Source organism: Panicum virgatum, chromosome 2N (assembly GCF_016808335.1).
Source record: "Panicum virgatum strain AP13 chromosome 2N, P.virgatum_v5, whole genome shotgun sequence".
Lineage (NCBI taxonomy): Eukaryota > Viridiplantae > Streptophyta > Magnoliopsida > Poales > Poaceae > Panicum > Panicum virgatum.
Genome location: NC_053146.1, coordinates 4,265,157 through 4,377,429, shown reverse-complemented (window position 1 = coordinate 4,377,429; position 112,273 = coordinate 4,265,157). Strand labels below are relative to the sequence as shown.

At 47.8% G+C, this 112,273-nt stretch overlaps 8 protein-coding genes, 2 long non-coding RNA genes and 2 pseudogenes across 12 annotated transcripts; 3 read left to right on the top strand and 9 right to left on the bottom strand.

The window, feature by feature from the left end:
- Positions 1-8,944: 8,944 nt before the first annotated feature.
- Positions 8,945-10,347, bottom strand: LOC120659369 (annotated as a pseudogene).
- A 988-nt stretch (positions 10,348-11,335) lies between these two features.
- On the bottom strand, positions 11,336-14,375 carry LOC120659368 (phosphatidylglycerol/phosphatidylinositol transfer protein-like). Its single transcript, XM_039937485.1, has 4 exons — positions 14,121-14,375; positions 13,900-14,001; positions 11,808-11,965; positions 11,336-11,672 (listed from the first exon to the last, which is right to left on the bottom strand). Exons 1-4 carry the CDS (start codon positions 14,215-14,217, stop codon positions 11,574-11,576), a joined length of 456 nt encoding a protein of 151 aa, XP_039793419.1. The 5' UTR covers positions 14,218-14,375; the 3' UTR covers positions 11,336-11,573.
- Positions 14,376-20,359: 5,984 nt separating this feature from the next.
- LOC120659365 (probable receptor-like protein kinase At1g49730) lies at positions 20,360-22,288 on the top strand. Of its 2 annotated transcripts, none has more exons than XM_039937483.1 (7): positions 20,360-20,429; positions 20,513-20,819; positions 20,894-20,946; positions 21,039-21,106; positions 21,251-21,340; positions 21,424-21,484; positions 21,625-22,288. In XM_039937483.1, the coding sequence occupies exons 1-7, from the start codon at positions 20,387-20,389 to the stop codon at positions 21,954-21,956; spliced, it is 954 nt and encodes a 317-aa protein (XP_039793417.1). In that variant the 5' UTR covers positions 20,360-20,386; the 3' UTR covers positions 21,957-22,288. The 2 variants fall into 2 exon arrangements, with proteins under 2 accessions (XP_039793417.1, XP_039793416.1); XM_039937482.1 differs by having other exon boundaries at positions 21,227-21,340.
- Positions 22,289-22,383: 95 nt separating this feature from the next.
- Positions 22,384-23,379, bottom strand: LOC120659366 (RING-H2 finger protein ATL70-like). The gene has a single exon (XM_039937484.1). The coding sequence runs from the start codon at positions 23,140-23,142 to the stop codon at positions 22,615-22,617; it is 528 nt and encodes a 175-aa protein (XP_039793418.1). The 5' UTR covers positions 23,143-23,379; the 3' UTR covers positions 22,384-22,614.
- A 3,030-nt stretch (positions 23,380-26,409) lies between these two features.
- Positions 26,410-28,976, bottom strand: LOC120659364 (glycosyltransferase BC10-like). Its single transcript, XM_039937481.1, has 2 exons — positions 27,560-28,976; positions 26,410-26,907 (listed from the first exon to the last, which is right to left on the bottom strand). The coding sequence occupies exon 1, from the start codon at positions 28,702-28,704 to the stop codon at positions 27,586-27,588; it is 1,119 nt and encodes a 372-aa protein (XP_039793415.1). The 5' UTR covers positions 28,705-28,976; the 3' UTR covers positions 26,410-26,907; positions 27,560-27,585.
- A 3,834-nt stretch (positions 28,977-32,810) lies between these two features.
- On the top strand, positions 32,811-37,257 carry LOC120659362 (nuclear transcription factor Y subunit A-10-like). 2 transcript variants are annotated; one of them, XM_039937479.1, is made up of 6 exons: positions 32,811-32,909; positions 33,149-33,299; positions 35,947-36,065; positions 36,152-36,226; positions 36,464-36,596; positions 36,700-37,257. In XM_039937479.1, exons 2-6 carry the CDS (start codon positions 33,216-33,218, stop codon positions 36,973-36,975), a joined length of 687 nt encoding a protein of 228 aa, XP_039793413.1. In that variant the 5' UTR covers positions 32,811-32,909; positions 33,149-33,215; the 3' UTR covers positions 36,976-37,257. The 2 variants fall into 2 exon arrangements, with proteins under 2 accessions (XP_039793413.1, XP_039793412.1); XM_039937478.1 differs by having other exon boundaries at positions 36,456-36,596.
- Positions 37,258-38,489: 1,232 nt separating this feature from the next.
- On the bottom strand, positions 38,490-39,404 carry LOC120659363 (translation initiation factor IF-2-like). The gene has a single exon (XM_039937480.1). The coding sequence runs from the start codon at positions 39,287-39,289 to the stop codon at positions 38,786-38,788; it is 504 nt and encodes a 167-aa protein (XP_039793414.1). The 5' UTR covers positions 39,290-39,404; the 3' UTR covers positions 38,490-38,785.
- Positions 39,405-57,979: 18,575 nt separating this feature from the next.
- Positions 57,980-58,336, bottom strand: LOC120662277. Its single transcript, XM_039941460.1, has one exon. The coding sequence runs from the start codon at positions 58,334-58,336 to the stop codon at positions 57,980-57,982; it is 357 nt and encodes a 118-aa protein (XP_039797394.1).
- A 770-nt stretch (positions 58,337-59,106) lies between these two features.
- Positions 59,107-61,081, top strand: LOC120659360 (annotated as a pseudogene).
- Positions 61,082-61,656: 575 nt separating this feature from the next.
- LOC120659361 (putative deoxyribonuclease TATDN1) lies at positions 61,657-64,856 on the bottom strand. The gene is made up of 12 exons (XM_039937477.1): positions 64,761-64,856; positions 64,579-64,599; positions 64,333-64,433; positions 64,181-64,238; positions 64,030-64,073; positions 63,865-63,945; positions 63,222-63,292; positions 63,041-63,151; positions 62,740-62,822; positions 62,278-62,494; positions 62,027-62,110; positions 61,657-61,838 (listed from the first exon to the last, which is right to left on the bottom strand). The coding sequence occupies exons 1-12, from the start codon at positions 64,786-64,788 to the stop codon at positions 61,763-61,765; spliced, it is 975 nt and encodes a 324-aa protein (XP_039793411.1). The 5' UTR covers positions 64,789-64,856; the 3' UTR covers positions 61,657-61,762.
- An 8,608-nt stretch (positions 64,857-73,464) lies between these two features.
- Positions 73,465-74,245, bottom strand: LOC120658684. Its single transcript, XR_005668809.1, has 2 exons — positions 73,929-74,245; positions 73,465-73,806 (listed from the first exon to the last, which is right to left on the bottom strand). It is a non-coding gene; the product is annotated as an uncharacterized LOC120658684 (long non-coding RNA).
- Positions 74,246-75,958: 1,713 nt separating this feature from the next.
- Positions 75,959-77,605, bottom strand: LOC120658683. Its single transcript, XR_005668808.1, has 3 exons — positions 77,307-77,605; positions 77,068-77,197; positions 75,959-76,290 (listed from the first exon to the last, which is right to left on the bottom strand). It is a non-coding gene; the product is annotated as an uncharacterized LOC120658683 (long non-coding RNA).
- Positions 77,606-112,273: the final 34,668 nt, after the last annotated feature.

Below are 112,273 nucleotides of genomic sequence, written 5' to 3'. Positions count from 1 at the left end.
TGTGATGGATACGAGGACATGTGGATACTAGTGCTGAATGAGAAATGGTAGAGGTTGACGAAATGGATTGTGTGACCAGCAACTAAACGTGTGATATGTTTTTTTTTTCATTTTGATCCAAGTGTAAGTGGCCGCCCATATAATTCATGTAAATATTTGTGGCAATGGAAAGTATGATGCCGCATAAAATGTTGTGCCGGCGTCTCTATAATTATGGATGTATCGCAAGCATTGATGCTAGTTTTAGTTTCTTCCAAATCCGACTTTTAGACTTCTATACGTACATATTCTTATAAAATTCTTAATGACACCAGACAACAAGGGGATAATTAAGTGATCATCTTACTATTACTAATTCGAAGGTTTTTTGAAGTCTTCATGTGAAGTCACATACATAGAATCCTAGATGTATATTTTAGAAAAAACAGAGAAGTTCTAAAAATTCTCACAAAAATCAGAAATATTCAGTCATCAATCTGACAGCTCTAATCATAATAGTCATTGGATCTGTTATCTTCCCTAATAAATTACTAATTTTGCCATTATAAAAATAGAAAAGTAACACCTAAACATTTATCTAAATTACCCACCTCTGCCATTATAAAAAAATTTAAAGTAACTCTCTAATCTTCATATGAATTACCAACCTATACCATTGTAAAAATAGTGTAAATAATCTCAAAGATTTGTGTATAAATTATCTAATTATATCATTATAAAAAGTTAAAGTAATCCCTAAATCAGAATCTAACTTACATAATTTCAAAAATAATAAAGTGAGCCAACATAAAATTCTAAATTACTATTTCTTAATATATTATTTATAAAAAAATACTACCACGATATGTGTCACCATGTATTCATATATGATGATAGAGATAAGAGTAACAATTCACAAACAAATGGTTCAATTAAATATATATTAAACATATATGGAGGTGTGAAGCAAATAAAATTTATTGCAACTAGATAATGATAAATATGTATTTTGCAGTATGTGTTCGGATATTTAATAGATGAAAAGAGGGTGTGAGATATTTTCCGTAAGTATAATTATTAGCTATAAATTCATTTTAATAAGCCTGGGAGCACAAATTAATAGGCTAGTAATACTAAGTTTCAGCATACTATTTGACAATAGAAGTTTGGCGAATCAATTTAAATCCATAGAAGATGGAAGTTTTTATTGTGTAGTTTCGCTTGGTTGAAGTTGCAATAATGAACTGTTTTTCTGCATTATTAGGGTTCTTTTGGGAGACCTTTTATCGGCTCCAGCTTCACCTATTTTGCGCAAATCGAGACACTATAACGTGAAACTTTTGTAAATCAGAGTAAAAATAAATTAAAAGCCGTGTGAAACTATTTTTTCTCTTCACCGTTTTGGGCCTGTTTCCGAAGAGCCCTCCCATACGGCCCTTTGTCGTTGCAGTACCTATTGCATTCTTATTACTTTACGGGGAAAAAACATTAGTAAATCACATGTATTCCCCCCTGATCAGTTTACACTATATTTTCATGGTTAACTGGGTGCTCAATAAAGCAATATGGGATCAAAATTAATTTAGAGTAGAACTTACAAAATGTGTCCTCTGAGAAGTTGGAATGTTTTTTTGAGCAAGAGAGGTTGTTGGAGTTTCGCAAATGCAGTTTTTTATAATAATTTTTAAACGTTGTCCGAATTTGTGCTCACGTCCATGTCCACACGAGATGGCGGCGGCAGCGGCAGCGATGGCCGATGGGCCCTTCCCAAAGCTCGCCACCTTGCTTCAACGGGAAGAGGGGGACAGCGGGTTCATCAAGGGAGCAGGAAGAAGACAAGGGCACATCACGTTACTCAGAGACGAGCTCGCGCTGACGCACGACTCCTCGGAGGTCGCGGCGGGAGTGGCAAGGGGGGATCCATATGTCGATGGCAAAGAGAATTCAAGGAATCAAGGAAGCTCTGGGACCTGTCCAACGACATCGAGGACAGGGTCGACTGGTTCGTCCGCCTCACGGAAACGCAAGCCGGCGGCCGCATGGCTTCGTGAGATTCGCCGACAAGATGGTGGATTTGACGATGAGGGCCGTGCTCCGTCACAGGCTCGCCAGGAAGATCGACGGGCTCAGGTCGCGGCGCGAGGAAGTGGCGGCCTCAGCCCCGGCAGCGGCTTGTGTGCATCTCGGGCGGTCTGCCGAAGCCGGCCGGCTGGCCACCTCGCTCGGGCCCATGGACGCTTTGCCCAGAGCTAATCAGGAGAGCTTCTTTAGTTTCTCTTGAATAGTGAAGCGGCGAGGCCTGCGGCGTCGTCGATCGGCGGACATTCACCGCCGAGGCTGAGCACCGCCGCCGTGCCGTCCGGCGTCCGGTGTGGCGCCACCCCAGCTCGCGCGCGCTGCCAGGCCACTGGCGAGGATGACTGAGTCCCTGGCTGTTGAAATCTTGCGTGATCCTAACCGTACGTACTCGATCCGACGGCTGGAAGGGACCCCGTGGGGGACGGTATTCCAAATACCGTCCACCCCCGGGCGGCATTTGGTTTACCGTCCGTCGCTGGCCGTCGCCACGACGCCGCGTCCGCTGCGTGCCGTGCCTCGCCGGAGCTTCGCCCGCGCGCTGGGGGACCGGCAAGTCGCGCGTCGTCGTCACCATCGTTCACGTGGAGGAGGAGGCCGCCGGCGCCAGGTACGCCGTCGCGCCGAACAGGGTCGCGTTCATCGGCGGCGGCGGCAAGCTGATGGGAGGTGAAGACGCCATGGTGCCGTGCTGCCCGATGGCGTACCCGTACATGGTCCACAACTTCCACCGGCCTTCCGGCAGGCCGGGCGGCGTGGAGGCGCTCCGCGTCGACCTGCTGACGACGGAAGCTCAGGGAGTGAGACCAACGGCGGCCGGCGTGGGCGCAACCGCGATCGTGATGTGCCACGCCGACACTCAGACTGTCACGCTCTCGATCCATCGCCTACGTACCTGGAAGCCGGCTTGGAACAGGAGGCAGAGGCGGCGACGTGGTTCGAGCCGGCGACCGCGCACATCTCCGATCTGCCGAAGCCGGCAATCGGCTTGGCCGTCTCCTTCCCCACTGCCTAAGGCCACGAACGCTTTGCCCAGAGCTAATGGGACGCGCTTCTCCTGAACTCTGAAGCGGCGAGCCTCCGGCTTAGGACCGCCGCCATGCCATCGCCCGTCGGGCCTCCGGTGTAGCGCCACCGCAGCTGCCGCGCGCTACCAGGCGATCAGGATGACGACCGAGTCCCTGCCTGTGCAAACCTCGCATGATCTGGACCGCACGTGCTCGATCCCCAACGGCTGCCAGTGACCCAGGGGCGGACGGTATTCGAAATACCGTCCACCCCTTTCGGTATTTGGTTTACCGTCCGCCCCTGGTCGTTGTCGTTGCCGCGACGCCGCCTCCGCTGCGTGCCGTGGCTCACCGGAGCGCCGCCGCGCCGGCCTGCCGATCTGGGACGACCTCCCGTGTCCTGTCTCGCTTCGCCGCAACCGCGATCGACGCGAAGAGAGCCTCCGGGGGCGTGGTCACTTGGTCGCCAGCTCCCGGCTCGCCGGGCGCGACATGACGTCGTCGACGACGCCGACCTGGTTCTTCTGGGAGGGTCTCCGCTCTCCACCGGCCCCGACGTGGAGGATGAGCTCGTGCGCGAGGGCCGCGGGGCATGCGCCGCCATCAGCCACGTGCTGCCTGCACACGACGATGCGGCATGCATTCGCTACCTCCACGACGCGCCATCACAGAGTCCATCCGGCTGTTCCCGGCGTTGGCCGTCGACATACGCAGCTCACCTCCGTGCGTTCCCGACACACCTTCGCCTAATTTTCAAGGTACACACGCCCGACACCGATGCCATCGTCTCCGCTCGTTCCCCGGGCATGGCATGTTGCCGGCGGCTGTGCACCAGGTGCTCGTTGCTTTGCCTGCGAGGGACCAATGCTCAGGAGTCCGCATGGGCACATTTGTATCTCATCACTTCTTGATAGCGACAAAGTCTTGCTCCTAGACAACAGTTAATTAGTAAGTCCCTCACTTATTGTTGGTCCAGTGATAAAGCCCCCCTCTCCCCCACTCTAACACCTGGGTTTTACATAAAAAAATGCCTATATTTGTTTCTCTTCCCACTTAACTGTTCATGATGTTACATAAAAAAAACATTGTTCATGATGTAAAACAGGTGAATCGCAGAGCATGACGCGCCATCAAAACTGCTCGAGGACAGTTCATCCCTATATTTTCCAGGCTCGAATATTAGCAAATGCAAGAAATATAAACAGCTAAATTAATACTTTTTATAGACGCCCTTGAACCATACTCTATTGCGTATGGGGTTTAAGAAATGTGCTCCTGAGAACAGATTGTTGGCATAAATAGTGTACAAGATTTCGCATAAAAAAAACTATATAAGACAAGACAATCTGCCTTGCAAGTGTGAGTATCGAGTTGTTACTACAAGTTTAGTGGCCTGTTACAAAGCAAGCTTTCAGAAAGTGCAAGTGACAAGTATGGTCCAGGGAGCTGATGAGGAGCCCAAACCAAAAACTGCTAGTCACAACATTTTAGCTGAGAAATATGGTGCGCAATGCACACGTCGAGGGTAATTGTGTCCACATAGAAACTGAGAAAAATATTGCCGGCACCCCTCTGGCTTTTTTTTCTTGCAAGAAGTTGGTATTTGAATAATTATTTATGGGATCACTTTTCCCTATAGTTTCCCCCTTTTATCTTTTTGCACATTTTTTATTAAAAAGTTACTACTGTTCTTAATTTATGGATAAAATTATACTTTTGTTCGGTCATCCGTCAGTATTTATGTTGTATTTGTGAGGGGAAATGTTCGCTTTGTGTTGACAGTTTTGGGGTATAGGGGCAGGAGAAGAAGAGGTGGGCATTGGAACAGGGTGAAGCTAGAAAACTAGGATGAGGATTGAGGTTAATAAAAATGATGAAGTACTGTGCCTTTTCAAACTATCATGTGAATCCCAGAATCTGTTTCTTTTGCCAAAGCATCACGTGCTATTATTTTGATATCGCTTTGGGATGAAAAATGCTTGATATCTTCTTGAATGGCACCCCAACTAACAGTGCCTTGCCTCTGCATTTGCAGTTGTTTGCACCCCAAATAACAGTGCCTTAGTTAGAATCCTCACCGAACTGTGGAGAGTGAAAGGAAAACGAAAACTTGGTGTGAGCACATGGTATTTCACCACCTTTTCTTGAGATGTTACCACCGATTTTCACTTGATATGACTGTGTTGCCAGTCCATATGATCTATTAATCTCAACTCTGAAGGTTCTTTCTGAGTGTCTGACGCTGCAATGCATAATCAATCTGAAGTCTGAACTACGAGCATGCGAAACACTCGGACTTCCATGCTCCCGATCCATCGCTTTCCTGGACACCCTGCGTTGCAGGCTTGGAGCTGGAGGCAGCCGGGTGCCGGCGAAGGTGGCGACATGGTTCAAGCAGGCGACTGCGCGCATCTCCGTTCTGCCGAAATCGGCCGGCCGGCCATCTCCTTGCCTGGACCCACGGACGGTTTGCCCAGACCTCCAGAGCTGATCAGGCAAGCTTCTCTTGAACAATGAACCGGCGAGGCCTCCGGCGCCGTCGATCGGCGGACATCCGCCACCGAGGCTGAGCGCCGCCGGCGCGCTGTTCGAGTCCGGCCTCCGGTGCGGCGCCATCTCAGCTCCCGCGCGCTGCCAGTGACCGGCGAGGACGGCCAAGTCTCTGCCTGTGCAAACCTCGCACGATCGCGACCGCTCGTGCTCGATCCAACGGCTGGCAGGGGCCCGGGGGCGGACGGTATTTGAAATACCGTCCACCCCGGTCGGCATTTGATTTACCGTCCGCCCCTGGTCGTCGCCACTGCGCCACCTCCGCTGCATGCCGTGGCTCGCCGGAGCGCCGCCGCGCCATCCTGCCAGTCTGGACGACCTCCCGTGTCCTGTATCGCTTCGCGGCGGCCGCAAGCGACGACAGCCTCCGGCGGCGTGGTCACTGGTCACCAGCCTCCTGCTCGCCGGGCGCGACACGACGTCGTCGATGACGCCGGCCTGGTTCTTCTGGGAGGGGCTCCGCTCTCCGCCGGCCCCGACGTGGAGGATTAGCTCGTGCGCGTGCTGCGTGCACTGGACACGCCGATGCGCGGCATGCGTGCGCCACCTCCACGACGCCATCGCAGAGTCCATCCGGCTGTTCTCGGCGTTGGCCGTCGACACGCGCAGCTCACTTGCGTGCGCCGTGACGCCAGCCCCAGGTGCGCTCACCCCCGGAACACGTGCGTACCCCCTTCGTCTTCTCCACGCTCTCGCCTCCATGGCGGCAGCCAGCGCGTCCGCAAGGTACGACCCCGATGCCACCGTCTCCGCTCGTTTGCTACCTCGACAGGCATGGCATGTCGCCGGCGGCGGTGGCTGCAGCTGCGCACCAGGTGTTCGCCCGCAGGCTCGATTGCTACTTTGATCACTGCACTCGAATTCAGGAAACCACCATAGCACTGAGAGAGATGAAGATTTAGCCTTCTCTTTACAGATTGAACAAGCTACATACTGTCCCAGAATGACAGTGATAGTAGTGAACTTTTTAGATTACTTGCCTGAGCCACAGCGGCGGAACCAGAAAATTTTTGAAGGGGGGGGCCAAGAGGCTAAGCCAACATATGGCCATGGCGGCGGCCGGTGGCGTTACTGCGACGTATGTACGTCTTCAGTTCGGCTGAGGCGTCCGTTAGTTTGTTATACCATTGCAAAAACGATTCAGAGTCTATGTGCCATGTCTGCGGCTAGGGGCGAAGCTACCTCTAAAATTATCATGGTGCAACCGTTAAATACCATAAAAAAAATTAACAATACATGGTAAATGCAAGTCTAGCTAGTGCTAAATTTTTCATTACCCTGGTGCATCGGTACCAGGCAAACTGTACGTAGCGTTAACCCTGGCTGCGCCGCTGCGGCTCCTCCTAAAATAGCTCTGGTACAGTTTTTTGATGAAGTAGAAACTGAAGTTGTGTTAAAAAATTGTTTCCTAAAACGGCTTCAGTCGCCTAGGATCATGGTAGCCGCGAGAAGCCACAATTTTTTGCTCGCAGGCAAAGCCGTTTTATGGCTTTATTCACGGCTCTCATGATAAAATCATTTTGAAAATGATATTTTGATAGAGCTTTCATCAAAAGTCGGTGAGGAAGCTATGCAAAACAGACTACTTTTTGCTTGTAGTTATTGCCTTTTAGACTATGTACTTGATTTTAATTGAAAATACAACGTGAGCTACTAGATATTGAATTTGTTGTAGAATCACTTATCTAATTATTTGTTATATACTGCAAAAAAGAGGGAGGTTCAAATTTTTTTTTTTCAGCCTTAGGGGGGGGGGCCGTGGCCCCTGCTAGCCCCCCCCTGGTTCCGCCGTTGCTGAGCCACCCTCTCAGAATGATGATATTTCAGTTCCTCATGTCATATGGATATATGATCCGAAATCACTTGCATTTAGAACTGAACTCAAGCTAGCTCTTTGTTGTGTATTTTGAGGATGTGAGTCGAAATAACTAAACAAATTTAACTAGCTTAACCCAATCACATACTCTTGCTGCTAAGAGAATTCCTAGCAACTATTGGGGCCATTCCTTAATTATCCTCCAGACTAAGAAGAAGTTGCGTAGCTGTAAGCATTGGGGGGGGGGGGGGGGGGGGAGTTGCATTGCTGCGGAGGGGGAAAGAGGTTGAAGAGCTGCAGACTATCTGTGATCTGTCTGTCAGACTCCAGTATCATTGTGATTTGTGAAAAAAGGTTGCATATATAGCTGCCGACTGAATTTATGGTTTCTACTTAAATATAGCTCAGTGATCGTTGTGCTTATTGTCCTCCAAATTCAGTTCTACTGGGATTTATAAATGATCACCGAGCTATATAAATTCAGTTCTATTGTGAGGAAGGTAAATAGGACCTCTTTTTTCCCTTGTGGTGGTTCTTCCACGCTAGCAAGGCCCATTGGACTCTCATGTCCAAATGGGCTCACTCAAGATTCAAAGACTGGACTGGCTGCTGGTCCTCTGCTTCGCCCACATGTGTTGCCGTATCACCATCAGTGGCATGAAGCGAAGTGATTGCCCTGCCCCCGTCTGCTTCCCTTCAGCCTGCCTCAGTTGAGGTGGAACACCAAGACCTGTGCTTGTCCGGTTCTTCCATTGTCCCCAGCAAAAAAAAAAGAAAAAAGAAAAAAAAAAGCGACGGCGACAGTTTCGATGCAGGAGCAACACCCCCACATGGACGATGGCACGAGCTTGCTGTTCACTCAGCAATCAGCACGCGTGTTGTTACCGTGATGTCTGAATCGAAAAAGGATTGATGCGGTTCTGTGTACTTCTCGGTTCAGAGATTGATGTGGTCTTCTCTGCTCCTACTCGTACGCATGCAAGCCTGCCTCTGAACTTGTCCAATTGATTTGGAACGCGGGGAAAAAACAAAGGAATTTCTCCCAAATTTTGCAGGAATTCGAACTGTTCCATGTGAAATCCCTGATTCCCTGTTGATCTTTTTGTGTTCTCAATGGCCCCAAATGGGGCTTGATATCATGTTCCATCAAACCCAATCCATCCATCGCCACTTGTTGCCTGATTGTTGTGCACCAAGCGCGGGGAGGGACCAAAGCGATTAGGAACCGGTTCAGTGCATCAGTTCATCAGAAAAATCCTCTGACCTGACTCACAAAGTGTAAAGTTGCTCGTTTGCTCGCTCCTCCAGGTCAGGACCACAGTCACCAGGAGAATCCAAAGTTTGTGGTTTTTTCAGAAACACAAGTGGGGAGCACAGGCATTCCCAGATGCCCAATAATGATTGACAAGGGGCAATAGAAGAGAACCCCACAACTTTTATTCAAAAAAAAAAAGAGAACCCCACAACAATTTGGAATTCAAATTCAAATCCTCCATGCTTGCGCCTTGTTTGAATCTGGACCCCCACCAATCCATAGTTCCATACCATTTCATTTCAAAAAAAAAACTTTGCATTGATGTCAATGGCGTTCAACAGCACCAGCCCACCAAACTTCATGAGGAAACCGATTGATGGATGGATGCATGTATGTATTTTGCGATGGTTTTGATGTGGACATCTAAACTAGCATATATACATCACATATTTGATCAAGGTTCACAAGGTATGTACATGACACGCCAACCACTCGAACACATCAACTAGTTTCAGAAGAAGATGAAGAAAATGGATTGAAAATTACTAAGCAGCAAGGCCAGGAGGAGATGAAGGTGATTAACTGAGCGCTAATGGACATGGATTGCTTTGCTGCCTACAAGCAGAGCGGGCACATGACGAGGCCGTTCTCGTTGCACGCGCGGCACCGCGCGCCGCCGCCGCGCGCGCCGTCGAACACCTTGCGGCTGCCGTCGCACTGGCCGCACACCACGAAGCTCAGGCCCCCGCACGCCTCGCACTTGCCGCCGCCGCCCCCCCTCGTCGGGCGCCGGCACCGACGGCAGCAGCAGCGGGACGAGGCGGCCCTCCTCGTGGAGCGCGAGCACCTGGGCGGCGCCGCCGACGTCGCGGCCCCGCACGAAGAGGCGCGGGGGCACGGCCTTCTCCCCCGTGACCGCCCACAGCTGGTCCCGGAGGCCCCGGTCCATGGACACGTCGCGCTCCTAGAACGCCACGGCCAGGTTCTCCAGCAGCGCGCGCACGCCGTTGCAGTCCTCGAACGTCCGCCGCACGCCGCGGAGCGTCGTGGTGTAGAGCACCACGCCGCGCTCCCCGCCCGGCGGGCACCGGGCGGGGAAGTCCAGCAGCGGGTCGGGACCAGCAGGGTCGCCTGCCGCCGGCGCGGGGACGGCGCGGCCGTCCTGGTCCACGAGCTCCCACGCGTCGAGCGGCTCCGGGGAGGAGGACGGGCGGTGGCGGCCCTTGGTGGGCGTCTCCGGCTCGCGCGCGTCGAAGAAGGACGCGTCGTCGGAGAAGGAGTCGGCGTGGACGGACAAGCCGGCCGGCTTGGTCGGCGGGGAGTCCGCGCCCTCGGCCGGGAGGGACGACTTGAGCGCGCGCAGGATGCGCGCCTTCAGCGTCTTGATGATCATGGCGGCCGGCGGCGGCGGCGCGGGGGGCCGAGCGCCCGGCGGAATGGGAGGCTGCTGAGACGAGATCGATTTGGTGCCGGGGGTTGAGACTTGGACTCGATTCGATTCGGGGCGGTTTCTTGCTCCGCCTCGGCTCTGGTTCTTGGATGCGTGTGGTTTTGGTGATGGTGGAAGGGAAAGTGGGGGGAGGTGGGGAGGTGGCGTGGAAGAAGAGGTGGGAGGGAGAGGGAGGCAGCGCGGCCTTTTGAAAGGTCGTTTGTTCAGGCTGGGGGTGCTGCTAGCCATGGCAGAAAACGGAACGGAATTGGCACCAAAGTTTGTTACAGAACGGTTTATGAACAACAACGGCGTGGAAAATAACCATTTTTCAACGAAAATGAACGAATGCCCCCCCAAGACGGAAAGTGAACGAATAAAACTGTTTCAAAGAGAACAATGACATGAGTCATGAACTCATGACAGGTTCTAATTTGCATCATCATCCTCCGGTTGAGGAAAGAGTACTCTTGAAGAAATCTAACAGATAATCCTCGTAAAAGAAATCTAACAGATAAGAATATCCTTTATGATATTTTCTTATCAAAGTTCAGTGTGCGCCACTGCCTGCGGAAAAGGCTATTTTGAAAATAAAAACACAACGGTTCCAATGAAAATTTAATTCCCTTTTTTCTCTTAGGTCTCAGTTTAGTTTTTTAAATAGCTGTCGTATCGAATGTTCGAATATCAAGTCAAATGTTCGAATGTTAATTTAATATAAAACTAATTACATAAATTACAATTAGGGCTATGAATGAATCTATTAAGTATAATTAATACATGATTAGCGGATGATTACTGTAGCAATTAGTGGTCATATTATAAATTAATTAGTTTTAAACTTTTAATAGATTTGTCTCGTGATTAAGTTACGACATATGAAATTAGTTTGGTAATAATTTTATATTTAATACTCCTAATTGGTGTTTAAACATGCAATGTGATGACGAGACTTGTGACTGAAAAAACCAAAGAAACTAAACCTGGCCTTATCCATGTAAGAACATTTGAGTTGAACCATCATTACTAGGAAGACAAATTTCAATCGAATTAAAACAACCATCCTTACACCCTACCATACATATTGACAGGTACAGCGGCAATTCTGAGTTGTCCACATCAAGACTTAGATTTTCCATATGGCCTGTGGCTGTAGTAGAGACTGTCAATAGCATCCCCCAAAAGCATGGGTACATCAAGACCGGATTCAGTATGCAAACATATTTAACCAAGTAACAACGCATCTCGTTTCATGATAACCAGATTTTTGCTTTATTGTGGTGTTCGACACTGGATAAAAAAAACGTCTTAGTTGAGCAGTAAGTTTCGCGACACCCGCAACCCGTGCACCTCAGACACCCACAACGCGTGCACCTCAACACTACCGGGAGTCGTAGGATACAGTGTGGTTCATAATTACATCCATGGCAAACTTCCGGTGCTCATAGAAGATGCATCCGTTCAGCTGGAGGCAAGGAACCCGATGCTGAACCCGAACGAGATGCAGCTCAGTTCCTCATTGTCGTCCCCAACTATCTTCATGGTGATGGTGTAAGAACCCTGCAACGTAAGAAAATGCCAATGAATTAACAAATAATTCTCGGAAGTATGCTACCTGTCAGGCCCTAAGGAAATGCAACGGATTTTCAGAAAACGACACTAAATGTGCAATCCTGGCGTTGTAGAAAATCTCACCGGTGGAGTGAAGCTTGGTAGTGTCTGCTCATGAGAGAGCATGAAGCTACCAGTTGCTGGACAGGTAGTCTCTCCGCAGATGTCGCGAGTTTCCGAGTGCACGTAGAAGAAGAAATACTTAACATCAATTACCAGCTTCCCCTTCTGGATGGTTTTATCTAAAAATTCATGGAAAGTGTTATGGTTGTTTTTGCAAGGATGAAGAAGGCAAAAAATGTAAGTTAATCTAGTCTTGAATTGCAAGTTGAATACAAGAAAAAAGCTCAAAGGTTTCCACACGCCACACCAGAGCTCTACACCACATGCAAATACAGGTGGCTGACTTGCCACAGAGCTCACACATGCTCAACCTCTCATAACACTAACCTCTGAGAAAAGTAAATAAATCAGGTACAGTTGGCATGAGTCAGACTGAATATTATTTCCAAATTCCAAATTTTGGATTGTTCACTGGGTACATGACTAATATTCTGCATATGCTAATATGCTGAAACTTAATATGTCACGGACGGAATATTACTATAGTGCCACTAGAGGACAAATTACTCTATTATGTCTACTACTATGCACCGCGAGTTCAGTCAGTTTGCCCCATAACTTGCCATGTGAAGGGCAGGACAAGTAACATGAAGATGACTCAATTAGGTAAATCTCTCATGTTTTAGTTTACCTTTTCAAGAATCAGTAAAAGATGCTATTTCTTGGGTGCAATCAGTGGTTAAGTCACTTCATCAGTTGCCCCTTCATAGAAGGCACACAATTCTAGTACAAGAGTAACAAGATGAAACAAGTGTGTATAGAAGCTAAAACATCATAAGAATTCAACAGGAACTGACGGGACACTAAATACTAGATCTATGTTAACTTTTAAACAAAGAACATTAAAATACCAGACACCGTGATAATATAATGTTACATGTGGCTGCATTATCCCCAACAAATATTTTGTGTTCCATTAGCAATCTATATTGCTTCTCGAAGACATGTAGCAGTACAGAGCATCCTGCCCTGTTGTATGTTCAATATGATGCCTGGACACATGCAAGCAACCTAGTACCTTCACAAAGGGTTATATCATCCTGACTTGTAGTCACTCAGAATAAATCTGAAAGATATCATAACAAGCAACCTTACATCTCCAGAAAGATTTTTGTCATTGTGCCATATTGTCATGGCAGAGGAGTATTTTTCCAAGATAGTTGTGCCAGCATTAAAACCAAACCCGCTACATGCACAAAGTTCGGACATTCAGATGTAGACTTAAGACAAATTGCATGCAGCTCACGCTTTAGGCCACCAACACCCCTATTAAAGCTTGAGAGCATCGCGCATGGTTGGCATGACATTGAACCCTTCAATATATTGTCACCAGGGGAGAAATGTATAAAGTTGCAAAAGAGAACTGAAATTACCCAAAGCAATCAGGAACACAATGATTGTACGCAGGTTAACACCTCAAAAGGTTGTCCTCCGCACCCAATGACCCAGCCATTCGCTAACAGTACACAAGAACCTTCCTAAATACAAGGCAGTACTACTGTTACAAAGTTAAATACTAGTGAATTTCCATTCACAGTTTAGTACTGCTACAAATTCAATTGGCAATTGCTAATTTCTTCCAAAGTACTGAATAATGCACTAAGTTTGCCGAACAAAGTACCCAACTACTCCTACATACAGCCTCTAAATCCTCGAAGAAATTTCCAAAGGGCCTGATATCATAATTCAACAGCAGTACACTCGGGAGTCGGGACAAATGTGACAGCAAGTCCCAACCCTGAATAGCACCGGACACGCACAAGACATTACGTCCAGCAACAGCGCCCAAAGGTACAAGTACTACTACAAACAAAATTACTCCTGGAAAATTCCAACTAAATCTCAGTCCTGCAACAAACTTAATAGGCTAGCAACCAGCAATTTCCTTCCTAGTCCTAAGTCCCAACTCCTAAGTACGTACGCGTGCCGATTCACTGCGGGACAAAGTAGTCAACTACGGATGCATCACTAACATCAGCAACCGTGAAACATAAAGAGATTAGCAGAAGGGAGGGCAAAATCAGCAGAATCTGCTGCGGCTAGTCGGCCATACCAGTGGAAGCGGAGATCTTGAAGGTGGCCGGCTTGCCGGGCTGGACCGGATCGGGCACGATCTCCACCCCGCTCACCTTCACCGGGTACTTCTTGCCCCTACCTGCGCGCCACAGCAAGGGGGAGGTCACAAGACGAGCTTTCCATACCCCCCGCGAGAACCTGCGGCTCTCGAGAGCCCAAACGGAGCGGGGGGTTCCGTTCCGGGGGCGGGATACTCACTGCAGTAGTCGACGTCGGTGGCGACCGAGGCGGCGGGGAGGAGGAGGAGGCAGGCGGCGACGGCGGCGAGGACGAGGAGGCTCTGCTTGCTCGCCATGGCGGACTCGTGGACTCTCTCTGCCGTGGTTGCGTGCGGTGGGAGGACTTGTTTGTGAGGGAGAGGGATTTGCGGGGTGGGATTTATAAAAAAGAGGAAGAGTTGGGGAGGTGGGGGAAAAGATAGTTCATGCGACTTCGATTTCTTCGATAAGTTTCTCTTGCAAGTCCTCTTTTGACGGAGTTTAGAAAAAAAAAAGATTCCTCTTTTGACTTTGGGGATTTGTATGAGGATTGGTCGGTGGCCGGGACACTGACTTGTGGGCCCCGGTACATGTTAATTCTCGGTTAGTAATACCAAAAAAAGTTTTGGTGGTTAATTCCGTCCAAGTTTTTTGTTTTCTTTAAAAAAAAGAGCAAAGGAGTCGAACTCAAAGTGGTTGGCTTTTCAATTTCGCTTGGAATCATATATGGTCAACTATGTAGTAGTTGGCATTATTTTGCTATTTTGATTTAACATTGGTTATAAGGGAGCGAGGTAGGCATGCCATTTTTTTTTGTATACAAACAGGATGAAATCGGTGATACACATAAAATTCTTACCAATGGAAGAAGATGCAGCTTGTTGCTTGCCAACCATATGGAACGCCTAGCTTTCGAAGTCCAACCAATTGAACTTGAACAACATACGTCGTGGTATTTTGTAACAAATTCAGACAAACAGGCCTATGTTTAGGTGGTGTGGTGTGAATGGGATAGAAAAAAAAACATTCTTTGAGGGCAAATCCTAAATCACTCCACCTTGCATTGGTGGACCAATGCGCAGCGCCCACGTGTGACTGTTTTGGTAAGCAACGGCAGCATATATAGCAAATAAATACGCTGCACGGGCACGCACGGTACAAACCCAAGAAAAAAATAACGCGCTATAGCGCGCCAAAGCAAACGCCGCGATGCAATTTCACTTTTTTACGCTATTGTTGCTATTGCGCGCTATAGCGCCGCTAAACGCATTTAACGCCATAGTGCGCTATCCATGTGCTATTGGTAAAATTGCCGATTTATCATTTCTTATGATAATTTGCATTTCTTACGATAATTTTTTATGATAATTTGCCGATTAGCTCATTTTTTATAATAATTTACAGTCTACTTAACAAATAGCGCAGTATAGCACGGCCATAGCGCCGCTATAGTGCGCTATTTGGAACACAGCAAGCTAGCGCTACTGTGTGTAGCTGCCGCTATAGCGCGGCCATAGCGTCGCTACAGCAGCCGCTATAGCGGCAATAGCAGCCAAAACATGGAAACGCTAAATTTGATAGTTCGCTATTTAAATCATGGGTACAAACTTTGGTGCACCTCCGGGCGGGACCGTACGCGATGCGAGATACGGTGAGGGATCCTTTGCTTGGCGTCGCTGGCACCGTATGCTACTAGTAGACGCACGCCGCACGTAGTACGTCGCGCGCCGTGCGCGTGTACGCACGTATCCATTGAGACGGCCGCTCGCACGTACGGTCCCGGGGCGCGTTGGCGTCGGGCGACCGACACCCCGCCGCCTACCCACACGTGTGAGCAGGACGAGACGAACAAGGAGAAAGCCTCTTGTCCTAGCTTATTTTGGCTTGAGCTTCATTTGCTTCATGCAAATCGAGATAATGCAGTGTGAGACTCTGTTTTATAAATCCGTGCTAACATCTTTTAAAAAGTCTGTGCTAACATGAACTAGAAGCCTGATGAAGCTAGTTTCTTTTAGCTTCACTAGCTTGGCTTCACCAATGAAGCCGTTTTGGCGTAAGTCATGCCAAATAGTCCCTAAAATTTGAAAGGTTTGAAAGACAGTATTAACAAAAGCATATCAAGTACATCTACCGGCTCTTTTACCTTGATACCAACTATGCTACTGCCTAATAATTTTCTAAGTATGCATGGACAACACAACAATCATAGATGCGTATGTAAAATTCCAAACGTAGGTTGTTCAAGGAGAAATGGAAAGTACAAATCAGGGTATAAATGTAGAGGGCGCAATTGCACTTGTTCCAATCTGCGAATCATGAAAAGATCAAAATACCTCTTACTATGTTCATAATGGCTCAATGACCTAAGAGTAAAAATAATATTTTTTATCTCTATATATATTCCATCTAAAATTTAGTCTACGGATCTAAATAGGTATGACATAACGTGAAGTCACGTAAAATCTAATTCGGACTAAAGTTTAGTTCTAGGTGATCAAACAGGACCACTGTCTTTCTCTTGCACGAAAAAAAGAAAGGTAAAAGGAGAGCATCCGAGGGATGGAGCCACATCCTTCCTCAGTTCCTCATCATGACACTCTGCTCATACTTGATCACCCTTTGCCGCCTGCAAATCCCTCGGGGAGGAAAATGATTAAATGAAAATCTCCGAGCTCGTCTTCCTCCCGGGGGCTGGGGGCTCGGGCTGTCCGCATCGGTGCCTGTAAAAGGCAGGCACGGTAAAAGCTATAGCGGACGTATTTACCATTTTTCTTGCTGCAGCGGGGACCTCTATCCCAAACACTACCCTTGCGGACGAAGTTCGGCACGCCCAATGTAAGGGAGATAGCGGCGGCCGGCGGTCCGCTACGGCGCGACGTGGCGTGGGCCCGGCTCCGGCCGTTGCTCCCCCGCGTCGATCGGATTCGACGCCGCCGCCTCCTGCTCGGGGCCGCCACCGCTGCGGCTGGAGGCCGGCAGGGGAGGGAGCCCGATGCGCTGCTAGAGGCCGGGCCACCACCGCCGCTACAAGCCGCGCCGGGCCACGCTCTGCCATGCCCGCCGCCACGAGCTCCGCCATGGTGACCGCGCGTGGATCCGGCCGGCGGAGCTCGACGCGGCCCACCATGGCACGCGGCCCGGGTTCAAGAGGAGGGGGTGCGCTGGGATATGGAGGAGGGGGAGGGACGACGGGGTGTGCAGGGGAGGAGGCCGGCCACCGCGCGCAGCCCCTCCGTCTTGCCATGGACGCCGCCGTAGGGGGCATGACGCCGGGAAGAGGGAGGCCTCACCGGCCGCCGCGTGCCGCGCCGTCGTAGCCCGCGTGAGGCCCCGCGCCGCCGCCCTCCCTTGCTCCGCTACGCGAGGCCCGCCGCCGCCTGTGCAGGCCGCTCCACTCGCACGCGGCCGCTCACGCGCCACGCCGCACCGTCCGCCCGCGCACGGCTGCTTGGCCGGCCCCCCGCGCCGCGCACAGGTCTGGAGCTCGCCCGCCCGCTGGCCGCAGCGGCGCGGAGCTGGGCTCCTCGCTGCGGAATCGAGCCGGCGGCCCGGCTCTCGCGCGCGCCGAATCGAGCCGACGGCCCTGCCTGCCACGGCCGCACCGGCGAGGCGAGAGAGGAGGGAGGAGGGGGCGGCGCGCACCGGCCGAGCCCGCCTGGCGCGGCGGCTGCGAGCCGCAGCGGCCGCCCCCACTCCCGCCCAGCCACGCCGCGGCCTCTGTGCCGCCCGCCTCGGCCGCGAGCCCACCCCGGCCGCTCGCCACTCTCGCTCAGCCTCGCCACGGCCTCTGCTCCGCGCTGCCTCCACCACCGGGGCAGTCCCTAGACCGCTGAGCTCGCTGGAGCCGCCATGGCGCGGTGGCCCTCATGCCCCTAGCCCGCATGCCGCCCTCCGCGGCCGAGCTGCTTCGCCCGCCCCGCAACGGCCCCTCCGCTCCGCCCAGCCTCGCCGCTACGCGGGCCTCTACCTCCTTCCCCGCGTGTCCCCGGCTCGCCCGCGCGCTCGCCCGATGCCGCCGCCACCACGCACGCGCGCCCGACGCCGCCGCCACGCACGCGAGGGAGGAGGAGGTGGCCATGGCGCGAGCACCGCATTCCCGGCGATGGGATGCTGGGGAGGAGGCGGTGCGGCCCGCAGCTCGCCAGCGGGGGATGCAGGGGACGGGGCAACGCGGGCCGCGACTCATCGGCGAGGATGCAGGGGAGGTGGCGAAGGGGATGCCGCCGCACCCGCGCGGGCCTATGCTACCGGAGCTCGAGGGCAGGGGATGCCACGCGGAGGGAGGAGGGCCGCATGGGAAGAGAGCTCCGGGGGGGGGGGGGGGGGGGAGGGCGTCCCGCGCGCCCACGAGCTCGCGGCCGCGGACGAGCTTGTCGCGGCTCTGGTGCGGCTGGCGCCGCCATGACCTCGCGGTGAAGCTCGGGCAGCAGAGGGTGCACGGGAGGGCGAACGCCGCCCGCCATAGCCTCGGCGGAGCTTGGCCGCCGGCGAGCGCAGAGAGAGAGAGGAGGAGGAGGAGAGAAGAGGATGGAGGAGGCGGCGGCTATGTACGGGGGAGGGGTCCTTCTTCGTCGCGCCGCACGCAAGGCTCGCCGCCGGGGGCGGGGACCTGCTCCGCCGAGCCACGCGCGAGCAGCCCCGCCGCGGCCACTCCGCCGTGTCGCGCGCAGCCGCAGGGCGAGCCGTGCGGAGGAAGGAGGAGGGGCGCGCGGCGCGGTGGAGGAGGGAGGCGGAGCACCGGCGAGAGAGGAACAGAGAGGGGGAGGGAATTGGAGGGAGGAGAGAGAGAACAGAGAGGGAGGGAAAGGGCGGGGTAAAAAAATATAATATATGAGTCCCATTTCATAGTAGTTGATATAAAGTAGGATATAGAATATAAACGACGAGTGCAGCGAAATTGGAGATAGAGGAGAAAATATTGATAAGTAGAACGAAATAGAGTACGACTAGTGGAAACAGCCTCTAGCTGCGGAACTCGTGATCGAGGGGAGGCAGCTTAACCGGACGGCAGCTAGCGCCAAGAACTGCACGCTGCAGCGAGATTCTCGGGCGCCTCACGCACCTACAGAGTACAGACAGATAAGAAATCCAGGAGCAGAAGGAATCGAGGCTTCCCGCTGCACCGTGGGCCAACCGTCACCATTCAGAACCAAACCGTCACCATTCAAAACCAAACCAAAGCCTGTTTCCTTTTTTTTCCTTTTCCTTCTTCATCTTTGGAAAAAGCGGAATCAAGGCGGTTTCAATCACTGCAAACGCTATTCTGCGAACCTGATACTGCATTGCGTCTGAACAACAGCTTCTGAATTCTGATGGGTATTGCATCTATAATCTACTCCTACTTAGGCTGTCCACAATGGCAAGAGCAAGAGCAAATTTGCTCTTGTCTCGTTTTCCACGCCCTCTCTGTCTACAGTGCCAAACAGTGCATCTACAGTGCCAAACAGTAGATTTACTCCTCCATTCCCTCCTATCGCTGTGGACGGTCTTACCCCTTGTTTAGATGGCTTCAAAATTTCAAAACTTTACAAGATTTCCATCACATCGAATCTTTGAACACATACATGAAGTATTAAATATAGCTAAACAGAATAACTAATTACATAATTTATCTATAATTTATAAGACGAATTTTTGAGCCTAATTAACTTATGGCGGGACAATAATTACCAAATATAAACGAAAGTGCTATAATATTTTATATTCAAAACTTTATGCATGTAAACAAGGGGTTAGTATAATCGTTGCCTCTGGAAAGTTGGAGGGGCATGGGGTGCGGCTTTGGAAGGGGCCCAAGCGAAAGGTGGGCAGGCGAGGCGACCTTTTCCGGATGCGGCGTGTGGGAGCCAAGAACACTCCACCCTGCATCCGCATCATGGGGACCGACAAAATAAAGGGCTTTCAATTCATTAGCAAGCTCGCTGTTAGCCTGTTAGTGCCTCTCTTTCCGTGATTCGTGCGCTCTAATCCCCAACTCATCAACAAGGCCTTTAGACACACACAAGAGGATCATCCAGCTCATCTTCTTCCCGGCTCCGTACCTGCAGTCCGGAGCTCCGCCATAAACAAGAAACAAGAACAACCCGACAGTCCCGATCCATCCATTCATCATCAGCAGCAGCCGGCCAATCCACGGCCCCGGTCAGTTCGCGATTTTGGGGTGAAAAATTACTGTAGCATATTTCGTTGTTATTTGACAAATAATGTCCAATCATAAATTAATTAGATTTAAAATATTCATCTTTTACTAATCAGTTAGACTGTGTAATTAATTATTTTTTCATATACATTTAATGCTTTATGCATTTGTCCGAAAATTAGATGTGACGATTACTGTAACAAACTTTTTGCCTATCGAATGGGCCCACGTCCATCTGCTGCGGGCCTGCAGCTGCCTGCTCTGCTCTGCTCTGCTCTGTCGGCATCCGATCCCGGTGCGCGCGCTGCTGTCGGCATCCACATCCTTCGGGGAGCGTAGCTGGAACCATGGGGGACTGCCTCCGCCGCCGCCTCTGCCTCGGCGGCACGCGTCCGTCACTCTCGTCGACCCCTCTCTCCCCTACCAGCCCTCAACCGCCTCCAACTCGCAGCTCGAAAGATTTTTTTTTTCAGGCACCCTGCCGTTCGTGAGGAGGTTCACGCCCAAGGAGATCGAGGCGGCCACGAAGGGCTTCACCGCGGTGCTCGAGGCCGCCGGGCATTGCGGCGGCGGCGGCGGCGGCGGCGCGGCGTACCGGGCGCGCTTCGCCGGGGGCCTCGTCGCCACCGTCAGGCGCGCCGGCCCCCGGGACGGCCGCCGGCAGCAGGGTAGCGACGGGGACGGGAAGGCCGCCTTCTACCTGGAGCTGCAGCTGCTGGCGCGCCTCAACCACCGCCACGTCGTCCGGCTCCGCGGCTTCGCCGAGGGCCACCGCGCCAGGTTCCGCTCCTGCCTGGCCTCCTCTTCCTCCCCGCGCGCCAGGCTCTGACGACGCTGGCTGGATGCCTCCTCAGGTTCCTGGTCTTCGACCACATGGAGAACAGGAGCCTCAAGGAGTGCCTTCATGGTAGCGCGGCGGTCGCATTTCAGGCAGATCATTCTTCCTCGGAGATTCGTCGTCTCAATGGCGAGTTAACACTGATGTTCCTTTCCTGGCAGATCCTCTCAGGACGCCGTTGGACTGGCGGACCAGGCTGCAGGTCGCCATTGACGTCGCAGCAGCACTGGTAAAACACCACCAAATCACACTTGAAATTCGGATTTAAGATAAGATGGCTTGAAAATTCAGATTAACCACACCAAATCCTGCTGAACGGTGATACTGAGTCACTGGCTGACTGGTTCAGTTTCTGAACCTGGGATGGTTTCAGGAATACCTCTACTACTTCTGCGACCCCCCGGTGTTCCATGTCACCGTCGACTCCGGCAACGTGCTCATGGACGCCAACTTCGTCGCCAAGGTGAGAGTGAGACCTGCTCACCTGCACAATGCCGTTCTGACATCTCGGCCACAGTGCACAACCTGAATCCTTTCCATTCTCAGCTATCAAACGTCGGCGTGGTCAGCGACGACTTGAAGCTCGCGACAACCGAATCCTTCCAAGGTTTTCCCTACGCAAACTTCAGCTGCAATCCACGGAAAACGCACCAATTTGAATGATTTTCCCCAAAACTTCAAATATGCATTGCTCTCACCTTCTTGAATTTTGTACACCATGAATGGTGTGTGTGTGCTGGTGTTCAGACCAGGTTGAGCAGAGGCGTGCGGGGCTGGTGTTCCAGTACGGCGTGCTGGTGCTGGAGCTGGTGACGGGGCAGTCGCCCGGCGGCGACGGCGAGCTCGTGCGGTGGGTGCAGGAGCCCGGGTTCGCCGGCTCCATGCACAGGATGGTGGACGCCGACCTCGGCGGCGTCTACGACGCCAGGGAGCTCCGGGACCTCGTCAACGTCGCGAGGCTGTGCACCAGGCACGAGCCCGGCGGCGGCGGCGATGGCGCCGCCGTCTCCATACCGCAGATCGTCAGGTACTTGCAGGGAAAGGTCGAGCGGCTTGGGGGCAAGGCAAGGTGTGGATGATTCTTCGTGCAGGGGGGTTGATGTCTGATTGCTGCTACACCTCTCTGCGCATCATCTCTGTTTCTTCTTTCTTGGCGTTTCCTCGTAGAAAAGTGCGAGGTTTTTGTCCGATGGTATTCTGGTATTTGTTCGTGTCAATAGAAGCAACCAAGGTGACAGGTTTCGTGAATGCTGAAATTGTCCCTCCTACACCTTCTCGTAAAAATGAATGTTGAAATGGAAAGAACATGTGGTTTTTGTTCTGAACTTTTCAAGAATGTTGTGAATGTTGTGACAGAACAGAGATTTATGGCAGGTTTGTACTGGGAGAACAAAAGTTCCAGTTTTTTTTAGTGGGGAGCACTAATCGGATTTTATTTTGCACACATAATCTTTTAAGCAATTTTCTTTCTGCACACTCATGGTTCCCTTTCTGTTCAGAGTGAAGTGTAGATGGATGAAACTTCAAATTCTTCAGAGACCAAAAACCTCTTAACTGTCCTACACTACAATGTATGTGTACACTGAACGCTATTCTACTAAAGTTTACAACCCCAGGAAATCATTTTTGCGGTACCTCCTAATTACACCGTGCTATGTATGTGTACGAATGAAATGGTTGGCGACCAAATAGGAAACGAAGCAGAGTGCTGGTAAAAAAGAAAGGCACGAAGAAGCCTCACGACGGCCTTGCGGACGCGAGCGGCGTGACCTCGGCGAGCGGCGTCGGCATGGGGCTCGGCAGCGGCGAGGTCCGGCAGACGGGGCACGTGGGGCGCTGCCGGAGCCAGGGGTCGACGCACGCGCGGTGGAACAGGTGGCCGCAGTCGGGGAGCACCCGGACCACGTCGCCGTCGCCGTAGTTGTCGAGGCAGACGGGGCAGCACGCCTGCTGCTGCTGCTGCTGCCGCTCCCGCCGCCGCGCCTTCCTCGCCTCCGCGTACGCCACCGCCGGGAACGCCTCGAGCGTGGCCTCGTCGATGCCCCGCTCGACGTCGGGGCGCGGCGGCGCGCCTCCGCCGCCGGCGGCGGCAGCGGCCACGGGCATGGACGTGCGCGTGCAGAAGTAGACGGCGAGCGCGATGGTGGAGACGACGAGGAGGATGCCGACGGAGACGCCCACGCCGTAGCCGAACCCGCTGATGCCGGTCGACCCGAAGACGCCGTGCGCGCTGCCGCCGCCGTCGTCGCCCGGCGGCGCGTTCATCACCGCTGCACTTGACTGGCTTGATCGAGCACGCAACTTCTGCGTTCCGCCGCTACTGCCGATCAATGGCGTTCCGGCCGCAGCTCGGCGGGGAAGAACGGGATTACATGGCGTGTTTAGGGAGGGAGAGGGCCAAGAAGAGAAGAGAAATCATGGCGTGCTTAGGTGGTCAATGCGTTGGTCAGTTGTTTTATGCGTGCTTGATTGGCGTGGATTTGTTTGGATCTAGGAAGGCATCTAGGTGTGCTTTGTGAACTACTAACCCCTTTGTTTAGTTACCTTCAAAATTCCAAAATTTTATAAGATTCCTTGTCACATTGTGAACGCATGCATGAAGTATTAAATATAGCTAAACAAAATAACTAATTACACAGTTTGTCTGTAATTTGCGAGATAAATTTTTTGAGCCTAATTAATCTATAATCGAATAATAATTACCAAATACAAACAAAAATACTACAGTACTTTATAATCTACTTTTACGCATCTTATGCTAACTACTCCCTGCGGTCATAGTCACGCAACAGCAGGCCAGCAGCATCGTTTCGGACATGGACACATCACCATTATTGATGTATAGGATAAGGTACAACAATAACCAGAAGTATAACAAAGTTTTGTTTGTTCACACACGACGGTTACTTAGGCCGTGTTTAGTTCGGTAGGGTGTAAACGCAAAAAAAATTTGCGTTTCGAATCTTCCCAATTTGAAGCACTAAATGAAGTCTATTCATAAATTTTTTTGCACAGATGGGTTGTAAATCGCGAGACGAATCTAAAGATGTTAATTAATTCATGATTAATCAATAATTAGCGGATGGTTACTGTAGTATCACTGTTGCGAATCATGGATTAAGTAGGCTCATTAGATTCGTCTCGCGATTTACAGCTCATCCATGCAAAAAGTTTTATAAATAAACTTCATTTAGTACTTCAAATTAGTAAGATTCCTTTTCACTTTAATACGTTTACGGTTTTTTTGCGTTTACGGAGTGGAACTAAACATACCCTTTAAGTGTAATGTCAACATCTGGCTTGTGCGTGCCTCTGACATGACGGTTACTTAAGTGTAATGTCGCTATGAGGCCGACCTCACACGTCGGTGATAGGAAAATACCGCAGAAAAATCCCCCATTCCTGAGGAAGGTGCCCGGCACGCAGGCGGATTTTGTTTGTTCACACATCTGTTGGATGTTGCTCGGCGACGGCGAGTTGGCGACGGCGGAGGAAGGACGTTTGGCTTGGAGACCCGTCGTCGCTGACGTTGGAGCTCTCTTGTACCACCGTTTGATGCTTGGTGTGGAGAGAGCGACGCTAATAAGCCACGCCTGATCGCAAGATGTGGATTATCTGGAAACCAGAATATAAGACACTACCTTCGTTTTAAATTATGGATCGTTTTAGCTTTTTTAAATTTATAGAATTTGTTATAAATTTAGAGATAATATATGTATATTATAATGAAATTTATAAATCTAGAAATAATAAAATGAATAATAATTTAGGGTGAAGATATAAGTTAGCGCTGGTTTTTAATTCTAAACTCGATAGAGTACTTATATTATCCGCGACGACTAGTCAGGAGCCGAGTCCGAATGTGATGGGGCCGGAACGTGACAGGTCAGAACGGTGAGGTTCCTGGACGGGTGGGCCAAGGTGGGCTGGCTGCCTTCCTTCCTCCGGGCTCCGGGGGCCCTCACCAAGGTGAGAACCAAAGGCCCGCGAGGGCAGAAAGGGCCGACCTTGCAACGCCAGGCAGGCAGGCCACCCAGGAAGAAGAAGACGGAAATGGTGGGCCCCGGCCCGTAGTGGTAATGTCGACTGCGCAAGCGACGGTGGTATCGGCAAAGGGAAGAGGCTTTGCCTCTGTTCACCAATGGCCACTCAAGAAAAAAAAAAATAGCAATGGCGTGCAACAAAGAGGCGAGCCTGTCGAAAGAAAATTACACGGAATGGAGTCCTAGTTTTTACCACGTCGGGACGGGGCTCGACCGACACCCACCCCACCCGTTGACCGTACCGGTTTACGTGTCACTTTTTCTTACGTGGCACGTGATCCTTGGGTGCGTTCATGTGAGTATACGCTACGTGCCGTCCTCGGTCCCGGCCCCTCGTCACCGTTCTTGGCGAGACGCCGCGGTGCCTGCCTCCCTGCCCGCCAGTGCCAGCAGGGGTGCCGTGGCAAGGTGGCGGCAGGGGGGCGGGCGGCCATCACTCATCAGCACGTGCGCCGAGCACGGCACGGGTGCAGGTTGCGAGGGCTCATGTGCCGCGCGGCACGGCGTGGGAGCGGGCTCATGTGCCGCGCGGCACGGCGTGGGAGCGGGCGTGGGCGACGACGTCGGCGTGGGCGTGGCGTCGCCTCGGTCCTCGGATCTGCGGCCTGCAAGCCGGGGCCGTGACAGCCTCTGCCTCTGCCCCTCCGCGCACGCCCACCTCCACCAGGCGAGGTCATGCATGCCGCTCACGTGTACATGGGCGCCGGTCACAGCGCGCGTTCGCCACGCGGCCACCCCCGCGCGTCGGCGTGGCGCATCCGCATGCCCGGCAGCCTGGCTGGCCGATCAAGGTCTCCTCGATCCGCAAGTGCCGGGGGGTCAACCCGTCGGCACGGCGAGCTCGGCGCTTCGTTTCGCTGGAGAATCTCTTGCTCGGAACGCCCGAGTAGTGCCTGCCGCGGCTCTGCTGCCACATCTGCGTCGTCCACGAAGTTCGAACTCGGGGTCTCAAGTCTCATCTTGCGAGTGGTAACCAATAGGCACGCAGAAAGGGCATCTTGCCGATCTGCTTGAGGACTGAATGAGCAATGCCAAAAACTAAGGTCTTATTTAGATGCGAAAAATTTTGGGTGTAAAGTACTGTAGCACTTTTCGTTTGTATTTGATAATTATTTTTCCGTCATGGGTTAACCAATCTCAAAAGATTCGTCTCGCAAATTATAGTCAAATTATGTAATTAGTTATGTTATTTAGTTATATTTAATATTTCATGTATGCGTTTAAAGATTTGATGTGATGGAGAATTTTCTAAAATTTGAAAATTTTGAGTGCATCTAAACAAAGCCAAAGCTGTGTAGTATTGCGTCAGAAACTGCCTCTCTGCAAGCAAGCTGCTCCTCCAGGATCTGCACAATTCATCGCAAAAACATTGGTTATGCAATTCTATCTTTATCTTCTTTTGGACTGAACAATACAAAAACGGAGAAGGAAGGGGATTGGTTATGCAATTGTGCAGCAGGTGAATAATTCTGCATTTCTGCAGGCAAGCTTTTCTCCGGCCACTGCGAAGTGCAGTTGACCCCAATCTGATTGAAATTTGCAAGCAACCTTTGCTTATGCACATACACGAAAGCAGAGTCCACGAGTAACAAGCTGTACAAGAGGGGCTTATATTATCTATGTAGGCAAATCCATCACCTTTTTTATGCATTCAGGCAGCCTTCTTTGGCTGCTCCAGGTAAAATACACACATCAGATGGATGGATGGATCGTCATCGTCTGATGATCCTGCAAGTGCAACGCCTGCCGCTTCGCTTCAGGCCGTCGCTTTCTTCTCTACTAGTAGTCTACATACAGGAATTACAGAGGCACTACAGTAGCACAGGGAGGAGGAGGAGGAGGAGAGGAACTGAACAGTTTTCTTTCTTCTCAACAGACGTGGGGAATAATCTCATAGTCTTGACTCTGAAGAACTTTGAAGATGCAAACTGCAAAAGGCCAAAGAGGAAGGCCACAGCTTTCTTTGTCGACGGGCCCGGCATGATCCCTGCAAAGGATGATCCAAACGGAGTTGTTAGACCGGCAGATAGCAGCCTGATTTGATCAATCAAAAATGCAAGCATGAAACGAAGCAACCACGACAACGTAAACCGCGCGGAAAGATCAGACGGGCCGGGCTAGTCAAATGAGGCGACAAATGCATGGCAGCCGGCAGCGCCCGTCAGAGACTTCGATTCGGATATCGTTGTCTAATCTAGGACACGTCCGTGCAGGAGCTCACTAGTGGGTGGTTTTCTTGCGATTTGCAGGACAAGGCTTCCCATTTGCACCAATCAAGGCATCGCTTTCGTCACAATCTCGTGAAGCAAAGCAACACAGGAGTGGGTTCTTATGATTTTAATTGGGGCCGTACTAATTTGCAGTGTCAAATTAAGAGCAGCAAAACAAAATCGCTACGCTGACAGAACCAAGCCTTTCTTGTTTCAACCATAACGATTTACCACATCTTAATTCAGTTTGCAGTGTCGAACTACACTACAGATTCAATTCAATTTACTTTTAGAATTCTACTAGAAATGTAAATTCAGTACTCGATGTTGGCAGAAAGGTTCACGAGGAAGATCAACAAGTACTGAAATTTTTAAGCAGGTCTGAAGGTTGCAGTTCAGACAGGTGGGAAGCTCAGGCTCAGATTGTACCTCGACCGTGCAGAGCAGCTCCTCCATCAGTCCTTGAAGATGACGGTGTCCGCCATGGCGAGGAGCGGGCCGAGGCAGTCGGGCGCGAACTTGCGCGCGAACATGTGCGGGAGGGTGTTGTTGGATGCGCGGAGCTCGGCGATGAGCCGCGGCGTGACCTCCGGCGCGGTGTACGTGCGCGGGTGGCCCGCGACGCTGCCGGTCCAGTTGACGCGGGTGAGCGTGTACCGCGCGACGCCGGCGGGGTCGGCCATGTCGAGCAGCGTCGGGAAGTAGTTCTCCTCCGGGTAGCACGAGTCCTGGGCCATCTCCGGGAGGCAGGGCACCCGGAACTTGCGCCAGAGGCGGCGCTCCCGGACGACGAGCACGGCGTGGCGGCGTGCCAGCGTGAAGAACTGGGAGCCGATGCGGAACCGGTCGTAGGGGACCTCGGGGAGCATGGCGCCCTCGCCGCGCGCCGCGTAGCGCGCCGGCATCTGCGGCTCGCCCGTGAGCACTTCGATGTAGCTGGGGGGCCGCCGCTGCTGACGGATGAGAGGCGGGAAGAGCGCGGCGTAGAGGCGCTGGAAGGAGTGGAGCGGGACGCAGTGCTGCGACAGCAGCGCGAAGTAGGCGTTGGCGGGGTCGTCGAGTAGCGCGGCGGCGAGCAGGCGGCGCGCGGCGGCGATGAGGCTGGCATCGGCGCGGCGCGTGGGCTTGGCGGCGACGAAGCGGCCCCGGAAGGAGCGCGTGGCGGGGAGGCGCAGGCGCGCGGCCGGGTCGGCGTGGACGTAGACGCTGAGGCGCGCCTCGTTCCCGGCGAAGAAGCGCTCCCAGAGCGGCGCGAAGGTGAGGTCGGAGTTGGTGAGGAACAGGAACGCCACCTTGGGCGGGCCCGCCGCCTCCGCCTCCCCCGCCGCGGTGGCCTCCTCCAGCGCCGCGCGCCGGAACAGCCGCAGGTCGTCGGCCTCCTCCCCGGCGCCGACGCCCCAGACCCCCGCCGCCCCGTCCGCGCCGCCAGCCGCCCCCACCCCCGCGCCGGCCGGCGGCGCCTCCGCCGCCGCCGGCGGCTGCGGCGGCGGGGACAGGCGCGGGGCCACGACCAGCAGCGCCGTGAGCGACGCGAGGAGCAGCAGCGACAGCACCACCGGCGAGGACACAACCATGGCGCGCGCGCGGGGGGAGTGTCACACGCACACAACCCCGGCCCCCGCGTGGCGCGCGGGGATTCAGGGGCTCGGTCGGGAAATCGTTGGGACCCGGCGAGCCGCGCTAGAACCGCATCCCGGCGATCGATCGGAGGCCGCGGTTCCGATCGGGGAGGGAAGGGGGGAAGGGGGAGACGACGCCGAGGAGGCGGGGGGCGATGGCGACGAGGGTGAGGGGGAGTGAGTGCTCCGGGGAGGTGGCCTCTCTGGTTCGCTCGCGTCCGCGTCCGCCTCCTCTCCCCCTCGCTTTCTCGGCTCCCTCCCACTCACGGGCGGCTCGGCTCGGCCAGACGGCGCGCGTGGGCTTTTGCGCTCGCTGACACGCGGGGTCGGGATCCGCGGGGCCGGATCGCAGTGAGTGGGCCGAGTGGGCGAGCGGGTGAGGCAGGAGGCGGGGCGGGGTTCGGACGGCGGAGGACGCACGGCTGCGGCTATGGATGAAGGTGGGCCGTCGGATGGGCGGTTACGTGGCGACGGATGGGGACGGGTGCGGCCGCGTGGCGAGAGGCTTGTCGCGTAGCGGGCTGTTAGCAAATGTTGGCTGGCTGCCAGGCGGGGCCTACGGCGAACTGGCAGGACCCACAAGCCCGCGTCTCTGGGAACCCCGGAACCGGGCCGACCAACCGAGAGCCGATGAGTAGGGGTGGGCATTCGGTTTATTCGGGCTAATCGGTTCGGTTTATTTGGTTTTCAAGAATTTCGGTTTATAGAAATCGCAAACCGATCGGTCTGTGTCAAAATCGAAAACCGACGTCTTCGGTTTACGGTTCATCGGTTCGGTTTTTCGGTTCAACCGAACTACAGATGAACTTGCATCAAGAAATTAGAACAAAACAGATCCGGTCGATGCCAACAAATCAAGGGCCGTGAGAGCAAAAACTAATCACAAACTAGTAATCGAACTTACAGATCAAGAACGCAAGGCTAGAAGCTAACAAAATCAATTCGAAATGCCATCATTGCCATAGCACGTGGACGTACGGTGTCCTGCTCGCCGCCAGCTCTTGCCATCTTGCACTCTGGCTATTTGGTCTCGCGTAGACCCGTCGGCCATCGTGCGTAGCGCAACTTGGCCTCGCGAGCGTAGCGCAGCTCGTGCGTCCCTTCGGATGGGTGCCGCCGCCGTCCACGGATGCGAGAGAGAACGAGAAGCCTCGAGGGATAGGGTACGGGGGCAGAATAGAATGAACGCGGACACAGGAGTTCAGCAATCTGTGTGGGTGAGGACTGGGCTACGTTGTTGGGCCAAGAAGCTAGATGGGCTGCCGGGGCAGAGTGTTGAAGTTGGAAGGGGTGCAGGATCGCAGGCCGAAGGCGGATGGCGCTGCCGAACTTCGGTTAGTTCGGGAGTTCGGTGCGCCAGCGACGAGAACCGAAGCCGAGCCGATAACATCGGTTAGCAAAATCTGAAAACCGAAGCCGAAACCGAAAACCGAAAAACCAACACTTTCGGTTCGGTTCGGCTCGGTTCGGTTCGGTGATCGGTTCTCGGTTAAAAAGTGCCCAGCCCTACCGATGAGACGTTTGGGGCCGTCCGTCTTTCTACTTTTGTGTTGGTAAAAATGTAATAAAGTTTTTTTTTCTGATTCGTGCAAAATTCTACCGAAATTACCGAGCACCACGCGAAACCGACCGGACCCACCAGTCAAAAAATGCGCTAGAGAATAGAGAAGGCGACCGGCTGCCACGAGACCACGGCGCTGTGTTTCGCGCACTTTTTTTTTTGTTTCTGGTCATTAGCTTTTCCCCATTATTTAATAAGGGCATTACTTTGTTTTAATCCTTTATTTATCAACCATGGCTTTTGTCATATCAGCGAAATGGTAGGCACGGTAAGTTGGCAGTGGTGCCGGAATCGAATCACATTCGAGTTTGAATTTGTGGTAGTGGTTTCTTTTTCTCTCTCTTTGCAAACTTCTGGAGAAACGGCCCAACACGCCTCCTTTAATTGAACCTAACGATGACTAAGCTTGTTTTTTTTAAAAGTTTATCGTTCCATTGCCTGCAAAATAAATGGATTTATTGGGCTTATTACCCTGCAACACATCGACAGAGGGAGCAAAGCCAGGCCCACTTTGGAGCTTTGGGCCTGTTACTTTGTGCTGCCCAGCAATCTATTGGGCTTGGGCTTGGGCCAGGCCGGCCAACCAGCCAACGTGATCGCGTGTTCCCGGCCGGAACCACGACGAAGCACCTTCGGCTCCCCTCAGGACTCAGCTAATACCAGAGATGGACGAGCAGCCGCGGGCGCGGGCGGGGCACGCACGGAGGCCGGGGATGCCCGTCGCCGCGTCGTGGGCCGCCGCAGGTGCCCACTGCCCAACGCATCCCCTCCCGCCGGCGCGGCTGCCGGAACATGTGCGGCGACCACGACCGCGGCAGCCGCCCCTTTTCGTTGGTTCTTCTCAGCTGCTTCCGCGCGGCGGCGGCGGGCGCTGCTCGACGACGCGGGCAGGGCCACCGCCCGTCGCCTTCTTCGCGCGCGCTCCTGTCGCTCGCACCTGCCCCCCTACGCTCGGCTCGACGAACACGGTCGAACATTTTCTGAACCAGTGTACTCGATCGGGGAAAGGGCGTATTGCCGAGCCAATCTTCAGAGTTGAGACGAACCAACGGGGTCGCATCTGCTGCTGCACTGCAAACGCCGCCATGCCTTGGCTGTGCTCTGCCTCTAGTGGTGTCTACCTACCAGGGTACTAACCTGGCAAAGTGGCAAGCAGCAGTCGCATCGATCTCGCATCTCTCAGCTGTCGCTGCAAGCCTGCAACCTGCTGTGGCGTGCTGTTCGCTCGTGCATCCGTAGCTGGATGGCATCAAGGTTGCAGTTGCGGAGAGCGAGGGGCGGCGGGCAGTTGGCACGCACCTTTCTGGCTTTCTTTCCAGAGCTCTTTCTCAATGATCATTAGAGTAGACAAGGGCGGCCGGCCGGCCGGCGAGCATGCAGAGCAAGGCGGACGGCGGCGCGGCCTCGAGCTTGGCAACAGCGGCACGGCGGGTGAGTGGCCGAGAGGGCCGTGGAGGAGAAGGAGAGCCAAACAGATCCCGGTGAGCTCCACAGGAAGCGAAGGCGGTGCGGCACCGAGCGCCTGGGAATCGGCGCCGCACCGCCTAGGAATCGATGGCCCGTGTCGGTCTTCCCCTCCCGTGCACGTGTCGATTCGTGGAGGCCTGGAGCGCTGAGGAGCGTCCCTCTCCAGGCAGTGGCGGATCTAGCCAAGAGACGTAGGGGGGCTGATGTCTTCTTTCACCTCTTCCCCACCCTCTCCTCTCTCTATTTTTTTCTTCTCCCATGTTCTTTTTCCCTAGCTCCCCTTTGTTTCTAATGGACGCTGCAACCAGTAGGGGGCTGAGCCCCCTCAGCCCCTACTGGATCCGCCCGTCTCCCGGGTGCATCAGGGATTCAGGGTGCATAGTAACTAGTGTATCAGCTCGAAGTTACTAGTTCTTTGTGATGGTTTCACGCGGGAAGTAAAAAATGAAACACCGTTCAAATTTGATTCATTTACAGTGTTCTGGATGGGAGGGGCCTGCAGCTGAAACGACCGGCATTTACATTCCCCGGCGCCAAATTTATAGGCCTGCCGCTGTCGTGGCTCACTTAATGCCGTCGTGTAGCTCGATCCCCTTCCTGAACCGCATGGACGGACGGCGATTCAATGGCGACACAACAATCTGTTTAGATCTCAAAAGGTAAAATATAAAATTTTTATAAATTATTTGCATGGTGTACTAAATATAGTCGAAAAATAAATTGCATTACATAAATGAACTGTAAATCGCGAGACGAATCTATTGAGCCTAATTAGGACGTAATTATATATTAAATTGCTACAGTAATGCTATAGTAAACATGTTCTAATGATGAATTAATTAGACTCATTAGATTCGTCTTATAGTTTACAGACGAGATCTGTAATTAGTTTTGTGATTAATCTATATTTAATACTTCAAATATTGAAGTTTTTCTTTCAAAAATATAAAAATGCAAAATACAAAGTAATCTAAACAAAACCTAAATCAAAGCTCTCCCTCCCTCTTAGCTCGCATATAAACACACTCATCACCAGTTACCAGTCACCAGCAGGCAAGGCATACAGATTCTGTCTTGAGGTGACTGTCGTCGTCTTGGAAGCAGCAGCCGGTAGCCACCGACCATGAGGAGTGTAAGTGCTCATTCTGCCAGAACCTATTTAGCAGCAGTTCTTGTTCCAGTCTAGCTCCTCCCCCCCCCCCCCCCCTCGAACACACTAGCTCCTCTTTGCATTGCCCTCTGACAGTGATAACTGATAACCAGCTGGTAGAGGTAGACCTCTTGATCGAGCTGTTCTTGGGAGGAACATGAACAGCAGCAGCTATCTGCTATGACGCACAGTTCCTATGTATTTGCTTTGTTGGTGTGCAGGCGGCGGCAATGTGCTTCCAGGAGCACGGGCTAGCATTCCAGGTGGTCGCCGACGGCGGCAGGGGCCATGGCGGCGGCGCAACCGCGGCACCGTGGTGGGCGACTACTGCTCAGGGGTTTGCCGCTAAGTTTCCGATCAGCTTCAGCTCTGGTAAGTTTCCAGATTTTGGTCGACTTTGTTATCACGACCAGGGTTTACAAAATCGACTGGTCCGGTCAAACCGCCACCCTCCGGTAGCGGTTTACCGGACCGGTTTGACCGGAAACTGGTTAAATTCAAATCCAAATTCAAAAGCACATGTGTAACCGGTTTCGACCGGTTTACCGGTCCGGTCTGACCAGTTACCGGTGTTTTAACAAAAAATCCGACGGTTTAAAAATGGTTTCCTGGTTTGACCGGTCGCCATATGCGGTGGGGCTTAATGGGCCGGCTCATTTTTTCTTTTTTGATTTAACTTCATATGCCCGCAAACTATACTAAATAGACGAATTTTTGAGAAAATTTGACACCATTAGATTCGTCGCACCTTAAAATATTTTTAAAATATTTTTAAGAAATTTTTCTTTTTTTATTTTAATTTAAATTTTGAATTTAAGCCAATTTGGTACCGGTCCCAACCGAAATCGGACCGGACCGGTTTGACCGGTAACCGGTGAAACCGAATCGATTCCCACCGGTTTGGTTAACTGTGATCACGACTCCATCACCTGGGGATGGATCAATAATGGACTATGGAACCTTCGCCATGGTGATCCACCTCCACCACCTGTTGGTCGGTGTTGGGGGGGCAAATTTGCTCTTGGACACTCTTTAATGTCGTTCTTTGCTAAAGGACACTACTCAAATGCATCTTTGCCGATAGACACTATTGTTTTGAGTCTATTTGCTGGTGGACATTAGAGATAATAAAATATTAATTTCAGGCTTGAGAGGAGAGAGAAAGAATGTGAAAAGTCTTCTTTGCCCTTGGTTTAGGTGGTCCACAAATTCATTTTTCTTGTCCATTGAGACCGTGCGGCTCGGGACGGGATGAGGCCTCGCCTCCGCTAGCTGTGCTACGACGGACGGGCCTCAGGCGAGTGGTGGAAGAGTGGGAGGATGTCCTCGCTCCTTGGGAACCACACCAGATGGGACTCCAGCATCAGGGCGGCCTGTGTGGCGACGGGCCGGCCTGCGCGGCAGCGGCTGCCTGTGCGGCGGCGGCGTGCGGCTGCCTGTGCGGCGGCGGAGCCGGCCTGCGTGGAGGGGGACGCGGCCGGCCGGTGCGGCGCAACGAGCGGTGGCCGGCCGGCGCCGCGTCAAGGGGCGAGCGGCAGCGCCCAGCACCAGTGTGGAAGGGCGATAGTAGAGGCGCGCCGAGTTGCGGCTGCGCGCAAGGCGGGCCGTCGGCGACGCGTTCCGCCGGGCCGCTCGGCTGACCGGAGCGGCGGCCGGTGCGGGCGAGGGCTGCGTGCGGCGGCGGCCGGCGCGGGCGGGGGCTCCGGCGGCCACCCACGCTAGATCCAGGCGCCGCCGGCACTCCGCCCCATCCGTCCCTCTCCGCGGCGGTGGGCGAGCGCCTCCTCCCCGGGCGGTGGCCTTGGGCGAGCAGCTCTCCCCTGCTCCCTCGGCGCGGCACTCCCCTGCGGCGGCCGTGGGCGAGCGCGGCGCCTCCTCTCGAGCGCCGGCGCGGGTGGCGGGCGGAGCGGGTGGCCAGCGGCACGCAGGCCGAGGGGGTGCGGGCGGCGGCACCGGGGACTTGTTCCGGCTTGGCCTCCCCTGGAATTGTCACCGCGGCCTCGCAGCTCGATGTCTTTGCTGGCCGGCCATGCAGCGGCGCCGCCGCCGCTGTAGCAAACCGGCAGAGGCAAAGCACAGTCGCTGGGATACGACTTTAACAAGGACAAATTTGACTTTTCCACCCATTGTATCTCTACTGAAACAAAAAAATGAATATTTTATTTTCTTCAATGTCCACTAGCAAATAGACACAAAACACTAGTGTCCATTAGCAAATTTAGAATTAAGCGATGTCCATGAGCTAATACCACATTTCTTTGATGTCCTATGGCAAAATTGCCCGTGTTGGGGCGGACGTTGCCGACGCCGTCCTTGATGACGACGGCCGGTGTACCTGACGCCGCCGTTCTGAATGCCGGCCGCCGGCCGTACCTTACGGTTAAATGACTATGCTACCATTTGGTGGCAGTGTGGTCCTAATCCTAGGATAATTAAATACTGTGTGCTGGGTCCTTCTCCTTCATTGATGTCCTAGGTGAGGTGAGGTTGGTGACGCACTTTGGTGAGGTTTCGTGACCAGTTCGATAGGGCTCCTCCACCTTTCAGTACATGTGCGTACACTTGTATAGTTGTACACACACACACTTGTATAGTTGTATACACACACATATGGACCCACCTCATTACTTTCTATCCCTATAGACGCCTTCAAGAGATTATTAATATCCTTACATTATGAAGTTTCCATGTTTACTGTTCATGCGGAATTTTATCTCTAAAATCAGTTTCGTATTAAATCTTACTAACATATGAAAATAACAATGAAATATTCTTAATGTATTTTTTTCGTAAGGCATACACGATCAGCCAAACCACCTAGCAAAGTCGTTTGATGGTCAAGAATATTCGATTTTGGAGTTGAATGACGAAAATCAAATTTTTGTGATAGTTGGATGGCTAAAAATGGAATTTACCCATAAGATAATCTAAGTAAAATTCTGTGAAGCTATAAAAAATACTGTCCAAACAAGAGAGGTAAACGCAAAAGGTGAGAGCTGATAAACACTTGTGATTTCAGGCGATTCTGACCCTCCGCAAGACCACAAATATCATGAGCCTTCCGCAGCAGGCATGGCCGCCTACCCGGAGTTGCACAAGTACCATGGCCCTTTCGATCTGGCATTTGGGCAGTCCATGGTGAGAGTTAGCCATGGCTGTTCGAGTCCGTAAACCCATATGCTTCGACATCTTGGCCTTTTACTCCTTTGTCTTTTGAACTGAAGGTGTGGAGCAACAATGCCGGTGCTGGTCAGCGGCAGAGCTATGGTCTGTACTCTCCATATGGAGCTCAAGCTATGGTAAGCCATCTCGCTCCCTTCTCATCATGTTCTTGATCCATGATCATTTCAGTTGAAATTCACCAATGTCTGAATGTCTCAGCTCAGCATTTGAGCATCAAGACAAGGAAGCTGCTAATCTTTCAGATGTGCAGTACTAATAGGATATAGCATGAATCTGCATCGGACCTGTAGTGTCTAGATGTGCTGTGCTGACTCTCGTTCCTCACCTCACCATTTGCAAATGAAGCACGGCAGGGTGCTCCTGCCGCCGGCGGTCGCCGCCAAGGAGCCGGTCTACGTGAACGCCAAGCAGTTCAAAGGCATCCTCCGGCGGCGCCTGGCCCGCGCCAGGGCGGCTAGGGACCTCAGGGCCTCCAGGAACCGCAAGGTAAGCAGCAGAGCATCATCGATTCTCTGCTGAATTCACTGGGTCAGACGATTCATCTCAATTCTTCCATTTGCACCGGCTCGCCGTCGCACTCGCCGTGCAGCCGTACCTCCACGAGTCGCGGCACCTGCACGCGCTCCGCCGCGCGCGGGGCTCTGGCGGCCGCTTCCTCAACACCAGGAGCCTCGCCGCCGGCGACCCGGCGCCCCCGGGAGGACCTGAGCCTACTGAGGACAGCGCGTCGAAGGCGGCAACGCTGCACCCGGTGCAGGACCGCCAGGACGTCTTCCACTCGTCGTTGACGAACATGGCCGGCGACGGCGATGGGAGGTGGGCCTGCGCGGCGCCACGGGGCTGCCGCGACCTGCTCAAGGCGTGACGGCGGCGGCGGGCGGCCAGGCGCAGAGAGCCCTCGCCGCCGCCTGGTGGCTCTAGGACGGCAACTCATTCTTGGATCCGGGTTATCCGGGTATGTGGTTCAGCGGTTGTGTTGCAGGGGCAGTGAAAGAGGCAGCAGCTTCTCCTGCACCAAACCAAGATGAACCAGTGTTCCTGACTTCCTGTAAAACCTGCAAGTTCATTTGATGCATATGCAGACACTAAAGGTTCATGTTTGAAAGCTATTGTCCTGTTCAATTAGACGGAGATTCATGTGCGCTGATGACTGTTTGATCCTGTTTCTTGTCTGAGATGATGCTGGCAATGGATTAAACAAACACAACATGGCAACCAGCAGCATATTAACCAGAGAGTAGATGACAAATAGTAACGTGATCGAGCTGCATTATCTGAACTTTGTGAATCAGGGAAGCCTTCCCCAATAGATAACAGCCAAGCCATCTGCGGGCAACAGACACAGAGAAACCAATTCAAAAGAGCCCCCTTTATGGTTCCTTTCCAGAAATCTTCATTAGATAGGGCGGATTTCGATTTATGCATGATGACAAGAAAAACTGGAATTCACAAAAAGAAACAAAAGGTATGTTGGCATAAAGAAACACCAACACGCAATCTTTATAACTGACCTTGATCCACTGACTTTTTTTTCTCAAAAGAAATACTATGCAAGGAATCCATATCATTCCAAAACGGAAAACTTAATACCATCTGGTAGCTAGAAACAAACATAACATATATACTCATAATCCTAAACTGTAAAATCCTGTTTTACTGTCATAATACTTTCAATGAACAGAAAGAAAATGGTGGAATAGTTCGTTCTTCCAATGAGTAAATTGTAAGAACTCTATTTAAAAACTCTGTAGACCAACACTGAAGCAGGAAAATACTCAAAACAAACAGCATAACTGGCTGCAATTGCTGTGCTAGCAAAGAAACCATCTCAGCGTTGGAGATGATTATGATGTAAGATTAAGAGAACCCCAAAAATGAATGCTTTATCTGAGCATGCCAGAAATCATAATCTTGGATGAAATCGTAAACTGGATTATCCCATCAAACAGAACCAATACCACAACCAAATATGGCATTTTCCTTTTTCATTGCAGATTTTAGTCTTATGGCATTCTGAAACAGATTTGTTTCCACATAATGAGCCCGAAACTAATGGTATGACTGTAAATAAGAAATTGCCAAGTCTTTTGTCAAACTGTTGGAGGAGTATTTTTAACGTTTTTGCCAAAAATCAAAGATGGCAACTCGATTTGCCAAACTGCTGGAGATGCTCTCCTTTAAGAGTTCTGTCACCACTGCGAATTATAGATCAAAAGTTTAATCTCACAGTAGCCTGATGAGGCCATATCCAGTTTAGAACACCACAGTTACCGCTTACACAGAGCACTATTCTCTGACTATGCAAGATAATCATGATTGCCAATTGTATGATTCTCAGGCCTATCCAGTAGAATAATCTCAACACATCTCTCTTAAACATTGCAGTTACTAGTGGAATCTGTTTAATGAACTACCCAGCAACAATTTTTTGCAAACAACAGAGGATTTTGCAATTTCAATGCACGAATAGAGAGCCAATAATCCACAGGTAGCATTATCAAGGTCACGTAACAGCACAGTATCAGAATTTCTTCCGTAAATTGAAAGCAACGTCCCAGCAATTAGGCGTCGTCCCAACAATTAAGCATGGAACAGCCTTATTTCCCCCACAAAGGGAACCAAAATTAACCTCAGGAAGTATGAACCTAATAACCAATCCGCCAATTGTTAGTTACTCAAACCTTCTCGGCAACTGCTTCTCCCTTCTTCCCCTCGCCGGGGGCCGTCGATGGCGAAGCAGCCTGCTGCGGCGCGGCCTCTCCCTTCTTCTCCGCATCGGTCGCTGGTTCCTCTTTCGCAGCGGCGGCGGCGCGCTCGTTGACGGCCTGCTCGGCCTGGAGCACGGGCGCGTAGTAGTCGGCGTGAGCGTCCATGCACGCCTTGAGGTTGGCGGTGGCCTCGTGGCAGCGCTCGACCATGTCGGCGCCCTCCTTCTGCGCCGCCTCGACGCACTCCTCCCACGCCACGAAGGCGTCCTTGCAGCCCCCGGCCTTCATGAAGAGGCAGAACCCGCACTCCCCTTCCTCCTCCTCCCCCTTCTCCGCCTCCGCCTCCGCCGCCGCCGCCGCCGCCGCCGCTCCGGGCGCGGCTGATTCCGGGACCGGTTCTCGCGGCGCCTCGTCTCGGCCAGCTGCGGCGGGTGTGGAGGGCTCTTGCGCGGCGGGATCGGGGGGCGCCATTGCCTTCGGTGCGATCTGCGCGCGCGCGAGGTGGCGCGGTGAGCTCCTTGGGGAGGAAGAAGAAGATGGCGTCTCGCCGCCGCCGGACCGAGGAGTTTGGTAAGTTGGACTGTTGGTCTCCGAGGCCAAGAGGAGAGAGGGGTTTATTTATCATGGGCTGTGGGCTCGTTCGTTCGCATTTTCTGGCCCAATAACCTCATAAGCCAATCGTTTTCTGGCCGACTTGGACATTTTATTTTTTTTGAATTTGGCCGACTTGGACTTGGATTCCTCACCGCCGAGAGACACAACATTTTGATCTCAACAAGAATTCGGCTCGGGTCTCTAAAAAAAGTAGATAGGGAAGGAGAAACCGGAGTAACTAAAAGATAACCTTGTTTGCCCTCCTCCGGTTGAAAACGTCGGGAACTATTTCTGATCCTATTTCTTTTGCCTGGAGCAGCAGGGGGAACTAGAAAGAGACGGATGGGAAAACGAAATTGATATTATTGGATATCGAGAATTGAACATATCGATCGGTAATATGTTTATGATCGGAAATCGGTAACTTAAGACGGAAAAATACATGTAACCACTTCAAACATGAAGCTCGAGAAAATAGTTACAGATATACATAAGTTATATTCAAATAAGAGATATAACCAAACATTCAGGCACGTAACCCCTTCAAACAAGAAGCTCGAGAAAATAGTTAGGGCGTGTTTAGTTGGTGAAAAAGTTTGGGTTTTGGTATTGTAGTACATTTCGTTATTACTTGACAAATAATGTTCAATTATGGACTAATTAGTCTTAAAAGATTCAGCTCGTACTAATCAGTTTGACTGTGTAATTAGTTATTTTTTCAATTGCATTTAATGCTTCATGCATGTGTCCGAAGATTCGATGCGACGGATACTGGCAAATCTTTTTGAGAACTAAACAGGGCCTTACAGATACGCATAAGTTATATTGAAATAAGAGATATAACCAAACATTCAGGCGCGGAGCAACAATGCGACACCACATCCATGATCCAATAGGCAACATACCAACAGAAAGCAGACAGCCAGACATGCAGCATCCCGTGGCATCTTTGTGCCTGGTGTGCCGCCGGCCGTGGATTCCATGTCCAGTAGGCTTAGAACATGGTTAATAGCCACGCCCGCAGCCCACAGCCGGCGGGGAGAAATGCAATGATGATGGTGGGGTCCACTATTTCAACCAATGAAAATGCATGCAGGACCTCCCAGCCGGCTTGAGCGGGCGGATAGCCAAACGCCCACCTTCTTCTCTCTTGGTCTATGTAGACTCTCAGCCACCCATTATACGTGCTCTTAGGGTGTCGCAAACTCGAGGAGACAGCCAGACAGGGGCACGCGCGCGGCGCTGGCGCAGCGCCTGCTACAATTCTGCTCTTGCAACTGCATGCTGCGTGCGGCCAGGGAGGCAGGGACTCCAGTCGCCAGCGTGTCGGCGTGATGTCGGGCGGCGGGCGCGTGTGGCAGCTAGGAGTCGAGTTTGGTACTGGGAGGTGGGAGTGGGGCGTGGCCCATGGGATGGTGGGAGCCGAACTCGGGTGGGGGATTAGGGTTTGGAGGGTTTTGTTGGAATGGTGGGCTGGTGTGGGCCGGGCTGAGAGGGAGTTGCGGGGGAGGTGCTGGGCTGAATTGGTATGCAAGCTGAATACGGGAACAACCAACAAGAATTTCTTGATGTAATACGGTAACCACGAAAACGGACGGGAAACACCCGCTCCTGTTTCTGTTCCCATAACCGCTGATTTTCCTCTTTTTTCATGCAGAAACGGTACACGATCGGTTTATATAAAATTCGGTGCCGGTAGGAATGGGATTTTCGTGTTCTTTCAACCCCTACGCAGGAGAGCGCAAGCGTAGCGAGCCCTCACCTGCAGATGCTTTTTTCCCCCATATCCTCTGCAGCTGCTGATTTTGTTGAGCCGATCTGCTATTTTTGCATGGGCCTACGGCCCGTGGTGTACTCGTCAACAGCATGCGCCTGATTAACCTGGAGCTGCCAGGAACCACATATTTGACTAGAAGTTAAGATATCACATAAGTAATAATAGTCTAGGCACGTGATCAAACCAAACAAGAAAAAAAGTTATGTTTCCCGAACCGTATATCCAAATAAAAATCCAACTACACCACTGTGTTTTTTACGACGAAATCTTCAAAATTAGATCCCACTTGAATATATTTGGATGTTTTTTTGGTGGAATATTCTTTTGAACGCGATTTTGAAGCTAGAAGAATTATTCCAACATAATAAAAAAATATTTCGTCTTTTGGAATAATTGTTCGAACATAATAAAAAAAATGGGGAAGCCTTCTGGTGCAATTGTTCCAACATAGCCAAAGAAAATGTTCCGTACTTTACACGAAGTCAAAATCGAAGGAGCCCGGATACTCTAGGTATATATCCGGAGTGTTCGGGTATGAATGAATGTAAGCAAACTCCTAGTTACAAAGTAGGAAATTCAGATCTAGTAAAAGGATAGGTACCGAGAGATCCTTAAGAATGCTTTCCACTAACTGGTTCAAGCTAGAAACTTGTACACGAGTAGATCGAGCTCAAACCCTTGAAAGTTAGTCTCACAAGCAAATAACCACAAACTTAAGTAAGAGAACAGAAAAGAGACAACAAATTGTTTCCAAAAGTTCACACCCAAAGGTGTCACGTCTCCGTTGAGGAACAGCTCAAGAGACGGTGCTCAAGAATCCCTATGCTCCTCACCCAAGGGCGAGACCAATGCTCAAGCCCATGGTCACTTACTATGGGTTCCTCTGAGAGGATTGACGAGTACAAACTTCCCGTGAAGCTCACAAATCTTGTCGAGCACTCGCGAGCACGTCTAGCCGTCTAGGAGCACAAGGCTTCAAGAGTAATAAACTTGAATCCACCGGCTTGACGAAGACCTAGTGCTCAAGAATGGGAATGGCAGTTCACTAGCACAAATCTTGTCTCTTGCACCACTCTCACTTGAATCCCTCAAGAAAATCACTCAAGAAAGGAAGGGAGGGAGTGAGAGAGCTCTTTCAAGGCTTGCAATGGCATTCTGGCCGAAATGAGCAAGAGAGAACTGACTGAAGAGGTTGGGGGGGGGGTATTTACACACACACACACACTCACTCATAAAAGTAGCTGTTGGCTAAAGGGTACCCGGAGTCTCCGGTTATATGCCCGGATACTCCGGGTATATGTCCGGATACTTCGGGTCTTGAAGCCCGGAGATTCCATCTATAACCCGGAATCTCCGGGTTCAGCAGAACTTTCACTCAAAAGGACTTAAGGATGTTTTTGAGTGGTATTTGTGGCTCATAAAGATTTGTAATGGTTCTCTTGAGCACTAGATCCAAGTGAAAACCTACATATCAAAGTCCCTCTTGATAGTACGGGGTTCCTATACTCAAATATAAAATAAAATTCTAGTCTTCGAGTAAATTTCAACCACCACTTTTCATTTCCTTTTTTAGTGGACGTGCTTCAACTTTTGTTTCATTTATTCAGCTTTAACACCAGCACACATGCTAGATACACGAGATTAAACGCACATGTGTTTTGTCACCCAAACACCAAAACCCACTAAGGAGTCTAGATATCTTTCAGCATCCCTTCATGTGCCGTGAGCATGTGTGGTTTTGACCGGTGGGGTGCTGCTTTGGGATGGCAGGGCGCTTGTGCGACATGCAGGTCCCGCACATGCGACCTCTATTGTTAGTTGGTTAACATACAGACATGAAGAACCCTAGCATCTTGGTGTAACACCCCGGATACTCCGGGAATTTTCCCGGATACTCCGGACATGGAGTTCCTAGTTCATGTAATTTTTGCCCTCTAGGCCACACAATCATTAAAATAGGGATCTCACAATTTCTCTCTCTCCCTCACAGCTCACTCCCCCTCTCCCCCTCGAGTGCACTCTCTCCCTCTCCCTCTTGAGCTCTCCCTCTCCCTCATGAGCTCCCTCTCTCTCTCTCTAGTGCCCTAGAGTGCAAATCCTCCCTCTCAACTTGATCCCAAGGCTAAGGAAGCTTCAATCGGCGTGGAGAACCCTTCCCCCATGTGCTCCTCCTCGGGGTGGCATTGGATTTCAAGTTCTTCATTCAAGAAAAGCTCATCCTAGGTATTCAACTTGTGCCACCCCGATCTATGTGTTCTAGGAGGTTTAAAGTGATTTCTTTTGGTCAATCAACTCTATACGCATCCCTCAACTAGGATCTAAAAGGGTTTTGATTTTGGTGGGATGGTTTTGCCAAAAATCAAGATTTCAGTTTTTGGGGCGAAAATGCTGTCGGACCCGGAGTCTCCGGGTATAAGCCCGGAAACTCCGGGTTTTGAACACTCCGGGGGAAACTCCGGGTATAGGCCGGAAACTCCGGATTTGGGGGTCCGGATACTCCGAGAAGGTGCCCGGATACTCCGGAAAATGTTGTCCCGGATACTCCGGGTATATTCCCGGATACTCCGGATTTTTGGTCTCGAATTTGAACGGTGGTGAATGTAAAACTAGGTTTATTAGCTTTATATTTCCATGCTCGGTAGGATAGAACTATAAAGTGTGTTGTTTGACAATTTTTACATGTAATTTTTAAGGGTGCTAGATAAAAATGTTTTTATAGTTTATAAATGCATAGTTGGAGTTAGGAGAATTCTAAAAATACAAAACCAGTTGGGTTAACTTTGTGTAAATTCATGTAAGGTTTAATTAACCTCCGCCGGTGTAGTTGTTTATAGTTAGACAATATCGACCTTGTGCTTGTATTGCTCCACTTTTTATTGCATTATCATGCATTCATAGATATGCATCGTTGCACCTCATTTAGGTACGCTAGATGTACGACGTGTGGACGTGAAGCACGCGGTGTGGAGTCGAACCACAAGACGGTGTTTGGCGGATATCTCCAGAAGAAGGAATGGCCCTAAGAAGCAACCGAAGACCCGACCCAAGGTCGGAAGGGCCCAAGGCCTTGATAGCTTTAACACTAACTTAGTGTTACCCTCAGGCAAGCCCCGGTGCATGTTCTATTATTTTAAATTATGAATCACTATGTATATGTTTTATCTATTACTTGTGCATTAAGTATTAGGGATTGATTGGAACCCTAGCTGCATAACCCCTAGGTTTCCTTGAGTTTACTAGTAAGTTTAGGTCGATAGCGGTGCTATGCTAAATAAGTCCGGTAGAAGTCGGGTGACTTCGTGTCACTCGCGAGATACAGGAAACTTTAGAAGCCGAGTAGTTGCTGGTTACTCGCGAGATTACATCATTTATCATTATACTTCAGTATTTGTGGAGTGGATTGTAATGGATATGGAGATATGAGACCGGGCGGGGATGATGGATAGGTATGACAGCAGGACAGGGTTCCTGGGTGTCTTAGCCCCGTCTGTGTCGATTAAGGACCGGTGGATGTGGCAGTGCTGATCGGGGATTGAATTGTACTAACCGCATGCCGGGAGTAGGAGGTAGTCGAAACCGGTAAGCCTAGTACTGCTTTGCTTCGAAAGTTGTAAGGATCACCGGGGTGTCCGACCCTAGAGGGGGAGGGGGTGAATAGGGTCGCTAATCGCTTTTCTATCCTAGGGCTCAATCTAATTGCATAAGATAAACCTAACACGTCCTACACATGCTAGTTATGACTAAGGTTTATCTATGCTACCCTCTACTTACCCCAAAAGACTTGCAACCTATAGCCAATCCTAATCAAACTAACTAGGAAAGTAAAGGTAAGCAAGAAAGAGTAAATGCGGAAATGTAATGCGGTAAGTAAAGCGGTAAGGGAGAGGATATGCAAACTCCCGTGAAGACACCAAGACACACGATTTAACGTGGTTCAGTTAGGACACAAAAGTCCCTCCCTACGTCCACGGCCACTTGCTCACAAAGAACAAGTGTGATACCGAGTCTCTTCGCTTGATCACCGTCTTGCCACGCCTCCAAGGCTCCCGACAAGCAAAGGCTAAGTGACACCAAGTCACAAAGACGAGGTCACCGCCACCGTCTATCTCGAAGCGTCACCACGGCACCGTCTTCACTATCTTGGAGCTTTAACACCAAGTAGGGGCCTCCTTCCCCGCACAAAGTGTCGTTGCCACTCCACACCAAGTCGGAGGGTCACACGACGAGTACAAGTGTTTGCTTGCCGCAGCAAGACTTCTCTCAAGGGAGCTCTCGCAAGAACTAATCCCTAATCAAGCACTAAGCACTCTAACAAGTGTGCTTAAGCCTATATGATTTACAATGAAGCTCTATGGTGGTTGGAGATGATCTTTAGCTCTAGTATACTTCTTTGAACTCCAGCACACTCAAATGGTGCGGCCTTGGGGCTATATATAGGCAGCACAAGCAAATATAGCCGTTGGAGAAAAGCTGCCAGAAATGTGCTTAACACCGGTTAATCCGATGCTCCCCAAATCGCCATCGTCGGTTTAACCGGTGATACTAAACTGCCCACTGAAAACTAGCCGTTACGTGTACGGGCAATCAACCGACGCAATCGACCGGTGTATGTAATGTTAGCGTCGGTTTAACCGGTGAGTGCAACTGTCCTCTGATCCTTGAAAAACAAACTCTCTGGACAACTGCACCGACGCCATTAACCGGTGCATCATCGGTTCATCCGATGTATGCATTTTCCTTGGTCTGCTTCTGCCATTGCACCGACGTATTCAAACTTCCTATCGTCGGTTCATCCGGTGCCAAACCCTAGCCCGCAGGCCATATCTGTCATTGCACCGATGAGTACATTTTGCCTTACGTCGGTTCATCCGGTGATACTAAAACTCCCAGACGTGCTCAAGTCAATGCATCGACGTGTGTAATTTGCTTGGCGTCGGTTCAACCGGTGACTTGATTTCTTTTAGGTTTCAGGGCGCTGCCCTGAGACCTGCGAGGGGCGGAACCCCCGTAGGGGCGGCCCTTCGGGCCTAGCTTCGCCTCTCTTCTCTTTGTCATCACTTGAACCTAAAAGCCTGAGTATATTATCTAAGTGTGTGGTTTGAACTATATGAGCAATGAAAAATTTGTACCTTAATCCATGGGATCATCAAATTGCACTTCTCCCCCACATTGACTAAGTACCTCCCCCTATCACCATGCATCCTTTTGCATTGCATTTTCCATTCCTCCCCCTTGCTAATGGCATCACTTGCTTGCTTTTAGGGTACATTTTCTCCCCCTTTGTCATCAAACACCTAAAAGCTTTATAACCACTAGCAACAAGGATCATTAGTAGCAAAAGAAATTTACTAGTGATAGAGTGTTATACCAACTAGATTAGGCATATCTCCCATTGTTTGAACAAGCTCCCCCTTTTTCAAAACTTGTGGCACCTCCTATCTTGACATCCATTGTAATACCAATTGTGACTTGTAGGGGTAGTGTTCAAAAGAAATTGAATTCATGGAGATAGCTTTAGGTGACTAGCCATGCCTCCCTATTTCATTTATCTCTTTAACCTTTTGGGAGTTATGGCTTGGTCTTCTTCCCTTGTCCAATCTTTCTTGATCCATTGATACCAAATGTAAGGTTAATTGCAATGTGTATTATCTTGATATCGAGGGATTGAGTGTATTACCATATGGACAAAAAGGAGTGTGACTACAACAAATAGCACTTGTAAAGCATGTTAGTCACAAAAACTCAAGCTATAGAGTTAGCTCCCCCTAAATGTGTGCATTAGTGTTTGAATCACTTAATCAAATGTATGCACTTGTAATTCACATAATGGGGATCAAACTCTATAACTTGAAAAACATGACACCAAATGAATACCAAGGATAGAATTGATACCAATTATAGACTTTGGTATTTTCTTTCGAAAATATGTGTCATGGTGAAGCAACGGTTTTTGCCCATGTAGGTTGCACTAGATAAGAAGTTAGTACCAAAACAACCTATCATATGATATTTCTAGGAAGGCATAAAAGATACCAAATGTAAATACCAATTGTAAAGATAAGATCATGCATTCCTAGAGAGGCATTGAGCTACAATGATGCATGAAGGATATCAAATGAATTTGAGATCATCCTTTTACCTTGCTCATTACCTCATATGTAGGGGAGGGGAATTTGGGTTACTAATCTTTAATCCATAACTTGGCTTTCCTTTATCTTTGCATGATGCATCCCTACTTATGCATCCCAAACCTTGTCAAGCCTCCAAATTCCCGGTCACTTGGATGCTTTCCACCATCCAATGATGGCTTTGGCCTCCTCCTAGGGCCATGGTTCCCCCTTTGATTCTCCCTCATGACTTGATTCACTTAGGTATTTCTCCCCCTTTGGGATATGCTTCTTCTTCTTGACAAAATATCTTTCTTTGATCCACATTTTTTTCTCCTTTGGAATCAAATCACTTTAAAAGGTCTTGCTTCTAAAAAGGTCTTGCAAAACAATATAGCTCAAAAGAAGATTAGTATCCTAGGGAGTTAGTTCCATGACTCATGATCCAATTGAATGATATCAATGAAGATACCAATTGAGAATTTACTATAGTGGATCACAAAATCACGAAACTTGCATGACATGAGCTAAGCTTTCCACAAGTATGTGCACAAAAAGATAATGTGAAAATAAAGTGCACAACTAGAAGTTATAACTAGAAAGCTTAGATCATATCATGCACGGAGGTAGCTCTAAAAAAAATAAGGAATTGACAATTATACCAATTTAATAAGTTTAGAACCTAGGTGTTGGTTAGGTCCACCTTGCAAGGTTAAATCGGATCGATTCGCCGTGTCTCGTGGTTATGAGGGCCTTGGTCTCTTTGTCACACCGTAGCAAATGAGATAGAATATTAGAAACATAAAAATGGATACTATTCTGAATCTTAAATTGTTTGCCCCAACTTGGGTGTTTAGATAGGCAAACATTAGTAAGAGTCTATCTATCTAAAATATGTGGCTAAAACATGGAAAGTAAGGATACATCTCTAGTTGCTTTTTCTGCAAAACAAACCACCAGCCAAAGGCCGTGCATGTCTAGATATGTGGGCTAAGTTATACCCACTGGTCGGGTAAGCCTTGCTGAGTATTAGTTGCTCAGGGTTTGTTGTTTACCCTATTTCAGGGTTAGGAGCTAACTAGGTTTCACATCGGTGGGCTCGATGTGGCGCCTTGTCTTCACGTCTCGGTAGTCCTCGACTTACCTTATTAGTTTTATTTATTCTCTAGTAAAAATTCTCTGTAAATTAGATTCTCTTCCGTTGCTATCTTTTCTTTTGTAAATTTTAAATTTTAAAGCGGTTTGTAAGAGCCTTGATATTATTTACTATTTTTGCTAAGAATATTTCATGCTGGTACCTTCTGCGCTCGCCTTTGTGCGAGACTTCTGGTGTGTTTCGATCGGCCTGTGGGTTGGAAACAGCCTGTCAAGTTACACTTAATTAAGCTAATGCGCCAGATGATGGCGGTTACGCTTAATTAAGCGTTTTAACTCGGCGGGTCTGTCACAGCTGGTATCAGAGCTGAAATGCACCAGGGGGTACCAGCAATATTATTTTAGTGTTTTCAAAACTAAAAATAAATTTCAGAAATCTACGTTCCTTTGCGATTAGGGAATTAGGAGAGACTAGATCGTAAGCCCTATATAGTGTAGGTTATGTCAGGTGGCTGTAAATATAGTTTCAACTAACTCCCAAGCATTAAGTAAGTGTGAATATATATATTATGATTGTTCTGCAGGTACACTAACCCCGTTTACGTAGGAAAGGTTAATAGTAAACGTCTAGTATATAGGGAGAGTACGTATTGTGCCACCGAATGATATCCATATATTGCCATAGTTGGATTGGCAAAAATACGTTTCTTTTGTGAGGACGTGCATGTCATCCATGTATCATGTCATACATTTGTTTTGCTTTGTGTGTCATGTCTATATAAATTTCCTCACATATTACTGCATCGCTTTTCATCAAATTCACAATACTAGGAGAAGCCGGTTCATAGTCTATGCCAGTCAAGTTTAGAAATGAAATTTGGTTTATGGTTAATATGGTTGAACTCTGTTTTTGTACAGCTGTTAAGAAAAACTTAAAGCTTTTCTATGTTAGCTTGGAATCGCAGTTTAGGAAAGTTGGCTCAAATTTGTGTATTACTTATGGTATTCTAATTTATGCAAATTTTCATCTTGAAGGTAGTTGACTCAGGAAAAGGAAAAGTGAATCTAGTTCCTGATGAAATATATATATGTATATAGAACCATCTCCATCTATTTACGGGTGGTATTTTAAAATTGTTAACGGTATATGATTTGACCTATGTCTCTTATAAAACCATCGAGAAATTTGGAATTGGAACATAATTATTACTCAAGTAAAACAAAGTTAAACAAAATAAACTGTTGAGTTTGACTGAACTTTGAATACTAAAGTTTGAGCCGTTTAGATACACACCCTAAATATGAGAGGTTTTGTGTTCACCATTTAGGATGTACGAATTATTAAATCTTGTTGTCTTGAGAATCAAAATAAGGATGTTAGTCTTAAATAAAATTATTGGTCGTTTTTCTTGATATACCTTTCTCCACCATAATCAGCTAACCATGTCCTATCTGTCGTTCCATGATCATTCTATTTTTTATCCAAACATTGAAGTTTTCCACTATTTGGTCAATGTTAAACTGATATCGTACATCCTTGTCCCTAGGTCATTCGTTCAAATGCATCAAAGCGTCCTGGTCATTCTTGATTACTAAAACCACCATGTTGTTCTTCTAGTATGAGTATTCGTTTATTTCTAATCGCATTGATTCCTATACCTAAAGTGGATCCGCTTGCATTCTTCTCAAATAAATATAAAAGAATTAGAAACTTGATCACAGACATTATAGACATCCTGCATGAATAAGGTCACCCGTTGGTTGTCAGGAAGGTACACTATTGCATCACATCAGATTGCATTGTTGGGACATGCAAGATTAGGAAAAAAATAGTGGTAGTTGGGCTGACCATGTGGATTATATGCCTTTGAATGTATTTTCTGGTTGCTCTCTAATATCTTTGTATCCAATCATGTTATTCGGGTTTTTATTATTGGTTCTTACATGGTGGAGATTTGTCCCACGCCCTATAGTGCCGCGACGGGATCTAGGGCCTCGTGTGTGCAGCCGCCACGCGATTGTGCCACTGGGTGCGTGCTGGTGCTTAAGTGCGTGTGGATGAAACTACATCGACACTTCTTTGTGCAATGTTGGAATCATTTTTCCTCTGCCTTTGTTCTTTAAGGGGGTAGGCCCTTGGGGGAGTAAAAATGCGAATGGGGTGTTTTACATGGGAGTTTATAAAGTCCACTAACTTGCATAGCATCTTGCATCATGCAACTTGAAAATAATAAACAACTTGAGCGAGAATGGACTTGAGCAAAAACTTTCCCTGACACTAATGATTCCTGTTCCCAACTCAAGAGAATTCGATCCTTTCAAAAACATCCTTGATTTAATCCGTTCTAATCAATTTCCATTGAGAGTCTCTTCGTGTATTCTACTTGCACTAACCTGTTATGTTTTCTTGGTGCCGCTTAACCGATGTTCGGTTCCTTGTTTGACCTGGTACAAGTGCCTTTGAGCGTTTTCCTTATTTCAAGTATTTCCTTGGTTTCTTTTAAAATGCCCAACTCTCATGAATCTTACTCAGTTTCTAGAGGTCAATCCTCGACCTTTGCTTTCCCTTTAAATCTCGGGACGAGATTTCTTTAAGGGGGTAGGATTGTAACACCCCGGATACTCCGGGAATTTTCCCGGATACTCCGGACATGGAGTTCCTAGTTTATGTAATTTTTGCCCTCTAGGCCACACAATCATTAAAATAGGGATCTCACCCTTTCTCTCTCTCCCTCACAGCTCACTCCCCCTCTCCCCCTCGAGTGCACTCTCTCCCTCTCCCTCTCCCTCATGAGCTCCCCCTCTCTCTCTCTAGTGCCCTAGAGGGCAAATCCTCCCTCTCAACTTGATCCCAAGGCTAAGGAAGCTTCAATCGGCGTGGAGAACCCTTCCCCTATGTGCTCCTCCTCGGGGTGGCATTGGATTTCAAGTTCTTCATTCAAGAAAAGCTCATCCTAGGTATTCAACTTGTGCCACCCCGATCTATGTGTTCTAGGAGGTTTAAAGTGATTTCTTTTGGTCAATCAACTCTATACGCATCCCTCAACTAGGATCTAAAAGGGTTTTGATTTTGGTGGGATGGTTTTGCCAAAAATCAAGATTTCAGTTTTTGGGGCGAAAATGCTGTCGGACCCGGAGACTCCGGGTATAAGCCCGGAAATTCCGGGTTTTGAACACTCCGGGGAAAACTCCGGGTATAGGCCGGAAACTCCGGATTTGGGGGTCCGGATACTCCGGAAAATGTTGTCCCGGATACTCCGGGTATATTCCCGGATACTCCGGATTTTTGGTCTCGAATTTGAACGGTGGTGAATGTAAAACTAGGTTTATTAGCTTTATATTTCCATGCTCGGTAGGATAGAACTATAAAGTGTGTTGTTTGACAATTTTTACATGTAATTTTAAGGGTGCTAGATAAAAATGTTTTTATAGTTTATAAATGCATAGTTGGAGTTAGGAGAATTCTAAAAATACAAAACCAGTTGGGTTAACTTTGTGTAAATTCATGTAAGGTTTAATTAACCTCTGCCGGTGTAATTGTTTATAGTTAGACAATATCGACCTTGTGCTTGTATTGCTCCACTTTTTATTGCATTATCATGCATTCATAGATATGCATCGTTGTACCTCATTTAGGTACGCTAGATGTACGACGTGTGGACGTGAAGCACGCGGTGTGGAGTCGAACCACAAGACGGTGTTTGGCGGATATCTCCAGAAGAAGGAATGGCCCTAAGAAGCAACCGAAGACCCGGCCCAAGGTCGGAAGGGCCCAAGGCCTTGATAGCTTTAACACTAACTTAGTGTTACCCTCAGGCAAGCCCCGGTGCATGTCCTATTATTTTAAATTATGAATCACTATGTATATGTTTTATCTATTACTTGTGCATTAAGTATTAGGGATTGATTGGAACCCTAGCTGCATAACCCCTAGGTTTCCTTGAGTTTACTAGTAAGTTTAGGTCGATAGCGGTGCTAGGCTAAATAAGTCCGGTAGAAGTTGGGTGGCTTCGTGTCACTCGCGAGATACAGGAAACTTTAGAAGCCGAGTAATTGCCGGTTACTCGCGAGATTACATCATTTATCATTATACTTCAGTATTTGTGGAGTGGATTGTAATGGATATGGAGATATGAGACCGGGCGGGGATGATGGATAGGTATGACAGCAGGACAGAGTTCCTGGGTGTCTTAGCCCCGTCTGTGTCGATTAAGGACCGGTGGATGTGGCAGTGCTGATCGGGGATTGAATTGTACTAACCGCATGCCGGGAGTAGGAGGTAGTCGAAACCGGTAAGCCTAGTACTGCTTTGCTTCGAAAGTACAGGACTTCAACTCACCTCCTGGGGTAGTCGAGTAGTCGCGGAGAAATGGGATGTTTGTTTATTTTTGGTGGTCTCACGTTGAGCTCGGCTGACCATATGATGGTGGGGCGGTCTTGTAGTTCGAGGTGGGGAGGGGAATGGTTGGTGCGTGGGGTCCGACGGGGCCTACACATGCCGTGTTGGTTAGGTCCACCTTGCAAGGTTAAATCGGATCGATTCGCCGTGTCTCACGGTTATGAGGGCCTTGGTCTCTTTGTCACACCGTAGCAAATGAGATAGAATATTAGAAACATAAAAATGGATACTATTCTGAATCTTAAATTGTTTGCCCCAACTTGGGTGTTTAGATAGGCAAACATTAGTAAGAGTCTATCTATCTAAAATATGTGGCTAAAACATGGAAAGTAAGGATACACCTCTAGTTGCTTTTTCTGCAAAACAAACCACCAGCCAAAGGTCGTGCATGTCTAGATATGTGGGCTAAGTTATACCCACTGGTCGGGTAAGCCTTGCTGAGTATTAGTTGCTCAGGGTTTGTTGTTTACCCTATTTCAGGGTTAGGAGCTAACTAGGTTTCACATCGGTGGGCTCGATGTGGCGCCTTGTCTTCACGTCTCGGTAGTCCTCGACTTACCTTATTAGTTTTATTTATTCTCTAGTAAAAATTCTCTTCTGTTGCTATCTTTTCTTTTGTAAATTTTAAATTTTAAAGCGGTTTGTAAAAGCCTTGATATTATTTACTATTTTTGCTAAGAATATTTCATGTTGGTACCTTCTGCGCTCGCCTTCGTGCGAGACTTCTGGTGTGTTTCGATCGGCCTGTGGGTTGGAAACAGCCTGTCAAGTTACACTTAATTAAGCTAATGCGCCAGATGATGGCGGTTACGCTTAATTAAGCGTTTTAACTCGGCGGGTCTGTCACACTTGGCTTGTGCCCTTCCTCTCCCTCTCTCTATGTGTGTGTCGCCGTGTAATCTGCAAGTGGAAATAAAAAAATCAAGTCAAAATATTTGTCAAAAGTTAGTCTGAATCTGGAACTCTAAGTTTTTAGTGCAACATAGGTTTTCAGTAGTAGCACAATGACTCTAATCCTAGAAAGTTTTGAAAGTGATTGAGTGTAGAATTATCCCAGAATGCTACTAAATTATAGTAAATGCATTAAAATTGTCCATGACTAAGAGGCCAAAAACACTAGAACCGACGAGATTTGTTTTGATCCTTTATATATTTGTAGGTTGTGAAGGTTCATGGGTAGATTATTGGATGGTGTTGTGGGGAGTAGCTAGAGATGACCTTAATTCGCAGCAGTGATTGTTTAGGTTGGACCTTGGATGGTTATCCTTTTCAATTAGTTGTCCTTGCTCTGGCATTTGTTCTTTTCTCTTTTTATTACATACAGCTCTTTTACTTTATTATTATATAACAGTGCTAATTGTACAAGTTTGGTGGTACTACCGGTGAAATAGTGGGTGTGCGGGTGATTATATATAAATTGCTGCTGCCATTGCACATGAGCGACCCAGTTCAGTTATTGTTTGATTAATTGAATTAGTTGGCTATGTGATTTGTGGTATGGATGATTAACATGGTTCTTCAGAAATTGTTTATCATTTTGATTGATGTCGGATGCATTTATATCTATTGTTTGTACATTCATTTCTATTGTTACGTTCACAAGACAGAGCGCACAACGGGCACCAAATGTTCTAGTTTATTTATCGGCGACGAGAAGCTGCACTGCCAGACCGCCGCTGAGCTCGCTTCCTCTCCAGCCTCATTGCTCCATTCTTCCGCTTCCTCGCCGGCCATGGCCGTCGCCGTCGCCACCGTCACCTTTCTCTCCCTGCACCAACCCACATCCAATGCCATCCCCGTCCTGCTCCCCAGCATCCGGCTCCAGAGCTTGCAGCGCCACCATGTCAGCCTTGCTGGGGAGGTGACTCCACCAAGTAGTAGAGAGGGGAAGAGGAGTCCTAAGGTCCAATTGAGAGACAACATATAAGTATGAGAGCAAGTGAGGTGCTCAAGTGGGTCCCTTCCTAATGTCCAGTTGCACCTAAGCTCATAGTGGGTACAATGTTCGTACATAGGCTCTTGGGCCTTTACATGAGGCCCATTTGCGAAGTGAGCTGGGCTATTCCCCCAGCAGGTCTCAGCCTCTGCCTCTTCGCATCCCCCCGTGCCCGCCGGTGAATCATATACATATTTTAGAAGATTTTTTCTTCCCCATCTTCCAGTGTTTCAGATTCGTGTGCATGTGTTGTGGTCCGTCTGATTTGATGCACAACATTCTTCTTCCTCCTACCGTCCGCCGCTACCACCCCCATTTGCTGCTGTCGGCTGATAGCCGTTCCCCTTCTACCTTGGGAACGGACGGGAGGGAGGGAGGTGAGCGGGAGCGGCTGGTGCAATGTCACCGCCGACCGCCGGTTGTGGTCGAGGTGGCGGTTTAGGATTAGGGTTTGGGTTACTGGGGGAGCTCTAATAGCCTGCGGCCATAGAAGAGGAAGGGGTCAGGACGCCAAAGGACCGATGGTGGCGGCGGTTTGGACGACTGAAGAGCAAAGATATATCTATTTTTCAGTAAATTCATCTTATAATAGCCCCTGGCTAACCCATTAGCCCCGTAAAGCCTAGACCAAAGGTGCCTAATAGCCTAGCCAGCCTCGAATCGATGCTTTTGTTGCGACATGCTAAGTTTTCTCCCATATTGCTAGTAGGTTGATGGGTCGCACTTCACACATGTAGGGATGTTGGATCCGATACTGGCTTGAGAATGATTCGGGCTGAAGTAACATGCTTCCAATACCACCAGATCGATAATGGAACGCTCCATCCCACCGTCGGAGATATATCACAATCACTTGAAATAAAACACTTCTGGCGCGTAATGGTATCTTGTATATTGAACTGTATGGGTTGAGTCGATGCGCTATTCACTTCTACATATAAAAAGAAAAATGGTTTTTTGTTGTATCTTTTGTGGATCCATGTCAAGGTATTGTGTGAAAGCTATCCTCGCCCTCGATAAAGCAAAGCAGACAAGGGCCGAGAAGAGCACGGCAATGTGGAAGTCAACGACTTTGCTTTGTCCCCCGGGATCCACCATAGGTTGGGTTTGAGAGCCGTGTGTTCCTTCTATTTCTCCAAGTAAAGCTCTTCACAAGGCAATACTGACAGTATCCGCTTGACCTTTTCTAAGCGGCGAGCTATTAATTGAATAGGCCGCATCTCAATACGATCATTCTCGTGTTACGAAGGTGTGGGCCTGCTTACTAATACGGAGAGGGTTCCGCCTGCTTGTGTGCTTCAAGAGGAGAATGGATAAAATCCATAGATAGTGCGGATAGAAAATGATAAGACTGACTACTATGGAAAACAAGACATCTCTTACTGCCAAAGACTGATAACACAAGTACCTTCGGCTGCTATCTATGGATGCTTGCTGCCAGGTCTGCAATGAATGCATACAACTAAGTAAACTCCTTTCCTACAAGGCAGCCATACTTTACCTTCGTTTCATTGCGACGGCGCACAGTGGTGCATTGAAGGGTGCTCGAGAGTCTGTGTCTCCTTTGAAACCGGCGAATATGACAAAATGAGGCATAGTTCCCAGCGGCTTCCCTGGGAATGGGGCGGGGGGTGCTTGTTGCTTCACATTCTTTCTATTCCATCCCAGTCCATTCCGAGCACTCTCTCCCGGCCCCTGAATAAGTCAGGCTATGTTAGCCTGGGCTGAGATGGGGATAACGAGTCATACCAGACCAACCCAATGAAATGCAAATAGGGATCAGAAATATGGTCAATATCACAATGAATAATGAAAGACCGTCTATACCCATATACAAATGGATGTTTTCATAAGGAAGCCCATCAGAGAGAAAGATACGCCACCTCAATTTACACCCTCACTTATATGAGTCGGCTAGAAACTCAAGGCCAAATCTTGATTTCGTTTTGCTTCTCCCGGATCGATCGATATACCAATAATAAAGTCTCCAGTCAACAGGTGGAATACATCGCATCAACCTAGGGGTGGAGGCGAGGTAGCACGATAGCGCCGCTGGCCGGGCGTGGATCGAACTGCCGGTGGGTAGTGACCAGCGGCGAGGGTCGCAAGCGGCTTTGGGTTAGAAAGGATGGGGTGGAAGGTGGTGGTGGAGGGTGGGTGGTGCGCCGACTGCTGGCGGAGGTGGAGGAGGCGCCAGGGGCTGGGAAGAAGGATAGGAGGCCTCATGAGCCTTTATGGGCTTATAGGTGCTCATATCTATCTTCTCTCGTGCGAGGTAGAGCATCCAAATTTGTAGCGCGTCATTGAATCCTCTCGGCGTCAATGCCCGAGGTTTGGATTCCTCCACTATCTCTCTACCTCCGTTTTCCCCCAATCTCTTGTTGTTTTCAACATCCCTGCTCACCAGATCCAACCAGTCAAATCCATCCTCAATTGCGCATCCCTCAGGAAGAAATCATCCCAAGCCCGTGCACAACAATGATTCAAGCGGAATTGAAGAAGGGCCACTTAAAATCCACTCGAGCAGTTGAATCGACCCCATGACTCTAGTCGTGGCTCCAGCCGGGCTCCAAAAGCTGATGGTGCTCCATCCACCGGCAGCTTTCCTGCTGTTGGTGCTCATTATGCTCATCTTGCGGGAGCATGGTTACTAGCGGTGTCCCTTTTCATGGTTACTAGCGGTGTCCCTTTTCCTTCATGGCTGAATCATCTCCTCCTGGCAGCTGGTTCCTTGAGGTAGTAACTGAAATTGCATGCTTTTTCGTTGCCTTTGTGGTGCTGTTTGAATTGGCTCCTAGCTAGTATATTTGACTAATTGGCAAGCTAGCATGACGGCAATTCCAGTCTAAACCAGTGGAGAACTAACAAACGAACAACCCCGTGCTGCTAAAAGGATCTGTATAGCTCATTCAAAAGTTTCAAACCTTTAGTTTAGTTTAGAAGTTCAGGCTTTCAGTTTCAATTTCAGAAGTTTTAGGCTTATAATTTCAGTACCTTTTAGTGATGGCCACACAACAAATTTGCATAACTGATCTTTGTACATGTATGAAGGCAAATAATAAATCTTCTTCATAAAAACTGGTAGACACCATGCATTGGAAATGTAATATCTATATATAGATTTAATATTCTCTTTCCTTTAGACACCATTCGTAGATATCTTGGGTTTCCTTTGATACCACCCATACACTTTCGGAGAAATAAAGAAAATACCACCCATACCCGTGGACACCTTGGCTTGTGAATGGTCTACTCAAACCTCCTCGCCGGGGACGCGGACGGCGCGCAGGAGCACGGGTAAGTAGTAGTGGGCGTGCGCGTCCATGCACTTCCTGAGGTTGGCGGTTACCTCGTCGCAGCGCTCATCGAAGTCGGCGCCCTCCTTCTGCGCCGCCTCGAAGCACTCCTCCAACGCCACGTAGGCGTCCTTGCAGCCCCCGGCCTTCATGAAGAAGCAGAACTCGCACTCACATTCCTCCTCCGCCTCCGCAGCTCCGGGTGCGGCTGCTTCCGGGACCGGTTCTCGCGGCGCCTCTTCTCGGCCAGCCGCGGCGGGTGGGGAGCGCTCTTGCGCGGGGATCGGCTGCGCGGCGGGCTCGGGGGACGCCATTGGCTTTACTGCGATCTGCGCGCGCGCGAGGTGGCGGTAGGGTTTTTTTATCCGACCGACCGGACCGAAACGCCGGCGTCCGGTTCCGGCTAACCGGTCCGGTTTGACCGGTTACCGGTAAAAACCGGTCAAACTCAAATTTGAATTCAAAACCCGCAGTTATACCGGTTTCGAACGGCTAACCGGCCGGTTAGACCGGTTTACCGGTCCGGTTTGACCGGTTACCGGTCGGTTTGACTGGTAACCGGTCGGTTTGACTGGTAACCGGCTAAATTCAATTTTTTTCTTTTTTTGTTTAAATTCAAATATCCGCAAAGTATACTAAATGAATGTTTGTATAACATGTTTTAGGCTAAATGAACCCTCCAACCCTTTTTTTACTACTTTTACATTGTATTTGTATACTTTTGTATGCACGTTTTTTTTGTTTAACTTCAAATGCTCGCAAAGTATACTAAATGAACGAATATTTGAAAAAATTTGACATCATTAAATTCATCACAACTTGAAGTATTTTTAAGATTTTTTGGGGATTTTTCCATTTTTTAGAATTCAAATTTAAAATTTGAATTTGGGCCCGGTTTGAACCGGCCGGAACCGGAACCGGTCCGGGCCGGTTAGACCGGTAACCGCGGTAACCGGTCCGGTTCCTAGCGGTTTTTTTAACCCTGGGTGGCGGTGAGCTTCTTGGGGAGGAAGAAGAGTCGCGTTTCGGGCCCATAAGCTCATGGACCACTCGGCCCAACAGGTAGCGGATAAGGAAGGAGGAGAAATTTATTTATCGGCGGCGAGAGGAGAGGCTCCTCCGCCGCCGCTGCACTCTCACTTCACTTGCTGCCTCTCCGGCCCTTCTCGCTCCATTCTCCGCTTCCTCGCCGGCCATGGCCGCCGCCGCCGTCGCCGCCGCCACCTTCCGCTCCCTGCAGCAGCCCGTGTCCAACGGTGTCCCCGTCCCGCTCCCCAGCGTCCGGCTCCAGGGCCTCCAGCGCCACCGCGCCGGCCTCGGCCTCCGCCTCTTCGCGTTCCCCCGCGGCCGCCCCGTCCTGCTCCCGCCCTCCGCCGCGGCCGCCGGCGAGGCGTTCTCGTCGGACGGAGAGGAGTTTGGCGGGGAAGAGGAGTACTTCGACGAGGGAGAGAGCGAGGCGGAGGAGGAGCAGGAGGTCGAGGCCCCGCGCGCGTACTAGTCGCCACGAAGCCGGCCGCCGCGCGGCGAGGATCCCGGCCGGCTCTTCGTCGGCAACCTGCCCTACACCTTCACCTCCGAGGAGCTCTCCGAGGCCTTCGCCGAGGCCGCCAGGGTCGACGACGCGCAGGTACCGCCGCCGTGCCCGCCCCAAACCGACCAAACTGCGTCGGCAGTTTCTGAAGAGCAACCGTGGCTGATGGCTCTGTTGCTGCAGATAATCTACGACAAGGTCACCAACCGGAGCCGCGGCTTCGCCTTCATCACCATGGCCACCGCCGAGGAGGCCGCCAAGGCCATCCAGATGTTCGATGGCGCCGTGAGTCCCACTCGGCCACTCCCACACCAATTGGATCAATCCTTCCTCAATTCGTAGAATTGGTGTCTTCTTCCCCATGCCCATCAATGTGGATGTCTTTGCTGACATGATCTTGGCATGTGTGTTAATGAAGCTGCTGGGAGGGAGGACGGCGAGGGTGAACTACCCGGAGGCGCCGCGGGGCGGGGAGAGGAGAACGGTCACAATGGCTGGCCGCAGGCGTGACGATGACACTTACAAGATTTACGCCGGCAACCTGGGGTGGGGAGTGCGAGCAGACGCACTGAGGTCAGTGTTCTAGGGCCAGTCCGGCTTGCTTGATGCCAGGGTCATCTTTGAGCGTGACACTGGGCGGTCCAGGGGGTTCGGGTTCGTTTCCTTCAGGACCGCAGAGGATGCACAGGCTGCATTGGATGCTTTGGATGGAGTGGTATGTTCTGTCTTGACCTAGTACAATGTTGTTCAGTTTCTCTACATCTTCACTGAATTTATGCAAAGGCCAATTGATGCAATAGCTTTGCAATATATGCATACTTAAAATTGAATCACGAATTTACAGCACACAAGCAACTAATATATGAGTTTGCAGTGCTAAAGGGACTGGACAATGCATAGCTGGTAATTCCATTTTATCGATGTAGCTTGTGACTTGTGGTGTCATTACAATGTTTAATTCTACTTGAGTGTACTGTCTTACTTCACATTCAGATCACCTTGGCAAAGCAGTGTTTAACATGGTTTTGAAATGGCAATGCAGGAGTTGGAAGGGAGACCTCTGCGGCTTAGCCTGGCAGAACAGAACCCACAACCTGGTTCTCCACCTAGCGCTGTGCAGGCACAGCAGGAAGAAACCGCTTCAGACATATCTGATGCAGAGACGGAAGCAACTAGTTATTCAGAACTATCTGAAGCAGAATTCAACGAGAGCAACTTACAGACATCCACAACTTATTAATTACTACAAACCAGGGGTTATGAGACATGTTGTAATTGTAATGACTTCCAAATTCTGCCAATTCAAATCCAAATTGTACCTATTTGAGCGAAAATTTTGACACCAGTGAAGCTGTAGTGAGGATTCAGCATTTCAGCTATAGATACTAGAATGTGTTAGGCATCTAGATACTTCTGTTATTCTTGTATTGTATTATGCAAAATATATTGTTCTAAAGTGCAACAGTGTAGCCCTTTCGCTTCCTGTAAAATGATCCATTTCACATGTTATATTATTTGTTCAGTGTCAGATAATCTCATAGGTGAACTATTTCAAATAGTTCTAGAAGAAAAGATACTATCAGTGGAAGTTATAGCTCTATTTTCTGCAAATCCGTTTCCATATGAAAATGAACTCTATTTGAATGAATTCAGGACATATACCCCACAGTTCAGAGGTTCACATCACACGGCAATTTGGTGATGATCGAAGGGAAAAAAAAACTCGACCGGGCGGGGGAAAGACCGCCCCCGCGGCATTATAATTAAGAAGAGGCCAAGATGACCCCGGCCGAGAAACCCCCCGAACCCCGGCTCTTGAGCTTGGAACTGGTGCCACGTTCCTGGGACCGTTACCCAACGGGCCGGGCCTAAGCTGACAACACAGCCCACTGGGTTGGTGCCACGTTCTTGGGGCCGTTACCTACCGGGCCGGGCCCAGGCTGACAACACAACCCAAGTCATCAAGAGCACAGCGAGGGTTTTTTTTCCGCAGGCGGGGAAATCCGCCCCGGTGGGGATTCGAACCCCCCACCTGCGGGTGCCGCTGGCTGCGCCCAGACCAACTGAGCTAACAACCTTTGGCATGATCGAAGGACAAAAGTGTGGCAAACCAAAGCATATTTCATAGCCATATTGGAAGTCGGAACATGAAGCCAAGCAACAAGCACATATAATTTTTCTTTTTTCAAAAGCCATTCACTCTGCAGGATCAGCTATCCTGGACATTAGTACCACTCTCAAGTTGTGCTTCTGCAGATGCATCAAGGTCTTGGGGAAAGAAAAGTCTGCAAAGTTGGGCAGATCACAGGAATTAAAAACATGAGGCACCACAGAGCTGGAGCTAGCAGTATTAACAAAATGAATTAGGTGAGTATTTGAGATATCGAAGAACCATAAGCACCAGGGGCGTAGGTTGTCCCTAAGTTATTGACAGGCAGTTGAAAGTTCTCAGCTTGATACACAGTGAGCTTACCTGCAAGTGTTGTGGTACAGCGTTTTACTTAAGCCTTCTATGTCTGTGATCCCTTTGCATCCAGCCACTACCTCAAGAACTTGCCTGAAATTGATAATTATGTAGTTACCACAACTTTTATTGGAGTCAAATATGAATGACATAAAAGGGATGAGTTCAACTCGCAGTCTAGCAGTAGTTGAATAATCATAACATATAGCACAAGGTTAATGAAACACATCATTCAATTATGCAAAACTGTTGTGAGTTACCTGACTAAACAAGGCTCATTGCGGCCTTTTACCATTGAATCTGGCTCATACTTTTCTTTCTTCTTGGATGGCCAGACTGATTTTACATACTGGCTTCCAGCATGAGTATTTCTTATGTCACAATATGGAGAATCTGTCTCTATCATCAATCTCTCAACAGGAATGCCCCGAAGAACTTCAAGATTTTCATTAGTTTTTAGAGAACAGCCATTAACACCTGCAGCCGTGGTTCATAAATTCTTTATTATCTATCTGACCCTACTGGGAAATAATGAATGAGCAGATATCAAATTCTACAGTTGCTAAGTATCCAGACGGAGTTTTAAACACAGAACTGAATCACAAAGTGGAGTTACTATATAAATTGAACTAACTTGTTTTGCTACTAATGGAGGAGTTTTTAAGTAAATTTAGCTTGTAGTTATCATGTTGCATCAAATACTGCCAAGCGAGGGAGATGACCTATAAACATCTTCTCAAAAGAAAGGAGCTTGTCACGATCTTCTGCTGAGTCAGTGAAGGAGTGTGTAACCCCACCAGGGAATCTGGCAAATAGAAAATTGGCTCTCAGATATAGAGGTCAGGGAGTACTGGAGTAGCTATAAACAATTGAGAGTAAGTTGAATGGGTGGTAAAAATTTCATAGTCTACTTTCGACTGTTTCTCTTCATGTTTTCATCCTCCACACTGGACTACTGGAGAAGTGTATCTAGCAGGGCATCAATTCAAGAACACCATTTATGGAACAAAGAAGATATAGTACCTGTACAAATTTCTTGACATGATTTCACAGAAGTCTTCACCAGCAGCCCGCATGTGAAGAAACATCGGTAATTTTACTGCTTCAGCCAACTCAAACTGTTTCTCGAAGTACCTAATACGAAATGAAACTCAGAAAATGTACAGATTAAAATTAAATGCATAATGTGAGCAAGAGAACATACTTCTTTTGTACATCTGCCGGACAGAAGTGAAGCCTATCATAATCCAAACCACATTCACCAACAGCAACAACCTGTAGAAATTGAACTCCAGATGTAAGATTACAAGTGTTTTTCCCTGTGGAAAGAGAGAGTGGCTGGGGGACTAACCTCTGAATGTCTTGCTACAAAAAATATCACATCTAAATATTTCAAAACTTAAAGATCATATCAAATATCTTTGCATGAAAATGCTGCTGAACTGTGGATTGTCAAGGGCATCGTTGCACATTCTATATGAATCGAGTTATGCACTCGATCCTTTTGACCTACACTAAAGTTCTTGTTTACTGCAACTACTACTGTACATATTATATCCGATCCCTGGTGCTTTTGTATGACTTTGTGCCTAGCCTACCTTAACTTTGCTACGGATAAAAATGTGTTATTGCTGTTATTAGGTCTTTTGTGAACAATGAGCGAGATCCTTGATTCACATAACAATGTTAAAGTAAGAGCTCATGTGAACATTCATTGCCTCCAATCCACACATGACTGTGTAACTGTTCCCTAGCAAGTTATTATAAATGGTTACAAGAGAATGATAGTCAGGACAGAGTTTTCATCTATTATTCTGATGGCAAACTATGTATAACCCAGACACAACCTTGCCTTTCTCTATGCCCTCCTTGGCTAGAGCCAGCAATGCCTGAAAATGCCCCTCCGGGTCTCCACTCTCCTCAAACTCCTATAACCACCCAAAATGCACAAGATTAGATAACAGAACCACAAATGACCTATTGCAAACACCAACCCAAAAAATGCCAATTACCCCACATCTCGTCGGGTGTACGCCGACCGTGCAGAACAGCCTCCCTGCATTGTACAGATACAAGACAGATTTTCAGGCACATTACATCGAACACTCCAGAAGCACCACCAAGCACACCAGTCAATGGACCATATCAAGCGATTGAACTCACCGTCGGTCTCGGCGATCTCCAGTGCCTCCCTGGACTCCTTCAGAGACCCTCCGGTGACCTGCCGTGCACCAAACAAGAGCGCAAGAAATTGCTAAAAAACCAAGGCAATTAAGCAGGAGACTGCGAAAGGACCGGCGACCGGGGGGCATTACAATGATGCGGTCGACGCCGGCGGCCCAGGCGCGCGCCAGCACGGCCGGGATGTCAGCGGCGTGGCACTGCTTGCCGTGGTAGATGCCCTTGAACATGCCATCTTCACAGCAGTAGCAGCGGACAGCGCGGCGGACGCCACACGGAAAAGAAAATAAAAGAGAGACAGGCAAGAATCAGCCAACCACGTAAACGCTAAGCAGGAAGAGAAGAACGAAATGGGAAGCTATTTTTGAAGCACGAGTTACCGGTGAAGTTGACTGCGATGTCTGGTGTAGTGATCACCGCGCCGGAGACGGAGAAGAAGGTCAGTGGAGGGCAAAGTAAAGGCACACAGGGTCAGTTCGGGTAAGAGCCGCGAAGGAGGGGGGGGGGGGGGGGTGGGGGGCGATAGAGGGCGGTGCTGAGAGGGAGAGAGACGGGGACTTACCGATGAGCTTGACGGCGGTGGACGCCATGGTCGCGGCGCGCGAGGAGGGTGGAGATGGGAGTCAATCTGAGTCTGACTAAAAACGAAGGATTTTTTTTTAAAAAAAAACAAAAATCAGGAAGAAAAAACAATGGAGTTTCATGAGGCTCCTCCGAAGCACCCACTTGGGCTGGGCTGAGGCGCTAAGCCGATTCTGGCCCGTCCCTAGTAATGGGCCTAATAGCGCACGCTCCAACGACAAATAGGCCGCTCTCCATTTGTTCGCCTTTTCTCCTTCAAAATTACGATGCTCCAATAACTACAGTTACTATTTAATAAAAATAACTACAGTTACTCATTATCTTATGAGGATTACAGTTTTTTTTATAAAAGTACTGCAATTACTCATACCATTTGATCCTCATCTAATGGACCACCTACCGCTTCTTGCAACCTATGAAAGCTACTTACTCTCTCCGTCTCTAAATAACTGTCGCTTTCGCTTCTCGAGAAATAATTTTGATTATTTTTATATAGAAAAATATTAATATTTATGATACATAATTAATATCATTAGATAAATATTTTAATCTAGTTTTTTAACAAATTTATTTGGAGATACAAATATTACACGTTTTTTTCTATAAATCGAGTCAAACTTGTGTCACGCACACTAATAGCGACACTTAAAAAAGGACAGAGTAGTAATTCTTAGGTACTTTTTTTAATCCTAGCTGTTGCTGAGCTCATATAAGTATCGAAATGCGCGAAGATTGGAGAAGGAACAATTTGCTGAAAATTTTGACAAGACCCGGCGCCGGCATATATATCTCATTTCTTGAGGTAGCTAGCTAGATCGATCTTCTGGGTGTTATGCTTCTTGTTTTGTATGGTGTTGATGAAAATGATGACTTGCTACCTAAAAACAGAGAGAGGGGGTGAAAACTATACATGGCCAGACGGGCCGCATGGCACGGCACTGGCACGAGCACGGTCAGGCACGACACTATGCCGCGCTCGTGCCTCGCCGTGCTGTGCCGCCTCGGGCCACTGTGCCGAGAGCTAGGCACTAGCACGGCCCTACGGGCGCCTGGCCGTGCCGTGTCGTGCCTTCAGGCACGGCGGCCCCGCCGTGCCCATGTCGGCTCGCCACGGCGCCGTGCCGAGGCGACGCCGCACCGTCGCGCCGCCGCTTCGTCATGCCACACCACAGCTCTGACACGCCGTCGAGCTGCCGCGCCACCACTCCGACTCGCAACGCCTCGCGCGCGAGGTCGTGGTGCCGCTGCAGCGGCCCGTTGCGCGCCTGCGTCACACAAATAGAGCGGGGAGTGGCATGGAGATCCGGAGATGGAGGAGGGGAGGTCGTTGGGGCACTGCAGCAGGAGCAGGAGCGACGATTTCGGGTGCAAGGAGCGGAAGCAGGCAAGCGGCGGCGGCGGAAGGGAGGGACGGAATGGAGGGGGCGGCGGCAAGAGGGTGACCGAGGGGGGCGGCGCTGGGTTGTTGCGTGAGGATGGAGGCTCCTGTGGGAAAGTGGTGTTGAGTTTTATACTTAGGTTTTGCAAATTGGGATGCAAGATGGGCCGTTAAAAAGCCATGTCTGTTGGTGTTATCGGGCCGGCATCGTGCCAGCCCATTAGTCGTGCCGTGCTCGTGCTAGTGCCGCGGGCTGGACCTGCGGCCCAGGCACTATATAGACCGTGCCTCGTGCCGGCACTGACACTATGGTGTCGTGCCCGTGCCATGCCAGGACTGTGCTTTTTCGGATCGTGTTCGTGCTGGCCCATCGAGCCTGGCCCATTTGGCCAACTATCGTGAAAACCTTGAACCTGTGAGTTGCAACATGCAAATGCTTGGGTTGGGAGGTCTTGGGAAAATATTTCTGTCAAGAAATAGAGTTTGATTTGCATTGCAGTATTGAGCTGGTCGATCTTCCAAAGTTGTCCTCGTCCAGGGAACCGTTACTCAATTGTGTAGAGACATATGTTAGCAAGGGAAAAATCAGCTGCACAACCATCCTCTCTGTAATAACCAACCCTAGGCCTTCTCACCAATCGTTTCTGTTGCAACAATGAATCAATAATCCCGACTTTATCATTAATGAAGCAAATTAAACAACTTTTGTGTGTATTTAGAACTTGACAGCTAAATTGATTGTTATTTGCGTACCGATTTTGTAGCAAATTCATTTGGACTTGCATATCAATAGGCATAAAAATGTGCTCAAACTTAATTTCACGAAAATTTCATTCTGCCAACTATCTTGAGCTTACTCTTAATGATTATTTCTTAAAAGGAAGTCGATAAACTCAGCTCAGTCTTGGTCTTTGCAGTCATCCATCGTACGAGGCTCATCAATGCAACTGAGGTCAATCCGAGAGATGCGTCGACTCGGTGAGGTTAGTGCGCCTCTGACTTTGGCGGCTTCGGCAAAGCAAGCGGTGGAGAAACTCTTTCGCGAAGGACTTTCGCCGCACCACATGGACGCGTTGCATGACATATTTCCGATGTTGAAGAACAAGAGCAAAAGCTCTCCCTCCGTGAGATGGAGCGTTGACTGAGGGCTACGCTTAAAGCCAGTCATTAGAATTTGAGATGTTGTGCGGGATGTAAGTAGTTCATGTTGGAGTTTATCTTTCAGGTTGTGTTTAGCTGGCTTGCCACTTGTGTCCATCTGGAGTCAATTCCATTTGGGTTGTAACCGAACACTGTACCAATTTCTTTTTCATCTTAATATAATGATACGCTACGCGCATATTCTTTTTCATCTTAATATAATGATACGCTACGCGCATATTCGAGAGAAAAAAAGTCACTCCAGGAAGTATACAAGCTCCTAACCCCAAAAGGTTGTTATAGATTTGGACTGTTCATACTAGTTCATGGCGTGCAGTCAAACCAAAGTTCATCAGTAGCTTGCACGTTTTCTCTCTACTGCTATTTTCTCTTTAAATTTTTTCACCTCAAAGTCCAGATAATACGGTAATCAATTGACCTGCCATCTACCCTTGTGCACAAGCCATATATTACCCTATCGTCTTGTTATCCTCGCCTTCTATATATATAAGTGTCTGACTGGGAGCAGAGGGTTTGGGAAGGGGTGATGCTCTTCCAAAGTCGAGAACACAAGAGAAACTAGCTAGGCAGTGCGCTGACCAGATTTAGATACATGCGCCGAGATCTATGGCTCACTGCTTGGATGGGAATCCTTGCTTCCTTTGAAGAGTCATGCTGTTGTCATGTGTGCATAGTTCAGGTGTGTGGAATGATGGGGTTAGGAGAGGTCAGGTGTGCTTCCATTTGTCCGCAGTATGAGGCTCCGGCATCTGAGTAGATGGCAACAAGATGGGGCAGAATCGCTAGCTGATGGGTTAGACATGCCTGATTAACTTTGCTTGTGCATCAATTGGTTTGTTATTGGCTCCCAAAGAAGGTTGCTTGATCAGGTCAGCAATCACAATTAAGACGGTAGCCAAACAATCCACAATATATATAGGAGCACTTCTCATTTTTTGGAAACGAAAGAAAGATTATGTGATTAGGCAAGCGCATTTCTCTACAATGGAACCACATTTTATGAAGAGTGCTGATTTACCATCCTAAGAGTGAGCAACTTCTTTAAAAAATATTGCAAAGAGTTGATTGCAACTTGCTTGTGTCTTTTCCTGACACATAACCACAAATCCTAATGACTGATGACACGGCCCAACACTACAAGAAAAATGGTATTTCGTCCCTGCATGTTAGCACCGGTCATCATTTGGTTCGGTACTAAAGTTGACATGGAGCCATTTTAGTACCGGGTCAAAATTTGTAAGCCACCGGAGCCATTTTAGTACCGGCTCATAACACCACCTGGTACTAAAAGTCACATTTTAGTACCGGTTGGTGTTTCGGCCCGGTACTAAAATGACGCAGCCATTAGTAATGGTCAATGGCACCGACCGGTACTAAAGGGTGACATTTAGTACCGGTCGGCGTTTTTGGCCCGGTACTAAATATGCCTCTATGGTTACTTCAAAAAGAAAGCATCTCATACCTAGTCACATGTGGTGTACTGGTTGGATGGTAAGAAACTTACACGCATGGGATGTAGATGGTTCAGAGGAATCAGAAACTGTCGCACACACACCCAAAGCAATGTTGGGGATCGGCCGCCGTGCGAAGGCCACATCGAGTTCTTGAGCTGGAAGCCAACAACCGTGCGAGGCCAAGCTGCGCCGGGCGCAGGCGGCGAGCGTGATTGAAGGAAATGCGCAGCGACTGGATTTTTTTATTTTATGAATTTTCAAAAATATACATCCAACCAAAAAATTTGCAGATCTATATAGCCGAATAAAATGGCTACAGCCGGATGAACCGGCAGTAGATAGATGCAGAAACCTTACTGCCAATACATCCAGCGGAATTTCCCTAGCCAGGACAACACACTTTGAGAAAATCATAACTAATTTGTATGAACTCGGATGTAGATGAGCTTTATATGAGAATTGTAGGTTTCGATGAGATCTACAACTTTGTAGTTCAATTTTTTTCCGTCAAAAGTCATATTGAGGCTTAAATAATCAATAAAAGCCTTAGATCTAAAATTTAGTTTTGGATCTGAATCTTGTGTCAATTATTTGAGCAACAAGATGGCTCTGAATAAAAATGTCGGAACTACAAACTGTGCGATGCGTTTTTTATTTCGTCTAGATTTAAGTCTCCATGCAGGTGCTGGAAAAAAAATTGGAATTCTTAGTGAAGTGAAAGCTGCTAGGAATCAGATGAGTTCTATTTTAGTCACAGTATAATCTATTGCCTCTTTCTTTCATGTGCTTTGTAACTTATTATTCAACTGCACAAGCAGTAGCACAGCTGCATTATTCTCTGCACAATTTTGCACTGAAGTAACCTGGACACAGTTTCACATGCAATGACTGTGTACATGGTTCATATATATATATGCATATAAATTACCTCACAATTAATGGCTTTCGTATTTTTGGTTTGTGAATATTACATACCTTGTTAGTTGTTATTTATCAGTGCCAGAACAACACAGAGGCTGGCACTTCCATATTGCTTCTCCATCTCCATGCCTTTTGCTTGGTTCTGCTGATTGGTTGCCCAGGTAATAACACTAATTAATTCACGCATGATTATACCTTACAAACCATTCTTACAGTTAAATAAAATAAGAACAGGAGGGTGCCACTGCTCGGACGGTAACAGAGCAGGAGGGTGCTGGCGCCGGCGCCACGCAGTGCTGGCCGACCAGCGCCCGCGCGTGGTGGAGTGCCTTGGCCAAAGTGCCCGCACCACAGGGGGGCGTGAAGGTTGCGGCCACGTGGGGGAGCGGCTTGGCCGCCAAGCCTGCACTGCAAGGGGACGGGCCGCCTTCGCCGGGAGGGAGCTTGCCTGCGGTGGCCTTGACGGCGAAGGCAATGGAGGGGTCATAGAGCGGGATGAGGCCGAACTGCCTGAGAGGTCGCGAGGGGCTCGAGCAGTGTCGCACATGTGCGTGTCGCACATGTACTCTACTAGTGTATTATTAGGCCTTGTTTAGTTGCAGGTGTAAAGTTTTTGAAAGGGAATCTTTCTACATTTGAAGTACTAAACATAGACTAATTACAAAATTAATTACAGAACTCATCTTTAAATCGCGAGACGAATCTAATGAGCTTAATTAATTCGTCATTAGATGTTGTTTACTGTAGCATTACTGAGCAATTTAGCGTCTAATTACGGTCTAATTAGGTTTATTAGATTCGTCTCACGATTTACAGGCAAACTGTGCAATGCATTTTTTATTTCGTCTAGATTTAAGTCTCCATGCAGGTGCCAGAATTTTTTTTTGGAATTTTAAATTATGCAACTAAACAAGGGCTTAGCTGTAAAGACGGGCCGGGGGGGGGGGGGGGGGGGTTCCCGGCCGATAAATAGAGGGGCAGTGACTATTATTGTTTTTCGTGACTATGCCTAAGCACGTTTTTTATTAAGAAGGTGACTATTATGATTGTTATCTGTTTAGGATCTCGATTGTATTTTTCTTCCTGTTGATCTGAGTCTTATATCCAACACATTAATAAACTTGATGGAACTAGAAATGTAAGACGCCAATATGTTTTTAGCATGCTGCCAATGATCAGTGTCATCCCAACTGCGCAGGGAATTAGGGCCTGCTTGGTTACATACAATCCTGGCGTAGGCAGCTGCCGATGCCAGGCAGCAAATCCGACCCCGGTGCTAGAAATCGGACGCCTGGGGGAGCTGCCTACACCATGGCAGCAGCTCAGCCACGCCTTCAACCATGCTTTTCCAACTTCAGAAACCGTATATTTCTATTGGCATTGCACCAATTACATGCCCCACCGCGTCCTTCTCAAGATCCGGCCTTGAATGAAAATCCAACTGCTGGTTTGGTCCCGTAGACATAGCACACCTCTAAGAGTCAACTGTATATTACTTGGAAATAGAACTGCTACCGTTTTTCTAATAAATTTCCCTCCCTTGGTTTTCTCCTTTTGCCTTGGTGCTATGTACTGCCACACAGTTTTGACATCTACATAGATTGTTAAACTTTTTCATGTTGGCTAGTTCTTGTAATAAGCAAAAGGTTGTTCTAAAATGTATCCAAGTAATTGCCATTTAACACCAAATGCTTGGCAGAGAAAAAGAGGAACGCAAGGCCATTTATTTTTGGGGTTGGGGGAGGGGTTATAAAGAAACTGTATGAGGAGACAGACCCATGCATATATATGTGTTTGTTGGACCAGACTGAGCTTTCACAAAGGAAACAATGAAAAAAAATTGAAGAGACATGGAATCTATTATTCTTGAGGGAAAAACCAAAGTGATTACATGCTTGAGCATGGGGCTGGGCGGCATGTGGAAGCTTTGTTTCTGGAAGGCTGGGAATTATGGCAGAATGGAATTGTAGTGTACTAGCTAACATTCTTTTGACAGAACTATAGATGCATGTGGCAGTCTCAATGCTACCTCAGTGAACTATCAATATGTGTCCTAGCTTAGTGCTTGTCTAGTCGCTGGACACTGGATCGGACCTGTATATCCTGCCACTGCCAGGGTCAATCCCAGTTTCCATCTTCTTGCAAAGTTAACCTGGCTAGCTGGAATCGGGTGTGCCACCATATTCACTCTCAGGGAAAGGAAATTGTTGATGTCCAATTCGTTTGAAACAGCAAGTCATCAGGTGTCCGAGCACAGCACAGTTCAACAGAAGGCGGAGCTGCTCAGTCCTGCTTAATTAGTGGTACTCGCATTATTCACCCATATGGTACGAGCCTCTCGTGTAAATTAAATCACCAAGTTAATCTATGAAGTAGTACTAGCTCCTATGTATCCACTAAAGTTTATATATATATGGGTTGTTCATGCTGCAGTCAACCAAATTAGCATGCTTTCTCTTTGCTGCCTCTTTCCTTTATTATCATTTTTCACCTCAGGTTAGGGGGTGTTTGGTTGGTGAAAAATTTTGGCGAAATTTTTTTGTGAAGAGAATCTTACCATTTAGGAGTGATAAATGTAGAATAATTATAAAACTAATTACAGATCTCGCCTAGAAATCGTGAGACGAATTTAATGAGGATATTAGAGAGTAATCCATAATTAGCATATGGTTACTGTGGCATCACTATTGCAAATCATAGATTAAGTAGCCTCATTAAATTCGTGCCGCAATTTACATCTCATTTGTGTAATAAGTTGTTTTTTCGTTTACATTTAATACTTTATGCATGTAAGATTCTCTTTAATATGATGGGTGAAAATTTTTTGGTGGGAAACTAAACAGGATGGCAAAATATTAACCTTCCATCTACTACCCCTTGTGCACGCACTATATATAATCGTATCAGTCTTCTTGTTGTTGCTTATATATATACTAGGATGAAAGGCGCGCTACGCCACGCCCGTACTACAACCGTGCATGTCAGCATACTAATATGCTCCCTCTGTTTTATTTGGCAATCGGCCTGGTAGGATCATAGGGCCACATGTACATTCAAATTAGGTTGTTTCAGTAACGAAGTTTGTATCTCATTTTCTTTGCTCTCTGCAACAATGAAAGGCTTCAAATTTGGAATGAAGCAATACCATGTGTAAAAACTGTTTGTTTACACAAACAGGGCTAGAGTTGTTAGCATAAAAATAGCCATACATCCGGTAAAAAAAGTTTTTCTTTAATTCTTCTTCTATAACCCATGGGGTAACTTCCTGGTAATTTGGTAAACTCCCTTAGAAGTATGCTTAGCCCATGTTTTGAATACCTTAAACCATCCCTGCTTTTGGCTAGCCACGCTAGATATCGTACCACTCGATGTTTGCTCAACACATACAAACAATGGTTAACATATATGTGCCATGTAAAAAGATGCATGGTAACATTGAATTAGGTGTTCTGGCCCTAAGATACCGTGGACCGCAACAGCACAAATGATATACCACCAAAATATTACCGTTAACATTTTTTTATTGGCTCTAAGAAAATCTTTAACCAATTGCAGCTCTCTTTTCTGAATGTTGAATCATATGGTTCCTTGTTTTTTTTTGTGAAAGAAAAAACATTCTCTCTTCAACGTCCCAAGGCAATCGATATATATAGGATAAATTACTGCAAGTGCTACGATGTTTACAGCTTTACACCAACTATTTTGAAAAACTGTAATTCATTATTTTACATAAGCAACAAATGGCCATACTGGAAAGAAATTTTGCATTCTAAGGAACAAATCGAATCTTATTTGCAGTTAGCATCAAATCAATTACCCAGTAAGTTTCATTAGTATTATACTGCAGTAGCTTATATATGATAATTAGTGTACATCATATGTTTTGCTCACCATTATCAGTCAAATCAACCATAGCACAAACAGCTGAACAGATTATTGACATCCAAGATGCAAGAAGTCGCAAGAGAATGCAATTTTTTTTTTGTTCCGAACTTCCTTCCACAAGTAGCAGTTGAAGACGTGAACGTTAACATGACCTCCTCTTGCCTTGCCTCTCTATTTTCGGCCAGCACATCGCTGCCTTCAAGTCTGGCCAATCCATAGGTGCGGATCTGAATGCACAAAATGCATTTGTGCCATGGAGAAGATCAGAAGAAAGAAACCAGACCCTAAAAAGAAAATACAAAAGAAAGAAATAGAGGAGGAAAAGAGAAATAGCATAGTCATATCATACCATATGATCAGATGCAGCAACACCAGAATGGATCCTTGCTCAGCAGCAGTGAGCAGATGGCACACCTCACACACCAGCGAGCTATGGAGGAGGCGTCCAGCCGTCTCGGCAGGGGTGAGAGCCGCTAGCCATGATGTGCATTGAACATGGGGAACAAACGGTGGATGCCATGGTGCTCGGAGCCGAGAGCAGCAGCTCCAAGCCAAGGGCATGGTCCGGCAAAGCCAACTACATTAGATCAGAAGAGAGGAGGCGCCAGAAAAGGATAGCTTACCGAGGAAAGTGGAGCGAGAACAACGATGGGACCGAGGAAAGCGGCAGCCGACTGGAGGGCGAAATGTTGGGGAGGCACCGACGACGCACACGACACGAAGGTCTGTACAGTACCGCGTAGGATGGACGCGATCGAGCAGCCAAAAGCCTGTTGCGTGGCGACACTCTCCGTTGCTTTGTGCCGTAATTTTTTTTGGGCAATAAAAGGTCAGACGTGGCATAATAGGACTGGCCAAATAGGTGAGGAGAGTTTGTATCTCATTTTCTTTGCTCTCTGCAACAATGAAAGGCTTCAAATTTGGAATGAAGCAATACCATGTGTAATGTTTGTTTACACAAACAGGGATAGAGTTGTTAGCATAAAAATAGCCATACATCCGGTAAAAAAAGTTTTTCTTTAATTCTTCTTCTTCTATAACCCATGGGGTAACTTCCCGGTAATTTGGTAAACTCCCTTAGAAGTTCCGCGATATGGATTTAACATATATGTAAGTGTCTGTGGTTGGCAGCACGCAGCAGTTGGCCGGGGATGATGTCCTTTCAAAATTGAGAAACACAAAAGAAGGTACTGCACAACCTGGCTAGATAGACTTGTTGTCATGTGTGCACATTTCAGGTGTGTGAATGGGATTGGGAGAGACCCGTGGAACATTTTTCACCGATACATTTTGCAGCTCCTGCGTCGGAGTGCGTGGCACTGGCAGCAAGATGAACCCTAGTTGCTTATTGATGAGTTAGGCAAAGCCTTCCTCAGTCTCTGCTTATGCACCAGCAGATACAGAGACATAGTCAAATGCAGAGACAGTCTACGAGCCAAATGTATTACTAGGAACATTGGCGTGCTATGCCGCGCCAGTAGAGGATGAGCAACAACATTAGGTTGGCCTCTCTATAGAGGAAGAACAATCTGGACTTGCAAAAGTTTGGATCCACCAACTAAAATATTATTCGTTCATAGAACATATTCAGCAATTAAAGTATATAGGAATATAAATCAGCTCTATACAGTGTGCTCTATTGTAGTCCAGTATATATGTATAGAAGTCGGCTATATAACATGATTGGCCTGAATAGAAAAAACATAATTAAAGTGTACAACACTTGGCTCTCTCTCTCTCTCTCTCTATATATATATATATATATATATATATATATATATATATATATATATATATATATATGTATGTATGTATGTACACACACACACACAAACAACAATAGTATTATCTCATCTTGGCGAAGATATAGGTGCAATCAAAGGAAGCTTTGTTTGGCAAAGATCTAGTTCATTCTTGTGATCCCAAAAAAACTGCAACGGAAAAGGAATAGACGTCCAATGAATGATACTTTGTGTTTGTAACAAAATTTCATGAGCAGAAGAATCCTTAAAAGGATCTGTGACTCACACGATTACTATAAAACAATCAGTAACATGAAAAAGTATCTGTCACCATAATTATGGAATCCTTTGCAAAGCAGCTCATATTATTAGGGGGGCAGTGGCATGTCTAGTAGCATAAACAATCATAGCATTGTGTGTTGCAGCATGTTAAGATTAATCTGCCTACAGATTAGTTTGCTTGTAATTTTGCAATTGTAATAATTTCAAATCGAGTTGGAACATCAAAAATTGGCTAGGAATGATTTATGATTCGGCGGAACTAATTTTTTCACGCTCACCATGCAGTTAACTTCTCATCATCAGGAAATGAAATGATTTGGTGTCTGCAACTCTGCATCACCAAGCGACAATTGATTTATAATCATCTGGAAATGAAATGATTTGGTGCCTGCATTTCCAAGTCACAATTGAAGTAGTATGCTAATGTTATAAGAGAGGACTCACTAGCAAAAGAGGGGCCAGCATTAAAAGGGAGTCAAGTAAGAATGTATATGTGTATACTACAAAGGTGGAGATATAGTGCAAGGCTCTCAAAAATGAAAAGGGAAAAATGGTACACATCAAGATCTCTGGAAATCGATAGGCCAGCAAGGAGTATCATACTTAATGAACAAAATACTTAATGAAGGACATCTTGACAACTAATCTCTTTAGCGGAGCATTCACCTTTGTAGTAGTGGAAGACACCTGGAAAATAGAGGAATGAAAATAAACATAATAACAGCATAAAACAAAAGATAGGAAGTGCAATAAGAATAAATATTAGTGGAATACAGTGATCACATGATTCTTAGTCAGCTGAGATTACAAATGGCTAATTTATTATCAGCGAAGGTAATTACACATGTACTGTAACACCATAGGAGTCCATAACATGGGTTGAGGGGAAACACCTTAGAGGTTCCATAAAAGAAATAGACACAAAGCAAAATGGATACATTTTTTCTTTTATGTACAATTAAGAGGTTGGGAGGAAATATAATAACAAAGTTCCATACCAATTTTTTCACATCAATCGTATCACTCTTGCTTGCCTGTTCATTTTCCTTACCACTAACATAATATTGTCTATGTATGACTTTTTTCATCACAAAATAAGAAAACTTTGAGGCCTATGTGTATATAAGGAAAGAGCACCCTCATGCCATGAGCTATATTCAAAAAATTTTAGTTTGATAAATTGAATAAATGAGAGCATGTTGAAACTACATGTACGTAACCACCTCCAATTTCATTACATCTTCAATCTTAAAGTAAGGTATTTGCCTTCAAAATTCAGACAAAGAAGATACCATGGTAGATCGTTTCATGTGTATTTAATTGCTAAATAATCCCCCTGCAGGTTATTAGTAAATTTCCCCTTTTCAAATCTAGCAGGATTACTCTCAGGTTCCTCCAACATACAACAGCTTAAAGTGATCAGATATGTTATAAATTGTAAGTCAAAGAGATTAGAAGGTTTACCTACATGCTACAGGCTAAATCCAATGTAATGGAATGAACTGGAACTAGAGTAGCACAGTATAAACATTGCAACTCCCGTAACGCCAAAGATGCATTTTGTTTTAGTATCTCTAGATTCATCAGAAGGCAACTGCAAAATAAAATGGCTAGTGATTATCCAGCTTACCAAAGACAGAAAAAAAGATTAGTTGCAATCAACAGAGAGCAGTATACATGTAGCGCTGATATGAACTCGTCACCTATAGCCAACAGCGGCAACTGATGATGGTGACGACGCACTCAAGGAAGGCTGAGAGCCTGCATCAGGCAGCCAAGCACCTCAATTAAGATAGATGCGAGGCCGTGGCTGTAGGAGGATAAAGAGGAGAGGTGGCCATCCAAGGTTGCGCAGGGAGGATGGGGAACGGGGCCAACATAAGAGCGAGAGGAAGAGGTACTGGCTTGCATCTGACTATCCAATCGAGGGACTGTGAGCAGACCTCCATGCACTGGTGGAGCCCCTTGTAGCTCCTTTGTCCACCCACCTCCATAGTACTGTTTGTTGTTCTCGTAAGTTCCCCGCCGCCGACGAATCCGCCACCTCCACCATGGCCATAGCATTGAGCCTTCTTCATGGCCAACGGGGGAGGAGGACCACTGAGATTGAGACGATGTGCCGCCTCGGAGGAGGCTGCCGATGGCGCTGCAATACAGAGGAGGCGAGAGCAAGCGAGGCGACGACCATGAGGTAAGGCAAGGCGCGATGAAGCAGGCGGAGACGATTGGGTCCATGGGCAAGGACAACGCTCAGGTCCCCGTATGGGCCTCCTTTATTTCTGCCGCACATATAGTTAGCCAAATGGGCCGCCTGACCCAACCTGGCCCTAGCCCGGCTTAGCCAAGGCATGATATGGCCCAGCCCTATCTAGCCAGATCAGTAAGTTGGGTCATGCTGGGCTGCTCGACATGCTGACTCCATAGCCCAGGCATGACCCTAAGCCTCCGTAATAGGACCGGGTTGGGCCGCTCGACACGCCAGGCCCTTCGTGCCCGTGCCGGCTCGAGGTCGCCGGGGGGGTGTCCCGACGGCGCGCGGCGTGAGGCCGGTGCTTGGGGCCGCATCAACAGCGCGAAGGAAGGCCGTTGGCTACCGCGGCAACGGCGCCTTCCAATGGAGGTCGATGGCCGTGCGGCGGCCACGACGCTGCAGGCCAGCAGGTGCCGCGCTGGAGCCCACCGGCCGATGCGGTGACGACACGAGGGAAGGCCGTGGGCTGCCGCGGTGACGGCGCGAGCCGCTAGTAGAGGCCGAAGGCCACGTGGGGGGAGGCCGTGGGCGGCCCGTGCGGTTGCTCTAGCGACAGTGCAAGGGGAGGCTGTGGGCTGCCCGTGCGGTTTCTCTGGCGACGATGCAAGGGGAGGCCACCGGCTGCCACGGCGATGGCGCGAGCCGTGAGGGGTGGCTGATGGCCATGGCGCGGGAGGCCGACAGCTGTCGTGGTTACGGTGCATGGTGTTGGCTGCGGCCACGACACGAGGAGGCCAGCGGCTGCATGGCGTCATCGTCGTAGGGAGAAAGAGAAGAAAGAGAGTAGGCTGGTGGCGGCTGCTGGCTGGATAGGGAGATGGGTGGTATATATATAGAGAGAGAGGGGGGGAGAGAGTATATATATGGGGTGGGATAGATTGTGGGCTGTTAATGGGCCACTATCGGGCCTGATGCTTAGTCGGGCTATGCCCGAGCTAGCACTACAAGCTAGGATGACGGCCCAGGCACGGCCCGCACAATCATGCTGGGCCAGCCCAGGCACTATTGCAATCGTGCCAGGCCGTACTTAGGTCGTGCTTTTCTGGCTTGGGCTTCGGGCCGCCCATTTGGCCAACTATAGTTGCACATAGCGGCGTAGGGTGGACGCGAATGGCCAAAGGCTGCCGCGTGGCGAGACTCTCCATGACTTGCACGATACGCGTCACGATAGGACTGGCCAAATAGCCAGAGGCTCCCGGAGGGCTTCTTTTAGTTCAGCAATATAGATCTACATATGACTTGTAAATAGAATTTCTACCATGAGTCCAAACTTCGGCGCGGCCTTCCCATGGTATTCTCCTTTTTGGGTCCTTCGTGCTATGTACTGGCATACAATTTTGACGTCTGAATTATTAAACTTTTCTGATCGGTAAGCAAAAGAATTGTTCTAAAATGCGTGTAAGTTGTCAAACACCCATAGGGTTTGGCAGAAAAGAGGAATGCTAGCTCATGACTCTTCATTGTCCAATCAGATAGGGACACATCTACGAAGCTGCTATGCAGGAGTCATTTTTACTGTGACTGTGCGCGCGTGTTTTTTTGGGTGTGGTGGGGGACAAATTAATTTGGTGGATTATTCAGATTTTTTTGAAAGCTTATTATTCAGATTAGACTTCTTGTCCATGCCAACTCCAAATGCTAGTTAAACATCATCCACCAACCACCATTACACCACATCTTGCAAAATGCACGGTGACATGAGCAATGGAACATGCCATCTAGCAGGTAGCAGCACTCAACAGTACAGTATGAGACATGACACGCAGGAAAGAAAAAAGAACGGGCAAGAATCAACTACAAGAAAGATGGATTCTTGATGTCTGGCTTCCAGCTAAACCACATGATAACCAAGTAACCTACAAGTTATATACGCAAATAAAAAGAAAAATTCTTGCCCTCTCCTCCAACTATGACAATAAAAATTAGTATTTGTAACCATCTGACTGATCATCAATACATCACCTAACCTTTGAGTGAGCGGTCTTTATTTCTTCAGTTATCTCCATCCATCCCTTGAGTGCTATGTATATGTTGGTGCGAAGACCACACAAGACAAAAGGAAAACTAGATACAAGATACGTGATGAAATCGCCTTGACTTCGAGAGAACTAGCTATGCCTTACTTGCAAGAGCGTACTGTATAGGGTTGGGAGACATGGGAAACTGAAGCCAGGCAAGTCTGGGTAAGAGCACAGGGGTGAGGGGACAGTGTGTAGTAGTAGAGGGAGCAAGCGGGGGACTTGCTCGCCGATCGATGTGCTTTCCACGAGAAGACGATGAACACTACACGCCATTGCCGCGACGACGTCCGCGTGGAGCAGCTGGACAGCTTTTGCACAATTTGTCCTCACTCGTGCGCACGCTTAACCTCAGAGTTCATTGAAGATCGCCTTCCGGAAAAAAGTTGCAACTTGTTGATATGAGTATTTTATCAATTCTATTATTAAGCCCTGAGCCGGGATATCACGTATAACTTTTTCTTAGCCCAGACTTGGACTCAGTGGAGCCTAACTGACTGGGCCCAAGCCCGCCAAAATGTGGCGTGGATTTTCTGACGTGCTGAAGGATGATAGTGTTTTCGTTCTATTGAGCCAGAACGATGCTTACTGTCCATTGGTTGCTCGAATAGTACCTAACTATGGCGTGCAGCCAAGCCATCAACATTCACTAAATCGTTGGATGTTGGTGCATGTAGCTGAATAAGGATCGGAGTATCAGTACACTCTGACCAATCATCAATACACGAGGACTAGAAGTAAAATTATCAGTACACTTCAAAATCTGCAAGGTCAACATGAAACTAAAACTATTGATATACGACAACATCTTGGTACTATCTATACTGATCCGTATATTTGGCACAACCCTGGAAGAAATGCAAATCTACACTATCCCTATATATCCATCTGACCAGTCATCAATGTGACAACAATCCATTATATATAAGTCTCATTTATCTCCATTTTCCTTCATCAAGTGATATTTAATTTTTTGGTCTGTGTGTGTTGAGAGGCCAGCACCATATGAATTAAATCAAACCAGAAGAAACATGGAGTTCATGCATTATTCCAAGGGAACCAGCAGCCAGGTCAATGTGCAAGGCCGTGTAGGCTTGGGAGGCATGAGGAGGCATACACATTCTAGAGCCCCTTTTAGTGACAGGGCTGTGATTTCGGGAGGAGCTGTAGTACGTCCACCGAGCACCATGAGGTGCAGTACTACACCGCCCTGTGCAGCATCTGCGTGCCTATGGTGTTGCCTCCTATGAGCGCGACTGCCAAGTTTTCGTCAGCAATGGCTAGAAGAGGAGCCCCACAAGCTAGCCGACACGTGGCTTCACTCTTTCACAAACTGTGAAACCATGGGTTCACACTAATAGACAAACAAACCACACCTTTTTGGTAACCGTAAAACCAAGACAATGCAAGTGGACGGGTTGGGTGTAGGAAATAGTCTCACCTTGCTTGTGGTGAGTGGAGTAGCACCACCTACAAGTGTGAGAGAGTGCTCGCTCACCCATTGGACTAGTATTTTAGGGAAGATGACTGAGGAATGTTGAGTACTCTATCCTGCTTGTGATGAGTGAATTGTCAACCGTGCGGTGTGATCGTACGCTTGGTCTTTGGATTGCAGGTACACGGGCGTCGAGTATCGACGGGGATCTACCGTGGAGGTGATGTGGCCGATGGACCGTGCAGTGGACGGCGGTGAAGGGCAGCCGGGACCGGAGCTCGAACCGGGCGGCAGCTGTGGCGTCCACTCCTGGATCGAGGGCGCAAGCGGCGACGGAAGGCGGGTTTCTTGGTTTGCGCCACAAAACCAAGGAGGCGGATGGCGGTTGAAGACGCCAAGTCGTGGAGGCACGGGCGTCGGTCTCGGGACTGACGGTGGCGATGGGCGTCGACGGCGTCTAGGGCCTCGCTGTGGGTGAGGAGGTGACGGGCGTCGGGCGGCGTCTAGGGTCGTCAGAAGGCCGAGGCGGGAACAGCATCTAGGGCCACGGCGTGGAGGCGGGAATCTTCCTGCGCGTGGAGTTTTGGCGGTTTTCTCAAAACCGGCCACCTACCCGGGTTTCGCGGACCCTCCAAAACCGCGGACTGGATCTTCATCAAGACGGCGGCATCGCGGAGAAGACTTCATTTCGAAGAAAGAACCTCGGCCGTCGGATGAGATCGTGTACATGGGGTGCTGCAGGCCAACCGGTCTGACCGGTCCCTGGCACCGGTCTGACCGGTCTAACCAACCGGTCTGACCGGTCCAGCGTACCGGTCTGACCGGTCCCGCGGGTATAAATACTCCTTCATTTGTGTTAGGTCAAGTGCGGCTTTTGTATTGTGTCCGTGAATTGTTCTGTTCTCCAGGCCGCCGCCCCTGTGTTCCTCTCCCTCTGTTCATCTCTTTAGGGTAGATTTGAATGTTGTTTGTGTGAGAACTCTTGTGGATTTGATTGGGAAAGGAGGCCCTAACCTCCTCGTGCCCTCTGGGCGGTTTGAATCAATCCATCTCCTCGTTTTGTGCCTTGTTTGATGAAATTTCAATTTCGTTTTTGGTGCACTTGATTGCTAGGAGGTTATGAGTTCTTTGCCGTGTTTCCCGTGCTACTAGACCTGTCCTAAACCCTCTGGATTCACTGGCTTGTTCGAATTCGTTTTCCTGAGTTCTTGAGAAAACCTCAATCCCTTTTGATCTCCTCCATAATTCTCAAGATTCGTTGATCTTTGGGACGAGATCTTTTGGGGATATGTTCACGGGGTAGGCGAAGCAATCCCCCATGTTTCATCGATTTTCGTGGTCATTTGATTGAGATTCACCATTTGAATCTAAGTTTTCGGGGTTTTCTGGGTGCCACCGGTCAGACCGGTAGGCAAGACCGGTCAGACCGGTCTGCTGGATTTTGAACAGACTCGACAGGTCAGACCGGTCCAGTACACCGGTCAGACCGGTCCTGGCAGATCAGTTCTGCAGTTTTTCCGATTTGCTTCCGATTGGCTTCGTGGTTTCGCTCGCTCGTTCGAGGCCTTTTGTGTTGGTTTAGCTCTTCAATAGCTACTCCAAACTTTGGTCAGAACGCTTGAGGGATTGGGTGATTTTGGGATATAGGCCGATGATTCGAATTTTGAAGAAATTTTGATCGGCTCCTATTCATCCCCCCTTTGGTCGCCGGCTTCGGTCCTTCAATTGGTATCAGAGCTTGGTTGAGGTTTTCAGTACCTTAACCGGTTCGAAAACCACTCGGCGACCATGTCGAGTCTTGGTAAGATCCCGGTGTTTTCCGGCGAGGATTATGCCTACTGGAAGGTTCGCATGAGAGCCTTCCTGCAGAGCATGGGAGCCGATGTCTAGGAGATTACCACGAACAAGCTTTATGAGGTGCTGGCTGTTCGGACCATGCCTCTTCAGGTGACCCAGCACGAGGCTAACGCCAAGGCTGTCAATGTCTTGTTCGCTGGCGTTTCTCATGCGGAGTTCTCACGCGTCCAGGGTTTTCAGAAAGCCCATAAGATTTGGACGTGCCTTGAGAACTACCATGAGGGTACACCTCAGGTGAAGGCCAGACTGTTCGAGACTCACCGGCGTGAGTACGAGAACTTCACACAGGAGCCGGGTGAGAGCATTGACCTGATGTTCAGTCGTTTTCAGTCGATTGTGAATAAGTTCAATGCGAACAGATCTGCTGGTGCCCTTGAGTACACAGAGCACGAGAAGGCTCTCAAGTTGCTCTACGCACTTGACCGCTCTGTGTGGGATCTCAAGGTGAACACGATCATTGAGTCTGCTGGCTATGAGACTCTGACCGTGAACGAGCTTTTCAGCAAGCTCAAGGCCACAGAGGTGGATAACCAGACACGAGCCAAGCTCAATGGTGCCCCTCCTTCCAAGAGCGTCGCTCTTGTGACTGGCCCAGGTGGATCGAGCTCTAACGCTAACTCTGCTCTTGGCTTTTCTCTTACCTCTTTGCCTTCTGTTTCAGATGAGCAGCTGGAGACACTGGGCGACGACGACTTGTGCCTCCTCATCAGCAAGTTCCAGCGCGTCTACCACAGCAGGCAGAGGAAGAAGAACCCCGGGTGCTACAACTGCGGTGATCTGAACCACTTCATCGCCGATTGCCCCAAGAAGTCCGGCGGTGGCCAGAACAACTCCTTCGACTACTACCGCCACCGCGACCGCGACGAGGGAGGCTCCAACAAGGAGCGTCGGCGCCACAAGCACCGCAGTCGTGACCGGGGAGGACGCTTCGACAAGGAGTCGCTAAAGAAGCGCTTCCAGTACAAGGCCAAGAAGCGGGAGAAGGCCTTCCTGGCGCAGCTCAGCTACCTCGACAAGAGCTCCGACACCGACTGCTCTTCTTCACCAACCTCCGACGACGACGACAAGAAGAAGAAGAAGCGGGACAAGGAAGCCACCGGCTTCATCGGCCTTTGCTTGGCGGCCGGTCGGTGCAAGAGCTTCTGCACCATGGCGGGCGAAGCTGATGGTGCTCGTGCGTCTTCGGGTGGACATGCTACACCGACGCACTCTGGCTCTTCTCCTGGATCCGAGAGCGATTCAGAGGTAAACTCCACGATCGACCTGCTTGATACAGAGGTTAGTGAGTTGTATGCTGCTCTCGACAACCAGAAGAGGCTGCTTAAGGAAGCAGCCAGAGAGCGTAGAAAGCTTAGGGCTGAGCTGGCTTGTGCTAGGGAGAAATCTAGTGAGGATGAGTGCGCTGGCTGCATATCTCACATGAATGATCTTGTTGCTCTCCGTGCCAAGCATGATGAGAATGTCGCGAACTTAGATGTTGCTATGACTTCGCTTTCTAACGTGTCTCACGAGCTAGCCAAGGCCAAGCATGAGCTTGAACTTGTCAAGGACGCTCCCATTGTTAGTGATGTGCTTAAATGCGATGAGTGTCCTATCTTCAAGTCTGATCTAGCTTCTTTGCAGTCCAAGTTTGCTACTGTTGTTTGTGAACTAGAGGAGCTTAGATCTAGGCCTGTTTTGCTTGGTGCTTGTAAGCTTTGTCCCACGCTTAGGTTGGAGCTAGAGGAGAAGAACGCTTTGATCAAGTCTTTTGGAAAGACTAAGGTCATAGAGTCTAGCCCTCCTATTGACTGCTCTGTTTGCCCTGGTTTGATTGCTGATATGGATAGTCTTGCGGTAGAGAAAGCCAACTTGGAAAATGAGAATACCTATCTTAGGGCGATTCTGAGTTGGGTTTCTAGCAGTGAGCCGCAGTTGGGCATGATGATTAAGCAATTCAAGCGTGGTGATGGGTTTGGGGTCGGTTACACATACACGAAGTCAGACTTTGACAGGTTGTATGGTAAGATTGGCAAGGCTGCTGGAAACACTGCTAGCACGAGCACGCAGCCTTCGCTTGTTGACCCCACGGATGGTGTGCTTAAAGAACCACCGAAAGCACCTCCGCAGAAGCAGGTTTGGGTTCCAAAGCCCAATGAGCTGAGGAATCCCCTCGACACGCTCCCTGCTGCCACAGCCTAGGTTGATCAGAAGAAGGGGGCTGCTCCTCCCCGTCCGCAGGCTAGGCCTCCACCTCCCAAGCGTGAGGTGAGGTACCACTGCGAGTTCTGTGACAGGGAAGGTCACCTGGAGGAGTTTTGCTTCAGGAGGAAGCGGGCTGTGAGGAGAGAGCAGGAAAGACGGAATGCGGACATGTACTCTGCTCGGGTGCATGGTCCTCCTCGGCGTAGTGATAGGCTAGTTGCTAGGGCGCGCCGTGTAGGTGGAGGTCAGGGAGACGGTGGTGGTTACCGTGCTCCAGCGAGTGGTCGCTTTGCCGGCCGTGCTCCTGGACCACGGGACCGAGGCTTTGGAGGAGGTTTTGAGGCTCCACGCTTTCCTCGCGGTGGCTTTGGACGGGGGATACGCTTTGTCTGGTTTTGCTAACCCTTATGTAGAGCAAATGGCTCGACACTGGTTTGCTTCTCACTTTGCTAACCCTAGTGTTGAGACATTTGCTCACCCTTTGTCTCACTACTGATGTGCAGGTCGGAGGCTTGGAGAACAGGTGGATCATGGACTCCGGTTGTTCGCGCCACATGATCGGAAATGACAAATGGTTCTCCAGCCTCACCCCGATGCGCTCAAAGGAGTACATTGTGTTCGGGGATAATGGAAGAGGAAAGGTACGTGGACTTGGCGCTGTTCGAGTTTCTGATCGCTTTACCCTGAGAGAAGTTGCTTTGGTTTCGAATCTTGGCTTTAATTTGCTCTCTGTTTCGTAACTTCTTGATGAGGGGTTTGAGGTTCGCTTTAAGGAGGGCTGTTCGCGTGTTCTTGATTCCATGGGAGATTTGGTTTGCCGGATTACACCTCGCGATCGGGTTTTCTTGGTTGACTTCTCTGGAACTCCTTTTGGCCCTTCTCATTGCTTGATGGCTGGTCCTTCTTCTGATCTGTGGAAGTGGCGTAGGAGACTTGGACATTTGAGCTTCGATTTGTTGTCGAGACTGAGCTCACTTGGCCTGATCGGAGGATTGCCCAAATTGAAGTTTGAGAAGGACCTTGTTTGCCATCCGTGTCATCACGGTAAAATGATTGCTACTTCACATCCACCTGTTAATCAGGTGATGACCGCTCACCCTGGAGAGTTGCTACACATGGACACAGTTGGTCCTTCTAGGGTGATGTCTGTTGGTGGGAAGTGGTACGTGCTTGTGAATGTGGACGTCTTTTCTCGCTATTCTTGGGTCTTTTTCATGAGAACCAAGGATGAGGCTTTTGAGTTTGTTCGAGACTTGATCTTGAGATTGAAAAACGAGCTACCCCAGGCCATGCGAGCGATTCGCAGTGATAATGGCACAGAATTCAAAAACACTCATTTTGACGCCTTTTGCAGTGATGAAGGGCTTGAACACCAATATTCTTCTCCCTACACTCCACAGTAGAATGGAGTTGTAGAGCGGAAGAATCGGACGCTGGTTGAGATGGCGAGGACGATGCTCGATGAGCATAGGACTCCTCGCAAATACTGGGCTGAGGCGGTAAACACTGCTTGTTACGTGTCCAACCGCATTTTCTTGCGTGCTTTCATGCACAAGACTTCTTATGAGTTGCGGTTTGGACGCCAGCCCCGTGTTGACCATCTCAGAGTTTTCGGTTGCCGGTGCTTTGTGCTGAAAGATGGAAATCTTGATAAGTTTGAGTCTCGCTCGTCTGACGGTATTTTTCTCGGTTATGCTTCTCACTCTAGAGCGTACCATGTACAGATTATTGATACTAACATCGTCAGAGAGACTTGTGAGGTCACTTTCGACGAGACTGCACCGTGCAATTCTTCTGTCTTTGAAGTTGCAGGAGATGATGAGCTCGGCACCTCCATCTTTGAAGATGAGGAGGAAGAAGCTGCGGAGGGCGACCCTGAGGCTACCACGCGTGCTGTGGACCCAGTTGCTTCCGCCACAAGCTCAGACGATGACGACGGCCCCGACCCGACTACGTCTACTTCCTGGGGGCCGGTCGAGGAGGTGACTGAGGCTTCACCAGATGTACCTGAGGAGACACCAGATTCGGTTGAGGAGGAGGCGACTTCGACAAGGGAAGCACCGCGACACATTCAGTGCCGCCATCCACCTCAATATATGCTAGGTGATCTCAACGAGTGAGTCACCAGGTCCAAGGTAACAAGTATCGCTGGCTTTGCTCATTCAGCGTTTGTTGCCTCTTTTGAGCCCAAAGATATTGGACACGCTCTTTCTAATTCTAATTGGGTCAATGCCATGCATGAGGAACTTGAAAATTTTGAAAGAAACCAAGTTTGGGTTTTAGTCGAGCCTCCACCTGCTTGTAATCCCATCGGAACAAAGTGGGTTTTCAAAAACAAGCAGGGTGAGGATGGTTTGATTGTTCGGAACAAGGCTCGACTTGTTGCCCAAGGGTTTTGCCAAAAAGAGGGTATTGATTTTGAGGAAACTTTTGCCCCTATTGCTCGTTTGGAAGCTATTCGAATCTTTCTTACATTTGCTGCTTCCAAGGGTTTTAAGGTTTTCCAAATGGATGTTAAATCTGCCTTCTTGAATGGTTTTATCGAAGAAGAGGATTATGTGAAGCAACCCCCTGGTTTTGAAAATCCCAAGTTTCCAAACCGTGTTTATAAACTTCAGAAAGCTCTTTACGGTTTGAAACAGGCACCTAGAGCTTGGTATGATAGATTGAAAACCTTTTTACTGGCTCAGGGCTTTAAAATGGGATGTGTTGATAAAACTTTGTTCCTCATGCGATCTGGCACTGATTTCCTTTTGGTTCAAATATACGTGGATGATATTATCTTTGGTGTCTCTTCTCACGCTCTTGTCTCCAAGTTTTCTGAGCAGATGTCCAGGGAGTTCGAGATGAGCATGATGGGTGAGTTGCAGTTCTTCCTCGGGCTGCAGATCAAGCAAACTCCTCAGGGCACTTTTGTCCATCAAGCCAAGTACACTAGAGACTTGCTGCGGAAGTTCGACATAAGTGACTTGTCTCCTCAGCCGACTCCGATCAGCACATCGACGGCACTTGATGAGGACTTGGACGGCGAGGCGGTGGACCAGAAGGAGTACAGGAGCATGATCGGCTCTCTCCTGTACCTGACGGCGACGCGACCGGACATCCAGTTCGGCGTCTGCCTCTACGCGCGGTATTAGGCTTCGCCGCGCACCTCCCACAGGCAGGTGGTGAAACACATCTTCAAGTATTTGAAATTCACCCCTGAATTTGGTCTTTGGTATTCTGCGGATTCTTCTCTGGTTTTGGTGGGCTTTTCTGATGCCGATTTCGGTGGGTGTCGGTTGGATCGCAAGTCGACATCCGGCACTTGTCAATTTCTCGGTACATCTTTGGTGTCTTGGTCCTCTCGCAAGCAGGCTAGCGTAGCGCTTTCTTCCACAGAAGCCGAGTATGTTGCCGCTGCTAGTTGCTGCTCCCAGATACTTTGGATGAAACAAACGTTGCAGGATTATGGTTTGAGTTTTGGTAGGGTTCCCATCTTTGTAGACAACATGTCAGCCATTAGCATTGCAAAGAACCCTGTCCTAAACTCCAGAACCAAACACATAGATATCCGGTTCCACTTCCTGCGAGATAACCATAAGAGAGGACACATAGACCTGATCCATGTCCCTTCAGAGAGGCAAACCACAGATATTCTCACCAAACCGCTTGAGCAGGACACCTTTGCTCGCTTGCGAGGGGAGCTTGGGGTTTGTTACCCCTTTTGATCGCTGACTTTTGTTTTGGTTAGCTTGGTAGGTCTTTGTTTTGCTTCTATTTGTTTTTCTAGGTTTGGTAGTTGCATTGTGCATATGCATTGTACATGTTTGCATTTTGCATTGTCTCACTTGCACTAGCATTCTTGTATATATTGCTATGATCTTCTAGTGCCTGCTAGTGTGAGTTGATAAACTTGATCATGTATAGCTTGCTCCATTGTGTATATGACATCATCTGAGTTAAGCTATTTTGATTTGTAAATCTAAAAACATGATCACCCTGTCTTGGCTACTAGCATGTTAGGGCGTGTTGATGTGCTTTGCTATCTTATTCATGCTAGTGTGGCTTTTCGTTCAGCAATTCATACTTGAAATGATTTAAATCTGATAAAATTGCTTGAACTGTTCTTGAAATGGATTGAAAAGATCCAGGTGGGATTGCTTGTCGCACTGATCGAGCTTTCGGGACGGCTCACTTTGCACTTGTGAGAACCCGGGCAAGGCTGTGCATGACTGAAACGAGTGCTTTAAGATTCTGATTGTCTTTTGGCATAGGCTTGGCCTCGTTGCTAAGTGAAGCATGACAAGCTTTCAACCCCTGGCATTAAGAATTGCTTGATATAAAATTGATTGAAAAATGAATGTTAACATCTTGTCTTTGTCTGGTTTGGCTCACCTGTATGAGTTTGAGTAGCACTGCTTTCATTCCCTACTTGTTAGTGCTAGATCATGGGTGATGCTTTTATTTCTCATAAACTAAACTTGCCTAGCTCTAGACTGATTTGATATACCCTGTTGAGCTAGATGCAGGTCTTGTTTATGGATGCACACGTGCTTGTGACTAGATGCTGCTCATATCTTTGTATCCCTGAATGCTTTCACTTATACCTCCTGCATTGCATTCATTGCATAGCATCTGTTCAGGGGGAGTTTCAGCTTCAGGGGGAGCTTTAGGTCTTTTAGACTTGATGTGTGCATGTGCCAACAAGGGGGAGAATTTTGAGAGAAGTGATCGAACAAGGGGGAGACTTGTTTGATTTTTGAAAAAACTTGTTGTGCACAGGGCTTTGAGAGTGCATCATTTTGGGAGAGTTGCACTTGTTAGGAAAAAAAGCTTTGCTTGGGGAGTTTCTGCTTTGTTCTTGGCTCCTGGTTTTTCTCGTTTTCCCTCTGCTGCTTGCATGACTGCGTCGAGCGTTACCTCTGTCTTTGAGGAGTCATGTTTTGGCTTTTGATCGATTGCGTCGAGCCTTTGCCCTTGTCTTAGGGGATCGATCTTTGCTTGAGTAAGTGACTGTTCTTGACTTTCTGAGCTTTTCGTCACTTGCTTGAGTTCTTCTCTTTCGTGCTTCTTTGTTCTTCTTTGGTTTCACTTCTCTTGGTTCGTTTGTGGTGTGTTGACAATGCACTCATCAAGGGGGAGATTGAGGAATGTTGAGTACTCTATCCTACTTGTGATGAGTGAATTGTCAACCGTGCGGTGTGATCGTGCGCTTGGTCTTTGGATTGCAGGTACACGGGCGTTGAGCGTCGACGGGGAGCTGCCGTGGAGGTGTTGTGGCCGATGGACCGTGCGGTGGACGGCGGTGAAGGGCAGCCGGGACCGGAGCTCGGACCGGGTGGCAGCTGTGGCGTCCACTCCTAGATCGAGGGCGCAAGCGGCGACGGAAGACGGGTTTCTTGGTTTGCGCCACAATACCAAGGAGGCGACGGGCGTCGATGGCGTCTAGGGCCTCGCTGCGGGCGAGGAGGTGACGGGCGTCGGGCGGCGTCTAGGGCCGTCAGAAGGCAGAGGTGGGAACAGCGTCTAGGGCCACTGCATGGAGGCGGGAATCTTCCCGCGCGTGGAGTTTTGGCGGTTTTCTCAAAACCGGCCACCTACCCGGGTTTCGCGGACGCTCCAAAACCGCGGACTGGATCTTCATCAAGACGGCGGCATCGCGGAGAAGACTTCGTTTCGACGAAAGAACCTCGGCCGTCGGATGAGATCGTGTACAGGGGGTGCTGCAGGCCAACCGGTCTGACCGGTCCCTGGCACCGGTCTGACCGGTCTAACCAACCGGTCTGACCGGTCCAGCGTACCGGTCTGACCGGTCCCGCGGGTATAAATACCCCTTCACTTGTGTTAGGTCAAGTGCGGCTTTTGTATTGTGTCCGTGAATTGTTCTGTTCTCCAGGCCGCCGCCCCTGTGTTCCTCTCCCTCTATTCATCTCTTTAGGGTAGATTTGAATGTTGTTTGTGTGAGAACTCTTGTGGATTTGATTGGGAAAGGAGGCCCTAACCTCCTCGTGCCCCCTGGACGGTTTGAATCAATCCATATCCTCGTTTTGTGCCTTGCTTGATGAAATTTCGATTTCGTTTTTGGTGCACTTGATTGCTAGGAGGTTATGAGTTCTTTGCCGTGTTTCCCGTGCTACTAGACCTGTCCTAAACCCTCTGGATTCACTGGCTTGTTCGAATTCGTTTTCCTGAGTTCTTGAGAAAACTCCAATCCCTTTTGATCTCCTCCATAATTCTTTAGATTCGTTGATCTTTGGGACGAGATCTTTTGGGGATATGTTCACGGGGTAGGGGCGAAGCAATCCCCCAACTTTCATCGATTTTCGTGGTCATTTGATTGAGATTCACCGTTTGAATCTAAGTTTTCGGGGTTTTCTGGGTGCCACCGATCAGACCGGTAGGCAAGACCGGTCAGACCGGTCTGCTGGATTTTGAACAGACTCGACCGGTCAGACCGGTTCAGTACACCGGTCAGACTGGTCCTGGCAGATCAGTTCTGCAGTTTTTCCGATTTGCTTCCGATTGGCTTCGTGGTTTCGCTCGCTCGTTCGAGGCCTTTTGTGTTGGTTTAGCTCTTCAATAGCTACTCCAAACTTTGGTCAGAACGCTTGAGGGATTGTGTGATTTTGGGATATAGGCCGACGATTCGAATTTCGAAGAAATTTTGATCGGCTCCCATTCACCCCCCCTCTGGTCGCTGGCTTCGGTCCTTCAATGACCCAAGTATCACTTGTTGTTGCTGTCCATATTTAGTGTGACCGGAGCTGGACACTTATGAATAGAGGTTCGAAGTCGCGTGTCGCGCGGTGCCAGTTTTACCAAAGACAAATGGATTGCAACTTAGATTCTTGAAATTGTCATTTACGGTCTATTTTTTCCATGGATATAGAAACTAAAAAAACTGGATATAGCCAATCGAAGCTGTGACCTTGGCTGCTGTAACTAGTAACTAGCTGTATGTATGGAGGTCAGAAGTCTAGCCTGTCCAACTACCCAGCCTTTCTAACTAATCATCAATATGAAACATCATCGACCATTACTCCATATCTTGCAAAATGCACATTGGCAATGGAACATGCCATCTTGGCAGCACTAGCAGCAATCAACAGTTCAGTATGAGAAATGTGACATGTCACAAAAGAAAAAAAGAAAAAAGAACGTGCAAGAGAATAAACTTCTAGAGAGAAGGGCTTCTAGATGTTTCCAGCTGAACCAAGTGATTGAATCCAGTTATATCTGCAAACAAAATTATTGCCTCTTCACCTAAATTTCTTTTTCCCCCTCTCCTCCAACTAATTAATACAGGTCGTACAAATAAAAATTAGTATGTATACCTATCTGCCCGATCATCAATACATCACCTACCCTTTGAGTGCAATGTATATGTTGGTGCAAAGAACACAACACAAAAGGAAAACTAGATAGATGATACATTGAAATCCCTTTGAGTGCACATATTTGAGAAATGGGAAATAGAAGCTGGACAAATCTGGGTAAAACATCTTGGAATCAGTCAAGTGGAGGACTTGCTCGCTGATGGGCTTACCTTGAGGAGGGTGGTGGACACCACAACCCATCGCCGCAAGTATGTCATATACCAGCAGAGGTTGGAGGTGGAGAGAGACGGAAGGGTGCTGATGGTGGTAGCTGTTTCTTAGCCCAGACTTGGAATCAGTGGAGCCTAATTGACCGGGCGCAAGCCAGACAATGATAGTGGTGTTTTTTATTAGGCCAGAATGATGTTTATGTTCTTTTTTTGCATTAGTTGTTCGAATAGAATGTAACTTCCAATATCCATCCACAGTAGAAGAAAGATTCAATTAAATATGTGCATCCAAGCCATCAACATTCACTAAAGTGTTTTTAGAATCTAGCTCAAATAAATGGTCATTGTTGCATCTCTTTGCTAAGAAGATGCTCACATCACAATGGTGGGATCTCCAGTTGTGGAACTACCAACTAGACAAAGAGATGCTCACATCACAGTCAAGACAATAATCATTACACCACCTGCCCACTGAGTTATAACCTAATATTATTCATTCATGTAGTTAAACCACCATTTGGACCTAAAAATAAGAAAATTCTATCAACATGGTATAATTAAGAATATGATCATTATTAATTTGTTATTATTCCTCACATTTTCCTTTTTTTGGGTAGGTGTGGGGTAGGAGCACAAGCCAATATGATTGACACAAATGTTGTTGTCTTTAGGCATCAAAGAGACCAGAACCCTGGAGGTGATTCATATTGTGGAGGAATAGTATAGTCACTTGATTATTTTACTCCAGTCCAAGGATACCAATCTGATCAATCATATCATCACCAATGTAAACCACTGTGACACTCGGCCCATCACCAATGTAAACCACTGTGACACTCGGCCCATCACCAATGTAAACCACTGTGACACTCGGCCCAATTTGGATGTGGCCCAATAGTGTCCCATGAGTGCTGCTGCATGCACATATTTAGTACCACATTGCTAGTTGAGCAAAGATGAAGCCAACTTATAAACATTTGTCCTCTAGACATGGCACCTTTAGGTTGTCACTTTTACACGAAGCAAGGACGGAAGTGTAAGCAAATTAGTGCTACGCGTATGCGAGCTCATGTAGATGTTGCAAAAAATAGATCTTGCATTTGTTGGAAGTGTTTTATCTGGATGTTGCAAGTGTTTAATCTGGTTGTTGACAGATTTGAATGTCACATGCAACATGAACAGATGTTGCAGCGGGCCTTTTTCCTCATCATCAATGGATGGCTAACAACTTTTTTCAATATTTTTTTGATGTCGCAAAGAATGGTTTTCTATGCTGCAGACATTTTTCTTCTATGTTGCGAAAGTTATTATTTGATGTTGCGTTGGACCAACGGAGCGTTCGATGGGAAAAGTTCCCATCAAACGTCCGGGCGCTAGCAAGCCCGATTGAAGAAATATGGATGGTTTATCATCTTCAGCGAGTTGGATAGACATGCATGTATATATAGGTGGGACTGGGAGGCAGAGGAATGAGAAGTTTCACTACCCCTCTGCTAGTATGTGTAGTGGTTCTGACTGGTAGAGGGACTCTCAGTGTAGAAGTTTTTAAGGTTGCTAACTATGTGGTGCACAACCAATCCGGGCTGGTATATGTGCTACTCATCTTCAGGAAAGAATAGCCACGACACAAGGTAGCTCCTCATTGGGCCTATGGATGTAGATTCAACTGGATGAACTTGGGACAGAATTGGCACTCTCTTTGTTTCTTCTTCTCTAGTTTCCACCCTTTCAGTTCTTCCTTAGCCTTGGCATTGTTGTTGATATGTGAATAAATGTTTAGCTTTGCTAGATCTTGTAAATGAAAAATGACACTGCATATGCAGATCTTGTAAATTTGCACAAGCAATTGCCATTTGACACCGCATATGTTTAACACAAAATAGCAGGAATTTTTTTTGACTCAAAATGCCTTAATGACCACAATCAAATGTAATGAAAACAACCACAGATCAATAACCATTTCGTTGTGCTGTCAATTCTTATTAAACTGATTGATCATTCACATCTTACTACTAAAGGCATTTCTTCTTATGCTAGTACTTCATACAGGGCGCGCGCTTCGGGTGTTGATGTTGCATTATTGAACTTGTCAATCCGTGATTGCCTACCAAAGATGCACGGAACATCTATTTCCCATGCCTCCCAACCCTATATATGGTGTTGCAATTCTAGCAGGTTCCTGAAAAACAATGTAACTATGTTTTAATAGTTCTCTTTATTCATCTCTCTTTTTCTCTACTCCAACTCATTCATATATATGTACTGAAGCGAGGATGGAGATAAAAGGGGCAGCATATCCAGCAGTCCTCCCTGTCAAAGCCCACACTACCAAAAAAACCTGTCATATAGGAGGTGAAGTGGCACCACATACAGTGCAAATGGACCTGTCTAATGAATCATCAACGGGCACATAGCACCTACAAAACTTACCTTTCAGTTATTACTCTGTTCAATCTGAACCTCTTATATATGAGTGGACAACCATAGTCAAAGTAAAATACTTTCATTATATAGTCCAGGTTCATAGAGTTCTAGTCCTAGTCTAATTACATACTCCCCTAGTTCTAGTCCTAATCTAAGGAACCTACTCGGAGTACAATATTCTAATCCTAGTCTAATACAACTCCTACTCTAACGTCCACCCTCAGTCGTAGGGGGAGCGAAGCAGATGATTGTGACTGGATTCGAAGTCTTGTGCTTCTTCAACTTCTCTGCTTTTGCCTCTTCTCTTTCTATTGTTGTCCCTTGTCTCCTCCTCTATTCCCTCCTGCAGTCATAGTGGGAGTGTCTTGGATGACAGTGATGACACGAATGCTTTGACTGGAGTTGTTGCCAATGAGTTGATATACATATACATAAAATAAGGCTCCAGCAGGATCCTGGGTAGTTGCCTAAAATAATACCAATATGGATGATGGAAGGCTTTTGGGACTGAGCATGGAGTGAAGTTGATTTTCTTTTGCTCTGGTTTCTTAAGATGAAATACAAGAGTAATCGTGTTATACATTGGATTTATGGATCTGAGATTTTCTTCTCATCCCTCTTACTTCTTTCTCTCGGATCTAGTACTTATCATGCGAGATCTACACTTAGGACTAATAGATCTACTCTAAACATGAACTAAAACAAGAACCGAGAACTAAAACACTCTAAAACCAACCAAGATCTAAAGCCTGTTCCAGATCTAGGATTCTAATGGCTCACAGAGTTGGTGCGTAGGTGATTGATACCAAATTTAGGAAAAATATGGCTTAGTTTTTCATAACTTAACAAAATCTACACCTAAATAACATGAGCACATCCTAGATGCATGAGAAAGTTGTAGATCTAGACCGGGAGTGATGCCGGTAGATGTTTCGGCCATCTTGGTTGGGGACGAGATCGTCACAGCAGCCGTGGACATTCCCGTAGTCATTCCCGGCGTGGTCGATGGAGGTCGCCGCGGGTACCTCCTTCGCTCAGGTCACCACCTGCATTGTCCAGGGATGGCGATGGCTGGTGGGCGACGGCCTTCAGGTGGCTCCAGCGCCGCCAGAGATCGGACGACTGTAGTGGGGTGGCTAGGGTTTAGACTAGGTTAGACTAGAACTCCCCACTATTTATTATGGTGCTAGGCAACTTGGGGCCGCAACCATGTGTACGGTTGCATCTTCAATCAGGGCGCGGAATAGGATTTTCTCACAGCGTTCTTATCACTTTCCCATTTTCTGATTTTTCTGGTTTTTCGGCATTTTGACCACCAAAAATTCCAACATTTGTCACTGCCGAGTACTCTTATTTTTGGCTAAGTATTTTTTTCAGTAGTAGGCAATGTACCTGCCAACATTAAGATGACTATTTGGTAACTTCATCAACATACTTACGTCTTTATTGATGTCGAGCATGTGTGTTCATACGAACAAATGCGTCTCTATTGTGTTTTATAAGACAAAAATAGAGAATGATATGCCGTCATCTAACTTATGTTCGTTTTGATAAAAAAATTGTGATTGGATTGACTTATCATGGGCTTGTGGTTGACGAGTGGTGCAACGATTCTCTAGCAGCAATTTTTTTACTTCATGTTTACCCCCTTTTTCTCTTAATTATAGTTCTCACCAACGCATTTATTAATTATGTGCTACTTGATTCCGCACTCAACAATCCACCTATCCTTTGTGCAGAAGCTACTACAATATATTTTACTTCTTCAAATATATATAAGCATCTGGATGTGGAGCAGAAAGGATTGGCAAGGATGCTTAGCTAGTGTAAGGTGTTGTTTAGATCAAATCATGAAATGCTTCTAATCTTGTCTAGCTCGATGTCCATGTGACAACTGCAAGGCTTGGGAGGCCTCGAGGAAATGTCTCAAAAGGCAAAAAATGTTGCCTTTCGCTGACATTAGATATTACCAAAACTCCATCACCAATACTACCCTAATATGTGAGCCCACCTGTCAATGGATGAAGTCGTTTTCTTTTTATTTTCTCCTCCCCCATGCCTTCCTCTCGCAGCCTCCCATGAGCATCAAGAACAAGAAGGGGAAGCAAAACGAAATCCAATTACCAAGCCCATCGACAATAGCCATCTAGTCTTTTCTGACCTGCTCCTGCAGAGAAGAAACATCCAATCGAGAATGCCAGCTGCAAATCGATGCGGTTGAATCCAATCTATCAGCATCACCAAAGCACGCAGGGACAAAGCGCTGCCACCGTGCCGGAGTCCTCCGGTTCGCTCGCGAGCTGGAGCTGCCATGGTGGCGATTCGCGCTTGGGCGGAGCTGGTGATGGGTCAAAGCGGAGCTGATGGGCTGGATCTGCTGGTTGGTCGCGGCGGAGGTCCATGGAGCAGCAAGCTTAAGTTTCGGAGACAGACCACCGGATGTCCGCATCTCAAGCTCCGACGACCACCGCATCTGCCGCTATGCCGCTACTCCTTGCTACGGCTACGCGTGACTCGTTCTCGAGCTCTGCAGCTGGCCATGGCGCGCCGGCAGCGGAAGCCTCCATGGTGAAGCGACGACCCCAGGCCGATCAGAAATGTCCGTGCGCCAAAACCAACCGTTGATAGGAGGGTTGCATTCCCCTACAGGGGAGAGGAGTTAAGTTTTTGGTGGTTGAAATTTGGTATTGGGAAAGTGATTGGTAGTCTGCTGGAGTCGATTTTGTCTCCAAAATCTCTCAAATAATATTTTTTTGATATTGGCAATTGATTTAGGTAATCTGCTGGAGATGTTTTTAATCCCCATCGATTTTCAGTACAACATGGTGCAGTATTCAGACGAAGACAGGTGCACGCCTTGGTGTGAGAAGTTTTGGGAGCGTAGTTTGCAGGATTGAGAAATTCCGCTATGATTGGAATAATTAAGTCAAAGTTGGCGGTAGCCAAGGAAGCTCTGAGAGGACGCAGCAGATAAGGGAGTCATTGCAGGATCTCTGTACAGCAAAAAAAAAGGGGACCATGGGCAGCCTATGGAGGACAGCTTTATAGAAAACTAGGCAGGTTGACGCGCGATGCCCGTCTATTCGAAAGATATTAACTCGAAAAAAATGATGAAACATAAATTTATATTTTGTTGTACTCAATCCAATATTAAATTTAGATATTTTATGCTATCATAATGGTCATCTAAGTACAGTATAACTTTTTTTCTTAGAAATCCGTTGACTTTTAGGTGTGAGTAAAAATAGCTGACAGACTAACGTATAAAATTAGTGATGAAAGAATAATTCGATCCTATTTTTTGAATTTATGTACGGGAAACAAACTATAAAAAGTATTAGAGCTATCATAGATGAACGTGGTGTACAAAGTTATTATTTTCATATATAGGAAAAGGTAAATTTATTTTATATTTTCTATACGAAATCACCATCGATGATTTTTTTCAAATGATAGAGGCACCTAATAGTACCGTGGGTCCATTAAGTGGGCCGCACTAAATGTGCATGGGTCCCAAATGGTGTGGGCCCCCACTAAGTGGGCTCCCAAAGTGTGGGTCCCACTAAATGTGTGTGGGTCCCACCTAACATTGCGCGGGTCCCACGTGGGTCCCATGTGAATAGCACACGGGTCTCATATGGGGCCCACCTAAACAGCACATGGGCCCCACATGGGGCCTCAATTCATGAGGGAGCTCCAATTCTTGGAGCTTTTAGATATAGTATAGATATAGATGTCCTAGTGCAAGAGAAGCCTAGTGGAGAGTTTGACTTTGTTCAACATGAGATCGAGCAACACACAGATCAGCGTGATATGGGGGCACAAGCAAATCCTGTGAGTTTTGTTGAGCCTGCTGAGGCCCATGGGCCTACGCTCCTAGAGCCTTCTACTCATGATCAGGCATGCACGGGAGAGGGGCCGCAACAATCGGGCCCGGGGAGGCTTGGGCAAGCTGGCAGTTGTGAACATGAGGCAGGTGCCTGTAACCACGCTGTTCCCCTTCCCTGTCAGCAGGCGATTTCACCACTGAGAGACAGTACCAACTTGCTGTTTACCAAGAAGCTGGACATGCCGCTTATGCACACACCTCCTCCTAACAAACCATCAAGAGATATTGCATCTTCTGGACAGACACAAGCGAAGAGAAGGAGCACAAGGTTGGCTAGCAGGCCAAAATCAGATCTGACCATGGAGCAACAAGCAACAGCTCTTCTGATGAGGAAGTGTGGGGTGGGAGATGGAGAATAGACACAGGGAGTCAAGACGACTGAAGAGTTCACAGAATAGTTTGTGGAGCCTCTTGTGAATGACACCATCACTGATTACAGAGAAGTGTTTGGCCTACAGACTGGAGAGGGCGCCGATACACTCGGCGCCATTGCCATCCATGCAGACGACTGAGCGGGGGATGCCCGCGCTGGTATGTGTGTGTGTGTGTGGGTGTGGGTGTGTGCACCTGTGCTTTGGTGAGTGTGAGTCCATCTGTGTGTTGTTGCTCCCCTCCTGAGTGGCATTGGCCTTATTGTTGCATGTTGTGTTTGTGTGAAATCTGTATTTGTGGGGTGCTGTGGAGTAACAAGTGGTGGAGCAATCGTTGTTTCAATAATGAGTGAACAAAAGTGCTTGATCTTGGATTGGAATGTTCGGGGGCTGAATAACAGAGCAAGAAGGAAGGTAGTCAAGGATCTGGTGCAGGACACAAAATGCACAATTGCAGCTCTGCAAGAAACAAAGTTGTCATTAATAAATGAGATAGACATTATTGAGACACTAGGAGTCAGATTCAGCAAGCAGTTTGCATACCTGCCAGCTCAAGGAACTAGGGGAGGTGCACTGATAGCTGTAGATGAGGACTACTACAATATCTGTCAAGCACATGTGAGAGAACACACAATCTCGGTGTGTGTAATTTCTACACAGTGTACAGAATCTTGGTGGCTAACTGTGGTGTATGGCCCACAGGGAGACAGGGAAACAATTGAGTTTCTAAGGGAACTGAGGGCACTCAAATCAGTAGTGGGACAAAAATGGTTGGTGATTGGAGACTTCAACTTAATCCTAACAGCTGAAGACAAGAGCAACAACAACTTAAACAGGAGGCTGATGGGGGAATTTAGAAGCATGCTGAATTACCTAGAACTAAAAGAGATAAACTTGAGAGGCAGGAAGTACTCATGGACCAATGATACAACCCAAATCAGAATTAATTGTGCCTTTTGTTCAATAGATTGGGACTTAATGCTACCAGCCTCGGACTTGCAAGCATTGTCTTCTCTTGTTTCTGATCACAGCCGCCTACTTTTGGTTGGGGCAACAGCGGTCAACAAGTATAGAGGATTTCGATTTGAGGCATTCTGGCCAAAGATCCAAGGATATCATGAGGTGGTAAAGCACGCCTGGGAGCAACCATTAAATGTGCATAATCCTTTCCTAAGGCTACACATCAAGTTATCAATAACTGCTAAGGCGCTCAAGCAATGGGCAAAGAAAAAAATTGGAAACAATAGGCTTCTGATGATTGCAGCTAGGCAACTAATAGGAATTTTAGATGTGGTACAAGAGCATAGACAACTAAGTCAGGCCGAGCTCCAACTAAGAAGAGATCTGAAACTTCGATTCCTGGGAATGTCTGCACTAGAAAAGTTAAGAGCAAAGCAGCAATCAAGATTATCTAGCATCAGAGCAGCTGAAGCAAACACAAAGTTATTTTATATACAAGTGAATGGCAGGAGAAGAAAGAATTTCATCAGGCAGTTGCATACAAGTGATGGCATTATGCATACACATGAGGAAAAAGCAAACCATATCCTTCAGCATTTCAATTCCAGATTCGGCATACAAGAGAGTAGGGAGGTGACTTTGGATTGGGAGCAGATTCAGTTAGCCAGGCACAATCTGCAGCACTTGGAGGCAGAATTCACTGAGGCAGAGTTACTGTCAACTATACAAGACATAGCCTCAGACAAAGCACCCGGGCCCGATGGCTTCATTGGGGTTTTTTACAAAGCAAGCTGGCATACAATCAAACTTGATTTACTTGCAGCTGCCAACTTTTTCTTTAATTGCCATGATCAGCATTTCAACCTACTCAACAATGCTCACATTGTTTTACTGCCAAAGAAGGAGGATGCCAAGACAGTTGGGGATTTTAGACCGATAAGATTGTCACACAGCATTGTGAAGCTAATATCAAAGTTGCTGGACACTAGGCTCTCAGCACAAAGTGCTTTCATAAAAAAATGAAGTATACATGACAACTTCCTTTATATGCAGAATATGATTAGAGAACTGCACAGGGATGGCAAACCGACACTTTTTATGAAACTCGACATTGCTAAAGCTTTCGACACTGTCAGGTGGGATTACTTACAGGAAGTTCTTGAGCAGTTTGGCTTTGGTCACAGGTGGAAAACCTTGGGTGACAACCCTATTGGCAACCTCAGCATCTTCAATCCTTCTCAATGAGGCAAGAGGAAGTGGTTCAAGCATAGGACTAGGACTTCGTCAAGGGGATCCACTATCCCCAATGTTATTTATCCTAGCAATGGAACCTTTACAGCTAATGCTACAAAGAGCAACTGACCAAGGAATTGCTAACACCAATAAACAATAGAAGAGCAAAACTGAGGATAAGCTTATTTGCAGACGATGCAGCAATATTTCTCAATCCAACAACAGAGGAAGTGCAAGCAGTAAAAAACATCTTGTGTTCCTTTGGCACTGTCTCAGGGCTAATAACAAACATGGAAAAGAGTGCAGTTTACCCAGTTCGTTATGAGGAACTCGATCTGCAGCACATCTTGGAGCCATTACCATGCCCGGTCAAAACTTTCTCATGTACATATTTGGGACTTCCTCTGCATGTGAGACAGATCAGACGCGTTGATGTCCAACCATTAATTGATAAAGTGGGAAGAAGACTAGCAGCATGGAAAGGGAGGCTGATGAATAAAGTAGGAAGGTTAAGGCTAGTGAACGTTGTACTGACATCAATACCAACTTATTATATCACAGTGTTCAAGCTGCAAAAATGGGCTATTAAGAAAATTGACAAGCTAAGGCGGAGCTTCTTATGGAAGGGATCAACAGATGCAAATGGGGGACATTGTTTGGTGAAATGGAGCAAAGTAATGAGGCCAAAGAATTTTGGAGGATTGGGTGTCCTAGATCTGGACCTTTTTAGTAGGGCACTAAGACTAAGATGGTAGTGGCATGAGTGGGTTTCTCCTGAAAAACCTTGGGTCGGCACAACTCCACCGGTGGACACGGTTGACAAACAACTCTTTCGAGCAAGCACAGTGATAACCATAGGTGATGCTACAAGGGCAAGTTTCTGGCAATCGTCCTGGCTTCATGGGCAAGCACCGATGGACCTGTTCCCTGGTTTATTCAAGCTAGCAAGGAGGAAAAATAAAACAGTCAAGGAAGAGGTGCACAATCAGAATTGGATCAGAGGATTGTGGCGCATGGAAATGGTCACTGAAATGACTGACTTCATTAAGCTTTGGGATGCAGTTCAGGAGGTGCAATTGTGTGATCAACCAGATCAAATAACCTGGAAGTGGACAACACATGGGGAGTATACAGCAAAATCTGCTTATAATGCGCAGTTCATGGGGTCCTACAGCCATTTTCAGGGGCACTCTATTTGGAAGGCTGATTCGGAAGGCAAACATAAATTCTTTGCTTGGCTATTGGTGCAGTCCAAAATTCTAACAGCAGACAAATTGATGAGCAGGCATTGGCCATGCAATCCTATATGTCCACTCTGCAACAATGACCAAGAAACAGCAGAGCATCTGGTCCTACATTGCAATTTTGCTAGACAAGTATGGGAGAAAATGACAGATTGGTCACAACAATTGGTGCAGCCTCCACAAAACGGCATTCACATCCCTTATTGGCGGGAAAAGGAACTTGCTCACTTGCCCAAAAAAAACAAGGAAAATTAAAGCTGCAATGATGATGTATTGTGCTTGGAATCTATGGAAGGAAAGGAACCGGCGTGTGTTCGAACAGAAGATAAAGAGCCCGGCGGAAGTGATTCAAGAGATCAAACATGAAGTTCACACTAGAAAATTGGCCTGCTTGGGGCTAGAGTTATCCTAGTACTTATGTTAGGCCTTTTCTTTACAGGGTGTGCGAGCTTGATTATTTATGTAATATCATCACTGTAAGATACAATCCCTGCTTCTCCTTCCTTAAATGACAAGGCAGTGCTCCTGCTGGTTTTTCAAAAAAAGAATAATTAAGTCATTCATCACGGTAAAATCTAAAGTTAGAGATATAAAAAGTACGAGAGGTACTTAGAAAAAGGTGCTAAATGTGTGGGGTCGGTACCAAAACAAGTAGAATGTGTACCAACATTAATTTATATTTTTCATTCACATATAAGATTTATGATCAACAAATGATCAAATTCTTCCAACCACCATGATAAGCCTCAAATTTCTTGACTATTAAAAGCTGGTGATCTGGTCAGTTATCCCTTGCATGCAGTTCAAGAAAATCCAGAAGTAGCATCCAGGTTTTCTCTTTCCTTTCTACATCGTACCTCGTGCCCAACTACTAAATATTTCAGGGAAATGGATTGAGAGAAGGGATGTACTTGGAGAGAGCATTTGGAGGATGCACTGTCTTGTTTCACTATTCTAGTTTGGCGTTGACAGTTGTAGTCGAGTGTGATCTAGCGTCATCTTTCTGCTTGGACTAGCACAACTTCAAGCTGGTACTTCCTGTTCCAAATGTAGGCCGTTTTTATTTTTTTAATTTATAATATTTGTTATGTATCTATATATGATATATATCCAGATGCATAGTAAAATCTATGAATCTAGAAATATTAAAACAACATATATTTTGGAACAGAGGGAGTGAGTAACAAAAGACGAGGCTTTCTTATTGTTTAAACTACATCTAGACTCGTGAGTTGGGGAGATATTGGGAGCGTATTCTGCAGGGATTGTTCAAAGGATGACTGCGGAACAAAGGTGAGAAGTGCACAGAGATCTTTGAGAGTTGCGAGCATGTATAGTTCTCTTCCTTGCTTTGTTGCGCACAGGGTGGAGCCAGAATTCGAGCTGGGCCTGGGCTTGGACAGTATGACTTATTCTGATTGGAGATACTTGGGGCTAATTTCAAGATAACTAGACTAATTTGTACAGCATAGCACATGGGAATACATGCAATTTTATTGGCCAGACCGGGGCTGCAGCACCCCCAGCCCGGTGTTCATGTCAGCATGTATGGCAAACTATATGTACATACCTTCTTCCTACCCAATCATCAATACAGAACGTACATAGCATTGAGTTATAACCAGCTTCCATCTCCATCGTCTCCCGTTCCAAGATACTTCTATATATGTGTGTGTCAAAGTGGAGAATCACAAGATGTTACAAACTTCCTCGTAGAAAAGAAAAACACAAGAAGAAAGATGCTACAAACATGCAGCCATTATTCTCAAGGAAACTGACCAAACTACTTAAATGCAAGAACATGGATCTATAGGGTTGGGAGACATGGGAAAGAGATGGGTCGGGTTCTCTGTGGTCAACAGCACATCTCTGCCTTCATCCATCAAGACTCTAGGTATGAGGAAAGCAGCAGTGCACAAAGTCAGCACATTTTCAGCCATCGGTTCCTCCAGCCGTGTGGTTGCTGCGCGTGATGTCAGGGGATGCTGGTGCTCGATGTGCTCGGCTCACTGCCATCATCGCCGCTTGTGCCACTGACCTGCTTTCGCCGCTTGTTCTTGGCTCTGCGTTGTCACCTATCAGCCGATGATGTCGCTGGCAGTTGCACCGGTACTCTGTTTTTGTCTTGCTCTGCTCCCACTCAGGGTGAAACCAACAATGTGATAAGCGATCAAATTTGCAAGACGCAGAACAACAGCATGCTACAAAGCTCAATTTGGCCAGAGGCTCCCTTGTTGGAGTGGACCTCCAAGTTGCTCCAAGCTCAATTGGATGAACTGAATGAGAGAATTGAAGTTGTTGACAGGAATGAGAAACCGAGTTGCTTATAGCATCAAAGAAACCTTTCTTTTCCATGATATACATAATGGTGGTATAATGCATTGTTCAAGTAGATATGGAGTGGGGCTCTGGTCCCTGGAATGCTAAAAAAATGGAGTGTTGCTTAACTGCTGTAAAGAGAAGGCGCCGTAATCAGACCGATATATCACAATGATGACGATGTCGAGAAAACAAATCACAATGGGGGCAAATCTAATTTTATCAAAATGAAGAAAAGGAAAATGTAGACTATAGGGGCTGGTTGATATTTATGAATAACATATAATGAAAGTTGATTGTTAGGGAAATATTGCAAAGAGTTGTTGATTGCAACTTATGTTTTCTACACTACCACAGACCAAATCCTAATCATTGTACAAACCACAAGGCCGGCCTAGAATGATAGTGCCCAACTTGAGACGGTGGTCCTAATCAGTCTGCTTCTACGAATCAGCTTTGAATTTTAATTCGAATGAACAAATACTGAATGCAAATTTATTATGGTTGAAATTCTTGCCCCTCCTCCAACTAATACAACCAGACGTGTATAGTACAATGGTCTTGGTACCTATCTATGTCATCATTAATACACCAGTTACCTATCAGGAATATATAGGTGTGGTGTGAGTAACCGCAGCCAAAGAAAATAGAAGAGACATGGAACCCATTAAGCTCTTTTCTAGAGGGGAACGAGCCAGACTATGCGTGTAGAGTTGGGAGGCATGGGGAAGCAATGGCTTAGGGTCTGATTGGTTTCGTTCCCGCTGCAGCCTGGCTCGTACAAACCATACAGGCCCCCGCCGGCCAGGCTTTCCAGGTGCAGAAGCGGTTTGTTTGGTTTCTGTTCTCCCGCAGCCAGACCAGCTAGTGAATTTGTTTGGTCACCTGCATAGCTAGCGTACCCAACTGCTGTTTACCCTATCTGCACGCTAACTGAGAACTCCCTCGCACCGCACCAACCAGGCTGGGAAGAAACGAGCAAATCTACCGTATCTCGAGAGCCAGGCTGCGGCGCTGTTTTTCCACCAGCGAGGCTAGGCCAAGTACCCCCTCCAAGTAACCAATCAACCCTTCCCTATATCCGACGGGCCTGGTTGGCCGCGATGCAGCGAACCAATCAGCCCCTTAGTGTCCTTGTGAATTAAGCACAATAGATCATTATATCTGATCCTTATGTTCTTTGTTCCTCTCCTCCTCTGCATGAAAATTCTTCTTTAGAAAGATGCATATAAGTGTTCAGAGTGGCATCTGCATATAAATGCTTCCATCATGAAACTGAGAGCACATAGCGAAGCCAAGCTATATAGATGTTCGTTCTTTTAAAAGATGGAAATATATCCCGGCCTTAGATCTAAAGAAGCTAAGTGCTTGCTGCTTGGTCATGCTGCTTTCATGGTTCCAACAAAGTGAACGCGCGTGGCAAGTTCTCGTTGTACTGAAAGAAGCTGCACTCATGGGGTTGGGAGATACCGAGAAAATATTTTGCCATAAGACATGTTACAATGTTTATGGATTTTTCCTCGGTGGTAATCAGGTGGCTGCCTGAGGTAGAGCAGCAGCAGGAATATGAGATGACTGAGTTGGGAATTGGGAGGAACGCATGCAACAACTTGTGAGGATGCACTGTTCTTCCTGTTGCCTACTTGTATAGACCGATGCTTATGGATTAGCCATGAGATGCTTCCCATCTGAACTTTTCCTAATTTCCTCTTATCGAAAAATATACCTTGTCTAAAATATAAATAGCATTTTACTCTATACACACGCTCATTCCACAAAGAGTGACACTCTAGCATAAACGAATACCCCCAACAAAGAGTGAATCCATTTCTTTTCAAAGGAAGTCAGACAATCGTTTTGAATACATGGTTGGAATGTGAGCATGGGAGTGGGACATGTATGTTAGAGTCCGGTTAGATGTTGGCGGCACAGCCAATTTTTCTCGCGGAGGGTCTCTAGCTAACTTTACTATGTAGGCCTGTAGGGAACTGGAAATTTATTGTGTCAATGAATTTTGATCACATCATGAGTTCAAGAGTTGGTGGCACTGGCACACATAATACCTAGTGTCCTAGAAAATGTTTTTTATTCTGAATGATGTGTCCTAGAAAATGTTAGGTTGTTAAAAACCACATATGCAACTGCGCAACTAAAGCAATTATGCATCTCACAACCACCTTCCATCCCCATCGTGTTCCCTTCCAAGACGCTCCTATATATGTGTGTGTCAAAGACTCAGTGGAGAATCACAATCAAAGAAAGATGTTACATACTATCTCAAAAAAGAAGCAAGATGTTACAAACAAGCAGCCATTATTCTCATGGAAACTGGTGGCCAAACTACTTAAATGCTAGAACATGAATGTATGGGGTTGGGAGGCATGGGAAAGAGATGGGTCGGGGTCTCCAAGGAAAATAGCACGTCGATGCTTTCATCTTGATAGACTCTAGGTATGAGGAAAGCAGCATTGCACAAGATCATAACATTTTGAGTCTACTGTTCCTCCAGCCTCGCGGTTTCTCGATGTGCTAAGGTGCTCACTGTCATCGTCGCCGCTTGTGCCAGCGACCTGATTTCCCCGCTTTGTGCATGGCTCTCTCCTTTCATTGGAGGCCGGCGCTTCCGGATCAACTTTGGACAGCAGGGAAATCATTCCTCCCGAGTGATGAGCAACACCAGATCGAGCTGGTCAGGTATCTTATGTCATAGATGGTGGGAACAAAATAAAACAGATACCGGGCTCTGGGCAAGGGGCGTGTCCAAGAGTACAATACAGGGAGGTCCAAGAGTATAATACACAAAATAACCAACATGTCATAGTGGTACTCTGTTTTTGTGTTTCTCTGCTCTTGCTTAAGGTGAAGTTAACAAGGTGAATGAGTGATGGATGTAACGTGTTGGTTAACTGCTGCAAAGAGAAGGCGGTGTAATTAGACCAATAAATCACAATGATGGTTCCAAACGATCCTTGTGTTCTTATTGTTCTTCCTCTGCATGAAAATTCTTCTTTCGAAAAGATGCATATAATGATGGAATTTGGGCTAGGCCCATGAACAATTTCAGAAATTCTAAATAAATCTCAAAGGCCCATGGTGCATGAAGGAAGTGAGCTATGGTGCAAACCTTTAATCCCACATTGCTAGGGGAAGTTGAGGAGGTCCTATGAATCTCCTATATATCTAACACATAGGCTACCATCAGAGTACACATCAACTCAAGCTAAAGTTACAAAACTGAGCTAGGGTTACAAACCTAGAGTTTTGCCTCTTTCTCGCTGCTGCGTCGCCATCATAGTCTAATCCATCCCGAACGACGGCGTGCACCGGCGAACGGGAGAGCAGGTCTCCGGAACCGCTCGCTCTTATGATCCTGCATCGGGAGAGGGCGAATAAGGTTTTCGGAAAGCGCTAAGCGCGACTGCTCATCTTCTTCGCCACGGCTTCGTCCTCTGTTCAAGTCAGGAGCTTGCGGCGTACCATCGTCTGCAACGCCGGTTGCTGCGCTCCGTTCGAATGGACCGTCTTCAGTCTCAGTCTGTGTCCTTTCGTCTTCCCGGCCGGCTCCCGCACAGTACGTATTTTGTGATCAGATCTGTTTCATAATCATGTTTTCTGAGATCATATTTATGATATATGTATTGTCTAGTATGTTAGAGTCATGCATGCTAGGTTTAATTCTCGTCATGATAAATCTAGTTCGGAATTTAAACTTACTAGTTGTCTATTTCTCCAACAATCCAAAAACCTTATTATAGGCAATCTAGTTGATTTAACAATGGCTGGTTTCGCTAGGTCATTGAGGCCAGAAAAAGTTTATTGGCGTGAACTTTAAGATCTGGAAGTCCAAGGTTCGCCTCTGGTTTACTGCTATGCACATCTGGGATATGAGACTTGGCAAGCCTGAGGGCGTACTTACTACTGAAGAGCAGAAGAAGTACGATGAGGCCAATAATCTCTTTGATAGATGTATCATTAGCAATCTGTCAGATGGATTAGTCCGTGTGTACATTGATGAGACAGAGGCGAAGATGCTGTGGGATGCTCTGGTTGCAAAGTATGATGCAACAGATGCGGGCAATGAACTGTACCTCATGGAGAGTTTCCATAACTATAGGAATGGTGAATAACCTGTTATGTGGTGGAACTAGGCGCATGAGGTGCAGGGCATTGTCAAGGATCTTGATCTCCTTAAGTGTCCTATTCCCGACAAGTTTGTGGCTGGATGCATTATTGCAAAGTTGCCTTCCCAGTGGAGGAACTTCGCCGACAACTCTGAAACACAAGAGACAGGAGATATCAGTTGAAAATCTGATAGCGACTCTTGATATTGAGGAGAAGGCTCGGAAGAAGGACGTTACTGAGAAAGAAGATCAAGGTCAGTCCAGCGCCAACCTGGTCCTAGAAGTTCCCACGTGGCAAGAACAAAGGGAACAACAAGCCTAACAAGATCCACTACCTTCAAGAAGAAGAAGAACAAGGCTTTGGAAAAGTGCTATGCATGTGGTAAGCTTGGACACTTCTCCAAGGAGTGCCCAGATCGGGCAGACCAGCAGGGCTAAGAAAGCAAATGAGTCCAAGGATGTCAACATGGTGACCATGAGCAACACTGGAGATGGGTACGGTAATTTACCTATAGTTCTTTCAGTTTTTAATCCACGAGTTGGTGGCTTGATACGGGTGCTAATGTTCATGTGTGTGCTGACATCTCTATGTTTTCTTCTTACCAGACCGTCCGGGACTTCTCCGTGCTGATGGGGAACTGGCTCACATGCTTCTGTTCATGGTGTTGGCACGGTAGATCTGAAGTTTACTTCGGGGAAGATCGTGCAGCTGAGGAACGTGCAAGCATGTGCCCACTATCAACAAGAATCTGGTCAGCAGGGTCAGTCCTATGCAAGGACGGGTTTAAGGTAGTGTTAGAGTCCAATAAGTTTGTCGTGTCGAAACATGGACAATTCATTGGTAAAGGCTATGATTGCGGAGGCTTGTTCCGCTTTTCTCTTGCTGATTTTTGTAATAAGTCGGTGAACCATATTTGTGGCAACGTTAGCGATGATGCGAGTGTTTGGCATTCACGTTTGTGTCATGTTAATTTTGGTTTGATGTCTCGGCTTTCCAGCATGTGTTTAATTCTGAAATTCTCCATTGCCAAAGGTTCTAAGTGCCATAGTTGTGTGCAATCAAAGCAACCTCAGGAAGCCTCACAAGGCTGCTGAGGAGAGACACTTGGCACCTCTAGAACTCATACATTCTGATCTATATGAGATGAATGGTGTGTTGACAAAAGGTGGGAAAAGATATTTCATGACATTAATTGACGATGCGACTAGATTTTGCTATGTTTATTTGTTGCGAACTAAGAACGAAGTGTTAGACTACTTTAAAATCTATAAAGCTGAAGTTGAGAATCAACTAGAGAGAAAGATCAAGCGTCTAAAGTCATATCAGTGGTGGCGAGTATTTTCCAAAATATTTGATGAATTATGTGAGGAGCATGGAATTATTCATGAGAGGACGCCTCCCTATTCTCCCGAATCAAACGGGATTGCCGAGAGGAAAAACCGCACGGTGACTGACTTGGTTAACTCCATGTTAGACACAGCTGGTCTTTCTAAGGCATGGTGGGGGGAGGCTATATTGACTTTGTGTCATGTCTTGAATAAAGTTACAAACAAGAATCAAGATCAAACTCCATATGAGATGTGGAATGGGGAGAAAATCATCACTTTCTTATCTGCGCACGTGGGGGTGCTTAGCGAAAGTTAATGTGCCTATTTCAAAGAAGCGCAATAAATTTTTGGGTAAAAAAAAGTCAAATGAATTACAATTTGGAATGGAGTAGATAATAAGGGTACCAAGGTCTGACAGCGATGCTAATCTGTATGAAAAACTACAATTGCACTTTTTATGGGATGGAAGGTATTAATGCTTATAAGCTATAACATCACTCTTTATATGATGGAAGGAGTACTGTTTATAAGTTATAACATCACTGTTCTAGTCTCAACATTACTAAAACAATGTAACACGAGATTTTTAAATGAACCAATCCAAGCTTCCTATTTATATTTTTATCATTAACAAGCCAAGCCAAACCATCTTATTTTCAAAGCCAGATTTTCAATTGAAACAAGCTGCCTCATTATTATCCAACACTAACCGGTAGTAACAGCATTAACTCATCATAGGTACTGATCACAAAAGAGACAACTGCTCTTCTACCAACAAGAAGTTATCACCCGTTTGTGCTTTTTCCCATCCCTCCCTGTTATATATATGGGGGCACCTTAGTAGCTGAATCTATATAAGAATGAGCAAGAGCGATAAGAACAGTGCAAACTCTATTTAGCCATCGTTCCTTTGAGGAAGCTATCCAGTTGGAGCACAATGCATACCCGGGACTATTCCCACGTAGGCTTGGGAAGCATTAGGGAATGTTATGTTGGCTTGCAAAGCACCTGCACCTGTTTGGTGCACAAGTAGGCAGTTAGACAACACAAGCGGGTTTGGTATTTCTCTTTTTGCATTACCTATCATGTAGAACAGTAGCCCAATCGAGAGTGCAAAATCAGCCAAAAAATCTAGAGCTTAGAATTCCATCTCTGAAATTACAAGTATACAACTATCGCTGCAGCTGCCTACTCTGATCCTCTGCAGCTGTAGGACTTGTGGTTTATTAGGTCAGGTGCTGCTGGTCCATCACTGGAGTAGTGCATTCCTTTTTCTTTTTCACTTCTTGATGTTGCTTTTTCTTTATAAAATAGATTAGTATCCAGCCTCTCCGTGAACACACGGCTAAGTTTTTACAGAGTTCTCAGCTTAAAAGTTGATCCCAAAAGAAATAATGAGAAGTGTACTCAGGCAGAAGTAAGTAATCAAAAGCAAGGTCTATTATTGCTTTTCCATCTACTGTTGGTGACGACATTCAAAGTGACAACCTCCAATGTTTTACTTTTA

What these genes read in the sequence shown, in the direction of transcription:
- LOC120659368 (XM_039937485.1), bottom strand. Translation starts at nt 14,217, where the DNA reads ATGGCGAGCAAGCAGAGCCTCCTCGTCCTCGCCGCCGTCGCCGCCTGC. An exon ending in CACCGACGTCGACTACTGCA is followed by an intron (nt 14,002 to 14,120) that starts GTGAGTATCCCG and finishes TGTGGCGCGCAG; the next exon opens with GTAGGGGCAAGAAGTACCCG. An exon ending in CAAGATCTCCGCTTCCACTG is followed by an intron (nt 11,966 to 13,899) that starts GTATGGCCGACT and finishes ATGAATTTTTAG; the next exon opens with ATAAAACCATCCAGAAGGGG.
- LOC120659365 (XM_039937482.1), top strand. Translation starts at nt 20,387, where the DNA reads ATGGGGGACTGCCTCCGCCGCCGCCTCTGCCTCGGCGGCACGC. An exon ending in GCCGAGGGCCACCGCGCCAG is followed by an intron (nt 20,820 to 20,893) that starts GTTCCGCTCCTG and finishes ATGCCTCCTCAG; the next exon opens with GTTCCTGGTCTTCGACCACA. An exon ending in CCTCAAGGAGTGCCTTCATG is followed by an intron (nt 20,947 to 21,038) that starts GTAGCGCGGCGG and finishes CTTTCCTGGCAG; the next exon opens with ATCCTCTCAGGACGCCGTTG.
- LOC120659366 (XM_039937484.1), bottom strand. Translation starts at nt 23,142, where the DNA reads ATGAACGCGCCGCCGGGCGACGACGGCGGCGGCAGCGCGCACGGCGTC.
- LOC120659364 (XM_039937481.1), bottom strand. Translation starts at nt 28,704, where the DNA reads ATGGTTGTGTCCTCGCCGGTGGTGCTGTCGCTGCTGCTCCTCGCGTCG.
- LOC120659362 (XM_039937478.1), top strand. An exon ending in TCCGATCAGCTTCAGCTCTG is followed by an intron (nt 33,300 to 35,946) that starts GTAAGTTTCCAG and finishes TTGTGATTTCAG; the next exon opens with GCGATTCTGACCCTCCGCAA. An exon ending in CATATGGAGCTCAAGCTATG is followed by an intron (nt 36,227 to 36,455) that starts GTAAGCCATCTC and finishes TTGCAAATGAAG; the next exon opens with CACGGCAGGGTGCTCCTGCC.
- LOC120659363 (XM_039937480.1), bottom strand. Translation starts at nt 39,289, where the DNA reads ATGGCGCCCCCCGATCCCGCCGCGCAAGAGCCCTCCACACCCGCCGCA.
- LOC120662277 (XM_039941460.1), bottom strand. Translation starts at nt 58,336, where the DNA reads ATGGCGTCCCCCGAGCCCGCCGCGCAGCCGATCCCCGCGCAAGAGCGC.
- LOC120659361 (XM_039937477.1), bottom strand. Translation starts at nt 64,788, where the DNA reads ATGGCGTCCACCGCCGTCAAGCTCATCG. An exon ending in CATCGCAGTCAACTTCACCG is followed by an intron (nt 64,434 to 64,578) that starts GTAACTCGTGCT and finishes ACTGCTGTGAAG; the next exon opens with ATGGCATGTTCAAGGGCATC. An exon ending in AGGGCATAGAGAAAGGCAAG is followed by an intron (nt 63,293 to 63,864) that starts GTTGTGTCTGGG and finishes CAATTTCTACAG; the next exon opens with GTTGTTGCTGTTGGTGAATG.